Raw genomic sequence first — 143,394 nt, forward strand, 5'->3', positions numbered from 1 at the left:
TGAATGTGACTAATTAAGGTACCGTATATAAGTGGAATCATACAATATTTGCCTGTTTGTGACTGGCTTATTTTACACAGCTTAATGTCTTTAAGGTTCGTCCATGTTGTAGCATGTGCCAGAATTTCCTTCCTTCTCTCTTTTTTTTTTTTTTTAAGATTTTATTTATTCATGAGAGACAGAGAGAGAGAGGCAGAGACACAGGCAGAGGGAGAAGCAGGCTCCATGCGGGGAGCCCAATGGACTCGATCCCGGGTCCCCAGGATCAGGCCCTGGGCTGAAGGTGGCGCTAAACCGCTGAGCCACCAGGGCTGCCCAGAATTTCCTTTCTTTTTTTTTCTTTTTAAAACATTTTTTTTTTTTTTTAATTCATAGAGACAGAGAGAGAGGCAGAGGAGGCAGAGGCACAGGCAGAGGGAGAAGCAGGCATCACACAGGGAGCCCAATGTAGGACTCGATCCAGGGTCCCCAGGATCACTCACTCCCCGGGCCGCAGGCAGTGCCAAACCACTGCGCCACCGGGGCTGCCCAGAATTTCCTTTCTTTTGAGGCTGAATACTATTCCACTGTGTAGATATACTGCTTTTTGTTTATCAATTCATCTGTGAGGGTCATTTAGGTTGCTTCCATCTTTGGGCTATTGTGAATGCTTCATGGATATACAGATGTCTCTGAGGCCCTGATTCCACTGGAGTCTATACCCAGAAGTGGAATTACTAGATCATATGGTAATTCTATTTTTAATTTTTGATAACTACCATACTGTTTTCCATACCAAAGACACCATTTTACTTTCCATTAATGATGCACAGCAGGGAGCCTGGGTGACTCAGTTGGTTAAGCCTTCGGCTCAGGTCATGACCCCAGGGTCCTGGGATTGATGACAAGGAGCTCCCTGGTCAGCGGGGAGCCTGCTTGTCCCTCTCTCCCTCTGCTATCCACCCTGCCTCCCCCCTCCCTCCCCCCCCTCCGCCCCCTGTGTGGGCTTTCTGGCTCTGTCAAGATTTTATTTACTTGAGAAAGAGCGAGCACAAGAGGGGTGGGGAGGAGGGCAGAGGGAGAAGCAGACTCCCCACTGAGCAGGGAGCCCAATGTGGGGCTGAATCCCAGGATCATGACCTGAGTTGAAGGCTGAAGGCAGATGCTTAACCCCAACTGAGCCATCCAGGAACCCTTTTTCAAATTTTTGAAAAAGCTTTTCTTTTGATAGTAGCTATTCTAATGCGTGTGAGGTGCTCACTGTAGTTTTGACTTGCATTTCCCTAATGATTAGTGACAATGAGCATTTTTTCTTGTGCTTATTGCCGATTTGTAGAACTCCTTGGGGAAAGATCTGTTCATGTTCTTTGCCCATTTAAAAAAAAATTTTTTTTTGTTCACCTGTAGTTCTTTATATATCCTGAATACTATTCCCTCATCAGATAGGTCATTTATGAATATATTCTGACAATCTGAATGCTTTTTTTTTTTTTTTTTTAAGGTTTTATTTATCTGACAGAGCACAGGCAGGGGGAGTGGCAGGAAGAAGCAGACTCCCTACAGAGCAGGGAGCCTGATGCAAAAATTTTTTGAGGGGTGCCTGGGTAGCTCAGTTGGTTTAGTGGCTGCCTTTGGCTCAGGTCATGTCAGGTCATGACCTCCGGGTCCTGGGATCAAGCTCCTGTTAGTGAGTCTAGCAGTTAAGCAGTTAGAGTCTGCTTCTGTCCCACCCTGCCCCTCACCCCACCACATACTCTCTCTCAAAATCTTAAAAAAAAAAAAAGACTTTTTTCTGAGAGAGAGAGAGAGAGAAGAAAGCACAAGCTGATGGGGGTGGAGTGGGGTGGCAGGGTGGGTGTAGAGGGCTAGGGAGAAGACTTCCTGCTGAGCAGGGAGCTCAAGGCAGGGCCCGATCCCAGGACCCTGGGATCATGACTTGAGCTGAACACAGCTGCTTAACCAACTGAGCTGCCCAGGTACCCCTGTAGGTTGCCTTTTTATTCTGTTGATTTATGTCCTTTGTTGCAGAGAAATTTTAAATTTTGGTGAAATCTACATTTACTTTTTTTTTATGGCAAGAGATTTATATTTAGATTTATTGCCAGCTGGACTCAGTTCAGATGATCCCAATTTTGTTGGCAACATCCAAAGCATCAGTCAGGAGCTAGTGGAACATATGGTTTCTTCTCTCCATCAGGCTTGAACAGGGTGTTATCTTGGCCACAGCAATATTGTAGAGCTTCTTCACAGCCTGATCTGGTGCTTGTTGGCCTTAACATCCACAATGAACACGAGTGTGTTCTCTTCTATTTTCCTCATGGCTGACTTGGTAGTCAGGGGGGACTTGATGATGGCATAGTGATCAAGCTTGTTTCTCCTGGGGGTACTCTTTTGAGGATATTTGGGCTGCCTTCTGAGATGCAGGGTGTGTTGGGTCTTCGGAATGTAGGCATTGTGCAGATCTTTTTTTTGGATGCCTTTCAGCACAGCTTTCTTGGCTTTCAAAGCCTTTGCTTTGGCTTCTGCTTTGGGAGGGGCAAGGGCTTCCTTCTTCACCTTAGGGAACATCTTCATGAAAGTTTTTTTTTTTTTTTTTTTTTAAGATTTTATTTATTTATTCATAGAGACATAGCTGGAGAGAGAGGCAAAGACACAGCAGAGGGAGAAGCAGGCTCCATGCAAGGAGCCCGACGCGGGACTCGATCCCGGGTCTCCAAGATCACGCCCCGGGCTGCAGGCGGTGCTAAACCGCTGCGCCACTGGGGCTGCCCTGTTTTTGTTTTTTAAGGTAATCTCTACACCCAACGTGGGGCTTGAACTCACCACCCTAAGATCAAGAGTCATATGCTTTACCAACTGAGCCAGCCAGGCACTCAAACCTATTTTGCTATTGCCTATGCTTTTGGGATCACATAAACCATTGCCATATCAAAGGCACGAGGCTTTTCTCCTGTTTTCTTCTTAGAGTTTTATGGTTTTAGGTCTTATAGTTAGGCCTTTGATCCATTTGCAGTTAATTTCTTTATATGGTAAGGTGAGAATGCTTTGTCATTCATGAGCTGTGTTAACACAGGGAAAACACAGGAAAATTCTGAGAGGGTAGACAGATAATGGAATTAATTTTGGGGATGTCAAAACTGAAGATGAAACAAATTTAAGAGGAACCAAGGGGATGTTAAGGAGACTAATTTGAAGACAAATATAGCTATGCATCAAAGCCCATTGGAATTAGCAACTAGGTGAACTTGAGAGCTATTTGGTGGAAAGGTACAGATAAAAGCCTACTATGGACTAGAAAGGGAATGAATGTAGAGCTACATCTATCATCATAGAGAGATCATGGAAACAAAGTTGAAGTGAAAAGAAATCTGCAGGAAGATATATAATGTACAAAGTTTTTTCTTTTTTTCACATTGTTTAAAGTTTTAAAACTTGTAAATCACTAACTTCTTTGGGTATATAAATATGTATTGAGAAAATATCAACTTAGGTAGAGGAATTATAAAACTAGTTCATGATAGTGCTATCTCGGAGGGAAATAGATCTGAGGAAGGATATACAAGGGTCTCTATACCTATCTGTAATGTTTAATTTCTAAAAAACAAAATAGCAGGAGCCTGGGTGGCTCAGCAGCTGAGCATCTGCCTTTGGCCCAGGGTGTGATCCTGGAGTCCTGGGATCTGGTCTCACATTAGGCTCCCAGCATGGAGCCTGCTTCTCCCTCTACCTGTGTCTTTCTCTCTCTCTGTCTCTCATGAACAAACAAAGTCTTAAAAACAAAAAACAGGGATCCCTGGGTGGCGCAGCAGTTTAGCGCCTGCCTTTGGCCCAGGGCGCGATCCTGGAGACCGGGGATCGAATCCCACGTCAGGCTCCCGGTGCATGGAGCCTGCTTCTCCCTCTGCCTATGTCTCTGCCTCTCTCTCTCTCTCTTTCCGTGTGTGACTATCATAAATAAATGAAAAAAAAATTAAAAAACAACAACAACAACAACAACAACAAAATAGCTGATGTCAGGTGCACAGTTCTCTATCTGCACGTTTGAAGTATTTCCCCAAATAAGAAGAAAGTCTGCTAATGGAGAAACATGGTGAGAGAATACAGCTAACTGGCCTACTTTGTTTTCTTCATCTTTTCCTTTATAAATCAGAAGGGTCATTCAGTAAATAACCAGTGGGATCTAACAATCCTATACATGTTTTGGAAGTATCAGTTTGTTTTTATTCCCTTTAACAGATGAAGTCAGAGGTTACTTAAAATATCACTGTTGGGACGGTTGGGTGGCTCAGCGGTTGAGCGTCTGCCTTTGGCTCAGGGTCTGATCCCGGAATCCCAGGATCGAGTCCCAGGTTGGGCTCCCCGCATGGAGCCTGCTTCTCCCTCTGCCTGTGTCTCTGCCTCTCTCTCGGTCTCTCATGAATAAGTAAATAACTTTAAAAGAATATATCACTGTTAAATGGTCCTTCGGGAGCACCTGGGTGGCTCAGGTCTTGATTTCAGGTTTCTGAGATAAAGCCCCAAGTTGGGCTCTCTGCTCAGCGGGGATTCTTCTTCCTGTTTCTGCCCCCCACACCCCATACTCAGGCTCTTTATTGCTCTGCTTTAAAATAAATAAAACCTTAAAAAAAAAAAAAAGGTCTGGTGACTATTTGAACAGAGACTTAATCATTTTAAGAACCAGGAAAGAGGGGATCCCTGGGTGGCTCAGTGGTTTAGCACCTGCCTTCGGCCCAGGGCGTGATCCTGGGGTCCTGGGATCAAGTCCCACAACAGGCTCCCTGCATGGAGTCCGCTTCTCCCTCTGCCTCTCTCTGTCTCTCATAAATAAATAAAACAATCTTAAAACAAACTATATATTCCCTAACTTAAGAACCAAAAATTTGAAAAAAAAAAAAATTTGATCATTCTGTGACAGAGGATGTTAGTGATACATTTCAAGTGTGTTGGAAAAAAAATGCTTGAAGGGAAGGAAATAATGGTTGAAGAAAAAAGTAGCGATAACAAGGTTCTTGAGATGGGAAGAAAGCACTATAGCACTAGTGGCAGTAATAGCCTTGAACAAGATACTTCTCTAAAAGTAACCAAGAATTGGCAGTTTAACACTGTAGAGAGGGAAAGGTGAGGGAACTAGGAGTTAATATCCCTGAATTTCTTCCTGAAATGAGAATTACAGAGCTAAGTCAGATTTGGCAACCAAGGGGCCTATCTTCAGCCTCATGAGCAAATGAACTCTTCTACCCCAGTAAAATGGAAGGTCACCATTCTTAGCGAGATATCCATTTGTGGTTCTTCAGTACAGCCTACGACTTCTTACAAATATAGCCTACCCCAATGAAAAGACACTACTATTCAGTGGCTGTCTTTGGGGGAAGTCATTTAACCTCTTTGGCCCTCAGCTTTCACTCACATCTGTTAAAATATCTACTCTTAGGAATCAAGAAGACTGAATTCAAGGGGCACCTGACTGGCTGTCAGAGGAGCATACAACTCTTGACCTCAGGGTTGTGAATACAAGCCCCATGCTGGGTGAAGAATCTTACATAAATAAACTAAAAAAAAATATTGAACAGTAATATAAATGTAAGTTTCGTCCCCAAAGCCTTCCACCATGTTAACCTCCCATCCTAACATTGCTTCGAGTTGTATTATCACTCGTTTTAGGATTCTTATCTCTACATTTACTTTTAAGCCTTCCTATTTCCAAATTTCAGTCCTCAGCTTTTCCCCCAAACCATTTTCTAACAATTCAAACTCAGAAGCTTTACCCTTCATAGGACTTCTATGGAATTAGGTATATTTTTCATATACTGGCTAATTATGTATCAATTTACCTGGTTTCCACTCACTGCCTTAGCGTAAATTATGGCTACTCTAATTATAATTTATTCTGTACATTAAAATGTCTGTATAATGAGAGCAGAGGATTTGCACTGTATACAACAGTCAAAAACTCCCTTCATGAGGTACCTTTTCATTTTTAGTCTTTTCATCTACATCCATTATGTTCCCTCTAAACCCTGTATCAAGCTTTTACGTATCAAGATGTAACCAGTGTGAACTGCTTCTCAAAGGCCAATATATATATTCAAAAAGATTGTGGGCCACCTGATTTTGGGCCAAAAAGAAGTGGCTGAGAGCCTCTGCCTTTGGCTCATGGTGTGATCCCGGAGTATCGGGATTGAGTCTCACATCGGGCTCCCTGCAGGGAGCCTGCTTCTCCCTCTGCCTGTGTCTCTGCCTCTCTCTCTCATGAATAAAGAAATAAAAATCTTAAAAAAAAAAAAAGAAAAAAGAGGGATCCCTGGGTGGCGCAGCTGTTTGGCGCCTGCCTTTGGCCCAGGGCGCGATCCTGGAGACCTGGGATCGAATCCCACGTCAGGCTCCCGGTGCGTGGAGCCTGCCTCTCTCTCTCTCTCTGTGACTATCATCAAAACAAAACAAAAAAGAAAAAAGAAAAAAGAGAAAAAAGAAAAAAAAAGATTGTAGGCCAGAAAAGAGGCTGATGATTATCAAATAAAGAAGAGTCACGGGCAGCCCCAGTGGCACAGCGGTTTAGCGCCACCTGCAGCCCGGGGTGTGATCCTGGAGACCCGGGATCGAGTCCCACACGTTGGGCTTCCTGCATGGAGCCTCCTTCTCCCTCTGCCTCTCTCTTTGCTCTCTTTGAATGAATAAATAAATAAATCTTAAAAAAAATAAAAAAATAAAAAAAGAATCAGGATTTGCTAACAGTTAACACCTGGGAAAGAAAATGGAAAGGAGAAACTTTACATGTAAGTTGTATTCTCTGAAGACAAGACAGTCCTAACAGCCTAATATAGCATCTTCTTACAAGAGTCAAAAAGACTGAGATTTTAAGTGGGGAATATGTGGCTTTAAACCTTTTCAACTAAAGCTGAGGTCTGAAGAGTAATTATGGATTTTTCATTCTAGAACCTTCATGTTTTTTTTGGGAGGTGGGGTGGGGGGAGGGGGGAAGAGACCAAGCACCCACTGAGTTCATCCAACAAGAAGCCATAACTTTATTAATGATAGAAACAGTACAAATTTCAAACCAAGCTGCAGTTATTCTTTTGAAACACCAAAAAAAGTCCTCGTTTTCATACGGTTACATTGTTAATTCCTGTAAGAAAAGAGATCATTAGTAGTAGTAATAAGCAAATTGAGAATTCAGGCCATTAAAATATGAAGTAACTCAGAATAGGCTTTGGGATGAAGCTTCCTAACTGGCTAATATTAAACAGAGAAAATAAAGTCACCCATAACTGGTCGGGGCAGAAGTCAAGGAATAAAGGTTTGGACACTTACCATAATAGCATTTACAATATCATTACTGTTGTTCTTCAGGGCTCGAACTGCCTTTGCTCTTGACACATTTGCTTGTGACATGACCAATTCTATGTCCTTAACCTCTACACCCGTTTCATCAACCTAAGAGAGGGAAAAAAATACACAATAAATTAGAAGGCCAAGAACAACTCCAGTAGTTCTTTGGAGTCAGGAGTCTCTTGAACCTAGATAATATAATTCAGAAACTATTGAACTCCATTGAATTAGATAGTCTAAAGCAATACAGAATCCACTCATCAATACAAACATACTACTATCTGGAGAGGATGAAAAGTATAAAAGATTTCCCTATATACCTCTTCTTCTTCACTCTCCTCTTGTACAGTTGGAGTCTGTGTGTTTTCTTGAATGTTTGAGACAGCTTCACCTTGAACTTTGAATTTCTCAGCAGCTGCTAGTTGTGCTTGCTGAGATAAGTCCTCAATCTATAGGGCAGAAAATACAGATTTATGTAAATAGATCAGTCTGCAGTAAATGAAATACATCATTTTTATCTTTTCTAAACTCTCACTCTAAAACCATTTCAGGGTAACTTACTATATGGCTATAAATGCTTGCCCTCACCAAGATTATAGATCACTGTACAAAGAGAAGTAGTTTAGGGACAGTTGGGGGGGGGGGGGGGGGGCTCAGCGGTTGAGTGTCTGGCTTTGTCCCAGGGTGTGATCCTGGAGTTTCGGGATCGAGGCCCACATTGGGCTCCCTGCATGGAGCCTGCTTCTCCCTCTGCCTGCATCTCTGCTCTCTCTGTCTCTCATAAATAAACAAACAAACAAACAAACAAACTCTTAAAAAAAAAAAAAAAGCAGTTTAGGTATAAAGCAGTGGTTTACAACCAGGAGGTGGTTTTGTCACCAAGGGACATCAATGTCTTGAGATCTTTTTTTTGGTTATCACAACTGGGTAGGATGCTGCTAAACATCTCTAACACTCAGGAAAGCTTTTCTACAATAAAGAATTACCTTATCCCAAATTCCACACCAAAGAATTATCCAACGGAGTATCAATAGGGCTAAGGTTGAGAAACCGTGGTCTAGAGCACATCCAAGAAAACTTTCTTTACCTTGGCTTCCCCAAAAACTATGTAGGTATCTGAAGCTGGGCTCTTGTAGACATCTGGTTTTGTGATGACAAACAGGATATTCTTAGATTTCCGGATAGTGACTCTTGTAACCCCTGTAACCTGTCGAAGACCCAGTTTGGACATAGCCTAAGGAATAGAAAAGAACATCAGATCTTTAACTTCTCTAGAAGCAGGTTCAGAGGGGGATCTGGGTGGCTCAGATGGTTGCATGTCCAACTCTTGATTTCAGGTCAGGTCATGATCTCAGGGTTATGAGATCAAGCTCTACTTCGGGCTCTGCGCTTGGTGGGGAGTCTGCTTCTCCCTCTGCCCCTCCACCTGCTCGTGTGTGAGCTCTCGCTTTCACATAAATGAGTAAATAAAGTAAAATATTAAAAAAAAAAAAAAAAGAGAAGTAGCTTTAGAAAGTAAAAAACATAGTAATAACTACATCCAAAGCAAAGCCTTTTCCTAGGCTAACTTTATATAATACTGAATTGGTTTTCAGGACTCCTGTTTTTTTTTTTTTTTTTTTTGCCATAGTAATTTCTATCACTTTAAGTATGATTTTACTACTATGGTTCCTCCTCTCTAAAGCTGCTTCATCATAACTTTTAATCATCGTTTGTAACTTAAAAAATCTTACCTTTCGTGCCTTCTTTTCACTCCGGCTCTGTTTTGCTTTACTGACTGGTTCTTCATCGATTTCAGCTGCTGCTGCCAGCTAAGATAAAACAGCTATGAGTAAACTGGAATATAAGGCCTGGATAACAGAATCCCCATGAGGTTTTCCGTTTATTAAGGTTCACATTTCCTAATATTTAAGTCAGCTCTCAACCCTCGTTTTCCAATGCTTCCTTGACTCAAGTACTTTGACCAGCAAGTAAGAGAATACCCACCTGGGCTTGTTGTGTGGTTGCTTGTGTGGAATCCTGTTCCTCAAGCTCTGGTACTGATTCATCACTGTCAGATTCTGTTCCAGACCCTGAGATGACAAATAACTTTTATTATTTTATAATAGATTATAAGGAGGCACCTCACCACAGCCTGCCTGGATTAAAGGTCACTGGCTTATGCTAGACCTCACAAAGTTAAATGTAAACCAACTGACTTGTGTGAAGCCAGCCTGACAGCCTCCAACTTAGCTAAACTAGTGTGTACACATCCATTAAAGACCCAGCCCCAGAAATAAGAGGTGATAACTAGTTACAGCCAAGCAGTTTATCAACTGTAACTGCTTCCTTTCTCTCAAGGTCTTCACTTGGCACACGCCAACACCAATGACCTATATAACTCCAAATTCTACCCAACAGCTCAACCACCCCCCAAAGGTTCTAGCAGACAAGGTATCTCCAGATAAATAAGATTACATTGTGGAAGTAGACCAGGGAGGACACTTTCCCTTCATCCTTTATATTGGTTTGGGGAAGGCCAGAAGCAGTTGTGTACACACATTCAGCTTTACTTTCAAACTACTTACCCTAGCAATTTGGTTTCATCAATATAACTTGATGATTTTCAATGATTGCCAACCTACAATTCTAACAGTCACCTCTGTTAGAGCCTATCCTGTGACCTCTCCCATTTCTTCCAAATATAATTTACATATTTTACATTTACCTCAATCACAAGGCCAAGCATCAATAAAGACTACTGAGAGAAAAAAAGCATACACCTGCACCATTCTCAGGCTAGGAAAAAAGTCTTGAAAAGGAAGTCCCTTGGGCACTGGTCATTACTAAATCGAAGATGTGAAAAGAAATTCAAGTACTTCCATATTTCCCAACATTTTAGCAAATCCCAGGCCCAGGGACAAGGTTAGTTATGTGGTAGAGATTAGAGCAAATTAAAAGGCCTAATAGGTCTTGGTTTTCAATGTCAGATCATTCAGGTAGAAAAGATGGCAGATTCGTAGTTAGCTTGGACTGTATTATAGATGATGATACAAAACAGACTATCTGAGGTGATGAAAACCAAGATTATTACACATTCCTAGAGCTTTTGCATTTAAAATTATCACTCTATGTTCTATGTCCAAACACAAGCAGATATACTGGAGAAAGCGGCGCATCCTAGGGTTAGTATTGGTGGGTAGCCCCAGGAGGGGTGTGGGCGACACACCATGCACACAGCAAACCAAGGCAAATACCATTGTTGTTCTTCAGAACAGGCTGCTTGGCAGAGGGGGTTGGGGCAGGGATCCCAGCAGGTTTGGGGGTGGGCATGTTGACGAGGACCGACTGGAAAGGCACTCCCCCCGAGATTGGTTCCGGGGGAATCAGAGGCGGCAGCTCATCCTCATCAGCAGGGGCTGAGGGCTTACAGGGTGATTCCAGCACCAGCCCAGGTGAGGACGGCAGAAATTGCTGTTTAGGAAGCAGAGGGGGGACTGGGGAGGGAGCGAGAGGCAGAGAGACTGATGGGGTGGGTGCTGGAGAGACAGGTGCTGATCCAGCTTTGGAAAGGACTTTCTCAGAGGAAACTGTTGCTAGAGGAGGAGACATCAGAGACTCAGGAGGAAGAGCCAAAGGGCTTTTTGGGGAATGAAAAGAATCTTTGCTTTTTAACGGAGAAACAGGGAGGGTTTTGGGAGTCTTTGAAGAGACTTTCTGAGCAGAAACGGTCTCTGTAGAAAGGGGTCCTTTAGTACCATTCTTAGCTGAGGGATCTGGGCACACAGGTGAAGCAGAATTCTTCTTGGCCAGGAGACCTTTCTCAGAGGGAGCTGTAGAGCCTTTCTTTACTGGTAGGCCTTTAGAAGCCTGAGGGGCAACGGACCCCAAGGGACATGTGACTGAAACTGGAGACATAGGGGCCTCTTTGGGTGAGGGAGGAATCTCAGATGAGGAAGTGGGGGCACCTTTGGATGGGGTAGCTGGGGCTCTCTTGGGGGATGGAGTTGCTGAGGCACCTTTGGAGGATGGGGTTCCTTTAGAGGATGGAGTCATAGCTGGGGGAATGGAGGCCCCCTTGGGAGATGGGGTTGCTGGGGCCCCTTTGGGGGCTGGAGTTGCCAGAGACTCTTTGTGGGAGGAAAGAGCCACAGTTGAGGGAGGGGGAACCCCTTTGGGAGGTGGAGTAGCTGGGGCATTTTTTGAAGGAGTCATTGCTGGGGGAATGGGGGCCCCTTTGGGAGGTTGGTTAGCTGGAGACTCTTTGGGGGAGGAAGGAGCTACTGATGAAGGGGTGGATGTCTCTTTAGGGGATGGGGCTGCCGAACCCCCTTTGGGAGAAGGAGGAGCCACAGCTGGGGCAGTGGGGGCCCCTTTGGGAGGTGGAGTAGCTGGGGCATTTTTTGAAGGAGTCATTGCTGGGGGAATGGGGGCCCCTTTGGGAGGTTGGTTAGCTGGAGACTCTTTGGGGGAGGAAGGAGCTACTGATGAAGGGGTGGATATCTCTTTAGGGGATGGGGCTGCTGAGCCCCCTTTGGGAGGAGGAGCCACAGCTGGGGCAGTGGGGGCCCCTTTGGGAGGTGGAGTAACTGGGGCTTTTTTGGAGGCTGGAGTTGCCTGAGACTCTTTGGGGGAGGGAGGAGCTACAGCTGGAGGAATGGTGGTCTCTTTAGGGGATGAGGTTGCTTGTCCCCCTTTGGGAGATGGAGCTGCTGGTGTTCTTTTGGGGGCTGGAGTTGCTTGGGGCTTTTTGGGGGAGGGAGGAGCCACAGCTGGGGCAATGGAGGCCCCTTTGACAGGTGGGTTAGGTGGGGCTCTTTTGGGGGCTGGAGTTGTTTGGGACTCTTTGGGAGAGGAAGGAGCCATAGCCTGGGAAGTAGAGGTCTCTTTAGGGGATGGGGTTGCTGGGCCCCCTTTGGGAGGTGGAGTAGCTGGGGCTCTTTGGGGGTCTGGAATTGTTTGGGACTCTTTGGAGGAGGGAGGAGCCACAGTTTGGGGGGTGGGAGCCCCTTTGGGAGACTGGGTAGTTGGGGATTTTTTGGGGGAGGAAGGAGTCATAGCTGGGGGAGTGGAAATCTCTTTAAGGGATGGAGTTGCTGGGCCCCCTTTGGGAGGTGGGGTAGCTGGGGTTTTTTTGGAGGCTGGAGTTGCTTGAGACTCTTTGGGGGAGGAAGGAGGTACAGCTTGAGGCGTGGTGGCCCCACTGGGAGGATGGGTAGCTGGAGACTTTTGGGGGGAGGAAGGAGCCACACTTGAGGGAGTAGAGGTCTCTTTAGGGGGTGGGGTTGCTGGGCCTCCTTTGGGGGAAGGAGGACCCACAGCTGGGGCAGTGGGGGCCTCTTTGGGAGGTGGAATAGCTGGGGTTCTTTTTGGGGCTGGAGTTGCTGGAGACTCTTTGGGGGATGAAGGAGCCACAATTGAGGGAGTGGAGGTCCCTTTGGGAGGTGGGTTAGCTGGGGTTCTTTTTGGGGCTGGAGTTGCTTGAGAGTCTTTGGGCGAGGAAGGAGCCACAATCGAGGGAGTGGAGGTCTCTTTTGGGGATGGGGTTGCTAGACCACCTTTGTGGGAAGGCGGAGCCACAGCTAGAGCAGTGGGGGCCCCTCTGGGAGACTGGGTATCTGGAGATTCTTTGGGGGAGGAAGGAGTCACAGCTGAGGGAGTGGAGGTCTTTTCTGGGGATGGGGCTGTGGGGCCCCCTTTGGGGCAAGGAGAAGCTACAGCTGGGGCAGTGGAGGTCCCTTTGGGAGGTGGGTTAGCTGGGGTTCTTTTGGGGGCTAGAGTTGCTTGAGACTCTTTGGGGGAAGAAGGAACCACAGCTGAGGGAGTGGAGGTCTCTTTAGGGGATGGGCTTGCTGGCCCCCCTTTGGGAGATGGAGGAGTTGTGGCTTGTCTGGGGGCTAGAGTTGCTTGGGACTCTTTGGGGGAGGGAGGAGTCACTGCTGGGGCAGTAGGGGTCCCTTTGGGAGATGAAGTAGCTGGGCCTCTTTTGGGGGCTGGAGCCGCTTGGGCCTTTTTGGGGGATGAGGTTGCTGGGGCTCCTTTGGGGGAGGAAGGAACCACAGCTGGAGGAATGGAGGCCTCTTTGGGAGATGGGGTATCTGAGTTCTCTCTAGGGGATGGAGTGGGTGAATGCTTCTTGGCCAGTGACCCTTTAGGGGCTTGAAGGGAAAGACTGGCCTCTGGAAGAAAGGAAGCTTCAACCGGAGAAACAGGGGATGATGAGTGATTTCCAGCAGGAGTATCAGGGATAGCAGGAACACTTTTAGAAAGAGAAGGAGAAAGAGTTAAGGTAGTAGGAGCTGAACCCTTCTTGGTTGGACGTCTTTTAGTTTGAGGAGACACCTTAGTCCCTAAAGGAGATGAGGAGTCACCTAAGTAAGTTCCTTGAGAAGATGCATTAACAGAAAGACCAGAGTCCTTAGTTGGGTGCCTTTCAGGAGAGGAAGCCACAGGTGCCAATGCTGAGGTATGAGAAATACCATGAACTTTCTTTGTACCATGAGGAAGAGAGGGAAAGGGCTCAGACTTGAGAATTTCAGGGGCTAGTGCCATGGCAGCTGGAAAAGCAGAAACATTCTGGGAGGATAAAGTCACAGCTGAAGCCACAGGGCAACTTTCCGACGCTGGAGGAACCAAAGGTAAAACAGAAAGAGTGAAACTACCCTTCTTATCTGGATGGCTTTTATGAGCTAAAGAGACATCTCCTAGATTAGGGCTGGCTTTAGCGGCAGGAGTGGAGGCATCTTTGGTAATTGTAGGGACCACCCCAACAGCTGCATCATGTTCCAAAGGAAATGTAGCTACGGCTGGGGTAGTGAGAGAACTTTTGAGAAGCAGACTAGAGGAGTCTGTGCTTGAACAAGGATCTGTCTTGATTACAGAGGTTGGAGAATTAACATCCAGAGGAGAGGGAGCAGTACTGGCTTGTGTAACTACAGAGAGAGGCTCTACAAGGTTTCTCTTTGCTAAGGTGGCTTCAGGAGAAAGAGTTCTCTCCAGAGATGATGATATACTTTGGGGAGTGGGGAGATTTTTAGGGGTTGCCAGGGCCAGTGGTATTAGAGTAGAGTCTTTCTTGGTAGGAAGTCCTGCCTGGGCTGGTGAAGCAGGGGTTCCAACAGCAGAGAGAGGTACAGTTTGGAGATCTTTTTGTGTTGGTAACTTTACCAAGGCTGATGCAGGGAGACTTTTGGGGTTCTCAGGGGCTGACAGAGGAGAGACTGGTATTCCCAGAGGGGTCACTTGAGGAATAGAAAATTCTTTGGGAGCCACAGGAGCCATAACCAAGGAAGCATGGGAAGCTGAGTCCTTATTACTTATGGGACCTGATGAAGTTGGAGGAGACACACAAGTAGTCACTTCAAAGGTAGTAGGTGCTGCAGAAATTTTAGAGAGGTTAGTCATAACAAATGGGGTGGTTGCAACAGAACAAACAGAAGTTTCTTTCAAGCTTGGACTCCCTGGAGGAGGAATTTGGGTCACCAAAGGCTGAGGATGAGTGACATTAGGAGAGCCTTTGAGAATGACAGAGCCTGTAGGAGATAATGGAGAAGAGGTATCTACACTTGAGCCAGAAAAGGAGGCTATGTCAATGATGGCAGAGGGATCTTTGTCAACAGAAAGAGCCAGAGGGGAAGCTGAAGCCCCCACTGGAAAAGTAGCCATAGCAGCAGGAGCCACCTCATTTCTAGAAGGCAGTGGAGGAATTACAGATCTCTGAGAAGGATAAGAGGCCCCTATGGGAGAATGATCTGCAGAAATGGCATCCACTTTAGGATTTGACAAAACATTAGGGCCTGTTTGACCTAAGGTCTGAAGAGGAGAACCAAGAGAACTCTGATGTAAAGGTGTAAGATGAGAGCCTGGAGAAGTGAGGGAAACTGGAGGGATACTAGGAGCCACAGATAGAGACTGAGTTGAAAGAGATAACACAGCAGGTGAACTAAGGGGTCCCTTTAGGCTGAGGCTTTCAGGGTTTTGTGGAGAAGTCAGAGCTGAGGAAACAGGGATGTCTTTGAACTGAGGAGGAGTGATGGGTGGCATCTGAGGACTTGAGGCTACTCCAGACTGAACAGAGGCCAAGGGAGTTCCAAGATGGGAAGGTACAGTACTGACTATACCTGGAGGGATGGGGGTGCCTTTTGGATTAGGGTCTACCTGCAAGGGAGCTTGAATAGGACAGGTCTTTGGATCTAAGAAAGCAATGGGAGGGGACAGAGATGTCACTGACCCAGATTCAGCCACAGCAATCAAAGGAGGAGAACTAAGAGGGTTAAGTGGATAAGCAGAACTCTTTTGAACTGAGTGGGGAGCCAAGGCCACCAGTGCCAAGGGAGCTGAAGAGGAATGGGCACCTTTCATTGTCGGAGTTATCATGGGAGAGGCCAGAGCTAAGGCAGCTGGGGAGATGGGAGGCCCTCTTAGGTTGGGTAGGAAAGCTGGGGTGTCAGTGGGGGAATGGGCAACTCCCAAAGGCAGGGTTGTCCCAGAGGATGACTGGGGAAAAGGAGCTTCCAAAGGGGTTGAGACAACACCAGAGGGAGAAGGGAATGGGGAAGGCTGGTTAGGGGTTGCCAGAGGGCATTGCTGGGGGGCCAGGGAACAAGGAGGGGGAAGGGTAGATTCAGACTGCCCTAAGGCAGCAGTGACACTCAAGGCTGAAGACACAGGAAGCACAGCTGGAGGAGAAAAGCAAAAAGGGGAATAAAAAAGGGAAGGAAAAAAACAAAGGTGAGTTATGCAGCCCAATTTGGTACAACATGCCTCATAGGAAACACGGAATTTTTAATCTGAGAATGAAAGTCACCACACAGGATTAGACAAAGGTGACAGGCAACAGCAACCTCCCCAAACATACTTCAATGGTTGAATAAGAATACATCCCTCTCTCCATCTCCCACATTTCCCAAGTTCTACCAAAAAGAAGCAAACTATTTTAAGGTGGAGATAACAGTCTAAGCAGCCTATTAGTCTCTAAATGGGGGAGCACCAGGCCTAGGAGTGGGTTGGGAATACCATGCTTTCCACCCTTTGTCAGATTTGCCCTCCCTTCCCTCCTTGAACAAACCCAAAGTATCTCTTCAGGCCATAGAATACCACTAGGATAGCTGCTCTACTGTCAAGGATGACAAACTGAAACCACATATTGAAAACTGGAACAAGGAAAGTAGGGACTGGTGATGATGGGAGTTGGATATGAATGAAACAACAAACAAACCTAAGTCTTTATATGCTCAGGCTTTTACTAGGTCAAGAAAAATCTGACTCGTAGAACAAAGTTTTAGGAAGGTGGTGTCGACGTACAATTCTATATGAACTATTAAATACTAAGTCACTTTGCCTCCCTGTGCCTGTTTACCTACTCCCCTAAAACAAACAAGCAAGCAAGCAAACAAAAAAAAACCCAACTCAACCACAAATGGGATGTACTTCATAATCTCTACCTACACACTCTCCTAGGTATAGTTAGCTCTTCAGACATCAATTTAAGATGAATCAGACTGCCAGGGAGAGAGTTTAGTCACAAGGGTAGGGACTCTATTATGAAATCGTAGCCCAACGTGTTAAACCAGACTGTGGTTCTATTTTGGAAGTAGGGAATTGGAGTGGAGAATATATTGGCTCTCCACCCCTTAATCTGGATAAGTATGTCATCCTGCCAAAATAGACCAATGTTCCACACTACAGTAAAGCTCAGCAAAAGATTTTCTGAATGATAAAAATTTACAATTTATTCAACCAGTAATCCTGAAATTGTGAGAGAAAAGACAAGTGGCCCAATCAGTTTTTCCCGGAGAGTAGGTAGGTCAAAGTCTTAGGATTAAGGTGCAAATGCCTCCAAACATATTAATCACAATTTGAAACTTAGAATGTTTCTTCTGACTAGAGTTCAAAATAGGATAAGGCCCAATTTTCTTGCTTTAGACACCATAACCAATTCCCGGGGCTAGTTTTCGCATTTGTTGAAAGAAAAAATTCAATGTTTTACCACTGGTACTACCTTAGTATTACAAAACCTATTGTGCAAGCTCAAACTATTCAGAAACAAACTTAACAGCACTAAGAATGACTTCAAAAGCAAATAGCATTTGTTTTGAGGCTTGAAACCAGATTATTCTACATTCATCTGAATTTCAGTCTCCACATTTGTAAAGCCAAATTGTTCAATAAGGCTCTGGTTAGCACTGAATTACAGGATCTTTAGAGACCAGTCCTTTATTTTCTCCTTCTGTTAAGTCCCTTGAACTTCAAGGATGTCATATAGCTTGTTCACTAGCTTAGAGGCCCCCTCCCTTTCTTTTCTAGCAGCTGTATTAATCCCTTCAGCTGCTAAAATCAGACAGGTGGGGAGAGAGAACCTCAATGCTTTCAACTATAAACAACTCTATTTTAATTCCAGAAGAAGAAAGAAATTGCCCTTAAGTGACAGGTGGAGTTTAAAAAAAATTTTGCATTAAGAAAAAATGAGTATGGAAGTTACAGCCTGAAGATTTCCTTATTTCAACACAACTGACGCAGCAAGAATATCATTAAATATTTTTCAATACCTCTCAAGTTTTCTAGAGAAGTATTTTAACCAGAATTCAAGACTTGCCTTTACACTACGTTTATATCCATCAATTTCAAAGCTGAAGAGCAAAGGAAAAGTCTTATTTCAATTTTGGGTTCCAGGCAAGCTGTTGATGCAGGCACTATTCCAGCACACTAGAAACATCTTAGCACCAACCCATAAAGTGAGTTAACCAACCTAGGAGGGCGGGGGGCCCAGCGGGGCACATTTACCTCCAGCACACATCTCATCCAGACATGTGATGAAGGCACAGTGCCAAACTCTGCCATCTAAAACCTTGATGCAACTTGCTGGCTGGAACTTCACAAAAGCTCAGGTCTCCTTGGCCTGCAAGTGTGTCATCCAGTTCCAATAAGTAAGAATCACCAAGCCCCTTCCCCGCTCGGTTTTTCTCTGTGGGTTGAGGGTTGGTTCTGCAGAACAGTCTGTGAGGCAGTTGTCATACACTACAAAGCAGGCCAGGGGGCTTTTAATGCTCCTGGATCTTAAATATACGGTTTATATTCCATTCCCTAATTACGTCCCTCCAGGACAGCAGTTAATACCATGGATTCTCCTCCCTGGTAAAGCTACAGCCATCGTCAAGGAGTTAACCCTCAAAGACCTCGTTTTACCCACCGAATGCTCTTAGGGTCAATCGTACATTTTAATGCACAGTAAGGGGGGGGGGGGGGAACCTACCTGTCTCAGCCTGGGGCTGTGGCAACTCCTGCTCTGTAGCAGGGACGGTTTCTGTGGCTTCACCAGGCATTTCTGAAGGGAATAAAAAGGAGGCCTGAATTGACTGGGATCCGTTCTGCTACCCAACCCAGAGTCAAATATCCTTTAAAAACTCTGCGAAGGGCTGTTAAGAAAAAACAAACAAACAAAACCATCAGGGTGTTTGGGGACAATCTTCCCCACAGCAGCCAGGAATACGTAAACAAGAAGCCGCGAGCCTCCGATCCCGGATCCAGCGGATCACCTTCCTCTACCTCTCTTCACTCCGCAGGGCACAGCCTGCTAGCGCCCGGGAGTTCCTTTCACACCGCACTCCACATGCCACAAAGGCGACAGCCGCCACCGCGTTCTCGGGCCGAGGCAGAGGCTCCTCGGACGCTGCCCTGCAGCACCTCCCCTCCGCCGCTCACGCCGCCGGGACGCCCGGTGGCCGACATCGCGCGCCTTAGGTCCCCGCACTCGCTTGCCACAATTAACGGCGTGTGCGTGTGCGCGGGGGGGCTGTTCCCAGGCTGTGACCCCCTTAACCTCCTTTAGGTCTCGTGAGGCCGGCCCCAGCCGCAGACGCGCTCCGCTTCCGCCCCCAACACCGCAGCGGCTCTCCTCTCCCCGGCCTCGGCCTGCGGGTCCGGCGCGCGGACCCCCTGCCCTGCTTTTGCCAGGACGTCAACCGCAGACCCCATTTTGTCCGGAGGCCCCAAGGCCACACTTCCCTGGGCCGAGCGGGGACCCAGTCATCCTGCAGAGCCTCCGGCTGCCCTTAGCTCTCAGGCCGCGGGCCGGCTTAGTCCGCAAGAAAGGCGGATGGCTGCGGATAGAGAGTAGCGGCGAAGACAGGACTTACTGTGCGCGGAACGCGGAACCAAGATGGCGGCGGAAAGAGAGCGAGCGAGAGCGTGACCCACGCCTGTTGCAGGAGGAAGCCTGGCGGCGGGGGCGGGGCCACAATGCGATTCCGGGTCAGGAGCGGCCGCAGTCACTTCCGGTAACGGGTGACCCGTCCGAGTGTTCGCGGGTGGAGGTGGGACGAGGTCTAAATAAGGGTAAGAGCTGGGAACGCGGCGCGTCGGCCTGGCGGGACCCGTCGTCCCGAGCTCTGCGGCCCTTCCCGTCCGCCGCGTCCAGGCATGTTTGACACCCGAAGGGAAGCTGACGACGGAGCCGCCTCTGCGCGCTCGGCACTGAAGCCGCGCGGCGGTACTACGTACAGTGACTTTTCATTTCCCCTTTTCAACGAATGCAGGGATATAGGAGACACTAAATAATACCGGGTTCCACGGATCGTGGTCACATTATTGCAAGGCAGCGGTGACTTAGGTTAATCCTCCGCTATTTTACTTTTGGAATACACGGTTTAGACCGGTGCTGAAGCTAGTCGATTGCACTCCTCGGAAGAGCGATACTATTTTTTTTTTCTTTTTCTTTTTTTGGCCTCCTTTTAGGTAAACAGATACTATTCATTCTAGTAGTCCCAGCCCTCACGTTAAGAAATAATGCTTTAGGGGCAGCCCAGGTGGCTCAGCGGTTTAGCGCCGCCTTCAGCTCAGGGCTTGATCCTGGAGACCGAGAATCGAGGCCCGCATCGGGCTCCCCGCATGGAGCCTGCTTCTCCCTCTGCCTGTGTCTCTCAAGAATAAATAAAATCTTTAAAATAAGAAAATCAGGGGATCCCTGGGTGGCGCAGCGGTTTAGCGCCTGCCTTTGGCCCAGGGCGCGATCCCGGGTCTACAGGATCGAATCCCACGTCGGGCTCCCGGTGTATGGAGCCTGCTTCTCCCTCTGCCTGTGTCTCTGCCTCTCTCTCTCTCTGTGTGTGTGACTATCATAAATAAATAAAAATTAAAAAAAAAATTCTAAAAAAAAAATAAGAAAATCATGCTTTACACGGTAAGAGTCTGGACAGTAGGGTGTAATTTCAGTGTTTGTGTTAGTGAAAGCCCATGGCGCAAGTACCCTACCGAAACCAGCCTGCGCTGTTCGCGTTGTGGCTGCCTTTTATTTTTTTTATTTTTATTTATTTATTTTTTTTGTGGCTGCCTTTTAAGGGAAGCAGCGACTATGCTTTGGAAACTACTTGTGAAGTGAGGATTCATAAATTAGAATTCAATTAAATAGTGGAGTTTACCGGGAATGAGAAATTCTGAAACTTTTTTCCGGTAGGGGAGGCAGTACCGCGGAGTGGTAAGAGCATGAACTCTGTAGGGGTGCCTGGCCGGCTCAGTTGTGAGCACACAAGACTCGATCTCAGGGTCATGAGTTTAAGCCCTACGCGGGGTGTAGAGATTGCTTAAATAAACTTAAAAAACATATATATAAAACATGAACTCTGTAGCCGTACTCCTTGTCTGAATCACAGCTTGTCACCTCATAGTGACCTTTCGCGATTTAACCCATTTGTGCCTCAGTTTCTTCATTTATAAAATGGGGCTATAGTAACTACTTCGTAAGATTGTTAGGAAGACTAGGTAATATATGTACATTACTTAAAAAGTGCTTGTATTACTTTTTATGAGTAAATATGTGATCTGGAAGATTTGTCAGCACAGTCCATTTATTTACCTTCAGAAGAAAGGGCCAGCAATAGCTTATCATCTCCTTAGACAAGTAAATATTTTGACCATTTCCTTTCCTTTCCAATCAAGCCCACTGACCCTTCTGTTGTGAATGACTAAGGAAGGATATATTTTCTTTCTTTGGATTTTTTAATAAATTGGCAAGTTTGGAGACGAAGACAGTTTTGTGCCCTTTGTTTCTACAATTCTCATATATGTAGGAGTTGGTAAAATCAGAGAATAGGGAAGTCAGTATAGTTTTTGAGCATGTTTCTGCTGTCTTCAAGAACCACATTTATTTATTTAGAAAAAAGACTTTATTTTTTAAAAATTCTTTAGGTTTTAAAAAAAATTTTTAATTCAATTTGCTGACATATAACACCCAGTAAAATGAGTGGGGAGGGGCAGAGGGAGAGGGAGAAGCAGGCTCTTTGAGCACAGAGCCTGATGTGGTGCTCAGTCCTGGGACTTGGAACACCAGTATCATGACCTGAGCTGAAGGGAGACGCTTAACCGACTCACCCAGGCATCCCTTTAATTTTTAAATTCCAGTTAGCATACAGTGTAAAAACATTTATTCTTTTACATGAGTACAATATGTTCAGCTTTATCCAAGAACTTTAATATTAAAGCATTAAAAGACTTTAAATGGTAGACATTTTGGAAGCTTGAAACCTCTCTTGTTGAAGCATAATACCAGTTCTTACACTCTTGTTCTGAAGTCTTTTTTTTTTTTTTAAGATTTTATTTATTTATTCATAGAGACAGAGAGAGAGAGGCAGAGGGAGAAGCAGGCTCCATGCAGGGAGCCCGATGTGGGACTCGATCCTGGGTCTCCAGGATCACACCCCAGGCTGCAGGCGGTGCCAAACCGCTGCGCCACCAGGTCTGCCCAAAGGTCTTTTTTTTTTTTTTTTTTTAAGATTTTATTTGTTTATTCATGAGAAACAGAGAGACAGAGAGGTAGAGACACAGGCAGAGGGAGAAGCAGGCTCCATGCAGGGAGCCCAACGTGGGACTTGATCCGGGGTCTCCAGGATCATGACCTGGGCTGAATACGGTGCTAAACCACTGAGCTACCCAGGCTTATTCTGAAGTCTTAAAATGGACTGAGTCTTTAGTAATCTTGTATTCAGGAATTATAACTGACCCCTTTTCCAGACCTAGAAACTGAACAATATATAGTAATTAGAAGCTTAAATAATGAGGAATTTTGCACAATGGCCTTTAATGTTTTTTCTTAAAAAATTAGAAACGAGAAGGAAATGCAAGGCATTGCAATATGTTGACTGCATTGTAAAGTCTGTTTTATATATATAAGCCAAAAGATTAAGAAAAAAAAAGGCTGTGTGGGTATAGAGAAAACTATGTTAAAGGAAATGCAAAGGAAGGAAAATTTTCATAAATCACAGAATGCACCAGCCTGATAGCTTGACTTCTCAGTGTTTCTCAAAAGATGGACTGTAAACCAGAATGACTGTTTTGTTTCGATTGGTTGTAAAACTAGGCAAAAGAAATCTGACACTTTCAGAAAAAAAAATTTTAATATGGTAGAAAAAAACCTTTAAAATTAAGTATCTGGATATGTAGAAAGGGAAGTGTTTTGACAAGTATAACAAGTTTTATGTCGGTGAAACTGGTTATTCTAAGCTGCTGCTTTATGGTGCAGCCTAATCCAATTGTTTTCTGAGGAAGGAAGTTGGTAGCTACAAATGCAACAGTTGTAAAAAAACACTCTACTATCTCCTATTGTAATCTAGTAACATATTTTTTGAATTGAAGTTTCCGTATGTTTAGATGCCCAGTATAAAATGATTTTTAAAAGATGGGCAGTGGGGTGTGGGCTGACCAACAAAAATATCAGTAAGGCAACATTAAAAGTGATGAAATACACACTCCAGGTATAATTAAGTGTCTAAGACTTAAGGACAAAGCTCTCATGCACCTAGAATATTCATTCAGTTCATTAATTAGGAGGCTGTATCCAGTGAGCTGAGATTAGAGTCTTTGGGATATTACTGCTCACTTGCCCCTACATGTGGCAACTGGTAGAAGTATATCAAAATACATATGGCAACTGGTAAAAGGTATATAAAAAAAATCTTAGCATTATCTTTGTATGATATTAACTTTTACAAATGTATCTGCAATCCACTTATTTCTCCCATTATTCTTCCTTCCAGAAAGCTGGACACTCTCCTTTGGTAGTCTCAGGAATCTTTTCAACATAATCATTTTTCAAGAAAAGGAAATTTTGCTTTGAGCATTAAGACACATCTATGGTTCTACAATATTTATCAAATGGCTCTTGAAATATCTGATTCTTGGTTGAAGCTAGAAGTTATCTACACTGGTTTGAGGAGAGTTGTTATCTTCAGAAGTCTTTTTGTAAATCTGAAAGAGAATAGATTCTTATCAAAGGATAGTAAAGGAAAACAAGACAAATCCCATTTATTTTCACATTCTGATTTGCTTAATGCTTCCATTAAATTCACATCATGCATAAAGATTTGTTTTCACATTTGCTGAAGCCTACATTATAGGCTGAGCTAGTACAGAAAAAGAATACAAAGGACTTAACACAGCCAGTTGGAATGGCAGGTTCACTGAGGCTTTCCAAGTTCAGAGTCATCATTGTTCATTCAATAAGCACATATTTGAGTGTCTACTATGAGTTCAGCATTATCTTGGGCACTATTCTTTAAACATTATGCATATTATTAAAAAATGAAGTGGAAAGGGAGTTTGTATTTCTATAACCCTACTACAGTTGCCTATGGTATCTATCAATTTCCTGAATAATATTCACTGCTGATTTCATTTGGTTTATACATATGTTCACATCTCTCCTATTCAAAGAACTTTTTCCTTTGATACTGCTGTCCTCTTACTCTTAGTATCTCCTTTTAGTTTCAGTATCCAACAGGATCTTAACAGTTCTCTACTGCATTTGACACTTGATAATCTCCTTGAAGTTTTCCTTTTCCCTGGCTTCTGTGACACTTTTAACTTTCCTAACTTTCCTCTTTCATCTCTACTTCCAAATCATTACTAACTCTCAAGGATGGCTCTAGTATTTGCACCTTTTGGAGATAGCGGGTACTAGTGTCCTAATGGTAACAGCCCAACTGGCCTCTTGCTCTCTCTATTCTCTCCCCTTCCTCTCCTCAGATATATTGTTGTTAGTTTTATTTTGCTAGATAAAACTATAAATCATGGTACTCCCTCAAAAACCTTTGCTAGCTTCCTTGTCCCCGTTGAATTAAGCCCAAACTCTCAAGACTAGAATTCAAGGCCATTGATACTCTGGCTTCAGTCTGCTTTTTCAGAATTCTATCCTATCACTTCCTGACACATCTTTGTTCCAGGTTAGCTGTACTACTCGATGGCCTCCAGAGTTACCTGATGCTTTCCTAATGCCTTTACCTTTGCTATTCCTTCAAGAATGAACAACCTGTCTCCTTTTTCCATTCCTGTACCTTTATCAAATCTCTGCTTGTGGAAATCCTACTCATACCTCAAGGCATGGTATAATGGCATTGGGAATTAGAATCTGCATAGCAGCTCACTGTAAAGCATTCAAATACCACTCTTCATATGAAATCTCAGCTTCTCTCAATCAGATGAGATCTTTCTTAGCATTTTATACTTTTTTGTTTTTATCAGTGAGTACTTCCTAAGGGCAGGGAGGCATGGTGTGGAATTCATTTTTATAATTAATCTTTGTTTCCTTCATATTACCCAATACACAGAAGTGTTTAATGAATATCTGTTGAATTGAATTAAGGGAGCTCAATTTTTAAAACACCAAGGATAGTAAGCTAAATTATTAACTTATTTTAGGAGGGCAAAGGCTAGAGCTCTAAAATTACTCACTTGCTGGATGTTTTCAACTTCCCACACTAAGATCTAAATGGCTAAAAGGGAAAGGTATAGAGTCTTACCACTCTTCTTGAGAAGTTCTCCTTTTCGGGATTTATCCAGGTTTTCAAGAAACTGTTCAAAAACTTTTATATAAGGAGCTAGACTAGTCTTCTTATAATCTAAATCATAAAGGCCATGCATTGTAATTAGCATTTTGGAAGCAAGAATAACATGACAGTATAACTTTAAGTTTCTTATAAGAATTCTCTAGAACAACACAATTCTCTATTTTTTAAAAAAATATTTTATTTATTTATTCATGAGAGACACACAGAGAGAGGCAGAGACACAGGCAGAGGGAGAAGCAGGCTTCACGCAGGGAGCCCAACATGGGACTCGATCCTGTATTTCCAGGATCACACCCTGGCTGAAGGCGGCACTAAACTGCTGAGCCATCCGGGCGTCCCAACAACACAATTCTCTAGTACAGTACTTCCAACATAATGATAAATGTGTTGTTTAACTACTCTAGTAGCCACATTTAAAAGGTAAAATTAATTTTAATATTTAATCCAGTGTATCTAAAATATTATTAATACACCATAAAAATGGAAATATTTTACATTCTCTTTCATAGTCTTTGAAATCTAGCATTTTGTACACATCTCAATTTAGATGATACATTATGAGAAATATTTGATTTATATTTATATTTGAAGTGTAAAATAGTATAAAAGTAGGCTCATTTACCCAAATTTCCCAAACATTAAAACTTTTAAATTTTAAACATTAAAACTTTTTTTAAAAATTTATTTATTTATATTAGAGTGTGTGCACACACTTGTAAGAAAGTGAGGGAAAGGGCAGAGGGAGAGAGAGAATACTGAAACAGACTCCTCCTCACTGAGTGTACAGCCTGATGCAAGGCTTTATCCCCCAGATCCTGAGATCATGACCCGAGCTGAAATCAAGAGCTGGCCACTTAACCGTTGACTGAGCCACCCAGGCCTCTATCAGTTTTAAAATTTAAAGCAATTAAAATTAAATTAAAAAATATCAGTTCCTGGGGATCCCTGAGTGGTTCAGTGGTTTAGCGCCTGCCTTGGGCCCAGGGCGTGATCCTGGAGTCCCAGGATCGAGTCCCACATCGGGCTCCTGGCATGGAGCCTGCCTCTCCCTCCTCCTGTGTCTCTGTCTCTCTCTCTCTCTCTCTCTCTCTGTGTGGGTCTCATGAATAAATAAATAAATTAAAAAAAAACAAAAAACAAAAAACAAAACACAGGCCACAAAAAAAAAAAAATCAGTTCCTTGTTTATACTAGACATTTTTCAAGGGCTTGATAGCCATATGTGGCTACTGTATTTTAAGAGAGTGCTGCTTAAAAATATCCAAGTCACATGTACGTATCTACTTTAGTAGTCAGGCTTTCTAGTGTTAGACTGACATAATCTATTGCTCTTTGTTAAGTCTCATATATTCCTTTCTTTAGAAATTGTGGCTTCAGTAATAATTTTATTAACAGAGCAAACATTAAAAATGTGAAGCTAGGGCATTTTACCTGGGGACAAACTGAAGTTTATAGTCATAGTGACTTAAGTATAGGTATTCTTTGATTTATATAAAATTTAAAAGATGTACACAACAAAACTTTGAATACAGAATCTTATTCATTTATTTAGTTACACAATCTATATCTGTTAGGGGAGAAAATCTGAGAACAAGATGAGATTTGGATTTCGGTAGCATGCTATGACTGCATGGAATATTCCTCATAATGGTTCATTTCAGAGTGAAAAAAATTATACTTAAAAAAATTTAATAAATATACTTGGGACTAGAAAAGGAATTTTGATGAGGATATTAAGGATAAATATCTGAACTGTGGCAATTATAAAAGCACATTATAGTTTGTCTTAAACTTTTATATATGAATTTTCTTTTTTTTTTTTTTTTTTTAAAGATTTTTTATTTATTTATTCATAGAGACACAGCTAGAGAGAGAGGCAGAGACACAGGCAGAGGGAGCAGCAGGCACCATGCAGGGAGCCCGATGCGGGACTCGATCCCGGGTCTCCAGGATCACGCCCCGGGCTGCAGGCAGCGCTAAACCGCTGCGCCACGGGGGCTGCCCCTGAATTTTCTTTTAATAATAAAATGTATAACAAATAAACAGTTTAGTTTGGGATCAACCACATAAACTTTGAATCTTTAATTCAAGATTCTAAGCTCCTTGTATATAAGTCATATAGGACAACCCCAGTGGCTCAGCGGTAAGTGCCACCTTCAGCCCAGGGCGTGATCCTGGAGATCTGGGTTCGAGTTCCATGTTGGGCTCCCTGCATGGAGCCTACTTCTCCCTCTGCCTGTGTCCCTGCCTCTCTCTTTCTCTCTGTGTCTCTCATGAATAAATAAAATCTTAAAAAAAAAGAAGTCTATATGTTTACTTCACCATTGTGGAATATATAATAGACACTCAATAATTACTTAAATATTTACTAACTACCTATTACATATTAAGTACTATGCTAAATTCTATATGTGCTGCTGAAGTGAGCACCAAACTCCTTGGTTTTAAGAAGTTTTTAAATGAACTGGAAAAACAAGTCCCGTATGTAGTAATAGAAAACAATATAAAATTAAAAGACCAAACAGGCATATTGATAATTATAAGGCCAACTAATCCATCAGTAAAGGGTTACTGAGGTGGCTATGAAGTGGATCTTAGGAAAAAAAAAAATAGAATTAGGGACACCTGGATGGCTCAGTCAGTTAAGCATCTGACTCTTGGTTTCCACTCAGGTCATTATCTAAGTGGTATGACTGAGCCCTGGATCGGGCTCCATGGTCTGTGTAGAATCTGCTTGAGATTCTTTTCCTCTCCCTCTGCCCCTCCCCCAACTCATGCTTGCAACCTCTCTTTTTTTTAAATATTTATTTATTTATTTATTTATTTATTTATTTATTTATTTATTTATTTATTTATTTATTTATTTATTTATTTATTTATTTATTTATTTATTTATTTATTTATTTATTTATTTATTTATTTATTTATTTATTTATGATAGTCACACAGAAAGAGAGAGAGAGAGGCAGAGACACAGGCAGAGGGAGAAGCAAGCTCCATGCACCGGGAGCCCGACATGGGACTCAATCCCGGGTCTCCAGGATCGCGCCCTGGGCCAAAGGCAGGCACTAAACCGCTGCGCCACCCAGGGATCCCCTGCACCCTCTCTCTTAAATAAATAAATAAAATCTAAAAAAATAATAATAATAAAAAAAATAAAATCTTTATTTTTTAAAAAGAATTTATTTATTCATGAAAGACAGAGAGAGGCAGAGACATTGGGAGGAGGAGGAGAAACAGGCTCTATGCAGAAAGCCCCATGTCGGACTCTGTCCTGGGACTCTGGGATCACACCCTGAGCCAAAGGCAGATGCTCAACCACTGAGCCGCCCAGGTAGTCCCTAAATAAAATATTTAAAGAAGAAAAAGAAGGGGCACCTGGGTGGCTCGTCAGTTAAATATCTGCCTTCAGCTTGGATCATGATCTTAGGGTGTTGGGATTGAGTCTTGCATTGGGCTTCCTGCTTCTCCCTTTCCTTCTGCCCCCTCCCCTCTGCTTGTGCTTTCTCTCTCTCTCTCAAATAAATAAAATCTTAAAAAAAAAAGAAAAAAGAAAAAAGAAAAAAAAAAAAGATACAATGAGAGGAGAGGAGAATATTCCAGGATTTGGGAAGAAGGGCAGGAACAAATGGTACTAGTATGAAAAAGGACAAAGGCTTCAAATCACAGAAACTAAAACAATAGTAGGGAACTTACATATCACTTACTCCAACCCCCCACCATTTCTAAAGCACCTCTGTTGACTATTTATGAATACTTGAAATGATAGTTTAGTTTATTTTTGAATAGTTATATTAGAAAATTTCTCTTTAAAATATCTGAATAAAAAAGATGTCTATCAAGAGATTAATATTAAAAAAATTGTGTTAAAGTAATCTATGCATAAAATAATACTAACAGGCTGGAAAAAATAGCAGCTTCCTGCTCTAATTCTGACCTCTCCATCCTCTTGAATGGCAACCACTTTTTCTTTTCCAGTATCTACTTCTAGCAAATGAACACTTCAATTGTTTAGAAATTCGAGGCCATTCTTAGGTCTGTGGCTTTTGTGGGGACAAGTAGGAAGGGGTCAGAAAGCTCTTTTCTTAATTCTCAGTGTTTTGAGATTTCGAAATGATGTGCCTTGGTGCTGGTTTGTTTTCTTATGCTGAACCTTTTCAATAAAGGGCCCATTTTCACAATGGTTTCCTATATAATTGATATTTTTTCCCTCCTTGTTTGTTATTTTTCTGAAACAACAGGAGATAGGAGACCTCCTGAACCATTCTTCTGATTTCCTTTATCATTTTCCTCTTTAAAATAACAACAAACTTATCTTTATCTTTTTTGTACTACTTTCTTCCACTGAATTTTGTATTCTAAGGATTATGTTTCTGATTTCTAAGACCTCTTTGTTCTCTGTTTCTTTTCATAGTCACACACAGAGAGAGAGAGAGAGGCAGAGACACAGGCAGAGGGAGAAGCAGGCTCCATGCACCGGATGGATACATCTGATCTTGCTTCATGGATACTCTATCTTCCCTTATCCTCTGAGGATATTAATTTCTTAAAAAAAGGTTTTCAGGGTACCTGGCTGGCTCAGTTAGAACATAGGACTCTTGATCTCTGGGTGGTGAGTTTGAGCCCCATGTTGGGCACAGAGATGACTTAACCCATTACTTAAAAAAATAGGGGTTTTCGGGATCCCTGGGTGGCGCAGCAGTTTAGCGCCTGCCTTTGGCCCAGGGTGTGATCCTGGAGACGCAGGATGGAGTCCCACGTCAGGCTCCCGGTACATGGAGCCTGCTTCTCCCTCTGCCTATGTCTCTGCCTCTCTCTCTCTCTCTGTGTGACTATCATAAATAAATAAAAATTAAAAAAAAAAAAGACACACCAAAAAAAGACCGTGCTCTTTAAAAAAAATTAAAAAATAAGGGTTTTCTTTATTCCTTGCATTATCTGTTTTCTCTGAGTGCCTTTTTCCAGTTTATTCTGATTTTTCATGTTGGAGACATTTTTTAAATACTTTATTTACTTACATTAAAAAAATATTTATTTTTTCATGAGGCATACAGAGGCAGAGACATAGGCAGAGGGAGAAGCGGGCTCCCTGCAGGGGAATCTGATGCAGGACTCAATCCCAGGACCCCAGAATCGTGACCTGAGCCAAAGGCAGATGCTTAACCACTGAGCCACTCAGGTGCCCCTAACTACTTATTTTTTAAAAAGGTTTTATTTATTTATTTGAGAGAGAGAGAGAAAGTGTGGGGGTGGTGGCAGAGGGAGAGGGACAAGCAGACACTGCGCTCAGTCTGAGCCAGACTCAGCTCGATCCCATGACTGAGAGCATAACCTGAGCCAAAACCAAGAGTTGGGACACCCAACCAAATAAGCGACCCAGGTGCCCCTCAAATACCTTACACAGAATGCTTGTAATCATTCTACAAACATTAATAATGAAATGTACTATGTTTAGGTATTATGTTAGAGCTGGAATAGATGAAATGATTTTTTTTTTAATGGAGTGATATTTGAGCTTGGATTTTGACAGAAGGTAGCATCATTTGACCAAGAAAGGTCAGAGATCACAGATCTGCACTATTACAATAGTCACCAGCTACATGTGGCTATTTTAAATGAAATGAAATTGAAAATCCAGTTTTCACAATTCAGGTGGATTGTGCCACATGTGGCTAGTGACTACCACACTGAGCAGTGCATTAAATTTCCATCATCACAGGAAGTTCTATTGGCTTTGTGGCTATAGAGTGTCTCTTGGGTGTTGTTATATAAAGATTTGGCTTCTATTAGCAGAAGATTTATAAATTCCCTAGCTCCTTCAAAATCTTGAATATATAATTCAACCACAGTTTAGATATATATTACCATAACACTCATCTATCTACATCAAAAACAAAGAACAAAAGTACTGCATACATAGTAGTTGTTAAATAAGTAGCTGTTGAACCTAAGATTGTGAGAGTCAAACAACTATCAACACAAATTGACAATTTAATCTTATAGTATAGATCCTGGCATTTAGATGTTGCTTGGTAAATATCTGTTGATTAAATTGGATTCAACAGCACCTTCCGGCTAATTGATGAAGAATGGACATTGCTATGATATTATTTGTTAACATGATATCATGTTACATGATATTATGATATTATATATTATTATTTGGTGGTTTCAGGATAAATATTGATCCATTCTGGGCTGAATCCAAAGAGAATTAATTACTCGACTGACAGAAGGATGTCTATATAAGAAACATGTTAGGGCAGCCCTGGTGGCGCAGCGGTATAGTGCTGCCTGCAGCCCAGGGCGTGATCCTGGAGACCCTGGATCGAGTCCCACGTCAGGCTCTTTGTATGATGTCTGCTTCTCCCTTTGCCTGTGTCTCTGCCTCTCTCTCTGTGTGTCTATCATGAATAAATAAATAAAATCTTAAAAAAAAAAAAAAAAAAGAACTGCTAAAAAAAAAAAAAGAAACATGTTAAAATGAGACTTCAATATATTAACGTACCTCTGGTTCTATGTTTGATATCAGATTCAGCTTCGTTTCCCTCCTTTCCCTCATCATTAGTGGAAACAGCATCCAATTCATGGCAGATAGAGCTACAAATAATAGAATAAGATAATTTTTTAAACTTTTTCTTAACTCTATACTTAATGTGGGGTTTGAACTCATGACTCCAAGATCAAGAGTCACATGCCCTACCCACTGAGCCAGCCAGGTGCCCCAGAATAAGAGAATTCTAATTTTTTAAAAGATTTTATTTATTTATTCATGAGAGAGGCAGAGACACAGGCAGAGGGAGAAACAGGCTCCATGCACGGAGCCCGATGTTGGGACTTGATCCCAAGACTCCAGGACCTCACTCCCTGAGCCAAAGGCAGACGCCCAACTGCTGAGCCACCCAGGCGTCCAATTTTTTTTTTTAAGTAGGCTCTATGCTCAGTGTGGAGCCCAGTATGAGGCCTAAACTTATGACCCAGGGATCAAGACTGGAGCTAAGATCAAGAGTTGGATCCTTAAGTGACTGAGCCACCCAGGCAACCTAGAATAAAATTTTTTAAAGTTGGTTCTTGGTCAACATTACCCAGTGTGTGATAGCACATGAATCCCACAAGATTTTCTGTAAAAAAGATGTGACCAACTAAATTTGGGATAGTCTAAAAATCACAATCTCTTGTTAGAATTTTCCATGCATAATGAAAATTAGGAAATCTTACAGTAAAGAACGTTTTATCTGTTTAAGTTGTTATTTCCCAAACTTATTTGAACTTGTAATCTTTTTATTAGAGAAGAGCAGCTTGTGTTCTGTGGAACTCACTAGGAAATGTTGCCCTACTAGGGCATCATCATATAGCCTCAGAACAGCTGCCTCTCTGGAAGGGATCTAATTCAATCTACTTCAAATTTAGAATAACAATCACAAATTTAAAAAAAAATCAATAATCTAGAACATACCTTATGGTTGGAACAGTAAATGGATCAAACTGATCTACTTTCTGTAAATCAATAGGCACAGAAATTCGACCTGTAAGAACCAAAAGTTATAAATTGATGATTGTAAAATACAATCTAATGTGTTATTTTGGCTAAACTTTAATCTAAGGCTTAGAAAAAGGGTTAGACTCATCTGTTAAAAAAAACAATAGTTAGAAATTACTTACACATTAGCTGCGCTTTTAATTTCTCTTAAAAAATAGGTATGAAAGACTGTTGAGCTATTACCTAGTGCTCTTATCTATCTATCATCTATTTATTTATTTATTTATTTATTTATTTATTTTAATGAGAGACACAGAGAGGCAGAGACATAGGCAGAAGGAGAAGCAGGCTCCCTGCAGGCAGCCTGATGCAGGACTTGATCCTAGGACCCAGGACCATGACCCAAGCCAAAGGCAGATGCTCAAGCACTGAGCCACCCAGGCATCCCTCTACTTTTATTTCTATCTCCTTCCTCCTAATATCCTTTTATATATAAGTACAGAATGATATCAAATTAGTGAGTCCTGAAAATGAAATAACATAGTTATAGTTCATTTCATTAACTTGGTTTATTTGGTGAGATCAGAACAGACACCTATATGTTGGGCATCTTTGGAAAGCATTTTAGAGATAAAGTCGACAGCATTATACTACCATTTCATAATATCCACACCTGGGAACACCTCATAAAATTCATCACATCGCAGAAATGAGATAATGAATCTAAAAGATGCCAAGTAAATAGCAAGTAAAATAATTAGGAGAATTGAGAGTTGCTGCTTGAAGACTGCAGCTGCTTAATGGGAAAACGATATAATCAAAATGTACATACATATGAACATCATTATTTACCCAAACCCTGGATATTAGAATAAGGGGATACCCACTAAAGCTCTAGAATTAGGTTTAATAAATATTAACAAATATAGGGACGCCTGGATGGCTCAGTGGTTGAGCGTCTGCCTTTGACCAGGGCCTGATTCCAGGGATCGAGTCCCACATCAGGCTCCTACAGACAGCCTGCTTCTCCCTCTGCCTGTGTCTCTGCCTCTCATCCTCTCTCTGTCTCTCATGAATAAATAAATAAAATCTTTAAAAAAAATTAACAAATATATAATGAGCACTAGGTGTTATATGGAATTTATAAATCACTGAACTCTACTCTGAAACTAATCATATACTATATGTTAATTAATTGAATTTAAATAAAAAATTTAAAAAAAGAAATATTAAGCTTATTACCAAAAGAAGCTGAAAACACATAGTTGATAAGTTTGGAAAGGGGCTTATTCTAATATATGGACTAGAGAATCATTACAGATCATTAAAGGAAACTAGGCAAGTTGGGAGAATTGAATGTGTGACACTTTTTCCGAGCACTTTACATTTTAGATCTTCATAAGGGATCCCTGGGTGGCGCAGTGGTTTAGCGCCTGCCTTTGGCCCAGGGCGCGATCCTGGAGACCCAGGATCGAATCCCACGTCGGGCTCCCGGTGCATGGAGCCTGCTTCTCCTTCTACCTATGTCTCTGCCTCTCTCTCTCTCTATCTCTGTGTGACTATCATAAATAAATAAAAATTAAAAAAAAAAATCCATGGAGGTAGGTAGGTACTATATTATCTCCATTTACAGATGAGAAAACCAAGGCACAGAGAGAAATTTGCCTAACATCCCACACGAGTGACAGAGTTGGATTATTGATGCTAAAAAGGACAACTATATACAACTATGTATGTTTCCTGGGTGGATGATGCAAAGTTTATATCAATATAGCACCTTTTATATTTATTTTAAAGTCAGTTTCAGTCTATCAAAACATATTTAAGAGAAATGTGAAGGAAGAACGCTAAAACTGTGGAAAAAGAACTGAGGGAGGAGGCATAGTGGGCAAAGCACAGAACTTTGAGTTTTAAGAACTGAATTCTGTTCCTAGCTCTGACACAATTTATTTTAAGACAAGTCACATTAACCTCTTGGACAAATGTTTTCTCATCTGTACAAGAGCTGTTGTTCTGTGATTTCTAAGTTCCTCTATAATTCCAACACTAAACCTCAGAAACCCAGATGAAAATTATTATGTAGTGAAAACTCATCTGGTAGCTACTAATCAACAATTAAAAAATAATTTAGGTATTACCTAATAGTCTTTCAATTTTTCATATATCTCAGATGTCATAATGTATTCACACTGAGTGACATGCTTACTAAAATAAAAAAGAACTCATTTTTCTTCTAGTTTTCTTTTTTTTTTTTTTTTTTTTTTTAAATTTATTTATGATAGTCACACACAGAGAGAGAGAGGCAGAGACACAGGCAGAGGGAGAAGCAGGCTCCATGCACCAGGAGCCCGATGTGGGATTCGATCCCGGGTCTCCAGGATCGCGCCCTGGGCCAAAGGCAGGCGCCAAACCGCTGCGCCACCCAGGGATCCCCTTCTTCTAGTTTTCTTTACTTTCTTTATACTGTACCTGTTTTAGGATGAACACTAAAAGGGCTCTTCAATAAATGATTGATTCCTTTGCTAACATTGATATCCAGCCGTGGAAAACAGTACTGAAGCATGATTTCCAATTCAAGCCAGTGCCCACATTTGTCATTTTTGATATCCTAAAAGCAGAGGCAAGTCTAGTGTGAGGATCAGTTAGGAATTTTGAGGATTTCTTTAAAAAATGGCTTCCAATGCTCTTTAACTTCTTTAACTTACTAAGCAAAACAATCAGAATTTAATTAAGAATTACATTATTATATTTATAATAGAGATTTCAATGGAATATACCTGAGAGCTGATGGCTTTCTTTAAACACTCCCAACGCTGAAGTGAATTGTGATGCTTCTGGAAGTTTTGTTGAAGTTTCTCATGAATTGGTAATGAGTCATTAAGGAAACACTCATTTAGGGCACATCAACGAACAACTTGTTTTCAGTATGTATTACCACAAGGATTTCAAAAGTTTATTAGAAAGTAATTATGGTTTTCTAAAATGCAAATTTTAAGATTTTATTTATTTATTTATTTATTCATTCATTCATTCATGAGGGTCACACAGAGAGACAGAGAGAGAGAGAGAGAGAGAGAGAGAGAGAGAGGCAGAGACACAGGCAGAGGGAGAAGCAGGCTCCACACAGGGAGCCTGACATGGGACTCGATCCGGGTCTCCAGGATCAGGTCCGGAGCTGAAGGTGGCGCTAAACTGCTGAGCCACCTGGGCTGTCCTCTAAAATGCAAATATTAAACACATATCCTTAAAAAATTCCCTGTAAAAATATATACTGATATGACAGAAATAATGCCAAAATAACTATATGGTTTAATATAAAAGCCTTCCCTGATCTGTACATATTTTGACTAAATGATTCAGCATTCTTTAAGTATCTATTAATTCTATGAGGATCAACTTCCAAAAATGAAATTTATTTCCAGAATGGCCTCATTTCTTATTGTATTCCAGACTAGAATGCAGAAAACCAGTTTTGTGTAAAAAGATTAAACTTATAAGAGTAAATATATGAGAATATGTAGGCAGAACACATAATATCATAGATCAATACATATAGCTGACATAGAAATGGCCTTGAGAAAGGATATTTTCAGGAACAAGGGCTAAAATTTTATCCCAGGTTTCTTTATTTTCAAGAATATCTTGATCAACTAAGGCATATTCTTCAAAGTATTTTTTTATTATGTTTATAGATTTGCTGTAGGAATAATAATAGCACAGTCCTAATACTATTGGCAACATGTACATTGCGTAGTTTTTCTTGCCATTTGGGAGACTAGTGCTTACTTCTATTGAATTTTTTTAATGAGTATATACTAGTCTAATAAGAAAAATACAAACAGAAATTAGCTATGTAACGTGGGGATAATACACCTTCACAGGATCATAAGAGCTAACTAAGACATTCTAAGGGGGAACAACCTGGTACAGTACCTGGCTTAGAATAGATTCAAGAAATGTTTACTTCTAAAACTCCACAAATTAGAAGGTTAATAGCATCATAAATATGTAATAAGGTAGAAAGCAACCAGGCCAGGACAACATAATAATACATCAGTAGCAGAGTATGGGACAGAATCTGAATAGCTTCCACTGAGAAACAGAATAGTTTCTACTGAGGTACTTGCTTTAACACCTCAACAATTATGTAGTGCTTAGCAATTTGCAAATAGACGTCACACCTATTGTTTATTTAATCTGTGCCACAACTCTGAGATACATGGAGCAAATGTTATTTTCCCCAACATATATATATATGGAAATAGAGGCTCTAATATTTTATCATGGTCTTAGAAAGCCACAGAATAGAGATTCTTACTCTTAATACGATGCTCTTTTCACCTAGAGAAGTAATGAATTTAGTGGAAAGACTATGAGTTTTGAAATTAGGCAGACCAAGACATGAATCCTGAATTTAACAATTACTTGTGTGGTGCCAAACAAATTATATAATCTGTCTAAATCCCACTTTCTTCATCTATAAATGGAGATATCCCCATGTCCCTCATGAAGTTGTTGTTAAGGGCAATGAGAACATTTGTAAAGCATGTCATGCATACTGCAGCATAAAACAGCCATTCAATTAACTCTTGCTATTATTATCTATAAAATGCTACCCCAATAGAGAAAATTGGTAATAGTGTAACTGTAAAAGCATGTTAGGTAAATCAGACAAGAACTGCATGGAGTCTTTCCCAACAGACCTGACAAAAGGGTGAATTTTTTCACTTAGGTGGACTTTCTTTTTAACGTCCTGACCACCCTGAAAAATAAACCATCAAAAAAGAACTTCATATATATGACACAAATGAAATACTAAAAAAATTTCTTTAATGTGTTCTACAGATATGATTAAATTGTCAAAATACAAAAATTTACATGCTATTTTATATAGTTTCAATACCTGTAACTTTCTGGGTTAACTTCACTTGATATAATTGAACTAGAAAAGCAATTTTTTCCTTTTGTTACAAAGGAGGATATTTACAGTAAAATATGAAAGATCTTAGAAAATGTAGCTACTATGATTATTTGATCTGCTGGTAAGATCATCTACTCTGGAATATGCATATAAAAGATAGTTTCATTTTTTTCACTAAACATTTCAGGCTTGGAAATATCTGGCAAACAAAAAAATGTAAAATATCATTGAGATCTTACCTTTACAAGACTCAAATACTCAACTATCCCAGAACGTACTGCAGAGGACAATTTTCTAACTGATTCATCACAGACCCAACAATGAACACCTCTCCTTCCAGAATATACCCAGAGACGATGCTTAAATCCAAAGTCCTCTGAGGAGGGGAGAAATACGTTTTAAAATCTATAAATAAACTGGTTCTTGCTTACTTCCTTGGTTTCATTTTTACCTCTTATTCACATGTACTCACCTTAACTATACTAAATTACATGTAGTTTCCTGTGTCTATGGTCTTGCCTTCATGTCTATACGTATCGTGGTCTCCTCTCTCTGCCAAGAATTTCTTCACACTCCAGCATTTCCATTTTTCTCCTTGACCAATTGCCATTTATCATTTAAGACCATGTCTAGGGGGACGCCTGGTTGGCTTAGTGTGTTAAGTGATTGCATTCGGCTCAGGTCATGATCCTAGGGTCCTAGGATTGAGCCCAGCATCAGGCTCCCTGCTCAGCAGGGAGTCTACTTTTTCTTCTCCCTCTGCCCCGACCCCCACTTGTGTTCTCTCTCAAATAAATAAAATCTTAAAACAAAACAAAACAAAAAAACCCTGTCTAGGGACATTAAAAAAGTTAATAAATTTAAAGTGTTTAGAACAGTGCCTGTACACGATACACAGCCTATATAGAGTTAGCTTATTTATTTATTTATTTTTTCGGAGAGAGAGAGAGCATGTGTGTACAGGGGCAGGGAGGGGCAGAGGGACAGAGAATCCTAAGCCGGCTCCACACCCAGCACGAAGCCCAACGTGGGGCTAGATCCCAGGACCCTGAGATCATGACCTGGGCTGAAATCAAGAGTTAGAGGTTTAACCAACTGAGCTACCCAGGTGTGCTGAGAGTTAGCTATTTTTAACATTATTATCATCACCTTTTCATTTTTTTCTTTTTTAAAGATTTTATTTATTTATTCATGAGACACACACAGAGAGAGAGAGAGAGAGAGGCAGAGACATAGGCAGATGGAGAGGCAGGCTCCCTGTAGAGAGCTGATGCGGGACTAGATCCCAGGACCCTGGGATCATGACCTGAGCCAAAAGTAGATGCTCAATCACTGAGCTATTCAGTTGCCCCTGTCATTACCTTTTCTGATGCAGTCTCTTTCCATTCCTGTATGTACTCCTGCTGTTCTATATCTCCAGGGCACCCTGTGTGTATTACTTAACATAAATGTAATCCTCAATTTTGTCTCCTTCCTAGACTGTATAACCTACTTGAGGTAATCATCATCTTTCATATTTCCCTCATCTAGGACAGTTTGTAGCACATACAGCTGCTCGACAGATGACTGAATTGGGAAAAAACTCACTGGTTTGATCAATAGCTTTATTAGAGTTTCAACTACAACTTTATTCTAAAAATCTCTTATTTTCCGGCCATATGTTTCAAGGAAACATGTTAGAAATCTATGAGATTTGATTATAAAATGGTATAGACAGATAAATATTCACAGGAAAACAGATTATTGCATTTGACCCCACTGCCAATACTTGCCCTTCAGTGCTCGGTCGATTATGCGTATGGCCATCGTCATGAGGGTCCAGCACTTAGAACATATGTCTGCAGAACTGGAGCAGAGGAATCATTACTCATTGTCAGTGATATCACCCACCCTACCAGCAAGGCATGCGGCACTTACCTACAACATCTCCTCACATCGTCATAGTCTGTCATGTCAATGTCAAACACCAGTTCTTTTTCCTGAGCCTGGAAAGCTCCCAGCTTTACTGTATTGTGTTGATTGGGCTACAAGTAGAAAATATCAATCATTTTCTATAAGAGCTGTCATGCTGCCAATTATGCTATTTTCTAACCACACACAAAAAAAAGTGGCCGAAGAGCAATGAAGAAACCATACTATAATGCCAACTCTCTATCAGTTAAAATTCATTAATTCGGATTCTATGCATCCAGAATTGATGAGTGTAAATTTCATCTACCTAAAACAGGTTTTGATAAATATATATTACCATAGATATTTTTTCTAGTTCTACTGATATAATTGACATGTAACCTTGAATAATAAATATTTATTAATCAGTAAGAGATCATAATAAAGCTTTTTTAGGTTTCTGATTAGGAAAAGCACATACAAATAATGCCCTATTGCAAGCTGTCTTAAAGACCTTTAATTATTATTGGACATATAAGTAATAAAAATGTATTTAAAATATTTCAATAATTCAAAAGATCTCAATTAGTTTGAACTGAGCCTTTGGCTCAAGCTGTAAGTAGCCTCCTGGCTACTCTATACCTGGCTATGGGCCACCAGGTATAGAAAGTAGGCTACAGATACCTATCTTGGTCTTTCCAAACCTGCACAAAAATGATAGTAAAGGTTTTCTTAAGAAAGGCATAAATCTTTTTAAAAAGGACCAGAGGAAAAAATCTTTTTAAAAATCAAAAAGTTCCAGAGAGGAGAAAGTATTACCACAATTTTTATAAGGATACCCATAAGAGCTGAATCTTAAGCTCTCAATAAGGAAATTACACCTCAGCATCCCCCCAAAATTCAGGTGACAACAAGTATCTTAGAGTGAGAGAGTAAGAGTGTGTGTTTGTGTGGTAGAGGTGAAGCTATGATTAAAAATATTATCAGTTAAAAATCTATGAAGCAGTTAGTTCCTCAGATTCCTCCATTACTCTGCAGAGCTAGGTGACTGCACTTTTAGTTTCCTGGCAGATACCTAATTATTATGGGGAGAACCTCAAACAGTGGGTCTCTTTGGATTGGGATGGGAGGCAGGAACAACAGGTACTGTTGAAGAAAGTGTATTGTACTGATATACAGGGGATTAAGTGGGTATTTACATATGGAAAGCTGAGACCCAGTGCTCTTCTCCACTTCTATATCCTATCACTGCCACCCCAGGCAGGAGATCAGAAGATTCCTCTCTGAAGAATCTGATCAGGAGTGTCAGGCATTAGGAATAGAAGATGAGTGATCAAAACAAACATCTCTGTGCTAGTGGAGTTTTCATTTAAGCAAAGTTCTAGAGAAATTGACATCAGAACTTCCTTCCCCAAAATTGGTCCAGCCAGATCACTCTGTAATAAATCTTAGCCATGTATACACATCTTCCAATCAGCTTTTTTAGTACTTTATTTAAAAAACATTTTATTTATTTATTCATGAGAGACAGAGAGAAAGAGGCAGAGACACAGGCAGAGGGAGAAGCAGGCCCCCTGCAAGGAGCCCAACAGAGGACTTAATCCCTGAACCCGGACTACGCCCTGAGCTGAAGACTGATGCCCAACTGCTGAGCCACTCAGGCATCCTTAGTACTCTATTTTTAAATATAAACAACATGCAAGAAATTACCAGACTTGAGGAAAGCCTCTAATATGAAAGAGGAGTTAAAACGGGGAAAAAAAAGCAACTTTGAGAAAACACTGTATAACAAAAAACTTAAACTATCATTGATATCCTCAGAAAGATATGACGTATCAATGAAAAAAAGTATTGGATGCTCTAAAAAAAGTTCTTGGAAATTAAAATAGCAGAAATGAAAACCTCAATGGAAATTCCCCAGAAAGGAGAGCAAAAGGACAAAAAAATAGAAAATAGGATTAGAAAAGAAGTAGTGGACCAGTCCAAGACATATAACATCTGACTTAAGGATTTCTAGAGACATCAGAGAAAAATTATAGATAAAAAAAATTGTATTTAAGAAAAAAAATGGGGTGCCTGGATGGCTCAGTCAGTAGAGCATGAGACTGTTGATCTCTGTGTTTTGTTTTGTTTTGTTTTGTTTAAAAGATTTTACTTATTTATTCATGAGAGACACACAGAGAGAAAGACGCAGAGACACAGGCAGAGAGAGAAGCAGGCCCCATGCAGGGAGCCCAACATGGGACTCGATCCCAGGTCTTCAGGATCACACCCTGGGCCAAAGGCAGCGCTAAACTACTGGGCCACCCGGACTGCCCGATCTCTGTGTTTTAAGTTTGAGCCCCACATTGGGTATAGAGACTACTTCAAAATAAAACCTTTTTTTTTTTTTTTTTAAGATTTATTTATTTATTCATGAGAGACACGGAGAGGCAGAGACATACACAGAGGGAGCAGGCTCCATGCAGGGAACCCGATGTTGGACTCGGTCCCTGAACCCCAGGATCATTCCCTGGGCTGAAGGCAGATGCTTAACCACTGAGCCACCCAGGTGTCCCCAAAATAAAATCTTAAAAGAGAAAAAAGAAAATTTCCTAGAATTGAAGGACATGAGTTCATGATTATAAGAGCCCATCAAGTATCTAGCACAATAGGTGTAAAAACATGCACACCAAGGCACATCATAGTCAAATTTTAGAACATTAGGGAGACGGGGGATAGGTAGAAAATCCTAAGAGCTTTCAAATCCAACATAGTGGAACAAAAATGAGAATGCATTAGTCTTTTTTTTTTTTTTTGAAGATTTTATTTATTCATAGAGACAGAGAGAGGCAGAGACACAGACAAAGGGAGAGGCAGGCTCCATACAGGAAGCCTGATGTGGGACTTGATCCTGGATCTCCAGGATTACACCCCAGGCTGCAGGCAGCGCTAAACCGCTGCGCCACCAGGGCTGCCCTGCATCAGTAGTCTTTTTTTTTTTAAATGCAGTTTATATAGATAGTTATTTTTTTTTATTTTATTTATTTATGATAGTCACACAGAGAGAAAGAGAGAGGCAGAGACATAGGCAGAGGGAGAAACAGGCTCCATGCACGGGGAGCCCGACGTGGGATTCGATCCCGGGTCTCCAGGATCGCGCCCTGGGCCAAAGGCAGGAGCCAAACCGCTGCGCCACCCAGGGATCCCCCTGCATCAGTAGTCTTAACAGCAACACTGGAAACTAGGGGAAACTGATTTACAAACTCAACCATTACTTAAGCCTAAAGGTAGAATGAAGACATTTTCCAGATACAGAAAGTGTCAAGTATTTTCTTTTCCATGCACCTTTTCTCAGGAAGCTCCTGAAGGATGTGCTCTACCCAAACCAGGAAGTAAACCACAAAGAGAACAAAGGATTCAGGCAACACAGGATCCAAAATAGGAGAGAGGTGAAAGGAAACTGGGGTGATTACAGGATCATATTTATCCATGAGGCTTAGAGGGAGCAATCAGTCCAGCTTGGAGGTTGGAAAGCTCCAGTGAAATTTCTTTGGGATGAAACTGACCAACTACCTGGTGTGTCTGAATACATTAGGAGATTAGACAATTGGCAAGAAATTTGGGGTTGACTTAGTGATCTAACCTGATTTTTAAAAAATATTTTATTTATTTATTTGAGAGAGAGAGGGAGAGCATACAAGTGGGGGGCGGCAGGTGCAGAGGGGGAGGGGAAGCAGACTTCCTGCTGAGCAGGGAGCCCAATGTGGGGTTTGATTCCAGGACCCCGGGAACATGACCCCAGGGAGCCCAATGTGGGGTTTGATTCCAGGACCCCGGGAACCAAAGGCAGATGCTTAACTGACTGGGCCACCCAGATTTTTAATCTAACATATTGGGACATGTGGAAATGGGAAGGTGAGGTGAAAAAAAAGCTAAATCCTCACTTGCCAGAGTAGAAGGTCAAGTACATTATGCTTAAAATGGAAAACAGAAGAAATACAAAAATATTATTTACACACGAGGGGCAAATACCTTAAGAATCAGCTAAAAGAAAGCAGTTGGCTCTGGGGAGCAGAAAATAATAGGAGTAGGAAACACTTAAAAAAAAAAAAAAAAAAAAGCCTGGGGCGCCTGGGTGGCTCAGTCCATTAAGTGTCTGACTTCTCATTTTGGCTCAGGTCATGAGTTCAAGGTCAGAGGATTCAGCTCTGTGTTGGGCTCTACCAGTAAGTCGGCTTGAGATTCTTTGCCTCTCTCCCTGCTTGCACACCTGCACTGTCTCTCTAAAATAAATAAATAAATCCTGGGAAGAAAGAAAAGAAAAAGCTCCATATAAAAGCTATTATCCCATAAGCGTATTTCTCCCCCTCATTTGTGTGTTTTTAAGGAGAGAAAGAATGGCAATTTTGGTATGTTCACTCGTTCAACAAATGTTTATGGTGCACTCTCTCTGCCAGGCACTATTCTAGCATTTAGACTACATCAGTAGCGATGGGTAGGAGCGGCAGGTTACAGTAGGCCTCACTGAGTGAAGACTTGAGTAGGTGAGGGAGGGAACCGACAAGATACCTGGGAAAACGGGATTGGGCAGTGGAAACTGCTTGAGCAAGGGTTAGTGTGGCTGGAGTGGAGGGAGTGAGGGGGAGAGTGGGGCTTCTACTCTGAGTGAAATGGGGAGCCACTGGAGAATGGTTTTGAGCAGAGGAATCACAGATTCTGACTTGCTTTAAAAGGACTGCTGTTGGGCAGCCCGGGTGGCTCAGCGGTTTAGCGCCGCCTTCAGCTCAGGGCATGATCCTGGAGACCTGGGATGGAGTCCCACGTTGGGCTCCCTGTGTGAAATCTGCTTCTCCCTCTGCCTGTGTCTCTGTCTCTCTCTCTCTGTCTCATGAATAAATAAATAAAATCTTAAAAAAAAAATAAAAGGACTGCTCTGGCTACTCTCTGAAGAATAGACTTTAGAATCTATAGGGGCAAATTGTTAGAAAGTTTTTACCATAATTCAGATGAAAGATGATAATGGTAGTAGCACCGGTACCCGTGGTTGGATTTCAGATACTATTTTAGTAGAGCTAAAGGGATTTCCTAATGGAACAGATATAGAGTGTGAAAGAAACAGAGGAATCAAGACTCCATGGGGTGCTGGCCTGGCTCTGCCCATGGAGTAGGTGACTGTCGATCTCAGAGTTACATTGGATAAAGAAGTTACTTAAAACAAAACACCTCCAATGCTGGAAGACAATGTAATTGTTTAAAAATACCGTCCTTTAAACCATGCTGACTTCCTCGTTTACTCTTTCGGCCAGATACTCAATATTTTTGTCCGAGTGAGAATACAACCAACTCACTTCCAAATGTAGAGTATCAAGGAACAAAAAATACTGCAATTTACTTGCAAGAAAGTTAAAGTGGGGTTCCACTAGAATAAGCTCTAAAAATTAAATCTCAGAACGATGGGGGCACCAATCCATTCTTGGTTTATTTTACTTATTTATTTTTAAAGATTTTATTTATTCATGAGAGACACAGGGAGAGAGAGAGAAAGAGGCAGAGACGCAGGCAGAGGGAGAAGCAGGCTCCATGCAGGGAGCCTGATGTGGGACTCGATCCCGGGACTCCAGGATCAGGCCCTGGGCCAGAGGCAGGTGCTAAACCGCTGAGCCACCCAGGCTGCCCCGTTCTTGGTTTATTTTTTTTTTTTAATTTTTTTTAATTTTATTTATTTATGATAGTCACATAGAGAGAGAGAGAGAGAGAGGCAGAGACATAGGCAGAGGGAGAAGCAGGCTCCATGCACCGGGAGCCTGAGGTGGGATTCGATCCGGGGTCTCCAGGATCGCGCCCTGGGCCAAAGGCAGGCGCCAAACCGCTGCGCCACCCAGGGATCCCCCGTTCTTGGTTTAAAAACAAAACTACAAAATACACAAAAGACTTCTTACTCTGTGGGAATATACCGCGCCTATATCAATCTTGTATGGGTTCATTTTCTGCATCTCCTTTTCCAGATCCCTCTGGTTGCTGAAGGATTGGTAGCGAATGTAAATATCATCTTTCAATGTGAATGAAAATTCACGGTGTTGAAAGTAATTCTTTATTACTGCAAAATAAATATACAATTTTAAAGTTAATTTGGTACTTTTTGTTTTGTTTTGTTAATTTGGTACTTTATTCAGCTCGGGGCATTATAACTCTGACCCATGAGAAGATAATTTTAATGAGCCCTCTGTGCCTAACACTGTGCTACATGTTTTTTTTTTTTTTTTTTTTTTTTAATGATAGTCACACAGAGAGAGAGAGGCAGAGACACAGGCAGAGGGAGAAGCAGGCTCTACGCACCGGGAGCCCGACGTGGGATTCGATCCCGGGTCTCCAGGATCGCGCCCTGGGCCAAAGGCAGGCGCCAAACCTCTGCGCCACCCAGGGATCCCCTGTGCTACATGTTAAAAAAAAAAAAAAAAAAAAAAAAAAAAGACCTAGTCCCTGACTTGAAAGGGCTTACCATCCTGCATCTGATAGGAAAAGTAAAAATGGGGGAAAAGCAGAAATATTTAAAGGTGCAATGTCACCCGCGGCTCCTCAGCGGGCCGCAAGCAGCTCAGCTGCGAAGTCGGCAGCTCTCCCCTGCCGGGAGCTGCCCGCGCGCGGGCCCTGAGGCGGGAGCCGCCTCTGCAGCCTGAGGCTCGGACCCAGTCGTCGCCCGGGCTCAGGCACCGCGGCCGGCGAGCGCGGCCCTGACCGGAGTCCGACCGCGCAGGGGCCGAGGCTGCTTACGCTCGCCCGCTCGGCCCCTTTACACCCCTGAGGTGGTGGGAGCGCGCGACAGGACGCCCGGCGCGCAGGAGGCGCCCTCCCAGAGCCCCCTCCTCACCGCCCCCCGGACCACTCCCCTCTCCGCCCCCGGCTTCCATCACCTCCGCCATAGTTGAGCCAGCGGTAGTACTGGGCGTAGGGGAAAAGCCTCCGGTAATAAAGCTTAAGCAGCTCGGGCAGCTCGGCCGGGTCAAACGTCGCCATGGAGCACGGGACTCAACCTCTGCAGGATTATCGCAAGAATTGGCGGGAAGCACACAACCCGGGCTTCGGCCACTGCGCAGGCGCGCTGTGCCCACGCCCCGGCCTCTGCAAGGGCCTCTGGGAATTGTAGTTCCCTCTTGGGGGTTGGCCTGGGCCGGCGGGATCTCAGCGAATCAGCTGCCTCGCTAAACTCGGCTGCTCTGGTGGGCAGAGGAAAGCCGCTTCCGTTCCGGGAGGGATCCCGTGCAGAAAGGTGAGCCCTTGGGCTTCTGGAAGTAGGTGCTAAGATGAAGTAAGAAATGATGTTCCCCGCTAACTTTATGAATGTTTCAGAAATAACGCATTTAAACAGTGTAAGCCAGTATCTTTTAAAGAGGGTTTGGAAATTAATTCTTCATAGAATTACTAGGTCTAATATGTGGAAATAAACGAAGACCAAGCAAATAAGAAAATCAAAGCCTATTTACTCAGAGTTTGCTATATGGCAAGGGGTCAGCTGCAGACACTGGAGTTTTGGCAAAGACTCAAAGGCGGGCAGAGGCAAGGGAAAGCTTTACAGTGGGGGGAGGGGAGGTTTCAGGTATACCTCGATTCAAGGCTGTTTGCAATGGGAAAGCTGTAGTTGGGCTATCCAGGAGTAGGGACACATATTTGACTTTATCTGGTTGGTCCTAAATTGGAAGTGGCCACAAAATTTAGGGAAGCTGGTATTTATTAATCAAGGGCTGGCCATTTGGGGCCAGTTGTTATAGGGGCTATTGTTTGGCTTCCTGGACTATTACTACAGACAGTGATCTGACTTCTGCAAGTCTAACTTACAGCAGGCTGGCTTCCTGAGGTGTTTATTATAGATAGGGGGATTGGTTTTCTGGGTTGGCTTCTTCAGGTTGTAGGTCAGGGTTCTGTTTTTAAGTAAACTCTACACCCAACATAGGGCTTGAACTCCCAACCCTGAGTTGCATGCTCTTCCACCTGAGCCAGCCAGGGTTCCTCAAACTTCTGTCTTTACATATGGCCACTGTTTGTATACTCAGTCTCTCAAATAGAACACCCAGGAATCCTAAAATCTGAATTAGAGAAATCTTGCAGAATCATGGAGAGCTTTGAAAGGAGTCTGCTACTAACGTGCCGATCTGCCAATCAATCTTACCTGGTAAAGATACACCTCATTGCAAATGTGGAGTGGGGTGGGAAGTCTATAATTACAAAGTATGTTACTTGAAAACCATCATTTTCATGAATTTTATGTTTGCAGTAACAGTAGAAGAACAAGGAGAGAATAGAGTCTCTATTAGCCTAATCTCGAAAATGATCACAGTCTTTTAGCTTCTGTGGGCAAAGTGGTCAAAAATAGACTCTGGGCAGATCATACTTATTTGAATATTCCTTGAAATCTAATTTCGTGCACAAAGTTAGTTGATTTTCACAATCCTTATGCATCTTGTTTTGAGTAGGGTGAATTTTGTTACTGGGAAGATCTTCTCTCTAATAAGAAAGGCAAGAGTGCCATAGGGAGTGCTCTTTTCCAGAGCCGTCTCTCTCTGGACTTTTTTTTTTTTTAATATTCTATTTATTAACTCATAAGAGACACACAGAGAGAGACAGAGACATAGGCAGAGGGGAGCCCAACATGGGACTCAATCCCAGGACTCCTGATCACCACCTGAGCCAAAGACAGACACTCAAGCGTTGAGCCACTCGGGCTTCCCCTCCCTCTGGACTTTTTAATGGAGGTTTCTCAGTTTTTGCGTTGCTGCCTTTAGGAACTGACTTCTTTGGAATATTTGAGAGTCCCCTGTTTGAATTTCAGAACCACTAAGGAGCACAACACCTGAGAGAGCTAAGATGTAAGGGAAAAAAGCAAAGGAAGTTATATATATATATATAAATTTTTATTTATTTATGATAGTCACACACAGAGAGAGAGAGAGAGAGAGGCAGAGACACAGGCAGAGGGAGAAGCAGGCTCCATGCACCGGGAGCCTGACGTGGGATTTGATCCCGGGTCTCCAGGATCGCCCTGGGCCAAGGCAGGCGCCAAACCGCTGCGCCACCCAGGGATCCCAGGAAGTTATATTTTTTTAAGTTACTACTGTGTACTCAATTTATTTAACATTGATTTTCTCATCAGAAAAAGGGAATAATAATAGCTACTATTTATATAGCATTCGCTATGCTGTCAAGTACCCTTTTGAGAATTTATTTTTCTCCCTTACACCTGTCAGAAAGGGTAAAATTAAAAGGACAAGAAATAACAGGTGTTGGTGAGGATGTGGAGGAAAAAGAACCCTTGTGGACTATTGGTGGAAATGTAAATTGGTGGAAAACAGTATGGACTTTCCTCAAAAAATTAAAATTGAAATACCCTATGATCAAGTAATTCTATGATTGGGTATTTACTCAAAGAAAATGGAAGCACTAATTAGAAAAGATATGTGCACCCCTATGTTTATTGTAGATTATTTACAGTAGCAAAGATATGTAGGCAAGCCAAGTATCTAAAATAGATGAATGGACAAAGATGTGATATCACCTCACCCCCCCAAACACACACAGAGGAATATTACTCAGCCATAAAAGAGAGTGAGGTCTTGACATTTGCAACAACAGGAACGGACCTAGAGACTATTATGTTAAGTGAAATAAGTGAGACAGAGAAAGACAAATACCTTATTATTTAACTCATATGTGGAATCTAAGAAACAAAATGAAGAGACAAACAAAAAAAACCCAGACTCTTAAATACAGAGACCAAATAGTGGTTGCTGGAGGTGAGGTGGGTAGGGGGATGGGTGAAATGGATAAAGGGGATTAGGAAGTATTAACTTCAGTTATAAAATAAAGAAGTCACAGAAATGAAAAGTACAACATAGGGAATATAGTGAATAAGATTTTTAAAAAAGATTTTATTTATTTATTCACGAGAGATACAGAGAGAGAGAGAGGCAGAGACACAGGCAGAGGGAGAAGCAGGCTCCATGCAGGGAGCCCGATGCGGGACTCGATCCCAGGACTCCGGGATCATGCCCTGGGCCAAAGGCAGATGCTCAACCACTGAGCCACCCAGGCGTCCCAATAGTGAATAAGATTGTAATAACACTGTTTGGAGACAGACGGTGACTACACTTACTATGGTGACCACTGAGTAATGTATAGGATTGTTAAAAACAAAAAAAAAAGAACTTAATTGGGGCACCTGGATATCTTAGTCCATTGAGAGTCTGACTTTGATCCCAGTTCAGGTCTTGATTTCAGGGTCATGAGTTCAGGCTCATTGAGCCACGCTCGGCATAGAGCCTACTTTAAAAAATTTATCCCTCATAAGAACCCTATGTGGTAGATAGTAGTATTATCCTATTTTATAGATGGGGAAATATGCAGAGAACTTAAATTCTTGGTCCGAGGTCACACCACCTAGTATGTTGGGAAAGCCAGAAAGCTCTCTGCATTTAACTGCTAAGCTACATGTTGTGTCTCTACAAGGAGTTGTTGTCAGAATTAAGTGAAATAAAGTGAGAAGTCCCTAGCACAGTTCTTAGGCCACAACCACACTCTATCAGAAAGTTGTTATTCTGTAAAAGTGCCCTGCTTTAGAGGCTGTTATTTTAGGTGCCACTGGGAGGCAGTATTGCCATTCAGTTGGTTTCCCCTTGTGCTTTCATCCACAAAGGTGCAAAACCCCTTTGTCCTTCAAGCCATAAACCGTCTGCCATCCTGTTTTCTTTTACTACATACATCTACCATCATCCTCTTTGGGTAATCCATCAATCCTAGGTCTCCGCAAATTATTTGCAGACTTGGACACCTACTTCATGACTTCCTTTCTAGTTCGACTCTTGTTATTTCGGATGTTTTTAACATATAAAGGATGATCTATTTGATTGATAGATCCACAGATAGTTAATGAACATTTGTGTTGAGCACTTAGCTAGATTGTAGGGCGAAAAAAATTAATGACATAGTTTTTGTTTCTGAGAAAGTTATAACCTAATAGGGGCAATAAACACAAATCAAAAAATGTAATGAGGGATCCCTGGGTGGCACAGCGGTTTGGCGCCTGCCTTTGGCCAGGGCGCGATCCGGAGACCCGGGATCGAATCCCACGTCGGGCTCCTGGTGCATGGAGCCTGCTTCTCCCTCTGCCTGTGTCTCTGCACCTCTCTCTCTCTGTGTGACTATCATAAATAAATAAAAATTAAAAAAAAATGTAATGAAGTGTTATAGGTGTATTTATAACCCAGCTGTCTATAGGTATCAGCATTTTCCTTAAGAATTGGGTAGGATTGGTACAGGGAACACAGGCACAAAATTGTAAATGGCATGGCACTTTCCAGAAACTGCTTGAGTTCCATATGGACAGAGCTCAGACTCAGACTTGAAGGGAAGGCCTGATGAGAGGTGGAGCTAAGAGGCAAGCCATAGCTAGAGCATTGCATGTGGAAATAGAAATGATTTATCTTTTGTTTTTATTCTGCTTTGGTTAAAATTAAGATAAAATATTGATCATATTAAAATTTGATGAGCCGTCTTAGAGTAAATAATCTTTTTTTTCTTAAAGATTTTATTTTATTTATTCATGAGAGACACAGAGAGAAAGAGGCAGAGACAGGCAGAGGGAGAAGCAGGCTCTATGCATGGAGCCCAAAGTGGGACTTGATCCCGGAACTCGGGATCACGGCCTGAGCTGAAGGCAGACGCTCAACCGCTGAGTTATCCAGGTGTCCCTAGAGTAAATAATCTTGTTGAAATGAGTAAGTTGAACATTTGAAATACTCGGGGCACCTGAGTGGCTCAGTTGGTTGAGCATCTGCCTTTGGCTCAGGTCATGATCCCGGGTTCTTGGGATCGAGCTCCAGAGTTAGGCTCCCTGTTCAGTGGAGAGCCTGCTTCTCCCTCTCCCTCTGCTGCTTCCCCTGCTTGTGCTCTCTCTCCCTCTGTCAAATAAATAAATACATTTTAAAGGAGAAGTCGTCATTACCCTTCCTCTTCTTTTTAAAAAGATTTTATTTATTCATGAGAGACACAGAGGCAGAGACCTAAGTAGAGGGAGAAGCAGGCTTCTCACAGGGAGCCCAGTGCAGGACTTGGTCCCCAGATGGGATCACGCCCTGAGTCTAAGGCAGACGATCAACTGCTGAGCCATCCAGGTGTCCCATAAATAAAAATTAAAAAAAAAAAGAAATACCTCTGCACCAGTTGTTTTCCTCTTTAATAAGGTAAAAAGAAGTTTAGAGAATGTGTTCTGATGATGCAAGATCATAATAGAGACTTATCTAGTTGTGGCCAAGGTCATATTTAAGTTTAATTATGATAGATTTTGTCTCTTGTTATCATGAACTACTGAAAAATAATAAAGAGAACCTTCATAATTGTTAAGAGCAAAGTTTTAGTTTGGATGCTTCTTCTAACTACAAAGCAAATGATGACCATAAAGCCGATATATTATATATTAACATATTAAACATGCAGGTTTTTTTTTTAATCTCTACACTGGATTTCATATATAAAATTGATTTTTTTTCATCTAAACTGTAAATTAACCCATCAGTTTTTTGATAAGTAATCCGCCAGTGTGCATATTGTGTAGGTTTTCTTTTTTTTTTTTTTTAATTTATTTGTGATAGGCACACAGTGAGAGAGAGAGAGGCAGAGACACAGGCAGAGGGAGAAGCAGGCTCCATGCACCGGGAGCCCGACGTGGGATTCGATCCAGGGTCTCCAGGATCGCGCCCTGGGCCAAAGGCAGGCGCCAAACCGCTGCGCCACCCAGGGATCCCAGGTTTTCATGTTAGTCATGAAGCTACGTACTCTTTGGGTCTAGCTTTCTCTTCGCAGACTGCATAAAATAAAGGATGACAGATTCAAATGGAAACACATCAAGCCTTGTTCTTCCACAGGAATTTGGATTGGTGGGAAGACAGTGGGGAGCCTTGGAAGTCTTTTAAGCAGGAGAGAGGCATAAACAAAGTTGTGTTTTAGAAATAAATTCTGGAGCTCTGAGGAGGGCAGATAGGAGGGGAGAGAGCAACCAGAGGCAGAGCAGTCCCCAGAAACTGTTGCTGGAATCCAGGTGACAAATACTTGGGGCCTGAACTAAGACAGTAAAGTGTAGATGGAGGGGATTGGGTGGACATAACTGACTTAAGGTGGTAGAATTAATATTGATTGGGTGTGGGAGTGAGGAAGTGGTCTAGGATGATTTCTCAGGCTTCAGGCTTGGTCAGCTGGAGAGAAGGGGGTTGTCTGGCACCTAGTGTGAACTCATTACATTTGTTGAGTGGATTAGATTTAGGGATAGGAAATAAGATGAAAATGAGGAGGACCAGGGCAGCCCCAGTGGCGCAGCGGTTTAGCGCTGCCTGCAGCCCAGGGCGTGATCCTGGAGACCCAGGATCAAGTCCCACGTTGGGCTCCCTGCATGGAGCCTACTTCTCCCTCTGCCTGTGTCTCTGCCTCTCTCTCTCTCTCATGAATAAATAAATAAAACAAAATCTTAAAAAAAAAAAAGAAAAGAAAAGAAAAAGGAAATGAGGAGGACCAGATTGCAACGAAGCATCATTATTACAGTTTTGGAGAGTTACTGCTGTGATACTCCCTAAGCACCCTGTGCTTTTCTTTCATAGTTCCCATCAGTATGTAATGATATATTTATTTGTGGGATTATATATTGAATGTCTGTTTTTTCTGCTTAGATTGTAAATTCTAAGATTTCAAATATCATGTCTACTTACTCACCTCTAATCCCTAGCTCACAATAGGAACTCTGTTTATGGAATGTATCGGTGAACCCAGTGGAAGATGTCTAGCGGGCATTTGGATTTGAGGAGCTAAATCTCAGGAGTCATCCGGACTGAAGATCATAGTTGAAGGCGATGATTACTGAGGATGTGTTCAATGAGAAGAGAAGAAAGGCCAGGATAGAACTCTTAAAGATACTGACTTTAGAAACTTGGAAAAGGAAGAGGAGCCAGCAAAAGACAATGTGAATGAATAGGAATAGAAGCAGAAAAGAGCTGGGAGAGGGTGATTTCATAAGAGCCAAGGGAGGAGAGTTGTGAGAGGATGCTGATTCCCATTCCAATGTGGGTACAGAGTGTTTCCCACATATCCAAACCAATTCTTTAGACACTAGCTGGGTGTCCTACAATTCAACTCCATTACGACACTATCTACCTGGAGGTAGCATCAGATTCTGTAGGTTAAGGGTTCAATCACTTAAGACTGCCCCGCTTCAGATGCTGATTGCAAGCCCAGCTTGTCACTCGTGCTTCTGACCAACTGGCTACAAATCAGTGTCCCACAGATCGCTCCTTGGGTTTGATTAATTTTCTAGAGCTGCTCACAGACCTCAGGAAACCCATTTACTCACTAGATTACCAATTTATTACAAAGGATATGAATCAATAGCCAGATGAAGAGATACATAAGGCAAGGTACGTGGGAAAGGGCATGGAGCTTCCATGCCCTCTCCAGATTCTTCCTGAATCGAATCTACATGTGTTCACCAACCTGGAAACTCCCTGAACCTTGCCCTTTTTGGGTTTTACGGCAGCTTCATTATATAGGCACAATCAATTAAATCGTTGACCTTTGGTGATTAAACTATCTCTGGCCCCTTCTTTCTCCCTGAAGGTCTGGGAGTGGGACTGAAAAAATCCCAACCTTCTACTCCTGGTTGGCTCCCCTGGCAGCCAATGAAGTGCTTTTCAAAAATCACCGCATTAACATTAACCCAGTTGTGGTAGAAAGGGGGTTGTTAGGAATAACAGTATACCCACTTTACCTTCTTGACTCTGAAGTAATTTCAGGGACTGAGGAGAAAAGGCCAAACAATGTAAGGAAAGATGCTCCCGTTGCTCTCATCCCTCAGGAAATTCTAAGGGCTTTGGGACCTGTGAGCCAGAAACATTGACGAAGACCAAACATTTATGAAAAATATGTTTTTGGTCATCTGAAAGACCAAATGTATATTTCTTAACAAATTACAGTACTGCATACTGATACACACTACTGTGTGGAAGAAGCTTGAAACCATTCTACATGAAAGGAGCCAGTCATAAAGGGCCATGTATCGTGTAATTCCATGTATGTGACATTTTCAGAATAGGCAAATCCATGGACGTGGAAAGTAGACTAGTGGTTGCCTAGGGCTAGGGTAAGAAAGAAGGGTGATTGCTAAGGAGTACAGGGTTTCTTTTTGGGGTGAAGAAAGTGTTCTGAAATGAGATGCCCTGTGAATATACTAAAACCTACCAAACTGTATACTTTGAAAGGGTGAAGTGTATGGTGTGTGAACTTTGTCTCAATAAAGCTGTTATTAACACACACACACACACACACACACGCACAAAGGCACATATCCTGGCTGCAGGGCCTGAGACTAAGCAGCTGCAGCTCTTTGGAAAGGTGTCTGACTACTTGAAGGCTTAGATCCCAAGTGTGAAGCAGCTAATCTCAGGTTGGCAGGCTTGTGGGCTCTGGTAAAATTAGCCAGCCTCCTTACTCCTTACTCCAGCAGGGGTTTGCAGTGTAGTATTCCAGCTTAAATTGGAGGATGGAGGACTGAAGAGTATGGGAAATGCTCTGGTTAGCCAGGGCAGCTCTTTTCTTTCTGCTTTTTGTTTTGGTTATAACAGATGAGCAAGGATGACACTGGTCATCCTTGAGAACTGCGTGTCCAGCTGAGCAAGGATGACACTGAGTGTCCAGCTGAGCAAGGATGACACTGGTCATCCTTGAGAACTGCAAGCTTAGCTCAAATAGTGGAGTGGTCCCGGCTCTTCCCACAAGAGGGAGACGTTGTGAAAGCAGTGTATAAGGTGGAGGGTGGGCAGCACTGGGGTGGGAGGGGGCCACTCCCCGTGGGGATTCAGGAAGTCCTCTCAAGTCTCCGGGACTAGACTTTTCCTAAGCTGTGTGTGTATATGTGTGTGTGTGCTGGGTTGGAGACAGGGAGGAGATAAGGTCTGTGTGGAGAGAGGTCTTGATAATGATTTTTTTTATTTTCTGCAAAGATCTTTCAGCTTTCATTCCTGAAAGACATTTCATCAGCATTATTCTTTCTGCTTTTTAAATCTTTACTCTTGGGGCACCTGAGTGGCTCAGTGGTTGAGCATCTGCCTTTGGCTCAGGTTGTGATCCCGGGGTCCTGGGATCGAGTTCTGCATCAGACTCTCCGTAGGGAGCCTGCTTCTCCCTCTGCCTGTGTCTCTGCCTCTCTCAGTGTGTCTCTCATGAATAAATAAATAAAATATTAAAAAAATATTCAGTCCTTTGGAGTTTGGGAAAGTATTGTTTAAAAGTTGGGGGTGAAAAAAAAAGTTGGGGGTGATTTTATCCTTGCAAATAAGAGCTCCTGGGTATGTTCTATAAATTAAGATTCTTGACAGTGGGGAAAATCAACTCTTTCATAGTTAATACTGGTAGCTGTGAGGTAAGTTCATGAAACTGTGGGTAAGCAAAAGGAGCCTTCTCTAATTAAATCAAGAGAATTGTGTTGCTGAAGCTTGACAGTCTAGTTTGGGTCTTGCCTTAGCCAATCCCCACTCCCCCACCCCAAAGCCACCCTTTCTCCCATTTCTAGCAAGCCCTTTGTAGTGGGAGTGGTAAATTTATTCTTTCTTTCGTTCTTTCTTTTCTCTTTCTTTCTTTCTTTCTTTCTTTCTTTCTTTCTTTCTTTCTTTCTTTCTCTTTCTTTCTTTCTTTTTCTTTCTTTTTCTTTCTTTCTTTCTTCTCACTTGTCCAGTAAACACGGTTTAATCATCCCATTATTCTTTCCCACTTGTTAAATTTCTAATTCTGTAGGAAACAGAGAAGTAAAATTCCAAAGGCAGTTAAACAAGGAGTATTTGAAATCTGACATATATTCCCAAACAAGAATTCTTCAGGTAACATTTCTCCTTTCTCTTTGTGGAATCTTATATACTGATATGAAATGAAGTGTGATATTAAAAAAATGCCTGTCCAAGGCATCAGTTGTTGGAGTATTTGCTTATTTTTTCCCCTTGGCAGAGTGAAGTCAGTTTTTGGAATGAGGCTGAGATTGGAGAATCTTTTAAAGTTTTATTCTTGGACAGATGCAGCATCTTCAAAAAGAGTTTGAGGTAACCTAAAGTGAAAGACATATATACACTTAGGGATATTAAAATGCAAATTGAGTGCTCGCTTTGGCAGCACACATACTAAAATTGGAGTGATAGGGAAGATTAGCATGGCCCCTGCACAAGGATGACACGCAAATTCGTGAAGTGTGCCATGTTTTAAAAAATAAATAGCCAGTGGAGTACAAAAAAGAAATAGAAAATTAAAGTGATAGAAGAGAGAAGAAAAAGTGCTGTCGACAAAGGCTAAGAGAATTACTCTGATTGATCATTAATTAAATTTGGCTTTGAACTTTTTTTTAAATTTTTATTTATTTATGATAGTCTCACACACACACAGAGAGAGATAGAGAGGCAGAGACACAGGCAGAGGGAGAAGCAGGCTCCATGCACTGGGAGCCCGACGTGGGATTCAATCCCGGGTCTCCAGGATCGCGCCCTGGGCCAAAGGCAGGTGCTAAACCGCTGCGCCACCCAGGGATCCCTGGCTTTGAACTTCTAAGATAATATGAAAAACTAAGTAGTTTAAAAATAATCAGTAGCATACTCTTTACTTAGAAAAGACAAAGTCTCTCCTGGTAGTAAATGCATGACAGCATTTATTATGTGGGGTCTTGCATAGTGTACAGATGCATGCTGTTCTTGATAAGAATTTTTAAAAATATTTTTTATTTAAATTCAATTTGCCAACATATAACACCCAGTGCTCATCTCATCAAGTGGATAAGAATTTCATAAGCAAATGCAGAGGCAATTTTCTTCAGACTTTTTTTTTTTTTAAACCAAAGAAGTAATTTTATTTATCTAATTTGAGTCAAAAAGATGCAGGTCATAAGTGGACAATTCAGTGAATTTTTACAAAATTAATACTTCTATTACAGCCACACAGGCCAAGAAATAGAACATTACCAGCACCACAGACAACCCGTAAAACCTCGCTCCATCTTTCACACCACCCACCTCCCCATGGGTAATCAGGAATCTGATTTGCAGCAAGATAGATTAATTTTGCCTCTTTGTATTAAGTTTGTGAGATTCATACATCTAATTGTGTAGCTGTAGTTCATTTTTGTCACTATATAGCATTACATTGTATGAACATATTTCAACTTACTTAACTGTTGTTACATATTTGGTTGTTTTCAGCTTTTGGCTATTGCAGATAATGCTGCTATGAACACATCTTATGATGCACATGTGCACGTATTTTGTTGTCATTGTTATAATGTACCTAAAAGTGGAATCAATTAGTATAGGGAAGGTGGATCTTTATTTTTGGTAAATAAGGACAAACCATTTTTTCAGATTGATTGAATCAGCTCTTTGAATGGAAATGATTGATCCATATTCTTGTCAGCACTTGACATTGTCAGCTTTTTTTTTTCAGTTAAAACATTATAGTGGGTGCACAGTGACATCGGATTATGATAAACAGTTATTGACTTGAGCACCACCTAGTCTGTATGTCCAACATGGGAAGAAAGAATGTTGTGGTGGATCAGTCCATGATTCCATGTGGTGATTATAGACACATCATAGCATCAGGGACTAGACTGATAGGTGTCTATAGACAAACCCAGGTCTGAAGATTTGAAAGGAGGGAATAAAGGCTACTCCTTATTTTGCTGTGCACCATATTGCAGAGAGATATGTCCTCCGCTTGAGATTGAAGAAAGTCAGGGTGAACTGGCATTGTCTAGTATGGGGATAAAGGGCTGGTAGAAATGATGAAGGAAGTTGCAACACATGGAGTTTCGTGTACTGTGAAAAAATGGTAGCTGAATGCACCAGGTAGTTTGAGTTCTCATGGTGAAATTTCCTTCTGTTAAAGCCTGAAGGAAGAGGTAGGACTCATAGAGAAAGGTGTAGAATGGCACTGATAAAACAACAACAACCAAAATAGTGCTAATAATATCTAATAATTTTATACTGTTTTATGTGTGTTAACTCATTTAACTCAACAAATCACTGAGGTGTCGTTTTCCCATTTTGAAAATGAGCATCCAGGTATAGAGAGGTTAATTCACTTACCCAAGGTCACAAAACAAGTAAAGCCTGAATTTGGACCCAGGTAATCTGGTCTCACCATCCAGGCTCAAGACTTTATGATATCCACAAAATTAGGGTTGGGGGCAGGGGAACTCATGCAGAAAGATTCTTAGAAAGGAAGAAAAGGAAAAGTAGGCAGGGAATTAGCAGGTAGTCTCACTGGTATCAACTAACAGGCTCCCCCCAAAAATGTTCTGACAAATGGAATACATTCTGCACTGTTGCTGAAGAGGGACATCATGGAAGCTTGAAACATCGCCAGGTTGGGATGTGAGAGTTTTCAGAACACAGCAAGCACAATGGCTAGGTAGGGAAGCCCACACAGCAGGGAGCCTAACATTGAGGATTGCTAGTCTTCCCTCCTTCTCACATCTGTATCAGGTTTTTATGGTTGCTCTACTGAGGGATAGATATAAGAGTATCGCTGCTAGTTTCTTTAGGGTTTCCTGGTTGTAGAGAAACCAATCAGGGGCGCGATTGATACTTACATTTTTAATATCCATGCCAGTGGCTAGGGACCCTGTGGTTGTCCTAGATTCCAAGACAACTGGAGAGATAATTCATGGGGCTTCAAAGGAGCCCTGTCACTAAGACCTGGGCTGAAGGGTGGGATCTGGAGACTGGTAATGGGGAGAGAGGAACAATGGAGGGACAACCTAGTGGGTGCTTAGGTGTAGATTAGACCATCTCTACTTCTTCTTGGAGCCCCTGGACATGTCCCACTTCCCTACATCCTTTTATACCTTTGTTTCCTCTTCTGCTAGCTTTTCCCTTTTTTCCTTATACTTACATTGCCCCACCCAAAAATATAAATAACCTTCTCTGGGAGAAGAGCTCACTCTAAATGGGGAGAAGAGGAAGGAGATCTCAGGCTGGGAAATGGCCAGATGACCTCTGTCGTTTATGTGGATAGTCTCAGGACCAAGTCCCCAAGACAGAACAGGCCAATGACTGCACTGTTGGTAAAGAAAAGGCTCTGTAGGTGTTCCCTGCAGAGTCATGTTTGGACTCCAGCATCTCCAGCCCAAGGACGTAGCTCAGTGAAGACACTAAGCAGAGCCCGGCCCCACTGTTGCTCATCTCCCTGAGACTTCACTCAGGCTTTCTGTTCTCTCTTTCCAGCTTCCTTCAGGTTGTTCCCCATCCTTTCCAACACTTACTATTTCTTGTCTTTTTGGATCCTATATATATGTTGACTGTGTATATGTGGGTTTGTTTCTGGGCTCTTGATTCTGTTTCCTTGGTCTCTGTGTGTTTTTATGCCAGTAACATACTTCTTTGATTACTGTAGCTTTGTAGTATAGTTTGGAATCAGGAAGTGTGATGCCTCCAGCTTTGTTCTTCTTTCTCAGTATTAATTTGGCTATTAGGGTCTCTTTTGCTTCCCTAAAAATTTTAGGATTGTTTTTTCTACTTCTGTGAAAAATACCATTGGAATTTTTTAAAAAAGATTTTATTTATGTATTCATGAGAGACACAGAGAGGGAGAGGCAGAGGCACAGGCAGAGGGAGAAGCAGGCTCCATGCAGGGAGCCTGATGCAGGACTCGATCCTGGGACTCCAGGATCGTGCCCTGGACTGAAGGCAAGCACTCGACCGCTAAGCCACCCAGGGATCCCCCAGGATTTTCTATATATATTGACCATGCTTGCATCTCAAGGATTTGAAAATGGAAATCATCCTAGGACTCCCCCATCTAATCACTAGGTCCTAGGGCATCTGCCTCTTATATTTCTAATTGCTCCCTTCCTCTTCAGATCCACTGAATGCTTAACTCTTTCATCTCCTGTATATCTTTGTTCAGATGTTGCTTTCTCCTTGAGGCCTACTCTGACAACTAAATGCTATAAACTATCCTCTCTCCAGCCTTCTTGATCCCCCTTATTCTGCTCTTTTTCTTTTTTCCAAAGTGCATATCCTCTTCTAACCTATTTATTATGTCTATTGTTTATTTTACTTTTTTAAAAGCTTTATTGAGATCTAAGTCACATACACAGTTCACACATTTAAAGTTTACAATTCAGTCACTCTTAATATATTCACAGAGTTGTGTGATCATAACCAAAATAAATTTTAGAATATGTTTATTACTCTCTTTCACAGTCACTCCCCATTTTCCCTCAACTCCTTCAGCCCAACCCTAGGTAACTACTCATCTACTCTTTGTCTCTATAGATTTGTCTATTCTAGAAATTTCATATAAATTGAATCATGCAATATATAGTCTTTCGCAACTGACTTCTTCCACTGAGTATAATGTTTTCAAGGTGCCAAAGCAACTGCACCATTTTACATTTTCATCAGCAATGAATGAGGGGTGAGCACTTAATACAGTACCTGGCACATAGTGGGTGCTCAATAAATGTTTATTAGATGAATGAATGAAAAAATGTAGGACACAGTCTACATTTTTTAAGCATGCCAATTAAGGGCTTTCCTGATCAGGTCCCTACTATTTTTCTAGCATCATCTCCAGCCTTACAAACCTCTCTGCCTTCTCATTTCCTGTTCCTGCTGCCTGGGGTATACTTCTTGTCATTCTGCTTAGTGTGCTGAGCTTCTGTTCACTTCTAACACTACCTCTGCCCTTACACCTTTGGCAAAAATAGGTGCTTTCTCTTCCTGTCCTCTCCACATTTTCTTAGTGAGTTATTTCTATTTCTATATCCCCTACTTGTTTTGTGAGTTTCTTAAGGGTTGGCACTGTTCTACTCAGTGCCCTCAGTCCTTACCCAGGGTTTGGCACAGAGTTGGTATTTAATAAATGTCTGTTTCAGTGAATAAGTAGAGGAAATGGCAAGAGCAAAACCCCAGAGGGAGAAACTGAGTTTTTCAACTTGACTGTTAAAAAACAAAATTCAACAGAGTAAATTTGAGGATCTAATTGACTTTATTAAATAATTCATGAATCAGGCAGTATCCCATTTAGCAAGTAGAGGGGAGCTGCACTGAGCTTGGAAAAGGAAAGGTTTTTAAGAAGAAATTTTTTAGCAAGGAATGCATTCTTTAGGCAAGGTTGCCCTCCTAAGGGAGAAAGGGTCTATGGGAGATTATCTCCTAGTGTTGACCAGGAAATTCCATTTTGGCTGGTTAAAGGTTGCATTCCTCGGGAGGTTGAAACTGTAGTTAGCTTCAGTATTAAATCATGGTTTACTGACATGGGATCTTAACATAAGTGACTCCATTTGGGGCCTGAGGTTTTCTTTTTAACGTTCCCCCCTTTTGATCAGACTTTGAGTTTAAGTGAGAAATGTGATTTAAAAAAATTGTTTTTTGAGATGTGATAAAAATTTAAGGCATTAGCGCCACCCTCAACTACTATTCTGCAGTTTTTCACAGCTGTTAAAAAAACAAAATTCAACTGAGTAAATTTGAAGATTTAATTGGCTTTATTAAATGATTCATGAGTCAGGCATCCTCCCATCTAGCAAGTAGAGGGGAGCTCAGAGGAGTTGTACACAACGGAAGGTTTTTATAGAAGGAGGGTAGGGCAAGAAAATTATTAACAAAAGAAAAGGATTATTCTAGGCAAGGTTGCTTTCCCTTAGGGGGAAGATTAGGGGGGTTTATTATTTTTTTTTTATTTTTATTTTTTAAATTTATTTATTTATGATAGTCACAGAGAGAGAGAGAGAGAGGCAGAGACACAGGCAGAGGGAGAAGCAGGCTCCATGCACCAGGAGCCCGATGTGGGATTCGATCCCGGGTCTCCAGGATCGCGCCCTGGGCCAAAGGCAGGCGCCAAACCGCTGCGCCACCCAGGGATCCCTAGGGAGATTATTATAATTATTTTAAGGAGGATAATTTCCAATGTTTGAAGTGTACTTTGAAGCCATAGTCCCTGGGACCCAAACCAATCAAAATCAAGTAAGTCAAACAAAGACTTTATGGAAGGAGTCACCTTTTTAAGTCAAGTGGCTTATTCAGTGATCTTATGTAGTTGAGTTTTAGCTTTCCCACAAGTGTTAATCTAGATATCACATGTGGTGTTAGCCACAACAGAGACACCTTGTTCAGCTAACAGATAATCAAGGACTATCTTATTATGAAGAACAACTTTGAGAGTCTAAGGATCCTTGTTGGACAGCTGTTGTTTTAGCAAAATTTTGCAATATCTTCAAGAGTTAAGGAGAAGTTTCTGATCATATTCTCATTTACTTTTACTCCTAATCAGGGAAGTATGACTCTGACAAAGAAAGTGAATCCTGAGTCACGAATGCCTCCTGGTAGGTTTTTTCTAACTTAATAATGTCAATCCAGGGAAACCGATCATTGAGATGTCTTATTTCACTTGTGAAAAATTAGGGACACAGTTAGAAACCCTAAGAGGCATCGCCCAGCTACGCTATTTAGCCATTCATAGACTCAAGGGGAATGGTAATCACCACAGACAGAGGCAAACTCTGAGAAGGCACAAACCAATGCCAGTAACGTGGCATTGTTAATGGACAGATAGAAGATTTGATGACAAATCCAGTAGTCTGAAAGGTGAAGATTTCCACTCCTAGCCATGGCCTTTCCAGGTCAGCACCAGAGGAAAGAAAGGGAAGAAGAAAGCATTTCATATTTAGTTAAAGTATGAAGTCTTGATCTGATGTCTTAGGAGAGAAGCAGTCTATCTCAATGTCAGCTTATTTTCCTACTCACTTTCATTTGGAAGTCTCCACTGCTTGTGTAGGACCAGATGTAAGTGGGGCCTTCTTCAGCTGTGGATGCATTTTCAAGGTTTAAGTCCCTGAAATCTGGCTGCCCTTTAAGTAATGAAGAAGACCTGGTAAAGTCACTTCCAAGGAGATTCAAAAGGCAGTCTTTGCTCTTACCTGTTCCAAATCAGAAGGATGGAAGAAAATTGGAAGCTAAACAAAAAGTGTCTAGTCATGGGCCCCTGGGTGGCTCAGTTGGTTAAGCGTCTGCCTTTGGCTCAGGTCATGATCCCAGGGTCTTGAGATCGAGCCTTGCATCAGGGGCCCGGCTTCTTCCTCTCCCTCTGCCCATTCCTCCCCCTGCCTGTGTTCTTTATGTCAAATAAATAAATAAAATCTTTTTTAAAAAGTCTAATCATATCTGAGTCTAGGCCCATCTCTTTAAGATATGATATTCTGAAGCACCTGGGTGACTCAGTCATTTAAGTATCTGCCTTTGGCTCAGGTCATGATCCTGGAGCGGGGGAGGGGGGGGTTCCTGCTCAGCAGGGAGTCTCTTTCTCTCTCTCCCTCTGTCCCCCGCTTATGCTCTCTCTCTCTCTCTCTCAAATAAATGAATAAAAATCTTTAAAAAAAATAGGATATTCTAGTCAAAGCTTTGGTAATACAACCAGTCTTTCTACTTGTGTCCTGTTAAAAGGAGAACAGATTTTCACTGAATTTATGTAAATGACTATTTTGTCATAAAAAGAATACTCAAGAGCTTTTGAACTATGGAGGGATTAGGTAGGGAGAGAAAGTAAATTTCTATATCTTACCAAATTTTTGGTAAGTTACAAGAAAAAGAGAAGTTTTCCTAAAATATGAAAAAGCAAAATTTTAGAGAATGAGTGATGTTTTAAACAAGAGTCATAAAAATTATAATAATCTTCTTTAGTTCATTAGTCCCATGTTATTAATTCTAATTCTTGTTCTGTTTAAATCCAGTTTTCCCACCAGTTTTGGAAATTCTTACTCAGTTCAGTTGTATGATCTGAAAGTTATCAGAAATCTGTATTCTAGAGTACTTGTCAGATTCCTTTCCATGAATTTCTCTGAAGATGAAACATTTGCTGGAAGCTTTTGTAAAGACATCTGAGTAAAGCAGTAACTGTTTGTAAATGGCTTAAAAAGGTCATGGTTAACAATAGCCAAATTATGGAAAGAGCCCAGATGTCCATTGACAGATGAATGGACAAAGAAGATGGGGTATATATAGTCAATGGAATATTACTCAGCCATCAAAAATGAAATCTTACCGGGACATCTAGGTAGCTCAGCAGTTGAGCATCTACCTGGCTCAGGGCGTGATCCCAGGGTCCCGGGATCGAGTCCTACATCAGGCTCCCTGCATGGAGCCTGCTTCTCCCTCTGCCTGTGTCTCTGCCTCTCTCTCTCTCTCTCTCTGTGTGTGTCTCATGAATAAATAAATATTTTTTTAAAAGATTTTATTTATTTATTCATGAGACACAGAGAGAGAGAGAGAGAAGCAGAGACACAGGCAGAGGGAGAAGCAGGCTCCATGCAGGGAGCCCGACATGGGACTCAATCCTGGGTCTCCAGGATCACGCCCTGGGCTGAAGGCAGGCGCTAAACCACTGAGCCATCCAGGGATCCCCTAAATCTTTAAAAAAAAAAAAGTCTTACCATTTGCAATGATGTGGATGGAACTAGAGGATATTATGCTAAGTGAAATAAGTAAATCAGAAAAAGACAGTTATCATATGATTTCACTCATATGTGGAATTTAAGAAACCAAACAGAGGATCATGGGGAAGGGAGGGAAAAATAAGACGAAATCAGAGAGGGAGACAATCATAAGAGATTCTTAATCAGGGATGCCTGGGTGGCTCAGCAGTTAAGCCTCTGCCTTTGGTTCAGGGCATGATCCCAGGATCCGGGATTGGGTCCCACATCGGGCTCCTTGCAGGGAGCCTGCTTCTCCTTCTCCCTCTGCCAATGTCTCTGCCTCTCTCTGTATCTCTCATGAATAAATAAATAAAATCTAAAAAAAACCCCAAGAGATTCTTAATCATAAGAAACAAACAGGGATGCTGGAGGGGTGGGGTGGGGGGATGGGGTAACTGGATGATAAACATTAAGGAGGACATGTGATGTAATGAGCATTGGGTGTTATATATACCTGATAAATCACTGAACTAATAATACACTATATGTTAATGAATTGAATTTAAATAAAATAAAAAAATTTAAGTCATTAAGGTCTGATTAGAGTTCATTACTATGTCATTGACAAGATGATAACTAGAATTACAAGTGATAGCATATACTAGGACTTCTCAAATTTCTAGGTTTCATACAATTTGTAGAACACTCATTTTCATAATGTATATCTACATAAATATAATCGACGAAGGGTTAGCATCACTTATTTTATAATGTTTCCCATGAAATATAACATACCAAATAAGCCTAATTAGTTTCATATCTCTCTTTTATGAGGAGATCAAATCTTTTGAAATGTTCCAGGAACCCTCAGGAAAACTTAAAAGTTAGTTTGTGATCAAAAGACTTCATTTAGAATTTGATTCTGGGAAAATTATCAAAAGATACTAAAGGGGCTTTAAAATACTTGGTCAAATAGGATCATAGGTCACCGCGAAACAGTACTTAGTTATCCATTTAACCGAAGTGACATTAAGACTTTATGGGCCAATACAGAAAGTTAAATAGTTGTAAAAAGCCTTAGCTCTTTTTTTTTTTTTAATTTAAGATTTTATTTTACTTATTCATGGAGGCAGAGAGAGAGAGAGGCAGAGACACAGGCAGAGGGAGAAGCAGGCACCACACAGAGAGCCTGACGTGGGACTCGATCCCGGGTCTCCAGGATCATGCCCTGGGCTGCAGGCAGCGCTAAACTGCTGCGCCACCGGCGCTGCCCCCCACCTTTTTTTTTTTTTAAAGAATTAAAAAAAAAAGATTTAATTTATTTATTTGAGATAGAGCATGAACTGTGGGAAGGGCAGAGGGAGTGGAGAAGCAGGCTCCCCACTGAGCAGGGAATTCTACACAGGGCTCAGTCCCAGGACCTGGGATCATGACCTGAGCCGAAGGCAAGCACTTAATGCATGAGCCACCCAGGGACCCCCTTAGCTCTTTTAATATTAAACTCAGCTTTTTTTTTTTTTTTTTTTTTTTTTATTCATGATAGGCACACAGTGAGAGAGAGAGAGTCAGAGACACAGGCAGAGGGAGAAGCAGGCTCCATGCACCGGGAGCCCGACGTGGGATTCGATCCCGGATCTCCAGGATCGCGCCCTGGGCCAAAGGCAGGCGCCAAACCGCTGTGCCACCCAGGGATCCCAGACTCAGCTTTTTTCTTCTGAGTAATTAAAGATCCGATAAAGACAAAATGTAGAATCTTTGTTTTTCTAGGCAGATTACATTAAAGGTAAAGAAAAACCCCTTTTATCGGGTTTTTATTAAGAACAGACCAAAAAACAAAACAAAACAAAAAACAGACCAATAATCTAAGGAAATCATCCTTTAAAATTTTTTTAAATTTAAATTCCATTTGATTAACATATACTGTATTATTAGTTTCAGAGGTAGAATTCAGTGATTCATCAGTTTCATACAATACCCAGTGCTCATTACATTGCATGTTCTCCTTAAGGCCCATCACCTGGTTACACTGTCCCCCCACCTACCTGCCCTCTGGCAACCCTCAATTTGTTTTCAATAGTTAGGAGTCTCTTGTGGTTTGCCTCCCTCTCTGTTTTTGTCTTATTTTCTTCTTCCTTCCCATCCCTTATGTTCATCTGTTTTGTTTCTTTTTTTTACTTTTTAAAAAATTATTTATTTATTTGAAAGAAAGAGAGAAAGCATAGGCTGGAAGAAGGTACAGAGGGAGACGAGAAACAGACTCCCCACTGAGCAGGGAACCCAATGTGGGGCTTGATCCCAGGACCTTGAGATCATGACCTGAGCTGAGGGCAGATGCTTAATGGACTGAGACACCCAGGCACTCCTGTTTTGTTTCTTAAATTCCACATATGAGTAAAATCATATGGCATTTGTCTTTCTCTGACTGACTTATTTCCTTCTAGTTCCATCCATGCCATTGTAAAAAAAAAAGATTTCATTCTTTTTGATGGCCACTATTCCATTGTGTGTAGGCATACTTTATATACTTATGCACATATATATACTTTTATGTTAAGTGACTCCATTTTGGGTTTGTAGTTTTCTTTTTAAGAACCGCAGACTGACATTAGTAGGTTGGACTTTAGGTCCAGGGCCTGAAATCATCTGGTGAGGTTTATACTTTGTCTGGTGGGCCACTGGGGACTGCTGAAGGGGAATAACATGACTGAGGCTGGGCCTAAGAAAAATGAACCTAGCAGTGATGTGTAGAATGAACTGTAAGCTGGGAGACAGATTAGCTGGGTGAGAAGAGTGAAGGGAAAAATACCTTCAAAGGTAGAGTGTCAGGAAGAGCAGAGGAGTAAGAAATAGTAGTAGAGAATTTGTAGAATGTGGTTTCCTTTCCAACCAGGACCTAGCAGAGTGGCTCCCACAAAGAAGGACTGTTGTGCTCTCAACATGGTAGTGACCAGAGAACACACCATCGACCTTCACTAGCACATCCACTGAGTGAGTTTCAAGAAGCATCGCCTCTGGTACTCAAAGAGATCCAAAATATTGCCATGAAGAAGATGGGAACTCCAGATGTGTGCATGGACATCAGGCTCAACAAAGCTCTCTAGGCCAAAGGAATAAGGAGGAATGTTCCATTTTGTATCTGTTTGTGTGGTTGTCCAGAAAACATAATGAGGATGAAGATTGACCAAAATAGCCCTATATGTTGGTTAACTATGTATCCGTCATCACTTTCAAAAATCTACAGACAGTTAATGTGGATGAGAACTAACCAACTGCTGACTATCAAATAAAGATATAAAATGCACCAAAAAAAAAAAAAAAAAAAGAAGAAGAAGCTGTATGGTTTGAAAAGCAACTGAGTGTGAGTGAGGAATGATGAAAATGGAACAGCCGAAGACTGGACAAGGCTTTGGACAAGCCCAGTTCCTGGCAGAGTGGTCAGGTTGAGTAGGAGAGTCTTGGCTTATTATATTTGCTTCCATGCGTCTTTGTGGAGTTAGATACTTTCTAACTATCTACAGAGGGGAAAAGCCTGTAGAAACACTATGTATTACCATTGCGGCCTTTAAGAAAAACAAAAAGGATCCCTGGGTAGCTCAGCGGTTTAGCGCCTGCCTTTGGCCCAAGGCGCGATCCTGGAGTTCCAGGATCGAGTCCCATGTCGAGCTCCTGGCCTGGAGCCTGCTTCTCCCTCCTCCTGTGTCTCTGCCTCTTTCTCTCTCTCTGTCTATCATAAATACATCTTAAAAAAAAATTAAAAAAAAAAAAAGAAAAACAAAAATACTGCAGGGGATACATGACATATAATTATAGCCGATCAATTAGGTGCAGTGGCATTGTTTTTCAATTGTGCCGAAAACAACAGGCTGGGGCACCTGGGTGGCTCAGCAGTTGAGCGTCAGCCTTCAGTTCAGGGCATGATCCCAGATCCTGGGTCCGGGGATCAAGCCCCACATCGGGCTCCCCGCAGGGAGCACCTGCTTCTCCCTCTGCCTGTGTCCCTGCCTCTCTCTCTCTCTCTGTGTCTCTCATGAATAAATAAATAAAATCTTAAACAAAACACAAAAAAACAAACAGGCTCTTCCAGAAGTGGTAATTGTTTATTCAATTCAATTACATACTGGACGAAAGCCCTGAGGTGGCTGCTGTGTCACTTATAAAGATGAATCACTCACAGAACTGCACCAGGGATACCAGTCCTGTTGGAGAGATGAGTTATATGGGAGAGGTATGAATAGATGTTATGGGAGAACAGATCTATCTGCTGGTTGATGCTTCAGAGGGAGCTTTATATGGAGGAGGTATGAATTGCTGAGCATTGTGGGAGGACAAGATAGTATTTGACGTGCAGAGAAGAGCAACAAGGGCATTTACAGGAAAAGGAGTGGTAAGAGCATGGACAGACCAGAGCACAACTAGGTGGAGAGCGGCCAGTTCTTTCGTTTGGTTGCAACATAGGCTCTATGAGTGGGAGGAAAGGGAGATAAGTTTGAGGCCTAATCATGGAAGGCCTTGTACACCCAACTAAGGTTTTAGACTTAGAATATTTTTAGTAGGTTCAATGCTTTACATGGAGTTACATCAGCAGAGCCGTGCTTTGGGGAAGTTAACCAGACAGCACCATGTGGGTGAGAGGGGAAGGGACTGACACCATGGGGACAGCGAGAAGTCGTCTATGATAGGCAAGCAAGAGGCACTAAGTGTTGAAGGCTTGAACAATGGATGCAGCCATAGGAGTGAATAGGAGGGAACAGGTGCTCCAGACACAACAGAGCCGGACTCTACAGCCTCATCTCAAGGAATATATGTGGCAAGGAAGAGAATGTCAGCACATTAAGGCTAAAATGTAATACAAATAGAAATTGGGAATACTGGAGGAGAAGCACTTTTAAGAGAGAAGATGATGAGTTCTATCTTGGGTATATTGAGTATCGGGCTGGAGAGTACTTAAGAAAATTAGAAATACAGGACAGGGCCTTAGAAAATGGTCAGGTTGGGGATACAGATATGAGCAGTTGTGTGGAAGTGAGAGTTGAGAGGGGATAAGATTGCCCAGGAGAGAGTGAGGAACAGGCAGGGAAGGATTCTGGGACAGAACATTGGGGAATCTTTGCATTTAGGGCATAGGAAGAAGGGGAAGGGCAGAGGAGGAGGAAGGGAAGGAGCACTGTGATGGAAGCAGGAGAACCAGGAGAGTGGAGTATCTCAGAAGTCAAGGGAGGAACATGTTCCCAGAATTGGGTGGTTAAGATGGAGCAGGTGATGGCTTCTGCCTGTGAGAGCAGGGAGCTTAAATGGGAAAAGTAGACCAGGGCCAGACCATGGGAAGTCTTCTAGGGGAGAGAGAATACTTGATCCTGTCTCTACTACTCATTTTCTGTTTGACTTTGGACAATGCACTTAATTTTTGCCTTAATTTGTGCCTTGGTGTCCTCGCCTGAAAAATGGGCATAATGATTGCACATACCTCACGAGGTGGTCGCATGAGGATCACATATGTATGTGTTGCTTTGAACAGTGCCTGGAACAAGATAAGTTCTTAATTACTGTTCACTATTATAATTATTTGCCACGCTGAGGAGTTTTGACTGTATCTGTGGGTGATAGGGAGCCATAGAGAGTCTCCAACAAGGGCATTGGCGTGATCTGAAAGCAACCTCCTCCTTCACCCAAGAGCCAGTTGGAATCTGAGAATCAGGTAAGATTACTAGAAAAAAGGAAAGTGCTAACTATTGCAGTGATATCAGAGAAGGAGGAGAGATAAAAGGTCTTGAAGATTGGCTGCCAGGTTCTTGGTGAGCTCTGAGTTTCTGGAGAGTGATGGGAGTGGGAGGTGGAGTACAAGGGGTTGGGGAACACAATGGGTGGTGGGACAACAGAGGACCTGTTCATAGGCTTTTTGAATATTTTGACCATATGAGGTAAGAGAGGATGGTCATTTAGAGGGTAGCAGGGTAGCCTGGTCTCAGGGAGGAAGGAAGACAGAAGAGGCAGCCCAGAGGACAGAATCAAGAGACATTTAGAGTGGGGATGTCCTCTGTGGATGTGGCAGCCTGAAAGGAGAGGTAAAATGTGGGTATGAATTAGATTGTGCCGGCCATTGGTTCAATTGTAAGGAGGATGAGCTGGTCTGGATTTTGGCGGAGGCAAGAAGGGAGCTCATCTGTGGAAGAAGAACCCCGGTGAATGGGCAGTTGGGAAATTGAGAAAGTTAGAGAAGATTTGGAGTGGGTGTTATTGGGAAAACAGGAGGGAAGGGTCAGATGCAGGCAAACAGAAGGTCTGCCTTGTATCAGCGAAAGTCCAGCCGAGGAGGCCTATCATTGATTTGATAACAAATTGACAACAAATAACTTGTTTGTTTTATGGCCATTCCCTTGTGCCCTTTGACAGCCGCCAGTGAGGGAAGGCAGATGGTACAGGCTTTGGGAGGCCAGTAAAACATCCCTCAAGTGGCTGGCCGTGGGACCTACACTGAACAAGGCGGTAAGCCTTAAGAGGACTGTAATAATAGAGACGGAGGAAAGGGAGGGCACAGTAGGAGGAAAGAGACCGGAAGAGGTGAGGGAAGAAGGGGGAAGAGCCCTAAAGATACAAAGGGCTGTAGTCAGAGAGGACAGTTTCAGCTTTCAAGATCTTTGTGGGAGAGCAGCTTCAAATGCTGATGAAGACGAGGGTGGGGTGGGGGGTGGGGTTAGGCCTGGAGTAAATGGTTAGATCTTAGTTGTGCATGTGTTTAGGAAGGTGTTTTCTGAGTTGCACTTCAAAACTCCTTAAAGAAAATTAACCAGGTAGCATCATGTGGATGAGAAAGAGAGACTGACGATGTAGTGTGAGAAAGAGCTAAGTTCCCCTTACCTCAACAGGAAGTCGGTTGAAATTGTCTAGGGTTGATAAATCCAGAAATAGTATATCAGTCTATAAATCTCCTGGGTCAAAGGCGGAAGCCTAAGTGATTGCCCGGCTTTTGCAGATGGATGGTTGTAAAACAGGCAGACCACTTGGGGTTTGATATTTGAAGCAGTCAGGGCATCTTTAGCTCGCGTTTAGGTGTGGCCGGCGTCTGGCGATTCTGTTTGGCCTGGCATCTCTCTTCTGCAGCTGTCTTCTTGCTGCTGGGTATGCGGTGCTTGAAGAGTAGGACCCGGGGAGTCGGTGCAGCCTGAGCTGCTCTCTGATGGGGAAGTGGATTTTCATCTTTGATTAGCGTGAGGAAATTACTCTTTTAGTGAATAAACAGGCAGGCTGAAGCCATCCGTAGAGTGCACCAGAGAATGCCAGGAAGGCAGAACGGAAGCAAGGGCTAGAGAACTCAGAGCTCCCAGATTGGAAAAAGACCGAAAGCTGGGGGTGGGAAAGAGTGGGGAGGTGGAGGGAAGGGAGAGGGGAAGAGAGGTGTAGAGAGGGAGGGAGCGTTAAACATCTCTGTCAGTTATTTTCTCCCCACGCATTGGCTCCTTCAGTTTTACTCCCCTACACCCTGAGTGGCTCTGCACCCAGTTACAGTGTGTTGGCAGGGGGAGGGGTGTTGTCCCCGCTGACAAGCAATTCTCTGTGACACCAGCTGGGTGTCCTCCAGTTCAGCTCCATTCAGACATTGATGTAGGAAAGATGTTGGGCTTCAGAGCCAACAGCCAAGGAAGAATTCTTGAGATGCCTTTGGGGCAAAAAGGTGGTTTTATGAAAGCATGGGGGCAGGGGCAGGGCCTGTGGACAGAAAGAGCTGCAATGGGGTTATTAGGGGTGGCAGTTTATATACTCTCAAGTTGGGAAGGGGCTGGGGATATCATAAGTCTCTAAGGAATTTTGGTAGCAAAGTTTCCAGGACCTTGAGGGGGCTATCTATTGTTGGGAAAAGGTCATTTATTACTGTCTGATAAAACCTGAGTCATGAGACCCTTCAGATGCTTACCAGTGGTTCAAATGGCTGGGGGATGATTGCCAACAAGTATCTTGGGAGGTAGAGATAAAGGACATTTCCAAAGGGATTTTTATATGTTAAAGAAGGCTTCAGGGTCCTGGGCTAAGATTGCCTTTTGCTCTTAGCAAAATACTAACATTTAGGCAGCTGAATCCCTAGAGGCACATCACTCTGTCTGTTTCAAGGACTTGTCAAGGGATTGTAAATAATAAGGAAATCTAATAATTTTCCTTCTGCTTTGTTTCCCACATCATCACTGTCTACCAGGAGATAGCATCAAATCCCAGAGGTTAAAGGTTCAGTCCTGCAAGACAGTCCTCCTCCCCCCCAACTGCAGATGCCAGTTACCAGCCAGGTTAGCACCCGTGCTTCTGACCGACTGGTTACACATTGGAAGTTCCAGTGATCCCCTTTTTGAGTTATATTAATTTACTAGAGTTCCTCACCAAACTCATAGAAACGCTTAACTATAGAGAACAAACTAAAGGTCACCAGAGGGGGGGTTGGTGGGGGTGGGTGAAATAGGTGAAAAGGATAAAGAGTACACTTAACATGATTAGCACCAGGTGATGTATAGAATTGTCGAATCACATATTGTATACCTGAAACTAATATAACACTGCATGTTAACTATACTGGAATTTAAAAAAAATTTGCAAAAATATTGTATGTACTAGATTACTGGATTATTATAAAAGGATATAAGTTAGGAACAGCTAGATGGAAGAGATGCCTAGAGCAAGGAGTGGGTAAGAGCTTGCATGCCCTCTCTAAGCATGTAGCCCTTCCGGAATCTCCCAAGTGTTCACCAATTCATAAGCTCTCTGAACCCCATTCTTTTGCTTTTTTATGGAAGCTTCATTACATAGGCATTATTGATTTAAATCATCGGTCATTGGTGATTGGACTCAATCTCCAGCCCCTTTCCCCTTCCCAGAGGTGGAGGAGTGGGTGGGGTTCCTTCCAACCCTCCAATCACATTATTGCTTCCCTCATCCTTAGGTGCGGTTTGCAAAGTAACCTCATTTACATGATAAGACAGCTTCGTGTTCTCCTCACTTAGGAAATTCCAAGTGTTTTAGGAACATTGTGCCAGAAATGAACAAAGACCATATGTATATATTTTATTATAAATCACAGTATCATAACCCTTCATTCCTCTAGAGCTATTGCCTTCTTTCCTCTCTTTCCCAGACTCTTTTGAAAGGCTCTACTTTCTGCCCTCCAGTCCATCCATCAGCCCACTGCAGGCTGGCGTCTTTACTCTTAACTCCCTAAGAGTCTTGTTTCGATCGTCAGTAACCTTCTAGTATTCAGTGAACCTCCATGCTGCGAAGTTGATCCTCATGAAGCCCCTCTAACGTTGGTTTCCTTGGGCTTTCTTTCTATTACTTCTCTGGCTCATTCTTCCTGTTGTTCTTTTCTCCCTTTGTCCCTCCACCCCCACCCCCACCTCGGGATATTTTCATTTAATTTATCTAACAGCATTTGTCTTAACAACATAGCACCGACTGTGTACCATTTACTGTGCCAGGTGCAGATGAATACACAACCCTGGGCTCTCCAGGGTGTTCATCTAAAAGTGGGAGGAAGCCTTGCAACAAGTTGGTGAGTGCCACGATCCACTCAAGTGCAGGCTGCGGTGGGGATGCCAGGAAGGAAGCAGTCCATTTTGTCAGACCAGGGGTCAGGTCAAGAGGGGTCAAGAAAATCTTATGCCTGGACCACTCTCCCCACCACTTTGCCTGAGCTATCCTTAATCTCTCAGTGCTCATCTATAAAGTAATGTGGCAGTTGTGGAGGTGCATTACTCAGATGTCTTTTTTGCTTTAAGGAGTGCAGTTGACTGGCAGCCTCCAGCTGTTGCTTTTGGATCGGCTATGGAATGTATACTGAGGCACACTTCTGGGCACCCCCAGCCAGTGACTGGGCATGGCAGCAGCAGTAGAGCCCAGCAAGTTCTGCCCAGTGCAGGATTCTACTGGGCAGTCTGTGCTCAAGGGCCCCCCTCTGGCCTGGTTGAGACCTTCCTAAAGTGTAGGCTGTCCTACACTTTAAGGAGTTTCCTCTCAAATCCTCCCTTCTCTCTCTCCTTTCACACCCGCATTACCATCTACTCCTGCACTCCTGCACTCCTCCCTTTTCCCCCACTGAATCACTTGCAATACTAATTGTTTTGGCATTTGAACCTAACACAGGGCTAGGACAGGACTGTGCCATAGAGTGCTGTTGTGAGAATTCAGTGAGTTAATATATGGGAAATGCTTAGAGAAGGTCCTGATACACAGCAAGTGTTATGCTATTGTTGTTAGCTATTGTATTTATTATTATTGTTTTATTATCCTTTAGATATCAACTTCTATTTTACTCTCTCAAGAAACCTCAGATCTGCCAAGCGCATCTTGTCCTTAATTCTGTTCCATTGCTTTTTCTTGTTGGCCTTCACACTTAGATGGTGAATTCAATGAATAATGGAACATTGTTGGGTTTACTGTTGTTTATCAGTGCCTAACATTGTGTCTGACTCGTAGTAGATATTGAATTGATGTTTCTTGAATGAAAAATGATGATTCAGCTAAGTATTAACAGATGAGCATTATTTGTCAAATGGATTAGGGCTGGAAGAAAGGAATTGTTGAGAGAATTGTCTACTGTGGTGTGAAAAGCCTGTACTGTGAATTGTGTACTGAAAGCTGCTAGTTATGATTGAAAAATAGGGTGCAAGAGAGATGTGGCAAGAAAGAAGCCTAAGGAGTAAGTCAAGGGCCAGACCGCTGGGAAGGCCTGAATGCCAAGCCAGAGATTTTGAATGGCAGAGTCACCTCATGCAGGTGTCATGCAGGTGTCATCCAGGCCTTCCAATGTCCTAGTGGGCTCACATCCATCTTTGTTAGTGGTTATGTGCTTACAAATCATATGTTACTTCACCCAACACTAAAGATTGCCCCCCAAATGGTGGCTCTTTCTCTAGAACTACATGAAGAAATGTGGGCATCTTTGAACACTTATTTTAACAAGGCATCTTAATTGGTCTTTATTTACAAACTGCTTTTTTTTTAAGATTTTATTTATTTATTAGAGACACACACAGAGAGAGAGAGAGAGAGAGGCAGAGGGAGAAGCAGGCTCCATGCAGGGAGCCTGACGTGGGACTCGATCCCAGGTCTCCAGGATCACACCCTGGGCGGAAGGCGGCGCTAAACCACTAAGCCACCAGGGCTGCGCTACAAACTGCTTTGGCTGCTCTATTTCACCCAAACAGTTGGGTCTCTTAACTGGTCTCTTTGCCTTCCTCAAAGCCCTGTTAAATATACCTTCTACTCCCACTGTGAGACAGATCTCTCTAAAGCTAAATCTGTTCATTTTACTCCTTAATTTAATACTTCCCAATAATAGCAACAAGATAATGTCCAGATTCCTTAGTGTGGTCCACAAGGACCATCATGGTCTGAGCCTTTCCTGCCTCTCTGTGCTCTGTACCGCACCGTGCTGAACTGCTCGTAGGCATCAGGAAGTTACGCTGCTCACCATTTCGTTCATGTACACACTACTGCTGCCTGGAATGCCCTTCATCTGGGTCTACTTTTTGAACTCTTATAGGAATTAGTTCCAAAATCACTGTGTCCGTGAAGCCATTTCTAACTTTGTAGGCAGTGGTCATACTCCTTTGCAGCCTCATTAGACTGCGTTTATATTGCTATGGCACTCACCTCACTGCATTGCACTCATCTGGTTACCTCCGATCCCCTCTGTAGATTGTGGCTCCTTGAGCATTAGTGACTATGGAGTCCCCAACACCTGGTGCAATGCCTGACATGTAGATAATAGATAATTGGTTAAAGAGAAAAGGACAAAATGAAATAAAAGCCATTCTCTTTCTTTTGAAGGGGAAGGAGGTCCCCTCACCATGTGGTGGTCCCTGGCAGTCCTCGTGGGCCTGTACTGCCTCCTGCGCTGGTACCGGGAGAGACAGGTGGTGAGCCACCTCCATGACAAGTACGTCTTCATCACGGGCTGTGACTCGGGCTTCGGGAACCTGCTGGCCCGGCAGCTGGACCTGCGAGGCTTGAGGGTGCTGGCTGCATGTCTGACGGAGAAGGGGGCCCAGCAGCTGAGAAGCCAGACGTCAGACAGGCTGGACACGGTGATCCTGGATGTCACCAAGACAGAGAGCATCTTGGCGGCCACCCAGTGGGTGGAGGAGCGTGTGGGGGACAGAGGTATGGAGAAGTATTTTCTCCTTTTATTTACTTGGGCATGAAGATGTTAAAATTTTCTCTCTCTATATAAAATCTCAAAAGCAGGGCTTAAAAGACAGCAGGCTGTCTTTTTCATTTGAAAGATGATCGTGCTCTTTGGTAGTGTTTCATTTCCTTAACAATGTTTACCTTGAAAAATGAGCTGAATAGATTTGAAGCTATTATTTCACCTTGTCAGTGGGGTATTTATAACATAGTTATTTATGTTTAAACAATTTTCAAGGTATTCTTAAGAAACTGATTCTTTCCCCCTTTGCTACCATTTAAAATATAGTCATTCCTGGGCCCCTGGATGGCTCAGTCGGTGAAGAGTCCAAATTTGGCTGAGGTCATGATTCCAGGTCCTGGGATTGAGTCTTGTGTTGGGCTCCCTGCTTGTTGGGGAATCTGCTTCTCCCTCTCTGTTTGCTCCTCCCATTGCTTATACTCTCTCTCTCAAATTAAAAAAAAATAATAATATATACATATATTTAGAAATACATAGTCATTCTTTGAAGTCAGCCTTTGGTCCATTTCTTTCTAAAAAATATTTTTTTCTGATCGATAGACTGTATTTCTTAGAGATATTGTAGATTGACAGAAAAATTCAAAGTGAGTACACAGTTCCCATATACAACCCCTCTTACAGTTTCCTCTATTATTAACATGTTACATTGGTGTGATACGTTTATTACATTTGATGAGCCAATATTAATATGTTATCATTAACTAAAGTCCATAGTTTACATTATGGTCCAGTTTGTATTGTACAATTCTGTGGGTTTTGCTGAATGTCAAATAACATGTATCCACCATATAGTATGATATAGAATAGTTTCACTGCCCTAAGATCCTGTGTTCCACCTGGTTGCCATCTGTGCCCTCCAACCCTGCGAATCCTGGCAATTACTCATCTTTTTCCTGTCTGCGTAGTTTTGCCTTTTCCTGAATGTCATTTGGTTGGAATCACATTGTATATATGGCCTTTTGAAATGGCTTCTTGCAACTAGCAACATGCATTTAAGCTTCCTACTTGTCTTTCTGTGGCTTGATAGCTCATTTCTTTTTATTACTGAATAATATTCCACTGTATGTATAGCAGTTTTTTGTCATTCACCTCCTGAAGGACATCTTGGTTGTTTTCAGTTTTTGGCAATTGTGGATGAGTCTTCACTTCTTTTTTTTTTTTTTTAAAGATTTTATTTATGTATTTGAGAGAGGAGAGAGCAGGAACAGGGACAAGGGCAGAGGGAGGAACAGACTCCCCACTGAGCAGGGAACCCATGTCAGGGCTCTATCCCAGGACCCCTGGGATCATGACCAGAGCTGAAGGCAGACACTGAACTGACTGAGCCACCCAAGCACCCCACGAGTCTTCACTTCTAAGTTTAATTTTTATCCAGATCCTCTTCATTCCCCTTCCTGTCTCTCCCTCTTGTTTTCTGATTCCATAGATCTTTTTCATTGACCTTCCTAAACCTCTCTTCACCCCAGGAGTTGCAGACTAGCAATAACATTGTTTTGCTGGGTTGCAGGAGGTTTAATTTTTTAAGAGATTGACTTGAAAGTTGACTTCAACGTATTATATCCTCTCTGAGGATGTATCCCAGGCAGAGTCAGGAATTCTGGGGAGTTACAGCCTCTGTGCTGTGCCTTGCAGTTTATTTCTGTTGTATTGTTACTGGTTTCCCATCTGTTAGAGTGTGAGCTACCTTGAAGACATGGGCCTTCCTTACCCATTATTGTACTTCCAGTTTCTGGCATATTCTCTGGTACCTGTTAAGGGCTCAACAAATGCTGAATAGATCCTATCTACTCATAGTTGTTTGTTTGTTTGTTTTTTTAAGATTTTATTTATTTATTCATGAGGGACACAGAAAGAGAAGCAGAGACACAGGCAGAGGGAGAAGCAGGCCCCCTGCAGGGAGCCTGATGCAGGACTCGATCCCAGGACCCCAGGATTACGCCCTGAGCCAAAGGCAGATGCTCAACCACTGAGCCACTCAGGTGTCCTGAAGAAACTATTTTTTATTAGAATCCCTACCTTAGGTGGGCTCTGGACTTCATATCTTATTGAGGCTATAAATACCGAAACCCGTATTCACATTGGTTGGCAAATTCCCTCAAATCAAAGCTGGTATCAGTGTCCTCTTTATTGTTTCTGGATTCCCGCCTTTTCTTAGTTTTTGGCCTGACCTTTCTATACTTTCTTGTTATAAACTGATGGACTCAGAAACATTAGAGAATATATTTTGTCCAACATTTTTTTAGTTGTCAGCAGGAAGATGATTAAGGTAAAAAGTTTGTCAGTTTTGTTTGAAACTGAACTTCTGCTTTGACTTTGTTCTAGGTCTCTGGGGCCTGGTCAACAATGCAGGCATTTTTCACCCACATTGCTACAGCGAGTGGCTGAAGATAGAGGCCTATGTGGATGTCTTCAAAGTGAACCTCACTGGTTTGATTGAAGTGACCTTAAGCATGCTTCCCTTGCTGAGGAGAGCACGGGGGAGGATTGTTAACGTCTCCAGCATTCTGGGAAGACTTGCTTTCTTTGGAGGAGCCTACTGTAGCTCCAAGTACGGAGTAGAAGCCTTTTCAGATACTCTGAGGTAATGCTCTTAAGTTAAAACAAAAGCAACTCTTGAGCACTTAAATATGTTTTAGCCATTGTGCTGATTGCTTTCACCTACATTATCCCGTTTCATTACTCTAAAAATCTTGATTTGTAGATATTATTACTAGTCTGTTTTATATAGGAGACTGAGGCTCGTGGGCGCCTCGGTGGCTCAATCAGTTGAACGTCTGCCTTCAGCTCAGGTCGTGATCCCAGGGTCCTGGGATTTAGCCTCTCCCTCTGCCTGCCGCTCCTGCTGCATGTGCTCTCCCTCTTTCTCTGTCAAATAGATAAACAAAGTCTTAAAAAAAAAAAAAAAAAAAAAGGAAACTGAGGCTCAGATTTAAATCTCTTTTCCCAAGTTCACCTGCCACAACCAGGGTTTGGCATAACTGTGTTTCGACCCTAGGTCTTTGTCTCCTGCCACCAATCACACTTTAATTCTCAAGAGTTATCTTTGATGAAATTTCATTTCTGAAGAGAAGGTGACTGTCCTCCTTCCTCCTTAACGTGAGCCTGGCCTTGTCTCTCCCTGGTGAGACTCTCTCTCTCTCTCTCTGGGCGCTCATCTCCTTACTCTGTATATCTTTTCTATTTTTTTTTTTTTTTTGTATATCTTTTCTTTATCTAAGAACTTCTTTTCTTAGGACTTCAGTTCACCACAGCCCTTAATTGGCCCTGCCTCTACCTCCTGGCTTTTTTTCAGGCAGTGTTTTAGCTTCATGTTGCTCTGTCAGCTTCTTCCTTTTTATATTTCCCTTTACATTTTCATTCCCAAGAGAGACGACTCTATCAGCTGTGTTTATTTTCTGTGTGTGCCAAGTGACTTCTTACGTGACATTTTTGTGTACTTATTGTTGTGCCAGACACTGTTGTAGGTACTTGACATCTAGCAGGTCATTTAATTTTCACAGCAACCCAATGAGGAAGGTATTATTTGTATCTTTATTGTAGGTGTGAGGAAACTGGGGCACAGAGGTTAGTAAGTCTTCATAGTCATAACACAGGTAATAACAGGCAGAGCCATCCCATCCCAGGCAGGGCTTTCCTCCCCATCCAGTACCTTCCCTGGTCCAGTTAGCTGTGGACATGATGGTGTAGTCACATGGCACGAAATATTGCTGCTTAGTCTCCCCATTAGTGGGGGCTGACTTTAGGGCAGTTATTGGATATGAGCTGTGAATATTTTTAGGCACTATGGATTAGCTTCCTATAGCTACTGTAACTTTTTTTTAAGACTTAACTTTTTTAGGGATGCCTGGGTGGCTCAGTGGTTTAGCGCTGCCTTCAGCCCACGTCGTGATCCTGGAGTCCTCGGATCGAGCCCCATGTCAGGCTCCCTGCATAGAGCCTGCTTCTCCCCCTGCCTGTGTCTCTGCCTCTCTCTCTCTCTCTCTCTCTCATGAATGAATAAATATAATCTTTTTTTAAAGAAAAAAAAGACTTAATTTTTTTTAGGTAATCTCCATACCCAACGTGGGGCTCGAACTCACAACCCCAAGATCAAGAATCGCATGCTCTACTGACTGAGCCAGCCAGGTGTCCCATACACATTGAAAGCAACACATATTCGTTTCCTCACAGTTCTGGAGGCCAAAGTCTGAAATCAGTGTTACTGGGCCAAAATCACGTTGTTGTCAGGGCCAGGTGCCTTCTGAAGGCTCTCGGGGAGAATCTGTTCCTTGCCTCTTCCAGTTTCTGGTGGCTTTCAGCATTCCTTGGCTTGTGACTACATCACTCCAGTCTCTGCCTCCAAGGTCACATTGCCTTCTCATCCCCTATGGGCCTTCAGATCTGCCTCTGTGTCGCTTATAAGGATAGTTGTGATTGCACTAAGGGCACACCCAAATTATCTAGCATAATCTCCCTATCTCAAGATGCTTAATTTAATCACAACTGCAAAGTGCCACATTGGGTGACATTTATAGGTTCCAGGGATCTCTGGGGGCCGTTACTGAGCCACCATGTGCCATAACTGGTAGATATCTCTTATAACACACACATTGTACTATCTGCCTAGGAAGAGAATAGGGAAATACCTGAGGAAGTCATGTGAGTCGTCACCGTGTAGCAGGCACCTTGCCTGGCCTGCAGCCTAACTGACGTTCTGCCTGCCCCCACGTGGCTGCTTCTGCTGGTTTACCACCACTCATGACTGGTGTCTCGGACCCCTTGACTCATTCGCAGACCAAGAGCAAAGAATGTCCTTCCAATGTTCAAATCACAAATTCCTTTAGAAAATTGCAATGTGCCTTAATTGTGCTAAGGCGGAACAGGGAAAGGAAGTTCTGTCCCACATTTGAGTTGGAGTTTTAAAGGGAATGTAGATGTTGTGTTGTGATGGGGATCACAGTGAGGAAGCTGCAAGGGGAAGTGAAATCTTAGGGCAGAGGTGCCACTGGCTTGCATAGCCCTCTCTTCTCCAGCACACGCTGGCACCTGGAGGATCTTTCACTGAGGCTCTACCACGGAAAGTTTTAGGTTTTGCTTTGATAAAGGGAGGCTTTTCCTTTAGAACAGTGGTTTTTAACCTCTAGGATGTCTCAGAGCCACTTGGACGACTTATTCAAACAGATTGTCGGGTCTCACCCCCAGAGTTTCTGACTTTATAAATCTAGACTAGAGCCCAATAATTTGTATTTCTAACAGGCTCCCAGATGCTGGTGTTGCCATTTATTTGGGGACCACACTTTGAGGACCAGTCACTCACTGCTTAGAGGGTCATGATGCTTTGTGTTTTACTGTCTTATGGATTATTATTTCAGACATTTCTCTTTTTTAAAAAAAGAGATTTATTTATTTATTCACGAGAGACACACAGAGAGAGGCAGAGACACAGGCAGAGGGAGAAGTAGACTCCCCATGGGGAGCCCGATGCAGGACTCGATCCTGGATCCCGGGATCACGCCCTGAGCCAAAGGCAGACGCTCAACCGCTGAACCACCCAGGTGTTCCTCAAACATTTCTTCTTGATATCAGCTTGGGCTTCACCTTCTCCAGTGAGGCTACTTGAACCTCTAGATTAGGGAGCACCCCTCATCACTGTCTCCTAAACACCTAGAGGATACCTCCACTGTGGTCACGATGCCATCTTCCTTCACTTGGTGAAGGCAGCACCTAGCCCCATACCTGCTACTACATACTCAGCCCCTGATAAATATTTTGGAACTGTTTGTTGAACTAACCTGAGTATTCTAGAGCGACCAGTGACTTGTAATCTTAATGCCCATGTCATATTCCACTAATGGTCTCTTGTAGTCTTTGAATATATGGCGATTTTTCAGAAGCCCATGCTCTTGTGGATACAATTCCACTACTTGGTATTATGTTCATCCCCTTTCTTTACTCAGAAATTCCCTCTTTATCCTTCAAGGCTCTACTGAAACATTCTCTCCTCACTGAAGCCTTCTCTGACTCCCTCAGAAATCTGTCTGCCTCCTCCTCTCTACTTATATAGCCCCCCGAATACCTCTCCTTTATAATTCTTTTGAGTTGTATGACAATTATTTGCTTACTTGTTGGACTCCCCCACTGTGAGCTTTTTGAGGCAAGCAACTGAGTCTTAATTTTCTGAGATCATGCATGTGAAATACTTAGCACAATATCTGTCATAAGAATGCTAACTTTCGGGATCCCTGGGTGGCGCAGCGGTTTGGCGCCTGCCTTTGGCCCAGGGCGCGATCCTGGAGACCCGGGATCGAATCCCACGTTGGGCTCCCGGTGCATGGAGCCTGCTTCTCCCTCTGCCTGTGTCTCTGCCTCTTTCTCTCTCTCTGTCTCTCTGTTACTATCATAAATAAATAAAAATTTAAAAAAATAAAAAAAGAATGCTAACTTTCTTTATTATGCAGGTACTTAATAACTCTGAAAAGAGTGGATGTAGAATTGAATGGTTATGGTAGTTTGTATGATCATGTCCCGATTTGTTGGACCTAGAGATACTAAAAAATTTTTTTCCTCTCCATTTCTTTATCCTTTAAAATATTCAGTAGAGATGTTTTTATAAACTTGTTCTTTTTTGTTTTCCTCCCTGAGAGCGTTGAAATTGTGGTGTCTTTCAATCAAAAGAGTTAAATCGAGGGTTTTTATTTTCAGGCGTGAGCTTCGACATTTTGGGGTGAAAATCAGCATAGTTGAACCCGGCTACTTCAGGACCGGAATGACACATGTGGCGTGGTGCCTAGAGAGACTAAAGCAAGCCTGGGAAGAAGTCCCCACGCATATTAAGGAAGCCTATGGACAGAAGTTCTTTGATGCTCGTGAGCTTTTTTTTTGGATGGGATAATAGATAACCTTGCATGAGAAGGGAAAAAGAGGGTTGGTGAGAATGGTTGGTAGGTCCTCTGAGAGCAGAGGTCCTTAAGCAAAACCTTCCCAGGACAGGAGGGGTTTGGGAAAGTCCCAGTGCTCTCATGGTTGTTGGTGATGGCTGCCATGGCTGAGGAAGAGGTTATTTATTTTTTTTTTAAAGGATTTTATTTATTCATGAGAGACACAGATAGAGAGGCAGAGACATAGGCAGAGGGAGAAGCAGGCTCCATGCAGGGAGCCCAATGCGGGACCCGATCCCAGAACTCCGGGACCACGCCCTGAGCCAGAGGCAGACACTCAACCACTGAGCCACCCAGGCGTCCCGAGGAAGAGGTTATATAGATAGCCAAGGACCAAGGCTTGTGCTGCTTTGTCACCTATGGGCCTGGCCACCTGAGCAGGAGGGAGGGATTACATGGTTAGAGGCATGGTACCTCTGGATCTTGTGTGGCCCTCTGTAGTTTGGTGGGGCTGGTGTGAGAGGCCTGCACAACTAAAGTCCAGCCTTCAGTATTGTCCACCCTTTTGGTAACAAAGGGCCCAACCGCAAACTCCATGTCTTATTGTAGGAAGAGGAAGGCTGTGTGTGGGCAGAGGGAAGTGGGTGAGGGCTAGCTTTGCAGGGCCTTATTGACTGTGTCCAGAGACTAGACCTCATATGCAGGTCTCAGGAGCTTCATTGGAGTGAGATGGTTCAATTTCTTGTAAGAATGTCATTCTTATGACCTGGAAGAGAAGGCAGTTTGGGAGTGGGTGCAAGGCAGTCATCTTCATAGAAGTAAGTTAGGCACATTGGTGTGGGGTTCCATCTTCCTGGGAGAAGCAATGCTTTTTCTTCACACAGAGAAGTCAACAACTTGCCAAGGCCAAATGGAGCAGCTCTCCTTTCATAAAGGGACCCCGTGATGAGTAGGGTAGCAGCAGCCTTGTCGCTGGCTTTGAGTGGTATTGTCATCCAGCGAAAAGGAGGTAGACAGAAGTCGAACAGAAGACTCCTGACCTGCAGCACTGTCTTCTGGGCGCATACGGCCCAAGAGGGTCATCATTAGCACAGGGGAGAAAAAGTGGATCAGGAAAAAACTGGCACACAACAGTGCCTGAGCTTTTCCGAACTCGCTAGTTCCCAGCATGCCAGGGCCAGCCATAGCTGTAAACTCTTCCCCATCTAAGGTTTTAAACTGTGTATTGGGAATTTTTCCCCCTCTGGATACATACAGTTTGATGATAGAAATTAAGAGGAAAATAGAATTTATTGTAGTGGCTATACATGAAAGTATATATAGATATAAAAAGATATATATATTTCATGATTTAAAAGGAGTTGAAATGTTCATAGAGTTGTCATGGATCAGGATAATTTACAGTGCTATCCAATAGAAATATAACGAGAGCTGTATATGTAATCTTAAATTTTCTAGTTGCCACTTCAAGAAAAGGAAACAAGTGAAATTAATTAATTCTAATCCAGTTTATTTAATTGTACATATCCAAAATACTATCATTTCAGTATTTATTATCAATATAAAGTTGTTAAGGTATTTTATATTCTTTTTTCTTATTAGTCTTTGAAAATCGGTACATATTTTACATTTACAGCATATTTCAACTTGGATGCTAAATTTTCCTAGGAAATACTTCATCTATAGATTAAGAAAATTTAGTGTTGCCAGCAGTATTATTCATAATATCTCAAAAGCAGAAACTACTTAAATGTCATCAACTGATGACTGGGTACGCAAAAGACAATAGTCATACAATAGGATATTTTTTGGCAATAAAAAGGAATGAAGTACTGATACATGCTACAGCCTGGAAGAGGCTTGAGAATGTTTGGCTTGAGAACGTTTTGCTTAGTGAAAAGAAGCCAGTCCCAAAGGATTACAATGTGTAATTCTATGTATATGAAAGGTCCAGAAAAGGCAATCCACAGAGACAGCAACCCTACAGCTGGGTTGGTGATGCTGAGAGGTATAAGTTTTCTTCTGGGGATAATAAGAATGTTGTACACTTAGACTGTGGTGATGTTACATAACTCTGAATATACTAAAAGCCATTGATTTCACTTTAAATGGCTGAATTTTGGGATGCCTGGGTGGCTCAGCGGTTGGGCATGTGCCTTTGGCTCAGGGTTTGATCCCGGGATGTGGGATCAAGTTCCGCATCGGGCTCCCTGCAGGGAACCTGCTTCTCCCTCTCTGTGTCTCTTATGAATAAATAAATAAATCTTAAAAAAAAAATAAATGGCTGAATTTTATGGTATATTAATTATATCTCAACAAGATTTAAAAACTTTCCAGTTGCAAAGGTAGATTCACATATCTCTGTTATTCCAAAAATACTAAAACGTTTTACAACAATGGATTTGAGTTTTAAAATTAAAATTTTTAAATTCCATTTTTAGTTATACTAGCTATATTTTAAGTTCAGTAACTACATTTGGCTAGTGGCTGTCACTGGGAAGCATAGATCTAATCAGCCTAATTCTTGTAGAAATAAAATGTAGTTAGACTTCTATGAGAGTATAACAGGATCTTAACATTAAAATGCAAAGATTGGGACGCCTGGGTGGCTCAATTGGTTAGGTGTCTTTTGGTTCAGGTTGTGACCTCAGAGTCCTGGGATGGAGCCCCTGTCCTGGGATGGGCTCCCTGTGCTCAGCAGAGAGTCTGCTTCTCCTTCCTCAGCCCCTGTCCCCCACTTATTCTCTCTCTCTCTCTCTCTCAGATAAATAAATAAAATCTTAAAAACCCAAAACCACAGGGAGTAAGATCGCTAACCGTCATTTCTCTTTTTGTATACAGATCACAATGGCGTCAAACAAGGGCTCTTGAAATGTAGCACAAACCTGAACCTGGTCACTGACTGCATGGAACATGCTTTGACATCTGTGCATCCCCGCACTCGATATTCAGCTGGTTGGGATTCTCAGTTTTTCTTCATTCCTTTATCTTATTTGCCTACATCACTGGCAGACTACATATTGACGAGATCCTGGCCCAAACCAGCCCAAGCAGTCTAAGAAAACTAGTTTGATGGCTCTTGAAATGAAGAAGAGGAAAGTCTGAAATTGATCATTAGTATCTCAGTAATCCTTATTTGGAATTAACATGTTTATATTATAGATATCCAAAGCATTTTCCTTTAGGTAATAAATTTTTACTATTTTAAGCGTTTTTTCATTAGAATATTTCCAAATACATCGTTTTTCTTTGCCTGTTAAACAGAGTGGACTGAAAACAATTGAACTTGTTTTAATATTATTTCTTTACAAAAATGAATAGTTTTCCTGTGCAATTATACAATTGCTTGAGGACTATTGAGAAATATATGGGCCTGTTTATTTGAAATGGATCTGTACTATGGTACTTTAAATAAATATTTCATTTATTTAAATGAAATATTTCTGCCTTCTCTCTGTTGCCAGCTGTTTTTGAGGATGTTTCTTCTTTGTTTAAAAATAAGTGGTTTTTAATGTTTTTAATTAAAATAATATACACAGGGGATCCCTGGATGGCTCAGCGGTTTGGCGCCTGCCTTTGGCCCAGGGCGTGATCCTGGAGTCTGGGGATCGAGTCCTGCGTTGGGCTCCTGGCATGGAGCCTGCTTCTCCCTCCTCATGTGTCTCTGCCTCTCTCTCTATTGTCTATCGTGAATAAATAAATAAAATCTAAAATATACACACACACACATAGTGAAATGTTCAGCTAACATTCAAAAGCTTAAAAAAAAAAAGCCAGCAGTTCCCAACCCTTCATTGCTGCTCCTCAGAGGTAAATGCTTTTAACTTTTAGCTACTTCTTCTGGTAGTAATCTCTGTATTTGTAAATAATATACTGTTACTTCTTGATTTATTAAGTTTAGACATTCTCAGTTGATTTCTTGTTAAGGAAAATCCTGTTGATTTTTCCTATTAGCTTATTTATACCACTTTCCTGGCCATTTCCTATATTTCCATATTTTTAATAAAGTTTTATCTTATTTTCAGTCAAATTAATAGTGTTGACTTTGTTAAGTATGTTACTATTGCGTACTGTTTAGTCAAATATTTTTCCTTTATAGTACCATGATTTTTTTGGTTGTTTTCTGAGAGTTCCTCATTGCCTTGGTTTTTTACTTGCACTGTTTTTATTTTTTACTTTTGGTTGTCCCAAATGTCAGAACACTATCAGTAGTATTTTTTAGATAGTTAAACAGATTATAGAATTATCTATTCCATTTAAACAGATCCAATACAGGGTCATACTTTGATTTAGTTGTTATCTCCCTGTACTCTCATTTACCTATAATAGCTTCTTAACTGAAAAAAAAAAAACAAAAAAAAACAAAAAACAAAAAAACAACTTTTATGATACTGATATTTTTGAAGAGTACTAGTTATTTTGTAAAGCATCCCCCCCATTTGGATTGTATGGCCTGTCCTCATGATCAGATTCAGGTTATGCATTTTGGCAAAAATGCCACAGAGGTAATATCGTGTCCCTCTCAGTGCATCATATCAGTGGTCATAGATGTCAGTTTATCTCATTATTGGTGATGTTAAGTTTGAACCCTTGGTTAAAACAGAGTCTGCCAAGTTTCTCCACTATAAAGTTAATTTTTTTCTTTTGTAATTAATAGGTAATTTGTGAGGATATTTTGAGATTATATAAATATCCTGTTCTTCATCAAACTTTTACCTACTAATTTTATAATTATTAGTGATTCTTTTTACAATCAGTTATTACTGTGATGATTACAAATGGTGATTTGTAACTCCCTCATTCCATCTACAACTTGAAATTTCCATCTCCTTTATTTTTTAATTTATTATAAGAATGGACTCATGGATTCTTATTTAATTAGTTATAAGCCATTGCTGTCATTATGTGTTTCATATTTTTAGAATTCTTATACCCGTACAACTTTTTAAAAAATCTACCAGATGGAGTTCAATATTTTTTTAAAATTTATTATTTATTTATTTATTTATTTTTATTTATTTATTTATTTATGATAGTCACACACAGAGAGAGAGAGAGAGGCAGAGACACAGGCAGAGGGAGAAGCAGGCTCCATGCACCAGGAGCCCGACGTGGGATTCAATCCCAGGTCTCCAGGATCAGGCCCTGGGCCAAAGGCAAGCACTAAACCGCTGTGCCACCCAGGGATCCCTGGAGTTCAATATTTACGTGTGTGTGTGTGTGTCTGTTTGTCTTTAAACAGAAAATATATAGTCAAAGTACTCCTTGCAAACATTAGATTTTTTTTCTTCATTCAGTGTATTTTTATTCATTCAAAACACAGTTTGGTGTATTTCTTTCCTGTTAGTATTTAATTTACCTTTTTTCCCCGTGCAAGCTCATTGATTTTATTTTTTTAAAGAATTTATTTATTTATTTATTTATTTATTTATTTATTTATTTATTTATTTGAGAGAGAGCATGAGTGGAGTGGGGGGAGGGGCAGAGGAAGGCGGGGAAGCAGCCTCCCCACTGAACAGGCTCAATCCCAGGACTCTGAGATCATGACCTGAGCTGAAGGCTTAGTGCTTCAGTAACTGAGCCACCCGGCTGCCCTGATTTTATTTTTTGAATATGTAAAACATTAACATGATTCTAAATTCAAACCTGGTTTATATTGAAGGAAATCTCAGACATTATATAGGAACTGTAATATAAAAAGCTATCATTTGCAACAGCAACAAAAAATATAAAGTACCTAGGAATAAATCTAACAGAAGATATGCAATGCCTTCACTTGGGAAATTATAAAATTTTATTGCAAGACATTAAAGAAAGCCTAAGTAAATGTAAAAACATACCATCACTATGAATAGGGAGTCTCAATATCAGAAAAAGATATATCAGTTTCTTTCAAATAACTTATAAATCCAATCCAGTTAAAATTCCAACAGCATTTTATTCAAATTAAAAAGCTGGTTTTCAAATTTAATAGTAAGAGCAAAAAGGTATGCACTACCAAGAGACTTTTGAAGAACAAGATAAAGGAAACTTGCCTCCTCTGAGCATTAGACTTACTATAAAAATAATATAAACAAATAAATGCAAAGCAAAGATAGACCAATAGATGTAAAGAGCTGAAAAAAAGTGGAGGGGCACCTGGGTGGCTCAGTGATTGAGCATTTGCCTCTGGCTCAGGTCGTGATCCTGGGGTCCTGGGATTGAGTCCTGCATCAGGCTCCCCATAGGGAGCCTGCTTCTCCCTCTGTCTCTGCCTCTCTGTGTCTCTCATGAATAAATAAATAAAATCTTAAAAAAAAAAAAAAGATGTAAAGAGCTGAGTGGAGGGATTTGGGTTAAAACAGTGGAGTAGTAGGACCCTCTATTTACCTCATCCCTAGGACATAATTAGACAAATATCAAATCATCTGAATACCCAGGAAATCAATCTGAGGAGTGAGAGAACAAATTGCACAACCAGGAGAAAAGAGGCCACACTGTGGAAGGTAGGAGATGCTGAGACATGATTTGGGGGAGAAAACAATCACTGTTGCTGCAGAGAGAAGGGTGTCCTGATCAGGGAGAGAGGGGAGAGTGACAAAGAGAGAACAGAGCTCAGGGCATTGCACAAGAAAAACACTTCCCCAAAACCACTGATGGGGAAAATGGAAGGGGCTGAGTATTGCAAGTTTTTACAAGCAGCAGAGCTCAAAGACTAAAGTTTTAGAAGTCTGCACATCGCTGGGTGGACCCTGGCAGATATATTGGTACTCCTGTGGAGAAGGATGGGAGAGGCCCAGGAGCGGATGCATGGTTTGAGGATCCCCGGAGTTGCACTGGGAAAAACAGTTCTTCTTGGAGTGCATTTGGGAGAGGTGGCACTGTCTCTCCAGGGGACAAAAGAGCGACAAAAGAGCGAGTGCCATTGAGCTGCCCCACTCATTAGCATATGAATAGAGATGCTAAGGGCAGCTAACCTGGACACCAGCTTTTTTGCTGCACTTTGCCACAAACTCCAAGCTCTGTGCATTCGTGTGACTGCCCTTCTAGGACAAATTGGCACCAGCTATAGTGCAGTGAGACTCTCCTCCAGAGAATCAGGGAGGGTCCATGCCTCCCTAGCTCTCTAAAATTTGTTTTTGTTTTTTTTTAAAGGTTTTATTTATTTGACAGAGAGAGGGAGAGAAAGCACAAGCAAGGGGAGCAGCAGGCAGAGGGAGAGGGAGAAGCAATCTCTCTGCACAGGGAGACTGATGTAGGCTCAATCCCAGGATGCTGGGATCATGACCTGATCTGAAGGCAGATGCTAACCCCATGAGCCAGCCCAGTGCCCCAAATTTGGAATTTTGAAACCCAGCCAGTGGACCTGAGATAAAATGCAGGAGCACTGCTCTGTTGGGGGAGCAGATAGCTTAGACACAGACAGGGTGAAGGCAAGGATCTGAGGGAAGCCTGGGACACATGAGGGGAGATGGTTCACTCTTCTGTGAGGGCTTCCTGAACAGCAGGGGTATGAACTGCCTCCTTTCCCCACCCCATCAGCATAACACCCACAGTGAGGGCTTGAGCCAATTATACCAAGCTATGCCCCCTTAACTTGGGCAAGGGTGCCTGAGAGAGTAGCAGTGGGTCCTTCCCCCAGAAGACCAGCGTAAACCTGCGGGACTCACCAAGTCTACGAGCAGAGTGCTGCCAAACTTAAGCTCTAGGGGGAAATAGAATCTAGCCTCTTAACAAGCAAACCCAAGCACACCTAGTTAGAACTTGCCAACATTGGATAAGGTCCAAATACTCAACACTGCAGGCAAGGAGAAAGAAAATCCTAACTTACAAGGGAAGACAAATAAAGTTAGCGGCAGATCTCTCCACAGAAAGTTGGCAGGCCAGAAGACAGTAGCATGATATATTCAATGTGCTGACCGGCAAAAATAGGCAGCCAAAGATACTTTACCCAGCAAGGCTGTCATTCAGAATAAAAAGAGAGATAAAAGAGTTTCCCAGACAAACAAAAACTAAAGGAGTCTGTGACCACTAAACCATGCTCATGGATTAGAAGAACAAATATTGTGAAAATGTCTATGCTACCGAGAGCAATCTACACATTCAATGCAATCCCTATCAAAATACCATCAACATTTTCCACAGAAAATACAAAATACAATCCTAAAAATTATATGGAACCAGAAAAGATCCCGAATAGCCAAAGGAATGCTGAAAAAGAAAACCAAAGCTGGTGGCATCACAATGCTGGATTTCAAGTTGTCTTACAAAGCTGTGATCATCAAGACAACATGGTACTGGCACAAAAACAGACACCTAGATCAATGGAACAGAATAGAGAACCCAGAAATGGACCCTCAACTCTATGGTCAACTCATCTTCAACAAAGCAGGAAGGAATATCCAATGGAAAAAAAGTCTCTTCAACAAATGGTATTCGGAAAACTGGATAGCAATGTGCAGAGGAATGAAACTGGACCATTTTCTTATATTATACACAAAAATAAACTCAAAATGGAAGAAAGACCTAAATGTGAGACCGGAAACCATGGAAATCCTAGAGAACAGAGGCAGCAACATTTTTTACCTCAGCCTTAGCATACTTACTAGACATGTCTCTGGAGGCAAAGGAAACAAAATTGAAAATGAATGATTGGGACTTTATTAAGATAAAAAGCTTCTGCACAGTGAAGGAAAGAATCAATAAAACTAAAAGGCAACCAACAGGAGAAGATATTTGCAATGACGGAACTGATAAAAGGTTAGTATTGAAAATATATAAAGAACTTATCAAACTCAACACCCAAAAACCAAATAATCCAGTTAAGAAATGGGGAAAAGACATGAATAGACATTTTCCCAAAGAAGACATACAGATGGCTAACAGATACAAAAAAGATGCTCAACATCACTCATTATCAGGGAAAACAAATCAAAACCACAATGAGATACCACCTCACATCAGTTAGGGTGGCTAAAATTAATAACACAGAAAACAACAGATGTTGGTGAGGATGTGGAGAAAAGGGTGGGAATGTGAACTCTTACACTGTTGGTGGGAATGTGAACTGATGCAGCCACTCTGGAAGACTGCATGGAGGCTCCTCAAAGAGTTAAAAATAGAACTACCTTATGACTCAGGAATTTACCCAAAGGATACAAAAATACTAATTTAGAAGGGGCTCAAGCACCTTGATGTTTACAGCAGCATTATCAACAATAGTCAAATTACAGGGGCAGCTAGCTGGGTGGCTCAGTGGGTTAAGCATCAGCCTTCAACTCAGGTCATGATCCCAAGGTCCTGGGATCCAGCCCTGAGTAGGGCTCCCTGCTCAGCAGGTGGTCTGCTTCTCCCTCTCCTTCTGCCGCTCCTCCTGTTTGTGCTCTCTCTGTCAAATAAATAAATAAAAATCTTTAAAAAATAATTAAAAAACCCAAAAGTCAAATTATGGAAAGAGCCCAAATGTTCATCGACTGATGAATGGATAAAGAAGGTGTATATATACACAATGAAATACTATTCAGCCATCAAAAACAACAAAATCTTGCCATTTGCAGTGATGTGCATGGAGCCAGAGTGTATTACGCTAATTGAAATAACTCAGTCAGAGAAAGACAAATATTTATGATTTCATCCATATGTGGAACTTTAAAAACAAACAGATTAACATAGGGGAAGAGGCAAAAAAGAGAAGGAGGCAAACCATAAGAGACTTAACTATAGAGAACAAACTGAGGGTTGCTGGAGGGGAGGTGGGTGGGGAATGGGCTAAATGGGTGATGAGTATTAAGAAGGGCACTTGTGATGAGCGCTGGGTGTTATATGTAAGTGATGAATCACTAAATTCTACTCCTGAAACCAATATTATACTATAGATTAAGTAACTAGAATTTAAACAAAACCTTAAAAAAAAGAGCAGATTAGAGAGCTGAGACATGTGGAAGCTTGACACAACAGTATCATAAAAAGGTAGTGGGGAAACAATCTGATAACAAATATTGGAGAATAGTTTTTTTTTTTAATGGATAATAATAAAATTTGATACCTATTCCATACTACACACAAAAATGAGTTCCAGAGGAATAAATACCTAAATGTGAAAAGCAAAACTTTCTAATGATCTAAATAAAACATTGAGAGCATATTTATATATGTAGGCTAGGGAAGACTCTTTAAATAAGATATATATACACAAAAACACAGTCGTAAGGAGGTATTAAGTCTGACTGCAATGAAATTAAGGACTTCTCTATATCATAGGCCAAAAGACAAGCCACCAATTGGAGAGATGTATTTACACCATAGGTAACCACAAATACACCACAAATTTTTAAAATTAAAATTTTTTTCCAGTTTTATTGAGAAATAATTCACATACATGACTGTATAAGTTTAAGGTATATCGCATGATGGTTGAATTTACATATAGTGTGAGATAATTAACCACAATAGGTTTAGTTAACATCTATCATCTCATATAGATAAAATAAAAAGCAGTCTCCTTGCGTTGAGAACTCTTAAGATCTACTCTCTTAATAACTTTCCTATATATTATACAGCAACATTAGCATCATATTTATATTATAGTCTAGTAGTTATTTATCTTATAAGTGGAAGTTTGTGCTGTTTTTTTTTCATCCAAGGGAGGATATTTAAATTTTAATTATTTTATTTTATTTTATTTTAATTCCAGTATAGTTAATATACAGTGTTAAATTAGTTTCAGGTATATAATACAGTGCTTCAGCAATTCTACATATTACTTAGTGCTCATCAAGATAAATGTACTCTTTTTTAAAAAAGATTTTATTTATTTATTCATGAGAGACACACAGAGACAGGCAGAGACATAGGGAGAGGGAGAAGCAGACTCCTTCCAGGGAGCCTGATGCGGGACTTGATCCCAGGACCCCAGGATCACGCCCTGAGCCGAAGGCAGATGCTCAACCACTGAGCGACCCAGGTGCCCCAAGATAAATGTACTCAGGACTCTTGAGATCCACACTCCAGGCTCCACACTCAACCAGGAGTCTGCTTTTCCTCTTTCTTCCCCTCTGCTCCCCCACCCCCTGCTCATGTACTCTCTCAAATAAATACATAAATCTTTTTTTTAAAAGATAAATGTAGGGATGCCTGGGTATATATATACATATAAATAAATAATCATATAAATAATAATAATTATATATATAAGCAGGCATCCATATATATACATGTACCCATATATATAATATTATATATTATATATACATATCTCACAACTTTATCCATTGTTTGTCTTGGCCAATGTCAGTAGTGTTGCTATGAACATGAGGGTGCAGATACCTTTTCCATTAGTATTTTTTTTTTTGCATTAGTATTTTTATGTCTTTTGGATATATTACCAGAAGTGGAATTACTGGGTCATATGGTAGTTTTATATTTAATTTTTTTGTGGAGGTTTCATGCTGTTTTTCATAGTGGCTGTACCAACTTACATTCTCACCAATAGGACATAAAAATTCCCTTTTCTCCACATCCATGCTAGCATTTGTTATCTCATATCTTTTTAATGATAGCCATTCTAACAGGTGTGGGGTGATATCTCATTGTGGTTTTAATTGCATTTCCCTAGTGACTAGAGATATTGAGGATCTTTTCATGTACCTGTTGGCCATTCATGTATCTTCTTTGGAAAAATGCCTACTCCATTCTTTGCCCATCGTTAAAATTGGATTATTTGTTTTTTTTTTTTTTCCTATTGAGTTGAATGAGTTCTTAATATATTTTGGATATTAATTCCTTTTTTAAAAAATTTTTTATTTATTTATGATAGTCACACAGAGAGAGAGAGAGAGAGAGGCAGAGACATAGGCAGAGGGAGAAGCAGGCTCCATGCACCGGGACCCTGATGTGGGATTCGATCCCAGATCTCCAGGATCGCGCCCTGGGCCAAAGGCAGGCGCCAAACCGCTGCGCCACCCAGGGATCCCTGGATATTAATTCCTTATCAGATATATGGTTTGCAAATTTTTTTTCCATTCAGTGGGTTGTCCTTCCGCTTTGTTGATTTTTTTTTCTGTACAGATGCTTTTTAGTTTGATGTAGTCCCACTTATTTATTTATTTTTTTCTGTTGCTTGTGCTTTAGGTGTGACTTCCAAAAAAATCATTTCTAAGACCCATGTCAAGAAGCTTTTTCCCTTTGTTTTCTCCTAGGAGTTTCATGGTTTCCATCTTACATTTAAGTCTAATCCATTTCAATTTTATTTTTGTGGGTAGTGTTAGATAAAGGTCCAGTTTCATTCTTTACAAATGAATAGCCAGTTTTCCCAGCACCATTTATTGAAGAAACTGTCTTTTATTCATTGAATATTCTTGGCTCCCTTGTCAAATATAAGTTGATTGTATATCCTAGGGTTTATCTCTGGACTCTTGATTCTTTTTCACTGGTCTAGTTGACTGTTTTTATGTCAGTACCATACTGTTTTATTTTATTATAATTATTTTTTAAGATTTTGTTTATTTATTTGAGAGAGAGAGAGCCCAAGCAAGGAGAGCAGCAGAGGAAGAGGGAGAATCAGGCTCCCTACTGAGTAGAGAGCCCAATGTGGGGCTTGATCCCAGGACCTGAGATCATGACCTGAGCTGAAGGCAAATGTTAACCTACTGAGCCACCCAGGCGTCTCAGTATCTTACTGTTTTAAACCCTATAGCTTTATAGTGTAGTTGAAATCAGAAAGTGTGATGCTTCCTGCTTTGTTTTTCTCAGGATTTATTTGCCATTTTGGGGTCTTTTGTGGTTCCATATATATCACAGAGTTTTACTGTTAAATGGAGAGAATTTGAAATTATAACCAAGAGAAACAGTGATGGGGTACCTGGCTGGTTAAGTTGGTAGAACATGCAACTTGATCTCAGGGTCATGAGTCTGAGTCCCACATTGCGTGTAGAGATTATTAAAAAAAAAAGAAAAAGAAAAAGAAACAATGATAGAAAAATGGACAAGGGAAAAAGGTGGGGAGGGAGGGGAAGACAAACCAAAAAACAGACTCTTAACTATTGAGAACAGATGGTTACCAGAGGGGAGGTTGTTGGGGGTGATGGGTGAAATAGGTGAAAGAGATTAATAAGAGTACACTTATCTTAATGAGCACTGAGTAACACATAGATGATTGTTGAATCACTGCATTATATACCTGAAACTAATACAACATTGTATGTTAACTATACTGGAATTAAAAATAAAAAAAATAAAGAAAGCCACAATATAATGGATAGATACACTGTTTATGAGTAGGTCAGAAGACTCAGTATAATTGTTAATTCTCTAAAAAAAAAAAAGAAAAGAAAAGAAAAATGAACAGAGGAAATGAAAATATGAATGACTAATACATATATAAAATATACTCATTTTCACTAGTAACCAGAGAAATGCAAAGTAAAACCACAGAGAGATACAATTCCACATCCACGATACTGCCAAAAATTAAAGTCAGCCAATACCAAGCGGGAAGCTACAGATCAATGGTAGGTTCCACACTCCTGTGCAAGATTAAATTTGTAGGGATCCCTGGGTGGCGCAGCGGTTTGGCGCCTGCCTTTGGCCCGGGGCACGATCCTGGAGACCCTGGATCGAATCCCACGTCGGGCTCCCGGTGCATGGAGCCTGCTTCTCCCTCTGCCTGTGTCTCTGCCTCTCTGTCTCTCTCTGTGTGACTATCATGAATAAATAAATAAAATCTTTAAAAAAAAAAAAAAAGATTAAATTTGTAGAGCCATTTTGGTGAGCAATTTGGGAAATATCTGATAAAGTTGAAATGCAGTTGCCCTATGACTCAACAATTTCACTCCCAGATACAGATCATAAATATCATACATGCACACAAGAAGATCTGTACAACAAACTCCATTATTTTATTGTTTGAATTATGATAAACTAGAAACAACTTATCTGTTGATTTACAGGATAAATGGATAAATTGTAGTATGTTCATACAATGGTTGGATGACTACTTATCATCCATTCATCTATCATCTATCTATCTATCTATCTATCTATCTATCTATCTATCTATCCAACCATCCATCCATCTAACCATCCATCTGATGGTTAACATGAATCCTCATGAGGATTAAGCTACATATATCAATGTAGATAATATTTAAAAACACAATGAGTGACAAAAATAGGTTGCAGAAGATATGAACAGTAGTATGATATCTTTTGTTTAAAGTGTTAGAACTTGCAGAAAGTGCTCTATATTGCTTATGGACATAAATGTATATAGTAGAAGTACTAGCATGTTTACTACCTGATGGTAATTACCTTTGGGGATTGAGGAATTACTTTTGGGGATTGAGGAAGTGTATATTGGAGATGTCAATTGAACTAATGTTATATTTCTTAAGCTAGGTGTTATATAGGTGCAGGCATTAGTTAATATTCTTTTTAAAAAATATTTATTTATTTATTTATTTATTTATTTATTTATTTGAGATTAAGAGAGCAAGGCAGGGGGGTGAGGGGCAGAGGGAGAGGGAGAGAGATAATCTCAAGCAGACTCCCACTGAGCCTGGGAACCTGATGCAGGGCTTAATCCCAGGTCCCTAAGATCATGACCTGAGCCAAAATCAAGTGTTGGATGTTCAACTAACTGAGCCACTCAGGCACCCCTAATTAATATTCTTTATACTATTTTGTAGGACACAAATTTTAATAACAAAAATAAAATTTAAAGAAATTATAGTCTGTATAATCTCAAATTATAGGAACTGCATCTTTAAACACCTATTACTATACCTCATGTTCAGTAACAGTAAAAAAGTATTTGTTGAATGTAAAAAAAAAACCACATTTTTTTCAATAGGGAGTAATAATTTGAATCTACTTTTCTAGGTTCTCATTTTAGTAGGTATTGTTAAAAATTGTATTGTGGCCAAACACTGTTTCAAAAAAAATATGTTCAAGTAGATCATTTACAGAAACTTCTATTTATACTGTCAGTTGATTTAGTAAAGTGTAGACTGTTTAGAGGGCACCAGCATTACAAAATAGTTTAGTCCTTATAGAGGAAATCAATCAATAAATGTGTCAGTAAAACTTTAGGACCTTTCATCTAGTAGTCATTAAATAAATATTTGTCGAATGATGCAAATACAGGAAATATAAAATTATCTTTTTTTCTGATGCTTTGAGGGGAAGGTTTTCTTGAAGAGTTAGCAATTGTAGGAACAAAAATCAACTTAGATTGCTGACTGGAACTCAAAAGAGTGATAGCTCTCTCTGCACGTTTAGGAGTTTTTCCCCCATGAATTACACTATTTTGTACCGTTGGAAGCCTCTAGACATTCATTTAGATGTGCTGTACAGGATAAATAAAACATTAACCTTCCTGTTAGTGAATTGCTTAAACAAAACCTCTAAATCATCAAGTTTTTATCTACATAGAAAGCTGTGTGTAAGATATATTATCAATTAAAAAATATAGAGTAGCATGTATATTATGAAACCTCTTTAAAAATAAATTTATATATGTACATATACATACATGCATGCATGTGAGGGGCAGGTGTATGTGTGTGTAAGAGAGAAATAATCCCGGTTGTTGGTGTTTGTCTCAGAGGCAGGATGGGGATTGATTGAACCTATATTTTCTTTCTTTTTTTTTTAAGATTTTATTTATTTATTTGACAGAGAGAGAGAGAGAAAACACAAGCAGGGGGAGAAGAGGGAGAAGCAGACTGCCTGCTGTGGGGATCAATCCCAGGACCCTGGGATCATGACCTGAACCGAAGGCAGATGCTTGACCGACTGAGCCCCCAAGCACCCTGGACCTATACTTTCTGCATTGTACATGTTTGTAATGTTTTAATTTTCTATAATTTATGTTGTGTTTATGATAGGAGATATTTATATGTATATTTCTGGCAGGCCAGAAAACCAGTCTATTAATCAGTGTGATGAGGTTCCTGTTCTTAGGGAATAGGGGAAAGAAAGCACTGGGGTGCCTTCAACTAGGGGTAGATGATAGGATGGGAGTTGGGGACAGCATTACGCAAAGCCTCTGTAATAATTTAAGGGCCAAGTTGACATTCTTACCACCTGTATAGTTTCTTATTGCCAGAGGACAAAGCAGGCAACTCTAGATGTTTTCGTACTTTCACTTCCAGTTAAAGGAATGGTTTTCAGAGTTTTCCTTGACGAGGACTTCTCACCTCCGGTCCAGCAGCAACTAACAGTCTCCCAATGAGGGCAGTGCGTCCTTAAGGAAGCCTCAAGTCCTGGCTTAGGGCACTTTGACCCACTGCTTGTGAGAATGTAAATTGCTTCAAGCCTGTTGGGGGCTAGTTTGATTATACATCATTAGAATTTGTAATGTTATGAATACCCTTAAATCCAGCAATTTATTTATTTTTTTAAAAGATTTTATTTATTCATGAGAGACCCAGAGAGAGAGAGAAAGAGAGAGAAAGAGAGAGAGGCAGAGACACAGGCAGAGGGAGAAGCAGGCTCCCCACCAAGCAGGGAACCCGATGTGGGACTCAACCTCAGGACACTAAGATCATGAACCTGAGTCAGGCAGACACATAACCAGTTGAGCCACCCAGGTGCCCCTGCATTTGGCTTTTAAAAAGGAAACACCTGTGGGGCACCTGGGTAGCTGAGTCGGTTACTCGTCTGCCTTTGGCTCAGGTCATGATCTCAGGGTCCTGGGGTTGAGCCCTGCCTTAGGCTCCACCCTCAGTGGGGAGTCTGCTTGAGATTCTTTCTTTCTCTTCTGTCTTCTCTGCCCCTCTCCTCACTATCACTCTAAAAAATAATAATAATAAATTTAAAAAGGTTACACATGTGCATACATATACTCACACAAATAAAGAAAAGTCTAGGGATCCCTGGGTGGCTCAGTGGTTTGGTGCCCGCCTTCCGCCCGGGGCGTGATCCTGGGGTCCCGGGATGGAGTCCCGTGTCAGATTCTCCCTCTGCCTGTGTCTCTGCCTCTCTCTGGGTCTCTCATGAATAAATAAAATCTTAAAAAAAAATAAAGAAAAGTCTAAAAGGATACACATTCGAGTGTTAACATGGGTTCTGTCCAGTGGGATTACGGATTGTTCTTTCTCCATCCTTTGCCTGTCTGCCTTTATTTCTCATTTCCTTCCTTGTTTTATTCCTGTAAGTCATACTTTCTAAATTTTCTACAAAGAGCATTGTAAAAAATTAAAAAGAATCATTGTAAGAGTCTCAGTTCAGGTTGCACCATGTGGATATCCTTATTGCCACTTAACTCTATACTTAAAAATGATTAGAATGGTAAAATTTGTTACGTATGTTTTATCACATAAAAAACAAAATAAAATCTCAGTTTAGGTATCACTTCTAAGAACACTTCCCTGACTCTGTTCTCTTGCCCTTAGTCTGAGGCATGGCTTTTCCTCTGGTTGGAGCACAAAACATCAGAGGAACCGCCATCCCAGCGCTCACCACATTGTGACAAATGTGCAGCGTGATGTGGCTGTCTCTTCCCCGGCCTGTAAAATTCTGAAGACTTCAGTTTCCCCTGGAGTTAGTTGGTACATGTCACATAGAGGTTTGTTGAGGCAGTGAATAGAAAACAGAAGAACACCACCGGTTTAGTTATCCCCCTTACATCTTTTTTTATTTTTTATTTTTATTTTATTTTTATTTTTAATTTTTTTTTTATTTATTTATGATAGGCACACAGTGAGAGAGAGAGAGAGAGAGGCAGAGACACAGGCAAATGGAGAAGCAGGCTCCATGCACCGGGAGCCTGACGTGGGATTCGATCCTGGGTCTCCAGGATCGCGCCCTGGGCCAAAGGCAGGCGCTAAACCGCTGCGCCACCCAGGGATCCCTCCCCCTTACATCTATGGTAAATAAAGATTTGGAATTGGATTATGGTTTTAAGTAATATTCCAAAACCTGTACCTTCATACATGCTATCCCTGCCCTCTGGGAAGACCTGCCCCAGTGACCTCTCCCTCCTAGGGATTCTGGTGACACTTCATCAACACTGTAACTATTCCTGAGCTGTTTTTTACTGTTTTCTCTCCACAGACTTCTCTCTCACAGTGGATTATAACATTCTGGAGAGGTACCAGGTACACAGGGTACTTGGCCCTGGGTCTAGCCAGGTACAAACACGGTAAATATTTGTGGAATGGGTAGATATCAACAATTTTAGAGCACCATTACATCAGTTGAAAAGAATAAACCTTAACATGGCAAAACATATTAAATCTTTGTCTTTGACTTCCAGATAAGCTGTTCATTTTAAACTCTTAGGAAAGAAGGACAAGGACAAGTGCAGAGTGGCGGGTGTGCACATCTTCAATAGAAAACCCAATAGGACGTTTGAAGATTTTGGACAACATTTCCAATGTTGATTGGAAAAAGAAAAAACCCATGCAGTGTATATAATTCCAAATATAGGGTGACTGCATAATCATTGTTGAAACTGGGGCATTTTTGGGAATGAAAGTTGATGCTGAAATACTTAAAATTATATAATTTTGTGTTGGTTTGAAACCCTCACAGGAGCTTCCTGGGTGAAATCTGAAACCACCTCCGTACTCAGAAGGCAGAGAGAGCATCTTCTTTATCCATCATCTACTCTTGGACATTTGGGCTCCTTCCATAATTTAGCCGTTGTAAATAATGCTGCAATAAACATAGGGTGCATATATCTTTTTGAATTCGTGTTTTTGTATTCTTTGGGTAAAATACTCTGCAGTGGAATTAGAACAAAGTATTTACTTTTTTAAATTTTTATTTATTTATTCATGAAAGAGAGAGAGAGGCAGAGACACAGGCAGAGGGAGCCCGACGTGGGACTCGATCCAGAGTCTCCAGGATCATGCCCTCGACTGAAGGTGGCGCTAAACCGTTGAGCCACAGGGGCTGCCCCAAAATATTTACTTTTAGCATCAGTTTTGCCACAACACATTTGTAGTTCAGCTCCTCTGTATATAAATTAAAACATTTGTGAAAGTTGACAGAACTTTTACTTTGGTTGGTAGAAGATTCCAGCTTGTTTGGAAACCATCATTAATGATTTGTGTGCCACAACCGAGGCCAAGTGCATTTCTCCTCCACAAAATTTTAATTTAGTCAAAACATTGTTCTCATTATGACATTGGACTCTATCAACTTTTGTACTTGTAATTATTACCACCAAAAATAATGACTTTATCTTAACGTTGAACTTTTAAGCTGAATTTACAGTTATATTTACAATGTTGCATGTTTTCATCTTTCATAGTTTTGAATTAACTCCAAAAACTTTACTTTCATTTTATTAGTTTGATAAAAAATCAAAGCATTATTGTAATTTTTTTTATTTTTATTTTTTTAAAATTTTTTAAAATTTATTTATGATAGTCACAGAGAGAGAGAGAGAGAGGCAGAGACACAGGCAGAGGGAGAAGCAGGCTCCATGCACCAGGAGCCCGATGTGGGATTCGATCCTGGGTCTCCAGGATTGCACCCTGGGCCAAAGGCAGGTGCCAAACCGCTGGGCCACCCAGGGATCCCTGCATTATTGTAATTAATTCATCTTCTACTTGAATCACATGATAATACTGACATAAAGTGACATTATTAGCCATTTGTGAAATTCTTCTGCTAATGAGTTGACACATCAACAGCTTTGGCTTCATTTATCACATGTGGACAAGAAAACTTGGAATCAAAATTGTCATTTGTTCGAAATGCAAAGTGATTCTTCACAGAGTGATGTGGGAAGGTGTCATCTGCAATTGCAGGTGTTAAGTCTTTGTCTTTGGGTAGAGTCTTCATAAAATAATGGCTAACTTATTTTTTTTTTTTTAATTTAGGGATGCCTGAGTGGCTCAGTGGTTGAGCATCTGTCTTTGGCTCAGACCCTGTGATCGAGTCTGGCATCGGGCTCACAGAGGGGAGCTTGCTTCTGCCTCTGCCTATGTCTCTGCCTCTCAAGAGACACACAGAGAGAAACAGAGACATAGGCAGAGGGAGAAGCAGGCTTCTCGCAGGGAGCCCAATGCCAGACTCGATCTCAGGAGCCCAGAACCATGCCCTGAGCTGAAGCTGGACGCTCAACTACTGAGCCACCCAGGCATCCCTATAAATAAACTCTTAAAAAAAATAAAGATTAAAAAGATTTTCTTTTTAAGTAATCTCTACACCCAACATGGGATTCAAACTCACAACCCCAAGATCAAGAGTCTCATACTCTACTGCCTGAGCCAGCCAGGCACCCCTCCAGGTGCTATATTTAAAGAGGAAGAATTAGTAGTCAAAAACCAAATGCCCACCACATCCATTATGTTTTTTCATCTGGCTTACTATGGTCTTCTCCATCACAGTTTTATCATCAGTCTAGGTGTCTTCTGTATCCATGATGATGATATAATATCCTAGTTTCACACTTTTTTTTTTCTTTAGGGAGGGAGGGACTGAGAGAGGGGCAAGAGGAGAGAGAGAGAGAGAGAATCCCAAATGGGCTCCACACTCAGTGCAGAGGCTGGCTCGGGGCTTGATCTCACAACCCTGAAATCATGACCTGAGCCAAAATCAAGAGTCACTTGCTTAACTGACTGAGCCCCTCAGGCGCCCCCACACTTTCTCTATCTCCCCAACTTTAGTGACTATTTCTATTTCAGGCAGCCAGGTCATCAACTCAGACTTTTAACGTTCAGAGGCGTTTCTTCTCTGAAGCCTCAGTTTGTTTCTTTTACAAGATATTTCCAGGAGTCTCCATTTTCTCTTCCCAAATCCCTTGCTGTGGCCTCATGTACTCTGCAGGTCCCTTGACCCTTTCCTTCACTTCCTTCAATCAATCAACCTGTCCTTGCCTTCACTTTCTTCCCGGGAGAGGACAGACAGATGGTCCATTGTAATAGTCAATCTTGCTACTGTAATATTGAGGTTCCAGTAGTACACTGAGTTAGCTTACTGCAGCATCGTCTAAGTCCCTAACCACCTGTCTCCCATTTCCCTAGGAGTTCATTTAAACATTCGCCATTATTCTCAAGGCTCCAACCCCACAGTCTACTAGTTATACTGAAAATTGAGGAATGAGGAAAGTTAGAAATGAAGAACCTCTCCATTTCCTGTGTTTCCCACTCACTGACCAACATAATTTCCTTCCCTGTACTTTTATGGGAATAAGCGTTCCTCCTCTTGTTGTAAGGCTAATTCCTTCTCCTGTTCTGACTCCAATCCCTCCTGTATCTTACTCCCGCAGTTATTCCTTCCCTAGCCTGTGTCCTCAACCTCTCCTGTCCATAGGCTCTTCCTTCAGGCCTAGAGACACTCTTCTATCTGCCATCTTGAAAAGACTTCTTCTGCACTTTAGCATCTCTTTCTAGATATTGCCCTGTCTTGCTCTTCCCTTTGAATTCAAATTCTTCAAAAAGAGTAGTTTATATTCCACTCTCCACTTTTTTTTTGAAACAAATATTTCAATGACTCCATTTTATTTTATTTAACTTTAAAGATTTTTAATTTTTTAATTTTTATTTTTTTAAGATTTTATTTATTTTTTTAAAAATTTTATTTATTTATGATAGTCACACACAGAGAGAGAGAGAGAGGCACAGACACAGAGAGAGAAGCAGGCTCCATGCACCGGGAGCCTGACGTGGGACTCGACCCAGGGTCTCCAGGATCGTGCCCTGGGCCAAAGGCAGGTGCCAAACTGCTGCACCACCCAGGGATCCCAGATTTTTTAATTTATTTGAGTGAGAGAGATAAAGAGAGCACGAGCTGGGAGGAGAGGAAGAGGCAGGCTCCCCACTGAGCAAGGAGTCCAACGTGGAGCTCGATCCCAGGACTCTGGGATCATGATCTGAGCCGAAGGCAGACACTCAAACAACTAAGCCACCCAGGTGCCCCCACTCTCCACTTCTTTACCCTGTGCCCTCCTCAGCCTAGTGTAAGTTAGCTCTTTGCCAGCTCCTGTAACTTCCAGATTAAAAAACTAACGGATGCTAGTCAGCTCTGACGTCACTATAGTATTCGCCTGTCCCTCTTTCTTGAGGCTTCCTCTTAACACTTCACCTTCCTAAGTCTCCTCTGAGGAGGGCTCCAACCTCTGTGTGAGCCCAGGCTCCTCCACCTCACACCAACCCTCTTCTCTGCACAGAACCAACTCTGTACACTTCTTTATTGAGTTGGAAACTGAACTTCCATTTCTATGCAATTTAGTAATATGAGGAAGAGCGAAGCAATTTGTTACAGCAGCCAAGTTCTTCGGTTCCGCTGGTCTAAGGACACATTCTACTTCTCACGTATTGTAGTCACTTCTCATTAGCCATAGAAGCTGAAATGAGAACATACTATGACCAACAAAGTTTTCCTAAACTTTAATAACCTGACTTACAAATGCTGATTCTAGATGGCTTATATCATGCTTACAGCCCAAGTTAGAAAAGTTTAAAAAGCACAGGGAAAGCTGGGACTCAGGAAGTACAGGATGTAATCATTTTGAAAGCACAAATTGCAGAAGTAAAGCACCCTCATCCGTCATTATTCAGTGTCTGGGTGTACATTTATAATAGTGCCTTTGTTTACTTCTTGCATTGGGCCTCAGGGGGGTTGTGGGGGACGTCAAAAGACATTGTTCCTTGAACATAATAGTTGCTTAATAAATATTCATTGAATGAGACAGCAGAGACAGACATTCAGAGCTTCACAGATATGAAGAGTTCTTCATTGAGATATGCTGCAGGATTTTGGTGTGGGTGGAAGTGGTAACAAAGTGGTGGTTTTATGTGGAAAAGCCAGGGCACAGGGGTCAATGAATAGAAAATAGCGCCATGAAAAACTTTTAATGTGATTATGTAACAAAGTTGACGTCTCTTTAGTTTAGACCCAAGGACACCTGATGTCCCCTAAACCTTTTTTATATTATTTTAGCTTTAATTTTTTAAGTTGGCATCCATGTAACACAAATGAGCTCCTTGGAGCCAGGCAGTGAGGTCACAGAGGCAAGGAGACTCACAGTCTAGACCACACAGGAGGACTGAAGCTTGTTTAAATATGAGTGAAAATGCATATAAGGCCTCTAGTGTTTAGCAATAGGTTAGACTTGAGGACTTGTTTTTGTTGATGAACCCAGGTATGGTGGTCTTTTGTGCTCTTGCTCAGGTAGCCAGAAACAGTTTCTGCCCCACATAAATCCAAAAGCAGGATTCAGAATCCCTCCAATATTCCCCCAAAGAATCCATTTACAAAAGAGTAGTGAAGGATCTACTCTTCCTTAGGTTTCATTGAAGATTTTGTAGGGAGAAACTGAAGGGCCTTCACATGCCTCAAAAAAAGCAATTAAATATCCTTAACTGGCTTGATCCCCCAAACTTGACTTCTCTTTTACCTTTATCATGGGGCCTTCTCTCTCTGATGCTCTTCCACCTGCACCCAGCCTCTTGACTTCTTCCCATTGCTCTGGGGATTTCCCATGGGAATGTCAAAGTCTCCATCATGCAGATTGATTTAACTTGGTCCTATTTCCTGTTCCAGGTGTACAAATCCATGTCTCTCTTGGTGTTCAACAAACAAAAGTTTACTCAGATCTAATCTTATTTACTTATCTAATCTCCTATTTTGCCAGTTTTTACTCATATTGCCTCAGCATGATTATTAATATCCCTCTCACACTCTCAAAAATGACTTGGTTTGGATAATAAATTATATGTTCTAAGTTGTACATAACTTTTCTCCCTTGAGTAAGCTAGATCTTTCTATTTTCTCAAATGAGATTGATAATGCTTTATTCTTCTTTAAGTAGGCTCTACTGTCCAACATGGGGCCCAAACTTATGATTCTGAGATCCAGTGTTGCGTGCTCCGCTAACTAAGCCACTCAGGTACCCAGATATTGGCAACTCTTTAGATAAAGGACTCAATCTTCTATACATTTGTATCATTTATCTTGGTAGCTACTCAGTAGGTACTTGTCAAATTGGACAATGTGAGTCAAAGTGTATGAGCAGCCTCGTGCAAGGGTGTGTATGGACAGGACTGTCCTTAAAGAGAGTGTTCTTGCTAGGGAACTCTGGTGGGAGATCAGGTTGCTAGAAAAGGTAGGACCTATAGGGGGCAGGAACTGTTTGAAGATTAAATGAGATTGTGTGTGTGTGTGTGTGTGTGTACACATGTGCATGAATGTAGAGAGATCCTAGTACTGTGGCATGAATACCAAGGTATTCAATGAATGTTAGTTTCATTCTCTCATATTTGTATCCCATTAGCTTTTTCTTCTCATATTTGTATCCCACTAGCTTTTTTCTTTTTCTTTCTTTCTTTCTTTTTTTTTTTTTAAAGCTTTATTGAGGGACTCCTGAGTGGATCAACAGTTGAGTGCCTGCCTCTGGCTCAGAGTGTGATCCCAGAGTTCTGGGATCAAGTCCCACATCAGGCTCCCCGTAGGGAGCCTGCTTCTCCCTCTGACTGTGTCTCTGCCTCTTTCTTTGTGTCTCTCATGAATAAATAAATAAAATCTTTTAAAAAAAGCTTTATTGAATTATAATTGAACATAAGATCGTAAGATCTTTAAAGTGGACATCCTGGTGAGTTGATCTATTTCATTAGCTTTTTATGTGACTTTACATTTGCCTAATATTGGGCAGTTTCCAAAATGTTGGTAAAAACATTGTCTAATTTTAAGTCTCAACATCCCTCTGAGGGTGTATTATTATTATTATCCCCATGTTACAGAGGGGATAATAAGATTCAAAATGTAACAACTTTGTTTTCAAATAATCAATGGCTAGATTCTTTAAAAAACAATTTAGAAACTGCATGAACAGCATTCACTCAAATGAAAATAAAGAAAGATAATAATCCAACTAACAAGAGTTCAGTCACCCTAACAAATTAAACCATTTGATTTTTTTCCACATTTCACTATGCAGACATACTTTTAACATTTTAAGTATAGTGTCAAAACAATGCCCTTTTTTCACTTAATATACTGTCTCTCTACATAATCTTTATATATTTTAATGATTTGAATTTTAATCTGTAATTCATGTAATTCCTAGGAATTGGATATTTAGGCTGTTTAAAAAAATATTTGTTTTGGGGGATGTCTAATTTGACATTAAAGACCATAACTATTTTGATCACAATAATATCTCCTCTCTGGGCATAGAAGCTGTAGCAAATATGACAAACAAATACCTAATAGCTATGTCATATAAATGCCCACATATGTTGGTAGACAAAACATCAAGACTCCATTAGATAAAAGAGCACAGAACTGTGTACTGTGGGACAGAAAAGAAACGGATCTACAGAGACATCAGGCGCCTTTGCCATAATTTACAGGAGTTTTTCTATCTTCAAATTACCTGTTACGGAGCCTTGAAAATATGCTCCCTGACCTCCTCCCCTCCCAAATTAATACAAAACAGAGATCTAAAGTCCCAGTGCTGCTAATTGCAGTAGCATTTACAAACACAAATATATTTTTTAAAGATTTCTTTTATTCAGAAAGAGAGAGAGTGTGTGTGTTTATGTGTGTGTGTGTGTGTGTGTACAAGCTGGGGGAGGGGCAGAGGGAGAAGGAGAGAGAGAGAAAGAATCCCCAGGCAGACTCCCTCACCCCGCTCCCCACTGTCCCACCCCTGATCGCAGAGCCCCAACGCAGGCCTTAATCTTAGGACCCTGAGATCTTGACAAGAGCTGGCCGTTTAACCAACTGAGCCCCCCAGGGGCCCCAAACACAAATATTAACTGACAAAATGCATGAAATCCAGCCAAGGAAATATCTAGCTCAACTTACATAACACATAACACTGACACCTTTTTCCAAATATGATGTATTGACAAATGTATTGAAATAGATTATTTTGACAGTATTAGTCATGGGAGTCACATTGCTCTGGGCAGAGATATCACAAGGCATCATTTAAATTAAAGAGACTCTTTTAATATCAAATATCTATCAGGTTAACATTCAGAATTATTGTTTTCACAAAATGTCAGATCAGTGTAGTTAAGAAACAAATAAGGAACGGATTTGAGAAATATTCCAAAGTTTCAATGTGATTGAACATAACATCTCCCCTGGGGAAGTGATTGTACTAAAGTACTACTTATGTACAATCTGTTGACTCACCTGCTCAAAGGTACAGGCTGTTCTGGGTTAGCCTTGGGCCTGCTTCTATCTGCCTTCCCAGTGGAACTTAAAGGTCTTTTAGGGCCAACCAGTTCCACCAACCATAACCTTTAGTAGAGCCCGGTCCCCGCTCATATCAGTATCCAGAAACTGAATAGCATGACTTTGCATTAAATGCAAGTAAGAATGAATCAAAGAAGTCTGTGCTGATTGAGATGACTGGGTAATTGAAAAATTCATGATAGAAAAATGACTACTTGTGATGGACTTTGAAGAGGATTGGGATGGACTTTGAAGAGGATAGTGATTATGTCTCTTGGACAAAATTAAAACTTGATGGTGTTAAAAAGAAAACCACAGGCTCCAAATGCTGTCACTTATGTTGGGGGCCTATGTCATGAAACCAAGACTTAATACCTAATCTAACTGCAGTTTAAACCACCCCCACTCCAACCCCAAATGTAACCCTAACCAGCCAGAACTGAATTTTCTGATAGGTACTAGGAGGTAATTTCCTAGCAGCCCCTTTGATTCCCCTTAGGAGGGTGACATGCCTAAAGCTATGCATTCCTTGGTAATACATTCCTTTTTTTACATCCCTTCTCTGCTTTTAAAACCTTTCCATTTTGGGCAGTTCCTTGGAGCTCCCCTGTGTTTGCTAGATGGGATGCTGCCTCATTCATGAATAATTTAATAAAACCAATTAGATCTTCAAACTTACTTGGTTGAATTTTGTTCTTTAACAGTGGAAAATTGGGGAACAATTTGCCTAACCTAGATAATAAAAGCAAAAAGTCATAACCTTTTTTTAAATTTGTTTGTTTTTTAGATGAGCTGGGGGAGGCTGGAAGGATAAAAATGAAATGGGAGAACATGGAAATCTGTATTTGGAACATGGAAAAATGTCCTCAGCCATTAAAAACAATAATATTAATCCTCACTGTTTTTTATTTTATTTTATTTATTTTTATTTTTATTTTTTTAATCCTCACTTTTAACTACATCATATAACTTGACTACTTTTTAGAGAAATTGAATTTTGTCTAGACTATTGGATAATGTCTGGAAAAATAAATAATTTCTCCACATGAAGGCCTTGGATCATCAACTTCCATCTATGCTTTTGATCAAATGCTATTTGGCTGATACATTACAGGAGTGATTTAAGGTGTTTGCCTTTTATTATAGTCTCAGTCATAAGGTTGGTTTATTATTAAGTAAACAAATTAAAAGCTTCCCTGAAAATCTGAGAGAGAAATGTTGAGGAAGGAGTTCATGCCATCTGTGGACCATTGGTTGCACGATTTACTCTTCTTTTGCAGGTGGAGACATGTGTTTGCCATGAACATGGCAGCTACCAACATGACTCCACTGTCAGAGGAAACACTAAACTCGCAAAACCTTTGTTTCAGCAGCAAAATATATAACCAAAAAGTCAGGAGTGCAAAAAAGTTTTTAATTTGACATAATCCAATATATCTATTCTTTTGTTGCCTGTGCTTTTGGTGTCATACCCAAGAAATCATTGCCAAATCTAATGTCAGGAAGATTTCCCCCTGTTTTTTCTTAAAAGCTAAGAGTTTTATAGCTATATCTCTAAATCTTTTATTCATTTTGAGTTAATTTTTGTATATGGCATAAGGTAAAGATCTACCTTCATTCTTTTGCATGTAGATATTTAGATTTCCCAGCATCATTTGTTGAAAAGACTACCCTTTCCCCTTTGACTGGTTTTAGTGCCTTCATCAAAAGTCATTTGACCATGGGGCTCAGTCAGTTAAGTATCAGCTCTTGATTTCAGCTCAGGTCGTGATCTCAGGGTCCTGGGATGGAGACACCACCCCTCACCCCCTCCCTCAGTCTCTGTGCTCAGCAGGGAGTCTGCTTCTCTCCCTCTGTCTTCCTCTGCCTCTGCCCCTCCCCCTGCTTGTGTGAACACGCTCTCTCTCTTTCTCTCAATAAATAAACAAAATCTTAAAAAAATCATCTGACCATATATGCAATGTTTTATTTCTGGACTTTCTATTCCATTCCATTGGTCTATATGTCTATCTTTATACCAATACCACACTATTCTGGTTATCTTAACTTTGTAGCAAGTTTTGAAATCAGGAAGTGTGAGATCTCCAACTTCATATTTTTTTTTCTTTTTTTTTCTTTACCAACTTCATTTTTTATTAAAATTGTTTTGGCTAGGGGCTCCTGGGCGGCTGAGTGGTTGAGCATCTGCCTTTGGCTCAGGTTGTGGATCAGGTCCTGCACTGGGCTCCCTGCAGGGACTGCCTGTGTCTCTGCCTCTCTCTCTGTGTCTCTCAATTTTATTTATTTATTCACGAGAGACACAGATCGAGAGAGAGGCAGAGACACAGGCAGAGGGAGAAGCAGGCTCCCTGCGGAGAGCCCGACATGGGACTTGATCTCGGGTCTCCAGGATCACATCCTGGGCCAAAGGCAGACCCTAAACCGCTGAGCCACCCAGGGATCCCCAATAAATAAAATCTTAAAAAAAAAGATTGTTTTGCCTATTCAGGGTCCCTCAAAATTCCAACTGAATTTGGGATGGATATTTTTTTTTAATTCTGTAAAAAAACATCATTGGGATTTTGATGGAGATTGCTCTGATACTACAGATCTCTTTAGGTAGTAGTAACATTTTCCAATCCATGAACACTGGATGTCTTTCCTTTTAGTTATGTTCTCTTTAGTTTCTGTCAGTACCATTTTAGTGTATAAGTGTTTTGACTCTCTGCTTAAGTTTGTTTCTAAGTATTTTATTTTTTTTTAAAAAGATTTTATTTCGAATTTATGTATGTATGTATGTATGTATGTATGTATGTATGTATGTATGTATTCAGTGGGGGAACAGAGGGAGAAGGAGAGAGAGACCCAAGCAGACTCTGCTCAGGAGCCTGATGCCAGGCTTCATCTCCTGACCTTGAGATCACAAGCTGAGCCAAGACCAAGAGTCAGATGCCTAACTGACTGTGCCAGTTAAATAAATAAATATTTGTTTATTTTAGAGAGGGAGAGCATGAGCAGGGGGAGGGACAGGAAGAGAGACAAGCAGACTCCCCCTGAGCATGGTACTAAATGTGGGCCTCAATCCCAGGACCCTGAGATCATGACCTTAGCCAAAATCAAGAGTCAGCCACTTAACTGACTGAGCTACCCAGGTACCCCCTAAGTATTTTGTTCTTTGTGATACTACTATAAATGGGGTTGCTTTCCTAATTTCCTTCTTGGGTTATTTATTGTTAGTGTATACAAACACAACTGATATTTTTTGTGTTGAGCTGTATCCTACGACTTTTCTGAATTTGCACATTAGTGTTAACGGTTTTTTTTGTGTGTGGAGAGCCTTTAGGGTTTTCTCCATATAAAATCATGTCATCTGCAAACAGAGATAATCTTACTTCTTTTTCTTTTCTAATTTGGATGCCTTTTATTTCTTTTTGGCTAATTGCTCTGGCTAGAGCTTCCAACACCACGTTGAATAGAAACAGTGCGATTGGGCATCCTTGTCTTGTTCCTGATCTTAGAGGAAAAACTTTCAGCATTTCACCTCCGAGTATGATGTTCGCTGTGGGCTTGTCACATATGGCCTTCATTATGTTGAAGTGATTTCCTTCTATCCCTAGTTTGTTGAGGGGAGAATAATTTTTTTAAAGGGAACTTTTTTTTGAGTACTCATTGTGTCAGATACTATGCGAAGCTCTTCACATGTGATCAGTTAAATTGATGCTTCCCAGGGTCTTTGGGCTAGGAAAGCTATTGTTGCTCTTTCAGCGATAAAGAGACTGAGGCTCAGGGAAGTTTTACAGTTTATCCAATGTCACTGGATAAACTGAGTGAGGAAGTTGGCTCAAGTTTGAATCTGGAATTGTGTTCCTATGTTCTGCTTATGCTACTACTTAAAGTTCTACTCTTTGATGTGTTTCACATACAAATCCAGGGGTTTGTGAATTTTTTTTATAATAAATTTATTTTTTATTGGTGTTCAATTTGCCAACATACAGAATAACACCCAGTGCTCATCCCGTCAAGTGCCCCCCTCAGTGCCCGCCACCCAGTCACCCCCACCCCCCGCCCTCCTCCCCTTCCACCACCCCTAGTTCGTTTCCCAGAGTTAGGAGTCTTCATATTCTGTCTCCCTTTCTGATATTTCCCACACATTTCTTCTCCCTTCCCCTATATTCCCCTTCACTATTATTTATATTCCCCAAATGAATGAGAACATATAATGTTTTTTATATGTTTTGTGAATTCTGAAGGTTTTGTGAATTCTGATGTGTGAGCTGCGGGCTGGGTTGTGCTCTGAGGAGGAAGACAAGTGCCTTGGGAAGGCCTGAGTTACCTCAGGGAGAAGCTACACCTCCGTTGGTTAGACCCAATTCTTCCCAGCTCAGCTCTGAGGAGCAAATAATCCGTAGAGCTAGATTTTAGAAATGAATTCACTCAGACTGTGGTAAGCTGACGTAAAGACAGTGTTAGAAGAGATGTGTTAACACATGCTTATGAAAGCAAGTAAGAAAAACGCTAAGAAACAAAACAAAAAATGTATCCTCTGGAGCAGGGAGAAAAGGAAGTTTATCTGTGTTCCAGGTCTAATGTGTGAGGAGAGGCAGCAGTATGCTGGGTTACAAGCACAGGCTTGGCAGTGAACGTCTGGATCCTATTCCTGACTTGGCTACTGACTTGCTAGGTGATCTTGACAAGTAACTCGACGTCTTTTACCTCAGTTTTCTCATCTACAAAAGAAGAATAATTAGACCGCCTACCTCAGGGGTTTGTTGTGAAAATGTACTGAGTTATTCTTATAAAGCGGTTATAATTGGCCTGACATGTAGCTCAAGTGTACTAGGTGTTGAGGTACCGGGAAAAGAGATCCATCAAAGCGTGAAGGAGAGGCAGCAAGTGAGCCTGGAAACAATGCTCAATAAATATTGTCCGAACAAATATGTTTGCCACCCCACTCTTGGGGAATTGAGGAGGGAATCTATAGCCTTCAGAGAACTTTTCTCCAAATTCTCCTTTGCCTCTGGGGATGCCTGGATCCAGCAGCCCTGGAATATCCTATATGTTGTCAGGGTTTGAGAGACCTGTTCTGGAGCTGCCAGGCTCTATGATAACCACATGAATTTCAAAAGGACAACTCTCCCTTCTGAGAGGTGAGGCAAGAGAATGTGAGCCAAGGTAAACCTGGGAGTAACTGTGAACAGTGCCAGTGCCAGCCTGTCCTCACAACGATGCTCAAGGCAAAGTGCTTGAGAAGAATAGGAAAGGGGAAACCTTAGAGGGCTGGGGAAGAAGTCCACTCAAAGGCATGAGATGGAAATAAGTTTCCTTGTCAAGCCTGAAGATACTTCAGGCCGAAGGAGGCATTAGTGCTGCCTTTTCCTGCCCAGTCACACACCTCTCTCAGGGACCCTCCCCCCACTTCTGTGACAGCCATGATGAGCACCATGTGGTTCCCTGGACTCATGAGGGCTTTTTCTTTTCTTTCTTTTCTTTTCTTTTCTTTTCTTTTCTTTTCTTTTCTTTTCTTTTCTTTTCTTTTCTTTTCTTTTCTTTTCTTCTTTTTTTTTTTAAGATTTTATTTGTTTATTTGAGAGAGAAAGAGCATGTACAGAGGGAGGAGTAGAGGAAGAGGAACAAGCAAACTCTGTGCTAAGTGTGGAGCTCAACACAGGGCTCAATCCCACAACCCTGAGATCACAACCTGAGCTGAAATCAAGAGTTGGGTGCTTAACTGACTGAGCCACGCAGGCAACTCTGTCATGAGGTCTTTTATTTTTTTTTATTATTTATTTATTTATTCATAGAGACAGAGAGAGAGAGAGAGAGGCAGAGACACAGGCAGAGGGAGAAGCAGGCATCATACAGGGAGCCTGACGTGGGACTCTATCCAGGGTCTCCAGGATCACGCCCTGGGCTGCAGGTGGCGCTAAACTGCTGTGCCACCGGGGCTGCCCTGTCATGAGCTCATTTAAACCTTCTTTCCATGTCTTTGCAACAGAGGTTTTCCTCTGCCCAGAATGCCCTTCCTCCCCTTGCCAACTTCTCAGCTTAGAGTCCAAGTCGTTTGTGAATCCTTTCTTGACCTATTGTCCCAAGGGAAATTTTTTTTTAAAAGATTTTATTTATTTATTCATGAGAGACACACAGAGAGAGGCAGAGACATGGGCAGAGGGGGAAACAGACTCCCTGCAGGGAGCCTGATGTGGGACTCGATCCCGGGTCTCCAGGATCATGATCTGAGCTGAAGGCAGATGCCCAACCACTGAGCCACCCGGGGGTCCCTGCACCAAGGGAGATTAAGTATCTTTCTCATTGTTTCTCTAAGGACTTGATATGTACATATCTGCATTTTTTTTTTCCAACAAACACTTGTATTCCTCTACGCTAGGCCTTGGGCCAGCGCCTAGGAGCAGTCACGAATCCACCCTCAGGGAGATGATTTTATGATTAATAAGCCAGAGGTCACACAGTATAGTTACCTTCTGAGCCATAGATTCTGTTTTCTGAGCTCAGGGCCCAGCTGGATTCAGACAGTGAGGGCTTGTTGCATAGCTAATTAATCATTGATCTGCTTGTCTCTTCTGTAAGTCATGAACTCCTCAAGTCCATGGGATTCATTTTCCAAATATTCAGCTGAACACCCAGCATTATGGAGCAGCACCGAGCCCAATGCAACAACAATTGGAAGTGTCTGATGTCTGAAGCTCTTGTTTGATGAAACTTTCTCCTAAGATGGTCTATGAAGACGTGTGTATGTATGTCAGAGACTAAGGTCCAGACTGACGGGAGAATGACAGAGCCCAAGCCATCGCATCATGTGGAAGAAGGTGAGAAGATTGAGAGTGTTGAACAGTGCAAACCACATGTGTGGAAATACTGTCACCACCTCCATTGTACTGATATCCACAAAATATGAGTATAATCTGAGAGGAAAGGGTCCTTAGAGAATTTTGGTAGGATTAATACTTCAGTAATTGTTCTTCTAGAAAATCCTGACAGTCAGAACTTTGGTGAAGGACTGGATGGTTTCTTATTAGGAAAAAACATGAACCCTTTTCACAGGCAGATCTAGGTTCAAATTCCTACTTTGCCACATACTTAGATGGGAAGGACATCACACAATGAATGCACTGAGTTGCTGTGATGAGTAAAGAAAGTGCTTGGAATAATGTTTCTTTCTCCATGAAAACTTTGAGAGAAGATTAGACGTAAGATAGTGGCCTCCAAATTCCTTTGGTTATAGACACTAATCGGGTTGACATTTGAGCACCCCTGTGTGTATATTTATTTATAATTTATATACATATATTTCTGGAGACTTTTCTATAAGCATGTCACTGGTTACTAGGTACTTTTTTTTTCATGTCTAAGGGGGAATATCAAGAGTTGGGTTTTGGAAATGTGAAATTTGAGAAGTCGAGGAGGCAGCTGAAGTAGTTGAGGTTAAGCTGGGGAGAGAGGTGTGAGTCACAGATACAATATGAACTTGGAATTTGTCAAGATATGGTCAGTACATCAGCTCACCAAGGGAGTGGGTGAAAATACAGATGGAGAAGTCCAAGGACTGAGTACAGGAGTATGGCAACACTGGGAGCTGGAAGGAAGGACAGAGTCACCAATGGAAAAACCAGAGAAGAAGAAGGAAAACCAGGTGAAGTGTGGCATCCTGGATTCCAGGAAACAAAGCATATTAAGGAGGGAGTGATCCACTGTGCCAAATGCTGATAGGTCAAGTAAGATAAAGGACTATTCGATTTATCCATGGTGATTGGTGGCTTTGCCAGGAGCACTTACAGGGTAGCCGTGAGGCAAAGCCTGGTTGGAATAGGTTTAAGAAAAAATGGGGAGAGAGAAACCAGAGACAGTATGCACCCTTTGGAGGAGTGCTCGATATGGGAGGACAAAGAAGTAGGGTGGTTCCCAGTGGGGAAGAGTCAAGAGTTTTCTTTCTTGCTTGTCTTTTGTTGTTGTTGTTGTTGTTGTTTGTTTGTTTTGTTTTGGTTTAAGGTGAAAGAAACAACTGTGTTTGTGTGCTGACAGGCTGGCTCAAGTTGGAGAGAATGAAGTGTCATAGGAGTACCTGGGAAGGATTGGCTGACAGACACGTGGAGAGATCACCTCTGGTGACAGAAGAGAGGGCGGCATATGTGCTCAAAGATACTGAGACTATGAGGTCCTGGGAGTGGTGGAAATTCTTTGAAAATGCTTCAATTCACTAAGTAAAGCAGGAAGCAAGATCACTCCTTTAAAATGAGCTAGGGGAGACATTGGAAGTTTGAAAAAAGAGGACAAAGTGTAAAGTACTCGCCTAGGAGTGTGGGAGAGAATGGGCTAGGGCAGGATAATGTGCTAGCTGGGTAGCAGTCAAGGCCCAACAGAAGTTTGTCAGGTTTTTTTTTTTTTTTTTTAAGACTTTATTTACTTATTTATTTGAGAGAAAGAGAGAGCAAGAGAGTACAAGCAGGGAGAGCAGCCTAGGGAAAGGGAGAAGCAGACTCCCTGTTGAGCAGAGAAACTGATGCAGGGCTCGATCCAGGACCCTGGCATCATGACCTGAGCCAAAGGCAGATACTTAACCAACTGGGCCACCCAGGGGCCCCAGAAGTTTGTCAATTTAAATACATCAGCTTAGCTCTTAGCTGTTCTTCAGCCATGTTCAGCATGTGGAGCAGACACAGAGTTGGATTCAACTAGAGCTGTGGTTTGGCTGAGTGAGGGCACTTTTCCTGAAGACAGACAAATGAGTTGAGGATAAAGGAAGGGATGATTAAAATGATTGTCTAAGTGGAAGTGCGGTTTCTTCCTTTCTGCTGTAGGCTCAAGTGGCTGGTGCTTAAGATGGGCGAGTTCATGAAAGCCGGGAAGGCGGTGCTGGTCCTGGCTGGATGCCACTCTGGATGCAAACTGGTCATTGTGAAGAACATTGGTGAGGGCATCCCAGACTGTCCCTATAGCCACACTCTGGTGTCTGGAATTGACCACTATGCCCACACAAAGTGACAGCTGCCATGGGCAAGAAGGAAATCGCCAAGAGGTCAAAGATAAAATCTTTGGTGAAAGTTCACAACTACAATCACCTCATGCCTATGAAGTACTCTGTGAATAGCCCCTTGGACAAAACTGACCTCAAACAGGATGTCTTCTGAGACCCTGCCCCTAAATACAAGGCCTGAAGAAAGGCCAAGATCAAGTTCAAGGAGAGGTACAAGACTGGCAAGAACAAACTTCTTCCAGAAGCTGCAGTGTTATATATGTATATCTGTTTTGTTTGCAGTCATTAAAAAAAAATTTTTTTGTTCATGCAATTTAAGCTGGAAAAAGATCAAAGTGAATACATCGTGGTAAGGAGCCAGGGAAGAGGCAGTAGACCCAATCTGAATGTATATCCTGGTGGGATCTAAGGAGATTTATTTACTGGAGGGAGTGAGCTGGAAAGATAGGAGTAGGATTCGTGGGTCAGAGATTGCAGAGGCTTCTCTAGGCCAGGGGGAAGTGATTCCAGGGCTACTGTGTTCGCTGCCAAGAGTGAGGCTGATCCTGTAGGAATCTTGCTGAGCTCGGGAAATTGTGGGAAATCACCACTGCAGGAGGCACATGGCTGGCATGCCTCCCCCCACCCCCCCATCCTTCCCAAAGGTGTCCCAATTCAGAGTACATTGGTTCTGGACCCAAACAGAGAAAAACCATGAGTTGAAACTTAAATAATTGTAATGCTGGTAGATGATTTGCTTTTAAAATAGGTGTTGGGGGCAATGTTCCTAGGGCAGTATGTACCTTGGATCTTCACTTTTCTCTCCAAGAGATGAAGGTCACGTATGTTACCTACATCCGGGGAATTTCCAGCTGTGTAATCTATAGCCCTCTCGTTTTTATTTATTTTATTTTTTATTTTTTTATTTAGACAGGCTTTATTTACAGTACACATGTTTTCGGCTCGTTATTCTGGAAGTGGGAATGGAAACTGGGCAGAGCAGGAGCTCTCCCCGTGAGCCTCACGTTTGGAAGGGGCTGAGGCTCGGCGCAGTCGAAGGATCCCTCTCTGGCTGGCGAGGTTCCCTAGTGAGAGGCTTTGGAGGAAGCAGGAGCATAGAGGGCGCTGGGGCGCACCCAGGGGGTCAACCCCTCCCGCAGGGCCACTCTTCAAAATGCAGAGCACCCCAGAAAGGTGACACACCCGCAGCTCATTTCACAGACTTCAGGGAGGGCGACGGCTGGCGGGTCACATGGACACCAGTTCAGTGAGGAAAGCAAGCGTCTTTAATTTCATTTCCTAGGCTGCCTCCTTATGCTTTGGACCTCCGGGGTGACCCAGATCCTGGTCGCTCTGGATTCTGTGAAGTGCCTTGTCCAAACTCCTGAGTGCAGGGTACAGGCCGGCCAGGCCGCTAGGGGGCCGGGGGTTGCCAGCCTGCAGTCAAGCCTGCTTTTTGGCAGCTGTTCAGTAAGTGGGGTGGGCCGGTTAGGGACTGCAGGAAATTGTCTGAGTTAGATTAAATATTTTACAAAACCTTCGGGGGGCCCACGGTTGACTTGAAGCTGGCAATGGTAAACCAAACAAAAGTTAACGAGTTCTCTCTCCTGACTTTTTAGGTACAGTTCAGAGAAAACTGAGGGTAGTGCTCTTTAGAGGAAGTAAGTTTAATGGCGTTTCCTCTCATTTTTCTCCACATTGAGATGTAGTCTTCCTGCTGCTTGCAGAACTCAGTAGCTTCTCTGGAGTTGGGGTGTAAGAAAGGCCTCTCTAGGGTCTCTCCTGGGGCAGGGGGCAGGGGGAGGGGTGCAACTGACTTGATCTCCCCTGGCCTCTGAATTCTAAGTCCTAGGCCCTTTGCTTGCTTCTGACTCCTGTAACCTGACCGGAGGAGGTGCTCCGGCCCTCGGCACTGCAAGGGACACAGTGCATACCCGGGAGCCCCTTCTCCCAGCCTTCCTATAACTCAGCCCCTGGGAGAGAATGGCCTACTCTTCAGGGGTCAAGGCCCAACAGCCTGTGCCTGGGTTTCTCTCCCTTTCTTCAGTTTCTGGCTGCAAAACCTGAATTGCTTTTTGGGGTTAGTCTGCAGGGTTCCCTTTTCTGAATCTCACATCCCTTGGTCCCTGCCCTCTGGCTTGCGGGGGGTGCTGACTTTTCCCTGGTGTGGATACCCACCCCAAGCCCATAACCAAGCTGCAGCATTTGAGCTCCGCAGGCCAGAAGTGAACCATGGTCCTGTGAGAGGAGATGGCTTGACCTTTGCAGGAGGGGAAGAGAATGGAGATTCACAGCTTGCTGCCCGCATGGCGGGGAGACCCAGTGTTGCACAGGGAGCCGCAGGCAGGCTTGCCACAGCCCTGGCGGCTGATAGGAGTCTGTAAGAGGAACCCAGCTCTGGGAGGCAGAGATCTTCTATGCCCTGGCGAGGTGCACAGACCACTCAGCCAGTAGAGCTGCTTGGGGGTGGGGGCTGTGGCTGCTGCCAGTGGAGCCGGGTACGTGTGTGGGAGTGGTTCACAGAAGCTGGGGCCAAGGTTGAGGCTGCAGTGGAGGATGGGGCCTCTGGAGAAGACAATGGCCAAAGGAAGCTGCTCTTGAGGCCCAGCCACCTGGAGACTGGCTCATTTGATGAGGGGGGGCCCCGCTGCAAGAGCCTAGGAAGGTTAGAATTGCCAAAGGATCTAGAGCCTGGAGCCTGGTTGGGTCTTTAAACATGAATATTTGGGGTGATGTCTTCCATACAACGCCTTTCCAGGGGGAAACAGGCCCTTTATCTGTAAGTCCCCAGAGACCTCAGGCACAATGACCTCAGGGCTAGCATGCAGGTCCAGGCACCCCTAAGGGTGTGTGTCTCAGGAAGGGGCAACCCATGCTGGATCTTTCCTAGGCTCTGAGGGAGGGGTGGGCAATGATGGGGTGCTCCCACCTGATGCTGAGGCTGCTGCCGTTGCGGGTGAAGCGGGAAGGTGCTGCCTTTAGCTTCGCTGCTGGAAACCATTGTTTGAGTCTGCACCCAGAGCTTCTCCAGCCGGGCTAATTCTCCACATGTCCAATTTTCATGTCGCGGGGTACGAGCCCTGGGCCCCCCAGAGTGGCGGCAGGTTTGTGGTTTCACGTGGTGGCTCTGGTGACGTTCCAGGCATGCAAAAGCGAGGTTCGTGTGTGCTGTGAAAACCCGCACATTTCCTGGGCCTTCCAGGAGGCCAGCTGACTGGAAGCCTCAGGCTCTAGGCAGCCCAGGGTCACCCTCTGTGCCCGGCACCCCTGAGAACCCAAGCATACACTCAACCACCGAACTCCCTGTCTGCATATTGTTAAATCACGTACACCCTTCTAATCTTCCCTATTTATTTCCTGGGCCTGCCTGGCCACAGATTTCTGCAAGACAGAGCAGTCTTCGGGTTCCTCCTGCTTCCAGAAGGGCCATAAAAAACAGATGGTCTCATTAGGAACAATTTATGCATATATATTTCGAAGAGTTCAGCAGAGCCGGGGTAGGTTTCCCTCTCTTGTTTTTAAAATCCCAAACAATCAAACAAACCGGATAATAAGCAAAAGAGGCTTATGTTGTTGATAAGTCTGCCTCCTGCTGTAGATTTGTAATTAAACACTGTAAATTGTGATACCACAACTACTTTTTATTAACCAATGTCTTGACACTCCAGCAACTGGGTGCAGTCATGCTATGCTTTCAGAGGCCCCCTTGGAGCATACCTGAATGGGCAGAGAGGACAGACCATTGGCCCTGGAAACAGCGTGGGGGTGTTATGAAGCGACGCTGCAGCTGGGGAGTGAGTCTGGGAAAGACTTTGATTTCCACAAAGATGTGGGAGAAAAATAGAAGAGAGAGAAAGAAAAGGAAGTAGGTGAAGCAGAAAGGAACGAGCAGAGGAGGAAGAAGAGAAGGCAAAGAAGGAGGAAGAAGAAACGAAGAAGGAGGCAAAAGAGGATCAGTCAGGATCCTAATCCTCACGTCCAATAGTCAGCCCATAGCATCCGTCCTCCTCATGACTGACAAGGTGGGGGTCGTCGGGGAGGAAGACCTCCCTCTGCTCTGTGGTCTTTCCAGCTGGACTTTGAACCTGATTGGCAGGAGACAGATTAACAGGAGAAAATCAAATTTAAAGTGTATACAGATGGGAATCCAGACAGACATGAAGCTCTGAAGATGATGAGGCAATGGAAACTCGTGTGAGCTTAAACTTAAGGCCTGAGGTCACAAAGGCGTGAAAAGAAGTGAAAAGGTGAAAGGAGATGTTTGCAAAAACAGGACTGTTCTATCAAGCAGCTGAGTTCCTTTGGTAAAGGGGGTCTTTGTTAGTACTTCTCTTCCTGGTACAAGCTGTCCCTTCTCTTCTTTTTTTTTTTTTTTAATTTTATTTATCTATTCATGAGAGACACACAGAGAGAGGCAGAGACACAGGCAGAGGGAGAAGCAGGCTCCATGCAGAGAGCCGGACGTGGGACTCGATTCTGGACTCCAGGATCAGGCCCTGGCTCAACCGCTGAGTCCCCAGGTGTCCCATGGCTCTCCCTTTCAATGTAAATTTAAGCAGTGATGGGTTGGGGGCAGAGAGACTTTCCTGCATATGCTGGATTTTTATTACTTTTTTTTTTTTAAAGATTTTATTTATTCATGAGAGACACAGAGAGAGGCAGAGACACAGGCAGAGGGAGAAGCAGGCTCCATGCAGGGAGCCCGACGTGGGACTCGATCCCAGGTCTCCAGGATCACACCCTGGGCTGAAGGCGGTGCTAAACCGCTGAGCCACCCAGGCTGCCCGATTTTTATTACTTTTAACTAGAAATAATTTTTATGCCAAAGTGGCATATGTGGGGTATCTCATCCTGTACCCCTCCAAGATGGTCACTGGTGCTCAGATAGAGGATCCTCTCAGCTTGCTTTAATTTTTAAATTAACTGCCCTTCCCTATTTTCATTTTTGAAGAGTTAAAAATTCATAGGCCAAGAGGGCAGCCTCTTGCCAATGTATGGTTTTGGCTCTACACTCTCTCTAACCTCTCACCTGTTACTGAATTTTCTGTTCAAATGGGAAAGGACAAGGGGTCTTGTCCTGGTGTTGTGCCAGCACCAACCTGGGCAGGAGGTATTAGCTGATTGTTCTATGCTCAGCACCACTGAGGGCTCCTAAGAAAGACCAAAAGATTGTTTATATGCATATTAAACACACACACATATTTATGGCAACATTCCTTCTCTCAAAAAGATTACAACTTGCTTGAAATAACAGCCATATTAAGCAAGTACATAAAATGTTAATTGCTAGACTTGAATATGAGAGTTTTGAACAGGGTTATAGGCTCGAACCATCCCAGAGGTGTCAGAGGAGAAGGTGGCTTTTATAGGACAGACTGTCACCAGCTTTGAAATGACTTCACCTGCCAAGTCTCAAAGGAAGATATTTTACTTTCCTCAAACAGATACAGCCCCCGAGCTAACACTTTCACTTCCTACATCATGCTTGGGGCCCAGGGCTATTGGGGATGAAAGGCTTGTAGAGTGAGGCAGAGAATATTAATACCCTGTTTTCTTCTCAAGACTGGGAGTGAAAAAAAAAAAAAAAAAAGACTGGGAGTGGAAGGGAGATGCACAGAAGGAAAATGCAAGAGAGCTACAGAGTGAATTGCAAAGAAAGCAAAAGTTTAACCAAGTCCTTGTGTCACTTGCCACCTGCTCCCCTACATCCCCCACATCCTGCTCTGGTCCTTGAGAAAGTAAATATTAACCTGAACTGAGAAAGTAAATTTCTGCTAAATTTCTGGCCGAACATTTTCCAAAGGACATGCTGCAACCGTGAAGTGTTTTAACAACCCCTTTGTTTGAGCGACTACTGTATTTTTCACTTACTGAGAAACCTTGTTCTCTAAAAGAGCATCGATTATCAAAAACCTTGCTGTTTAAAATTATATCAGTAAAAATGAATATCCCATTCTTACCTCTGAGTCACTTTGACACAGAAGCAGCTTCAATATACAATTCAGATGCAGAGTTTCAGATGACGGGGGCTAGACACAACATTTTGCAGCTATTTTAACTGTATGTTTGACCCTTGAGAAACATGGGTTTGAACTTCATAGTCTACTTATATACAGATTTTGAAAAATTTGATAAACACAGTATAGTACTGTAAATGTAATTTCTCTTACGATTTTCTTTACTTTTTTTGCAACATATAAAATTTATTTGAACATTTGCTATTCTTAAAATTAAGGGGGAGCACCTTTGGAAAACATTGGCATTTGAAATCAGATCCTTGAATTTACATAATAGAACCTAGGATTTGATATAGATGCCTGATCTGAACTGATCAGATGTCTGGAGGTGGGAAGCTCTGCTTTTTCCTTTACACCACCTGTAAAGTGATTCTTTTCCAGTGGAATTCAAGCCAGACCTTCAACTTGGCAGCTGGAAGTTGGTGTATCAAATGGCCTTGTGGATGTAGCAGGTATCTCCCTGTACCCAGGACTAAATACTCTGAAATTATGATATCTTCATTTGTAGCAGATTCTTTACCCAAGCTGGGAAGAGGCAAAATTGTGAACCCTGGAGAAAAGAGAGTGGTCCCCTCAGTTAATGCAATATTATGTATGGTATAAGCTTCCAGTTATGGAATAAATAAGTCATGGGAATAAAAAATATAACAGAGGGAATAGAGTCAATGCTATTGTAGTGTGTTGTCAGATGGGAGCTGAAGGTAGCCACACTTGTGGTGAACATAGCATAGTATAGAGATGATAAAGCACTATATTGTACACCTGAAACATTGTGTGTCAACTCTAAAGACTTTTAAAAAATGTATTCTGTAGGGTAGTCAGGATAAGGATATGACATAAGGATATTTTATTTGTAAATATTTATGAACCCATCATAGGATCACTGAATGCTCTAGGTATGAATCTGCTTCCAAGCCCTTTTACTTTGTTGGTCGAATTCACTTCTTGTGGTTATAGGATTGAGATCTTCAGTTTCTGGCTGGCTATCACTCAGGAACCAATCTGTGTTCCCAGACCTGTCTGTGTATGTTCTTTGGAGAAAGTCCTGGAAGCCTCTCTCTGCAGTAATTAATTGTACAGGGCTTACATGGTCTCAGAGCCATCACAGCATCTCAAATACCTATCACTATCGAAGTCTCCTTGACTGCTCTTCTGGCATTTTTTGCACTTCCCTTATGATTTTCTTTTCTTTTCTTTTAAAGTTATTATTATTTTTAAAAAATTTCATTTATTTATTCCTGAGAGACACACAGAGAGAGAAGCAGAGACACAGGCAGAGGGAGAAGCAGGCTCCATGCAGGGAGCCCGATGTGGGACTCAATCCCGGGTCTCCAGGACTATGACCTGGGCCGTAGGCGGCGCTAAACCGCTGAGCCACCCGGGCTGCCTGATTTTATTTCTTTATTCATGAGACACACACACACAGAAAGGCAGAGGCAGAGGGAGAAGCAGGCCCCCTGTGGAGAGCCTGATGTGGGACTTGATCCCAGGACCCTGAGATAACAGTCTGAGCCAAAGGCAGATGCTCAACCACTGACCCACCCAGGTGCCCTTCATTATGATTTTCTTAATAACACTTTCTTTTCTCTAGCTTGCTTTATTATAAAAGTACAGCATATAATGCATATAATATACAAAATACGTGTCAGTTTACTGTTTATGTTATCACTAGTGCTTCCAGGCAACAGTAGGCTATTTACAGTTAAGTTTTTAGGGCATCAAAACTTAGGTGTGAATTTTCAACTATGCAGGGGGTTAGCGTCCCTAAACCCCTATGTTGTTGAAGGGTCAACCTTCTAAGATGACCCTAGGTCTACTTTGCAATTCAGACACGAGATAGACCTCTTTTCACACAGCCCTGCTTGCTTGGAGCCTATTAAAACATTGCTTCACTCCTAAATCCTGTACTAACTCTTATCCTTTGTTTGGTGAGATGAGCCATGGGTCTCCTGGGGTGCAGCCTCCTTCATGGCAATAAGTCAAAAGGCCTGACCATGCTGGACTGCAAGTTGGTTCGGACCTCAAGCTGATTGGGCTAGGACACCTTTTAATTTTTTTTTAAAGATTTTATTTTTAAGTAATCTCCACACCCAAGGTGGGGCTCAAACTCACAACCCTGAGATCAAGAGTCACACTCTCTACACTCTGAGCCAGCCAGGTGCCCCTAGGACACCTTGTAGCTTTAAGACTCTCTCCATGGAGCTCTGTCTTTCTCCCCTCAGAGCACTTGTCCAGGATGCCAGCTGGCTCTCAGGCCTGTGCCAGGTTGGTGCAAGGATGAAAGAGTCATGAGAATGTGTAAAATTTGCACGTGGCACTCTTGACTGCAGCCGGTCCTGCTGGGTGTACTCTCTTCTCCTTGGAGGGCATGTCATGACTAGCTTTGGCATTTCTTGCAGGAAACTAACACCTGTGTCTCTCCTCAGTTGATCTTTGATCAGATCCACAACGTGTCTACTAGTTCCTTGGGCTGCCTCACAAATTCTCCTCACAACTCATGAGGAGGAAACACTATGCAGAAAAACAAAACAGGCCTTAGTGATCAAAATATAGCTGTGACTTGATGCCTGATACTAAGACTTTACCAAAGATACTTTTTGAAAATTAAAACTTCTTAAGAATTACCTTGGATTCAGTGGGAATGATTTACACAATGATCTGCCTTCAGGAAAACATAAAATAAAACGATCTGCTCACTAAGGTTAAAGCTGAGATGTCTCCTAGGCTTTCAAGTGGAAATGTGAGGAGGCCATTGGGAACGCGGGTCTGGAGCTCAGCAGAGAGGTATGGGTGAGATAGAAGTATAGCTGCACGGGGTGTTGAGGGCTGAGCCCCGAAGGCACTCTGCATTAAGGATCTGGGGAAAGTTGGGGAGCCAGCAAAGGAAACTGAGAGGAAGCATTGAGATAAGAGGAAATAAGTTCCAAGAGCTTGGTGTTATGGAAGCCAAGGGACACCAAGTCTATCAAGAAGGAGACAGAGAGAGTGGTCAAATGCTTCTATGTAAAGCAGGGTGAGGACACGAAGTGAACCCTGGCAGTCCAGATGGAGGTCACTGGACACCTCCGTGGAAGCAGTTTGGGAAGAGTGGTGGGTGTGAGTGCGTCACAGAAATATTCAATCGAATATGGGAAGAGGGTTTGGAGGCAGTGAGTATGGACAAGTCTAGAGAGGAATTTTGTGGCAACAGGAAAAAGATGTGGTCGTGGCAGTGGTGATGAGGGTGGTGAAAGGATAACAAGAGGGAAAAATAAATAAGTAGTGGAAGCAAGAAAGTGATGATTCAGGAGAGGTGGGAGAGGGTGGGATTGCTGGAGGGATGCTGCAGGGGCCCAAGCGGCTGTGCTCTACTGCATATGCGCAGACAGGGCTGCAAGGGTGGCTGGGAGAGCGTGGGAGGACCCTCCACCCAAGCGTGGAGTTCTCCTCCAACTGCTCCAGTGTTCCTGTGGTTTGGCCAAGTGAGTAGCGTTAAGAGGATTGGGGCAAGAGTCTCAGGCATGGCCAGTGGGGGAGAGGTCACAGTAACAGATCGGAGAGTGTAGGTGGGGAACAAAGGAAGAGATGAGGGTTAGTGGAAAGGTGGTTGTTGGGTCAGTGGCACTGGAGTCCGGGTGGGCTCAAGATCCTGGGGACAGGGGAGAGCTGGAGTGAGCTGGAAGGAGCTGGGGTGGCTCAGTCGGTGAGGCATCTGGCTCTTGGTTTTCAGCTCAGGTCATGATTTCATAGGTCATGGGATTGAGGACCCCATTGGGCTCGGTTTGCTTGAGATTCTCTTCCTCCAACGCTGCTCCCCCCATTCACTCTCTCTCTCTCTCTCACACACACACACACACATACATGCACACACTTTCTAAAATAGATCAATAAGTCTTAAAAACAAAAACCCACAAACCCTCTATTGATTGGAATGTGACCGACCTATAGGGAGTGAGGTCAGAGGTGACCTCAACTCCTTTCCAAAGTATCTTTTCTCAATGTATTTTTGAAGGGAGCCTGGACAACCTCTGCCGCTGCAATCTTACTTGTTAAGTAAGAAACTGCTGCATCTCCCCATGACTTGACACATCTCGGTGCTTTCACATGCCTCTGATTGAGAAATGCTGATGTAGGGCCACATGAGAGTGGACCCACCCAGGTGACAGGGTCCCGTCCTGGACAGTGACTCGGGCAAAAGGTGTCCAGGAAAACAGACCGTCATTTGCAAAACTGCACAAAGGGGCAGGGTCTCCATTTCCACATAGACCCGCCAGGTCACAACGGCCGGCCTTCTGGGCCCCAGCCTCACTGCCCCGGACCGCCCAAACTCCCTTGCTGCTTAGTGAGGCCGGAGGCCAGGAAACCACCCCCGGGACCGACATTGCCTTTCTTGTAGAATAACGACACCCTTTACCCTCGCCCCTCAGACTCTGGGTGTGCGCGTGGGCGTGGGCGTGCGCGGGCTGCCTCTGGCACAGCCTATGGCCCGGCCGGCTGGCTGCCCCAGAAAGGCCGTCCCCGCTGAGAGAGCCTTCTGGAAAGGCAGAGGCGAGGGCTGCTGCGGCCCTGCCAGCGCAGAGCTCCGGGGAGTGGCGGCTGCCTCGAGGGCCCAGGCCGCCCAGCCTCTTAGGGGAGCGGGTGTGCAACTAGAACGGGTGTCAAGCTCTTTGAAGACATCTGTCCCCTCCCGGGAGACCTAGAACTGCTCAGGTAACTCTTAGGACCCAGTTAGACGCCCAAGGAGCTAGGAGAGTGCGTGCAACTCGCTTTGCAGAGAAGGTTCAGGCTGCGGGCTGCGGGCTGCGCTTCAAGAGCAAAGTCTCTGACTCAGGAAGGCAGAAAGGGGCAAAGGTGACCCCGGGGCACTGTGGTCCCCAGCGGTCCCCAGCACATCACATTTAGCTCCTGAAGTGTAAGAGGCTTGTTTCAGACACATCGAAGGGGTGAACCCATGCAGGCGGGTCTCCGGGGAGCCAGGAAGGTCTTTCCCCTTCCTCTGTCTTCACTGCAGGAGACAAGGACAAGGGACACTTGGCAGGAGCCGCGCTTCCTGGGGCCTGAGGGCTTGTCAGTGTCTGACAAGTGTTCACCCCAGGATTTTGACACAAATTGCCGAATAGGACCTTTCTGAGATAAGCGACTGCAGGGAGGCCTGGGTGGCTCAGTCAGTTAGGTGTCTGCCTGCTGGTTTGGGTTCAGGTCCTGATCTCAGGCTCCAGAGGTGGAGCCCTAGGGAGAGGGGGTGGGAGCTCAGCAGGGGCGCCTGCCCCTCCCACTGCTCACATGCTCTCTCTCTCTCCAAAATGAATCAATACATCTTTTTAAAAAATGAAATAAATGATTACAAAATATATGCCACCTCGTTAACAGTCCATTGTTCGGTAAATCATGTAGGGATTAAGATCTCTCAGGTCTGGGTCCCTGGGTTGCTCAGCATCCTGCTCTTGACTGGGGCTCAGGTCATGGTCTCAAGGCTGTGAGGTGGAGCCCTGAGTCGGGCTCTACACTGGGCATGGAGCCACCTTGGGATTCTCTCTCTGCCGCCCCATGTCCCTCTGCCCCTCTCCCTCAAAGTAAGTGAATGAAAATAAATACAAAATTTCTCATGTCAACAGAATTTCTGAGGGTGATGATTGCTACAAAGACATCGCCAACCACTGACTAACATGAATCATGGGTAGTTGTGATGATTTCACTTTGAGTTCCATTAATTTTTTTTTAATTAAGTAAAGTCTACCTGCAACGTGGGACACCCCCTCATGAACCAAGATCAAGAGTCCCATGCTCTGCTGATTGAGCCAGCCAGGTGCCCCTAGAATCCATTTTTTAAGTAAAACGCTGTTTTGTTTTATTTTTTAAAAAGATTTTATTTATTTGACCGAGAGAGAGAGAGAGAGAGAGAGAGAGAGAGAGCACAAGCAGGGGGAATGGGAGAGGGAGAAGCAGACTCCCCATTGAACGGGGAGCTGGATGTGGGGCTTGATCCCAGGACCCCGGGATCATGACTTGAGTCGAAGACAGACGCTAATTAAGAGCCCCTCAGGTACCCCTAAAACTCTATTTTAAAAGAAAACTGGCTGGGGCACCTGGGTGGCTCAGTGGTTGAGCATCTGCCTTTGGTTCACGGCATGATCCCGGGGTCTTGGGATCGAGTCCCGCATCGGGCTCCCTGAATGGAGCCTGCTTCTCCCTCTGCCTGTGTCTCTGCCCCTCTCTCTCTGTGTCTTTCATGAATAAAGAAATAAACTCTTTAATAAAATAAAATAAAATAAATAAAATAAAACTGGCTGAAGCAAGGCAGTATCACATGCTCTTTTGGGGGAGCCTCAGTAACCACGAAGCTCAGAGAAAAGATTGAAGCAGTTTCTTGTCTTGAATTTAAGCTAGAAAACGATGCCGCTCTCATCAACTGTGAACAAGCATTGTTGCCAAAGCCCCCAAGGAAGGCCTGGAACTTTGGCCCTAGGAGGGGGCCCAGTGCCTTATACCGAGTGGTGGGCAAGGGTTGTCTTCCTCTCCAGCTGCAGGAGCCCTTGGAAATGACTGGGGGGAGCCCCGGTGTGGGCAGAGGAAAGGAACTCTGCATTTCCTTCCAGAACTGGGAGTGGGAGGGCCCTGCAAGGTGGAGCAGTAGGCCCTGCAAGGGGGAGGGCTTGAGCGGGACTTGCAGGGAGCAGCAGGCCCCTCAGTGTGGGCACAGTGGGTGGGGGGGACAGGCAGTGTGCCCTCCCTGGTCACAGCCTCTGTCGGGGATCCCCGTGCTCCCACTCAGAGCTCTCACCTGGGGGCGTCGGGCCGGCCAGGTGAGTGTCAGGTGGGCAGAGAGACTCTGACAGCTGCTATCTGCAGGCTGCCTGTTGTGCCTGTCACTGCTGGGTGCCCCCCTTCTGCTCCCAAATGGTCCGACCTGGACTCTCTTCCAAGAAACAGGGAAATTTGGCTGCTCCCTTGCCAGGGGTCAGGAGCCTGCTAGGGTCACAGGAAGCTGTGTGTGCTATTGGCCTGGGCTTCCTCAGAAAGCCTTCCCGGGACTGATAAGAGGAGAAAACACACAGGGACTCTGAGTCCTGCTGACCAGATTAGGGGCATGACTTGGTCTCACTTATTTTCCTAGAATTGTCCCATTTTATATTCATTCATAAATGAATATTTTTATATTGATTTATATATGTGGGCTTTGACTAAGCAATAAAGTCATCCTAGAATGCTGCTTGGATGCAGGAGGTTTTCTGATTATCATCTTGTGATTGAGAAAGACAGGTTTATACTGTTCTCAGGAAAAGATAACACAATGACATGGGCAGCACAATGGCTTTCGGCTTGAAGGAAACCAGAGGAATATTTTCACCCTAGATTTTCAGAGGCTACCATGCATGCACCTTAGAGTTTCTACTCCACAGTCATCTCTTTCTTTTCCTTCCTTGCCTTTCTATCCTTTATCTACCTTCCCTTTCCAGGTACATATTCTTGCCTGTTAAACCTATTTCCTCACTGCTAGTAAACTTCCTTCCACCCTCCACCTTCCACCCTGAGACATATAAATTCCACGCAACCCGATTTTGTTTATGGCAGTCCCAAATATATTTACTCTATGAATACTAATGTATATGTGGTTCCTTTTTTTTTTTTTTTTTTTTTTTTGTGGTTCCTAATGTAAAGACAAACAAGTAAAAACCTCAATGTATCTCCATCCTGATTCCTGAGACTTTTTACTGGACATGTTATCTGGTAATTCTGAAACCTTGAGGCTCAAGCAGCCTATATAATGGACAGTCGCCCCCAGGTGTTTCTTTGTCTGTTGCGTGGCCATAGTGATGCTCTCTGTCTTGGGATATCTGTGGTCACCAGCTCCAGCCTGCCTGATATCTGGCTGCTTGGCCCCTTTCCCAGTCTGACAGTTCCTGAAAGCCTATGTCACAGCTGGTGATGAAGGCATACTGGTCTAGAAGGTGGCTTGCCACCTGCTTCCAGTACCAGGGCAGAAGGAGGTAGAGGCCCATGAGGTCCAGGTGGAGCCACATGGCCACGGTCTCTTTGTTACCCCTGAGAAAGAAGGAAGATCTTCTATACTCACCTAGTTAGAGTTTGGATTTGCCAGCGTTAGAGACACACATCTCAGGTGCCTACAATTTAACAGGTCATCTGTTCTAGCATCTAGCTATTAAATTTTGTTATTGTGACAGTTGTCAACATAATTCCTATCTTGTAATACTGGAAGTGGTACATGTAAACTGCCTAATTCCTAGGTTCTTTGAGGACTATTTCAAATACAGGAATGCAAACTAATTTCTTTTGGATTATATTGACCATAGAATGTCGTTTTGTGGTCTATTTGGTTTAACAATGATGTTTTTTGTCCACTGATTATTTCTGTTTATGTACAAGATGGCAATGCAGTAGGCAGGAAGAGATTGCTCAACACAAAAAGCCCCAACTTGAAATCTATAGAAATCAAATTGTCTAGTTTCTCATGCAATAAATTGACATTCTCTTCCTTCTTTCCTTTTATATGTAAACAATTTCATAGAAAAAACCTACTTGGAGCAGCCCAGGTGGCTCAGCGGTTTAGTGCCGCCTTCAGCTCAGGGTGTGATCCTGGAGTCCTGGGATCGAGTCCCATGTCAGGCTCCCTGCATGGAGCCTGCTTCTCCCTCTGCCTGTGTCTCTGCTTCTCTCTCTCTGTTTCTCATGAATAAATAAATAAAATCTTAAAAAAAACCCAACTAAATAGTCATTTAATTCAACCCAATTAAGATTTTTATTTGACTAGAAAATTCTCTTTAATGAATGTAGATTAGTTCCTACATTTTGAAGGCAGCATGGGGGAAGGAAAATGAATAAAATACATACTTTGTAATCCAGGTGTATAAAAATAACTATCAATGATTAGAATAAGTTAAATGTTAAGAGAAATGTACATCATTCAAAGGAGTAAAAGAGTAGTTTGTTTGTTTGTTTGTTTAATTCTTTGAATACCTTTCATTACCTGGCTTTTCCCAAGTAGGTTATCAGACAGCGCACAGGTCTTTTACACTCCAAACCTTGTGTAGCTCATTACCCAGCTTCATGCCTCCACTTCCATGTCTCGTGGGCACATCAATTCCATTCTTCAAAAAGTACAAAATATACCACACATGCAGACAAGGTGTAGCAAATTTAATTTGTGCAGAATGATTTCTTACTCTTCACCCTCCTGCATATCTATTTCTTCTGCAGTTTTCCCTTCTTAAGAAATGTCACCTCAGGACACCTGGGTGGCTCAGTGGTTGAGTGTCTTCCTCTGACTCAGGTCGTGATCCTGGGGTCCTGGGTTTGAGTCCTACATTGGGCTCCCCGCAGGAAGCTTGCTCTCCTGCCTCTCTCTGTGCCTCTCATGAATAAATAAATAAATTCTTAAAAAGAAAGAAAGAAAGAAAGAAAGAAAGAAGAAGAAAGAAAGAAAGAAAGAAAGAAAGAAAGAAAGAAAGAAATGTTACCTCAATCCATTCCATTGGTAGGAGCCAAAACCCAAGGGGTCATTCCTACCACATTTCTCTCTCTTGGATTTCTACTCAATCCATCTCTGTGTCCTGTTTCTTATGTTTCTGAAATAAATCTGGATTCCCACTACTTCTTTCATCCCTGTGACCATTCATCTGGCCTTCTAACCAGCCCCTGTATCCTGCTATACCTCCTACAATCTGTTCTCCAGCCAGTGATTAAAGTGATCCTGTCAAGTGTAACGCATGTCTTCTTCGGTGGCTTCCCTTTGTCCTCAGCGTAAAACCCTCAGCCTCTCCTCACCCCTGTCTGCCAGCTGGTCCCTGCACCAGTCCCACTGGCCTCTTTCATGCTTAGCTCTTTGCCGTGTTTCCTCCTTCCCATCTACTTGTTTCTCTCTCTACGTTAAGCTGTTTATCTCAATTTTTTTTTTTTACCTGATTTATCTCCTGCTCATTCCTCAATGGGCAGCTTGGAAGTCACTCCCATACCATAGCCTTTCTGTATTCCCCTCTATAGCAGGCAAAATTCCCCTTATTGCCAATTAATAAGCTTTATTCTCTTTATATCACATATCACAATTAAAGTTGGACATCTGTTTGTGTGATGACTTCTCTTTTTAAATAAAAATATTTGAAACAATTTCAAGCCCACAGAAAAGATGCAGAAATAATACAAATAACTCTAGTATCCCTTCATCCAGATTCCCTCTTAACATTTTACCATATTTACTTTATCATTCTCTATCTTCCTCCCTCTGGCGGTTTGGGGATAAGCTGAGAGTAATGATGCCCTATTACCCCTAAACACTTCAGTGTATGTTTCCTGAGATAAAGAATCCTTCCACATACCTACAGTAAAACCATCTACATCAGGAAATTGATATAAAGTCAATACTACCATCTACTTCCCATTCAAATGCTGTCAGTTGTCCTGACAAACTGGCATCGGTGTATATGTGTGTGCATACCTCCAGAACCCAACCCAGGATCATGTGTTGCATCTTGTTGTCATTTCTCTTTGGTTTCTTTCCATCTGTAGTACTTTCTCAGTCTTCTATCTTTCATGTCTTTTAGTTATGAAGAATATACGGCTTTTATTTTGCAGAATATTCCTCAATTTATATTTGCCTAATGTTTCTTTGTGATATGGTTCACCTTAGGCATTGTTGGCAGAAATGCCACAGAAAATGTAAGAAATAGTGAAAGGGACTATAAGGGAAAGAGGGGAAACTGAATGGGGAAAATTAGAGAGGGAGACCAACCATGAGAGACTCCCAACTCTGGGAAACAAACAAAGGGTAGTGGAAGGGGACGTGGGCGGGGGGGGGGGGGTAAGTGGGGGACGGGCACTGAGGGGGGCACCTGATGGGATGAGCACTGGGGGTTACACTGTATGTTGGCAAATTGGATTTAAATAAAATGATTAATTAATTAAAAAAAAGAAATGCCACGGCAGCAATCCTGAGCCCTTAGAGGGTCATATCAGGAAGCACGCGATGTGAATTTTTACTATTATGGCGATAGTAACTTTGACCATTTGGTGCTCTGCTTTTCCGTTTTCTCAATGGTAAAATTTACTATTTTTCAGGATGCCCGGGGTGGGGGGTGGGGGGGTAGCTCTTGGCGGTGGAGCATTTGCCTCCGGCCCAGGGTGTGACCCTGGGGTCTCAGGATCAAGTCCCACGTTGGGCTCCCCACAGGGAGCCTGCTTCTCCCTCTTCCTGTGTCTGTGCCTCTCTCTCTGTCTCTCATGAATAAATAAAATCTTTTTAAAAATTTACTGTTTTTCTCTTTGTAATTAATAAGTATTTTGTAGGAGACACTTGAGGGCATGTAAATACCTGAATTCTCGTCAAATCTTCACCCACTAGTTTTAGTATCCATTTACCATCCTTGTGTGGATTAATTATGATGGTTGCAAAACCATGATGTTTCTAACACGATCATTTCTTCTGCGCTTACTAGTTGCCACTCTATATTAAAGAAGGGAGAGAATCAGGAAAAACAGAGTCAACACATACTAAGGCCTGGGCCTACAGACCCCTTACCTGACCGATGTCTCTAATTTCCCCAAGTTTGGTAAGGCCTGAGTCCTCTGTAGATAGTAGAGCAGAAGTAAGAGCCCCACCCGGACAGAAAGTAGGAGGGAGAATCAAGTCCTTAGGGAGATGAGCTTGCGCTCAGCCATGGCACCATGTCTCCTCAGGAAAAGGAGATGACACTGTTGTCTTACTCTGGCAACTACAAATGTGCGCCCTAGACTAGAACCCCCGGCCAGCATCATAATTCCTAGGTGGTGAAAGAGGGAACAAAGAGGAAGTTGAAGCCCCAGCCCGTCCCCTACCATCAGGCCTAGCAAATCCCTCCCCTCTTCTCTGGGTCTGTCTTGTTCCATTCCTACTCTTCCATTGTATCACAGGAAAATCCTAGTGCAACTTTCTGTCTGTTCCACCTTTAACCAACACATTAGTTGGGTCAACCTTTACCTTCAGGAGAGCTCAGCTTGGATCCTACTAAAGCCATAGCTTTTAAAGGCTTTTAAAATCTGAAATTCTTCAGGAAGTTATGCTAAATCTCAGGGATTTATACTCTTAGGGTCTCCCCTTGTCAAATGAAGTTTTCCCACATAATGCCTTGCATGAACTCAGCCAAAAGGATTGAATCCTCGAATCCTCAGCCAAAAGGATTCATTTTTACGAAAAAAGAATTAGTGAGCAATGTAGCTTTTATGAACGGTACGGACAATCTTTAAATGTCTCATGGTCTCTCAAACTGCTTGTTCTTTTATATTGATCTTGTCTTCTAGGATTGACTTCCTAATTTCTATACATATGGCAGAAATGCCCATCTTATCCCTACCCGGTCTCTTAGTCCAAGAACTCAGGAGAGAATTGGCTAGAGGCTCTGAATCCCAATTACAAGTCCTGGGATAGAATCTGATAGCCTGATCGTGGGAAAGGATTGACCAGGCAGGCTCACTGAGGAGACTCAGAGGCTGGGCTCCACAGCTAATGATGGGAGAAGAGGGATCTTGTGGCTCCTTCCTCTGTGGAGAAGCCAATAAGCGTGAGGGATGTGTTGACACAGAGAGCGAGGCATAGACACAGGCAGAGGGAGAAGCAGGCTCCATGCTGGGAACCTAATGCAGGACTCCATCCCAGGACCCAGGGATCATGACCTGAGCCAAAGGCAGACACTCAACCACTGAGCCACCCAGTCATCCCCTTTATGTTCTTTCTTCACTTGGCACCCTGGGTAAGTGCTCTGAAGGATGAGGATGGAAAACCCCGGAGAGAAGCTGCAGGTAATGGGTCAAAGCTGGACACAGGGAATGGTTTGAATGATACATCATATGGTCACTATGGTCAAAGCAAATGCAGCAAAAGTACATCCATGAATACGCAATATGTATCACCATTGTCAGGTGGGAGAGCAGGAAAAAGTTAAGATCTGAGACACATTAACATGCAATTAGAAACATTCCTACCAAACTTTATTATTTTCATACTTTTATAATGATTTCTCTGGTTGTACAGTTGTGGTTACTCTCAACATTGTTTTGCCAGGCAACTTTAGTCTAAGCCAGCATGTCTTTTGGGGGAGGTGAGGATGAGGGCATGTTACCTCCCAGCCTGAGAAAGGGACAGTAGGTCAGAAGCTAGTTATAATACAGCAAAAACTGCTCCGAGTCACTCCGGTGTCTCCCTGTGGGCATGGACTGTTGAGAACCTTAAAAGTCGTGGCCTCTGACTGTATAATTAATATCTACTGACTGCATGGGATTTTACTAAATGCAAGGGAAGCATACATGGAGATGACTGGTTTAACTCTAGGATAGGGGATCTGGGAACTTCACACAGGAGCTGAGCTAAAGCCTGAAAAGGCAGGCGAGAAGGTGCGAGGTGTTCCAGGCAGAGGGAACAGCCTGTGTAAAGGCATAGTGGATGTAAAAGGGCTCAGGTGCCCGAGGACCCAGAGGCGCTCCACCTGGCCCCAGGGTTAAGGTGGGTTAATGTGAGTGACACCAAACTGAAAGAAAAAAGAAGCAGCCCTAAAATCTCCCTCCACCTGAAGCATCTTCACTTCTAGTAAGAGATCTAGTGTCTTGGTTTGGATCATATTACACTGCCCATACACAGCTGTCTTTGTCTTACTAAAATGACCAACGCATATGATTGAGCTAATAATTAGTCTATTTGTGCTCTCCTTGGGCATCGTCTCCAGCTACTACGGGATTCATACTGTCACCTTCCCAGACTTCATGTTGATGTGCCTCATTATCTTCGAGATGGCAGGATGGAATTATTAGACAGACGCACATCATTCTCGTAATACTTTCTTTCTTTGTGTTTCAGAGGGGAGCTGGTCCTTTGGTCTTCATGTTCATGTCGGAGACAGAGGAAACCAAGAACGTCCATCCTTTGCCCTGACCATATATAGGACATATGCAAGGAGACTGTAGTCAGTGTCCTTGGTGGTGGAGGAGAGCTTTGGAGACATAACTGGAAGGTTATAAAATTGCCCTCAAGACCATCAGAGCAAGGAGGTAAATTCATTAATCTCATAAACCCTCCTGAGCACCTACCGTGTGCCAGGCATGGTTCTCAGTTTGCCCAGTGTGCTTCTTGCTGAGTGCCTACTTCTCCCTCATCCCAGTTAGCTCCCTGCCACCCACAGAGTTCCTTTACCTATGAGCCCTACAAGGGAGAGGGTTATGACTTTTTATACATGAGGACACTACAGGGAGGGAAATTGAGTTAATCCCCTGATGCTCCAAAAGGCAGGAAAGCAGGATTATAAACCAGGGCATCCTGCCCAAGAGCCCCCTCTGCACTGCAAGGTGCTTCCTTTCACACACTCTGCAGCCGGCTGGTCCAAAATCAGAACTAGTGTGAAGGGGAAATTCTTGGCCTTAGCAGTTTTCAGAGGAAAAAAATACCCTGCTTGGTTTCATGGTGTTTTCTGTTGCTTACGTCCATATCCCTGTGTTGACATATTTTGCCCAATTTTCCTTTGTGTTTTCTCCTCTTATCAGTCCCGGGAAGGCTTTCTGAGGAAGCCCAGGCCAATAGCACACACAGCTTCCTGTGACCCTAGCAGGCTCCTGACCCCTGGCAAGGGAGCAGCCAAATTTCCCTGTTTCTTGGAAGAGAGTCCAGGTCGGACCATTTGGGGAGCAGAAGGGGGGCACCCAGCAGTGACAGGCACAACAGGCAGCCTGCAGATAGCAGCTGTCAGAGTCTCTCTGCCCACCTGACACTCACCTGGCCGGCCCGACGCCCCCAGGTGAGAGCTCTGAGTGGGAGCACGGGGATCCCCGACAGAGGCTGTGACCAGGGAGGGCACACTGCCTGTCCCCCCCACCCACTGTGCCCACACTGAGGGGCCTGCTGCTCCCTGCAAGTCCCGCTCAAGCCCTCCCCCTTGCAGGGCCTACTGCTCCACCTTGCAGGGCCCTCCCACTCCCAGTTCTGGAAGGAAATGCAGAGTTCCTTTCCTCTGCCCACACCGGGGCTCCCCCCAGTCATTTCCAAGGGCTCCTGCAGCTGGAGAGGAAGACAACCCTTGCCCACCACTCGGTATAAGGCACTGGGCCCCCTCCTAGGGCCAAAGTTCCAGGCCTTCCTTGGGGGCTTTGGCAACAATGCTTGTTCACAGTTGATGAGAGCGGCATCGTTTTCTAGCTTAAATTCAAGACAAGAAACTGCTTCAATCTTTTCTCTGAGCTTCGTGGTTACTGAGGCTCCCCCAAAAGAGCATGTGATACTGCCTTGCTTCAGCCAGTTTTATTTTATTTATTTTATTTTATTTTATTAAAGAGTTTATTTCTTTATTCATGAAAGACACAGAGAGAGAGGGGCAGAGACACAGGCAGAGGGAGAAGCAGGCTCCATTCAGGGAGCCCGATGCGGGACTCGATCCCAAGACCCCGGGATCATGCCGTGAACCAAAGGCAGATGCTCAACCACTGAGCCACCCAGGTGCCCCAGCCAGTTTTCTTTTAAAATAGAGTTTTAGGGGTACCTGAGGGGCTCTTAATTAGCGTCTGTCTTCGACTCAAGTCATGATCCCGGGGTCCTGGGATCAAGCCCCACATCCAGCTCCCCGTTCAATGGGGAGTCTGCTTCTCCCTCTCCCATTCCCCCTGCTTGTGCTCTCTCTCTCTCTCTCTCTCTCTCTCTCGGTCAAATAAATAAAATCTTTTTAAAAAATAAAACAAAACAGCGTTTTACTTAAAAAATGGATTCTAGGGGCACCTGGCTGGCTCAATCAGCAGAGCATGGGACTCTTGATCTTGGTTCATGAGGGGGTGTCCCACGTTGCAGGTAGACTTTACTTAATTAAAAAAAAATTAATGGAACTCAAAGTGAAATCATCACAACTACCCATGATTCATGTTAGTCAGTGGTTGGCGATGTCTTTGTAGCAATCATCACCCTCAGAAATTCTGTTGACATGAGAAATTTTGTATTTATTTTCATTCACTTACTTTGAGGGAGAGGGGCAGAGGGACATGGGGCGGCAGAGAGAGAATCCCAAGGTGGCTCCATGCCCAGTGTAGAGCCCGACTCAGGGCTCCACCTCACAGCCTTGAGACCATGACCTGAGCCCCAGTCAAGAGCAGGATGCTGAGCAACCCAGGGACCCAGACCTGAGAGATCTTAATCCCTACATGATTTACCGAACAATGGACTGTTAACGAGGTGGCATATATTTTGTAATCATTTATTTCATTTTTTAAAAAGATGTATTGATTCATTTTGGAGAGAGAGAGAGCATGTGAGCAGCGGGAGGGGCAGGCGCCCCTGCTGAGCTCCCACCCCCTCTCCCTAGGGCTCCACCTCTGGAGCCTGAGATCAGGACCTGAACCCAAACCAGCAGGCAGACACCTAACTGACTGAGCCACCCAGGCCTCCCTGCAGTCGCTTATCTCAGAAAGGTCCTATTCGGCAATTTGTGTCAAAATCCTGGGGTGAACACTTGTCAGACACTGACAAGCCCTCAGGCCCCAGGAAGCGCGGCTCCTGCCAAGTGTCCCTTGTCCTTGTCTCCTGCAGTGAAGACAGAGGAAGGGGAAAGACCTTCCTGGCTCCCCGGAGACCCGCCTGCATGGGTTCACCCCTTCGATGTGTCTGAAACAAGCCTCTTACACTTCAGGAGCTAAATGTGATGTGCTGGGGACCGCTGGGGACCACAGTGCCCCGGGGTCACCTTTGCCCCTTTCTGCCTTCCTGAGTCAGAGACTTTGCTCTTGAAGCGCAGCCCGCAGCCCGCAGCCTGAACCTTCTCTGCAAAGCGAGTTGCACGCACTCTCCTAGCTCCTTGGGCGTCTAACTGGGTCCTAAGAGTTACCTGAGCAGTTCTAGGTCTCCCGGGAGGGGACAGATGTCTTCAAAGAGCTTGACACCCGTTCTAGTTGCACACCCGCTCCCCTAAGAGGCTGGGCGGCCTGGGCCCTCGAGGCAGCCGCCACTCCCCGGAGCTCTGCGCTGGCAGGGCCGCAGCAGCCCTCGCCTCTGCCTTTCCAGAAGGCTCTCTCAGCGGGGACGGCCTTTCTGGGGCAGCCAGCCGGCCGGGCCATAGGCTGTGCCAGAGGCAGCCCGCGCACGCCCACGCCCACGCGCACACCCAGAGTCTGAGGGGCGAGGGTAAAGGGTGTCGTTATTCTACAAGAAAGGCAATGTCGGTCCCGGGGGTGGTTTCCTGGCCTCCGGCCTCACTAAGCAGCAAGGGAGTTTGGGCGGTCCGGGGCAGTGAGGCTGGGGCCCAGAAGGCCGGCCGTTGTGACCTGGCGGGTCTATGTGGAAATGGAGACCCTGCCCCTTTGTGCAGTTTTGCAAATGACGGTCTGTTTTCCTGGACACCTTTTGCCCGAGTCACTGTCCAGGACGGGACCCTGTCACCTGGGTGGGTCCACTCTCATGTGGCCCTACATCAGCATTTCTCAATCAGAGGCATGTGAAAGCACCGAGATGTGTCAAGTCATGGGGAGATGCAGCAGTTTCTTACTTAACAAGTAAGATTGCAGCGGCAGAGGTTGTCCAGGCTCCCTTCAAAAATACATTGAGAAAAAAAACAAAACAAAACAACCACTTTGGTGCTCTTGTCCAGCAACCCAAGATGTTGAAAGAAAAGAAAGAGGAAGAAGGTAGCCCTGGCCCCTGCTGCTGTGAAGGAGCAGGAGACCAAGAAGATGGTTAGTCCCCTGTTTGAGAAAAGGCCCAAGAATTTTGGCATCATACAGAACATCCAGCCCCAAAGGAGCGTCACCCACTTTGTCAAACGGACCTGACACATCCGGCTGCAGTGGCAAAGGGCTATTCTCTTTAAATGTCTGAAAGTGCCTCCTGGGCCTGACCGGTTCACCCAGGCCTTGGACCCCCAAACAGCTATTCCACTGCCTAAGCCAGCCTGCATGTACGGACCAGTGACGAAGCAAGAGAAGAGCTTGTTAGCCCAGGCTGAGAAGAAAGCTGAGGGCAAAGGCGATTTCCCCACTCTGAGGCCGCCTGTCCCTAGATCTGGGGTTAACACTGTCACCACGTTGGTAGAAAACAAGAGAGCTCAGGCGGCAGTGATTGCACATGCTGCGGCTCCCCTGAGCTGGTTGTCTTCCTGCCTGCCCTGTGTAGGAAGATGGGGGTTCCCTGCTGGATTATCAAGGGACAGCCAGGCTGGGGCGTCTGGTCAGAGGAAGAGCTGCACCACTGTTGCCTTCACACACACGTTAACTCGGAAGACAAAGGAGTCCGGCAAAGCTGGTGGAAACCATCAGGACCAATGACCATGACAGATGCCCTGGGTAAAAGTCGGTGGCTCTCATTGCCAAGCTGGAAAAGGTAAAGGCTAAAGAACTGCTCACCAAACTGGGCTAATTGGATGCTGTTGAATTTTCTGTACATAAAAGTAATAAAGTTTACTTTCAGCCAGTGTCAATTGGCA

At 42.7% G+C, this 143,394-nt stretch overlaps 3 protein-coding genes, 1 long non-coding RNA gene, 1 other non-coding gene and 1 pseudogene across 13 annotated transcripts; 4 read left to right on the plus strand and 2 right to left on the minus strand.

The window, feature by feature from the left end:
* Positions 1-6,973: 6,973 nt before the first annotated feature.
* NACA (nascent polypeptide associated complex subunit alpha) lies at positions 6,974-19,480 on the minus strand. 2 transcript variants are annotated; one of them, NM_001252258.1, is made up of 8 exons: positions 19,419-19,480; positions 18,536-18,607; positions 9,292-9,377; positions 9,039-9,116; positions 8,393-8,539; positions 7,626-7,754; positions 7,288-7,410; positions 6,974-7,102 (listed from the first exon to the last, which is right to left on the minus strand). In NM_001252258.1, exons 2-8 carry the CDS (start codon positions 18,603-18,605, stop codon positions 7,088-7,090), a joined length of 648 nt encoding a protein of 215 aa, NP_001239187.1. In that variant the 5' UTR covers positions 18,606-18,607; positions 19,419-19,480; the 3' UTR covers positions 6,974-7,087. The 2 variants fall into 2 exon arrangements, with proteins under 2 accessions (NP_001239187.1, NP_001239186.1); NM_001252257.1 differs by having other exon boundaries at positions 18,536-18,698.
* HSD17B6 (hydroxysteroid 17-beta dehydrogenase 6) lies at positions 19,177-87,343 on the plus strand. Of its 8 annotated transcripts, XM_038549727.1 has the most exons (6): positions 46,602-46,657; positions 62,728-62,779; positions 76,670-77,002; positions 79,371-79,629; positions 83,730-83,893; positions 86,747-87,343. In XM_038549727.1, exons 2-6 carry the CDS (start codon positions 62,734-62,736, stop codon positions 86,962-86,964), a joined length of 1,020 nt encoding a protein of 339 aa, XP_038405655.1. In that variant the 5' UTR covers positions 46,602-46,657; positions 62,728-62,733; the 3' UTR covers positions 86,965-87,343. The 8 variants fall into 8 exon arrangements, with proteins under 8 accessions (XP_038405660.1, XP_038405657.1, XP_038405655.1 ...); XM_038549732.1 differs by lacking the exons at positions 46,602-46,657; positions 62,728-62,779 and adding an exon at positions 19,177-19,559; XM_038549729.1 differs by lacking the exon at positions 62,728-62,779 and having other exon boundaries at positions 46,506-46,657.
* On the minus strand, positions 22,335-46,486 carry PRIM1 (DNA primase subunit 1). Its single transcript, XM_038549724.1, has 13 exons — positions 46,302-46,486; positions 45,330-45,487; positions 39,436-39,542; positions 39,291-39,364; positions 37,758-37,894; positions 37,301-37,359; positions 36,185-36,294; positions 35,375-35,463; positions 35,067-35,205; positions 32,574-32,643; positions 31,626-31,717; positions 25,071-25,169; positions 22,335-23,520 (listed from the first exon to the last, which is right to left on the minus strand). The coding sequence occupies exons 1-13, from the start codon at positions 46,402-46,404 to the stop codon at positions 23,501-23,503; spliced, it is 1,257 nt and encodes a 418-aa protein (XP_038405652.1). The 5' UTR covers positions 46,405-46,486; the 3' UTR covers positions 22,335-23,500.
* LOC119873813 lies at positions 56,562-56,666 on the plus strand. Its single transcript, XR_005366314.1, has one exon. It is a non-coding gene; the product is annotated as a U6 spliceosomal RNA (small nuclear RNA).
* Positions 87,344-101,759: 14,416 nt separating the features above from the next.
* LOC119873745 lies at positions 101,760-102,566 on the plus strand. Its single transcript, XR_005365124.1, has 2 exons — positions 101,760-102,314; positions 102,419-102,566. It is a non-coding gene; the product is annotated as an uncharacterized LOC119873745 (long non-coding RNA).
* Positions 102,567-137,722: 35,156 nt separating this feature from the next.
* LOC100687241 lies at positions 137,723-143,327 on the plus strand (annotated as a pseudogene).
* Positions 143,328-143,394: the final 67 nt, after the last annotated feature.

This window comes from Canis lupus, chromosome 10 (assembly GCF_011100685.1).
Source record: "Canis lupus familiaris isolate Mischka breed German Shepherd chromosome 10, alternate assembly UU_Cfam_GSD_1.0, whole genome shotgun sequence".
In the NCBI taxonomy this organism is placed as follows: domain Eukaryota; kingdom Metazoa; phylum Chordata; class Mammalia; order Carnivora; family Canidae; genus Canis; species Canis lupus.

Excerpts from the sequence above, each read along its gene's own strand:
- HSD17B6 (XM_038549727.1), top strand. The coding sequence starts at position 62,734 with ATGACTCTGACAAAGAAAGTGAATCCTGAGTCACGAATGCCTCCTG. Across the intron at positions 77,003-79,370 it reads GGAGCGTGTGGGGGACAGAG|GTCTCTGGGGCCTGGTCAAC; the intron begins GTATGGAGAAGT and ends ACTTTGTTCTAG. Across the intron at positions 79,630-83,729 it reads GCCTTTTCAGATACTCTGAG|GCGTGAGCTTCGACATTTTG; the intron begins GTAATGCTCTTA and ends TTTTATTTTCAG.
- NACA (NM_001252258.1), bottom strand. The coding sequence starts at position 18,605 with ATGCCTGGTGAAGCCACAGAAACCGTCCCTGCTACAGAGCAGGAGTTG. Across the intron at positions 9,117-9,291 it reads CAACCACACAACAAGCCCAG|CTGGCAGCAGCAGCTGAAAT; the intron begins GTGGGTATTCTC and ends GTTTTATCTTAG. Across the intron at positions 8,540-9,038 it reads GTGAAAAGAAGGCACGAAAG|GCTATGTCCAAACTGGGTCT; the intron begins GTAAGATTTTTT and ends TCTATTCCTTAG.
- PRIM1 (XM_038549724.1), bottom strand. The coding sequence starts at position 46,404 with ATGGCGACGTTTGACCCGGCCGAGCTGCCCGAGCTGCTTAAGCTTTAT. Across the intron at positions 37,895-39,290 it reads AATCGACCGAGCACTGAAGG|AGGACTTTGGATTTAAGCAT; the intron begins GCAAGTATTGGC and ends TCCCCTCCTCAG. Across the intron at positions 23,521-25,070 it reads AGAACTTCTCAAGAAGAGTG|ATTTACAAAAAGACTTCTGA; the intron begins GTAAGACTCTAT and ends ATTCTCTTTCAG.